Below are 144,179 nucleotides of genomic sequence, written 5' to 3' on the forward strand. Positions count from 1 at the left end.
AAGTGTCTGTCAAGATGAAAGTAAGTACAAGTACAGAATCTACATTAAAATCTACAACCACATTTCCAAAAAAGTTGGGATGCTGTGCAAAATGTAAATGAAAACAAAATGTAATGATGTGCAAATCATTTATTTAAACCTTAGATTTATTTGAGCAAAGTACAAAAACAACATATCAAACGTTGAAACTGAGAAATTTTATTGTTTTTTGAAAAATATATGCCCATTTTTAAATTGACTTGGGGATTTCTTCATCTACAGTACGTAATATCATTAAAAGATACAGAGAATCTGGAGAAATCTCTGTATGCAAGGAACAAGGCTGAAAGCTAATATTGGCTATCCAAGATCTTTGGGCCCTCAGGTGTCACTGCATTAAAAACAGAAATGATTCTGTAGTGGAAATCACTGCATGGGCTCAGGAACACTTCTAAAAAAAAATTGTGAAAACAGTTCGTCACTGCATCCACAAATGCAAGTTAAAACTCTACTATGCAAAGAAGAAATCATATATATAAGCAGGACCCAGAAATGCTGCCACCTTCTCTGGACCCGAGCTCATTTAAGATGGACTGAGGAGAAGTGGAAAAGTGTCCTGTGGTCCAACAAATCAAAATTCTTTTTCGAAATCATGGACACTGTCCTCAAGGGCTGAAAACCATCAGGCTTGTTATCAGTGCACAGTTCAAAAGCCAGTGTTCATGATGGTATGAGGGGGCATCAGTGCACATGGCATGGGTGACTGGCACATCTGTGAAGGCACTATTAATGCTGAATTATATATACATGTTTTGGCAACATATGTTGCCATTCAGATGATGTCTTTTTCAGGAAAGGCTCTGCTTATTTCAACAATGTAAAACCACATTCTGCACATATTACAACAGCATGGCTCTATAGTAAAAATAGTTAGGGTGCTAAACTGGCCTGTCTGCAGTCCAGACCTGCCACCCCCTGAAAACATATGGCACTTTATGAAACGAGAAATACAGCAAAAGAGACCCCGAAATGTTGAGCAGCTGAGATATCAAACAAGAAAAGGAAAACATTTCACTTTCAAAACTACAGCAGTCAGTCTCCTCAGTTCCCGAATGCTTACAGGGTTGTTAAAAGAAGAAGTGATGAAACAAACATGCCCCTGTCCCAACTTCTTTGGAACGTGTTGCTGGCATCAAATTGAAAATAGGCATATATTTTTCAAAAAACAATAACACCTCTCAGTTTTAGCATTTGCTATGTTGTCTTTGTACTATTTTTAAATAAATATAGGGTTTAAATGATCTGCACATCATTGCATTTTGTTTTCATTTATATTTTGCACAGCGTCCCAACTTTTTTGGAAATGGGGTTGTAAATGTTGAGAACACTGTGCACCAACTGAGCCTTTACATTCAACAGTCAGCATGCAGGACCTTTAAAACTGTCTTAGCAATCAACAAAAATAGGAATAAAATGATAAAAACAGAATAATGGTTTTTGCTCAGCACTATGTAGCTCTGTGTAAAATATTTCTGTCTCCAGCTCTACAGTTGGAGCTGATCAGTTTTACCTGACTGTGTTAATCAGGTTGGACTCTGCAGTGTGTAGTTTTTATCAGTATGACAGTAATAATGACCGTCTCTGAATGTATCCTGGGTCCCTTCAGCAGTGCTGCTCTGTGAGCTACATTATGAAGTACGCTTTGTGATGGTAAGATTAGTCAGCTGTAGCTAACTTTCCTTTCCACCTTCTGACACTCCCCAGTTAGCAAAATTAATCTTTTAATTTAAACACATCCTTGGTTTTGTTCTGGCCCAGATGTGGCTGTAAAACTAATGCATGTGGCCCAGATGTGGCCCACACACTGTAAAATGGGCACAACTAACAGAAGTGGCCCAGATGTGAAACGAGTTTTTTCGTTCACTCTTTAACTAAGCTAAAAGTTCTAAACACTATATGCTGTGATTTACTTACAGCTCTAATCATCAGCTTGCTTTAAACTCATGAAGCATGAAGCTAAGCACACACAGCTCAGCTTAATGAGACTCAGCAGCTGCACAAATGGCTAAACTGAGACTGCTGTTGTGTCAGTCAGCCAGAAACAGTCAGTTAAAAAGCTGCATATTTGGTTGTCTCAGGGAAATATTACAAAATAAACAAACTGTGGCTGTAGATAATTAGTTGTATTCAGTTTAAACTGTACACATCATTCTATGCTGGATATTTTTTCCATTGAAAAGCTCGTGGCAGTGGGTTTATTGATTGGTTCTGAATGTGTTATTGTCATGTTAAAGCGACGTACATGTTAGTTAGTTGCTACTAGTTAAGACACGACTTAACAAATTTGTGGTACAACCAAATTTAGTAAAAGAATGGTCTGAAACTAACTAGTGTAACTAAAGCACTTAGTAAAGACTTTACACACAAACTTAAGTAGAAACTTACGCAAATCTAGTGCAACCCTGTCCAGGCCCACACCCTGTAAAGTGAGTAAAAAGGGATCTGGCCCAGCTCTGGCCCACATACTGTAAAACGAGAAGAGCTAATGGATGTGGTCCAGATGTGGCCCACACACTTTAAAATGAGTAAAACTGTAATTTTGGTGAAATAAATAAAAACAGTAAATGGATGAAGGAAAAAAGGCTTCACCTTTGTGATGGATCACTGATGGATCACTATCTTTGTGTGAGCACCTTTAAGGACATATGCAGCTGGCTATTCCACAGACCATCTGCCTTGAGTCAAACAGTACACATTCATAAATACATTTTTCACAATATTTCTGCATGGGTTTTAAACCATGGCAGATGAAAAATTCTTATGCGGAGTGGAGAGGCCGCTGAAATACAGGCTATATCTGCCATTTTCCTTGAAGCACTGTTCAAGTGTGTTTAAAATGTAATTTTTCATACATTTTATTTTAAATCAGAGATGACAAATGTCTGAAAAATTATACTTAAGCGGTCTGTTTTTTTATACTTAAAAACAGTTGTGTATGACCTGGAAGTATAGGTGTCAACCCATTCAGTATGTCTTTATAAAACACGTACACACATGAGATCAAGCCAACTGTGTATGAGAGACACTGTTGTGCAATTTAACTTGATAAACAGCTGTTTTCTGATTCTGGATGCAATAATAAGTATGATTAATACAGGATTTTTCACAGTAAACAAATACAAAACTGAGGTGGGTTTCTAAACCCACCTATGGTGGTAACCTATGTAGTTTACACAGAGACTTTTAATTGGTTCCACCATGAGATTACATGGATTTATTATGATCATAATGCTTTGTTATGCATACATTCACGTTCAACAGTGCAGAATCCCTTAAACAAAACTAAAAGCAAAAACACTTATAAGGTTGTTTATTGTGTACACTGTGAAATTTGACAAGTTGATCTTACTTAAAGAAATCTAGGAAACCGGTTGCCTTGAAAAAATTAAGTAAACAAAACTATTTTTTTTTCAAGTTATGTTTACTTTATACATAGTATTTAAGTGTACTTAAAGATAGTTGTATTTACTCAAACTACTTAAAATAGCATGTAAATGTAAATTGTCATTCCTAAGGCTACGTTCACATTACCAGGTTGAAGTGGCACAAATCCGATTTTTTGCCCTAATGTGACTCAGATCTGATGTTTTTTTGGGCTGTGTGGACGCGCAAATCTGATCTTTTAGACTAAGTAGCTAGCTATAATGTTATATTCCGATAGCAGGCTGACTGTTAGCTAGATGACGCTATCTAACATGCTAACGGGCTAACAACACAGCTAACATGAAGAGTCGGCACGAGCTGTGCGGCAGTCTCGGCTAAGAGTTTTGGCGCACCGGAATCGGGACGGGTACGGGCGAGACTCGGCAACTGATGTTTAGGGAAAAAATACACGGGCAGATTCTACCCGTACTGAGGCAGATTCCACCTGTATTGAGGCAGAGTCTACCCGTACTGAGGTCCGAGCCGTCACCAACGCTCCACCGCGGGAACTGCGCGATTAGTGCAGCTTCTGGAAACTTCCGAAGGCTTCAGAACACGTCTTGTAAGTAAATGCTTGCTTTATTTGTCGTACCAACAGTTTTTCAGTCAGACATTTACTCAAAACAAATACTATAATTTTTTAATGTTGAACTTTTCGTATGTTAAAACGAACATGAGCATCATTTGCTAACAGTCAGTTGGCTAGCCAGTTCGCCATTATCTGCTGTGGTAGCTAACTTAGCTAGCCTAGTGAGTCACCTCTTGTAGATGAGTGCTCTCACAACATAATACGAGAAAAGTTATTTTCCTGTAGTGAATTCGGAACGGTGTCGAATTAATATAAGTTAAACTGGTGTGTACACTTAACTAACTAGCTAACTAACGTGTTTGTGCAAGCTTAGCTAACGTTAGCAGGCTAAGTTAACAGCTCTGCTGGAGGACCGGCTCAGTTCCTTTCCTAACCCACGACGAAGGTCGGGTCTCTGGTGTTGGAGTGACAGAAAAGGAGAAACTAACCAGGTTCTGTGATGTGTGGGGTTGTTAGCTTGATGGCTAGCAGGCTAATGGCTTCACACACCACAGACCAGCTTCACTTACATGAGTTTAGAAGATAAAAACAGAAATCTGAGGGAGAGACTGGAGCTGCAGTTACAGTTAAAACAGTAAGTTATTATTTCAGCTGAGCCGTGATTTGGTAACTACATGCTAAGTGACCTAAAATCCTGTATCAGACTAATGTTTGTGAAATCTTTGTTTTCTCTTCTATTCATGTCATTGCTTTAAGGCTTTCCCAAATTGGTATTGTTGTTGTAATGACCTCCACGTTTCCTACATCCACCACCAGCATTTCTCAGGTATGGAAGCAGCTTTATTTACATTTCTTTATTTGGTTTGTTTTTCTTAGTTTTTTTCTACCAGTATGATCATAATCGCCCAAAATAAATATTGTTGCTGTTGGGACAAAACCTCATTTTTTAAAAAATTTTTTTTACACCATTTGAAAAAGCCAGTTGCCCTGGCTTACATCATACATGAAAACCCAGCAAAATTCACCGTTTTTAATGGTAGATTGGCCAATCACATGAATTGTGTGGATTACATGATTTTTTTTTGAAAGGGGGTGGGGGGCATCTCAACAGTTCTCCTATCTGTAGCACAGATTGTATTTCTGTTTCTTACCATTTAATATAAACATATTGTGTTGCTCATGCGCTGTAAAAAATGGTTCGTCAGTCCAACCTAAAAATTACTTCATGTGGTAGCAAGCAATTGATTTCGTTTTATTCAGCTCAAAAAGTTACATTGATTGAAAGAATTGTTCATTCAAATTATTTATTTTGCTTGAAATTAAAATTAATTTAAAAAGTTAACTTACTTGTTACTACATGAAGTGTTTTTTTAGGTTGAAATGACAAGTAATTTTTTACAGCGTGAAGCTGAAGTTGGCTTTTATTCATATTTCTGTGCCACCTCAAATTATGAAATGAAAACATTTGATATTTAAGGTGATTTAATGGAAAATTAAAAAAATAAGAGAACTGTGGCCTGCTTTATACAGACCTGGTAGCTAATATTCTTCAGTACAGTATGGACCAGAGTCTGTACACTTTTAAGGATCGAGACAACGTTGTAAGATGGTGGGCTTCTTTCTTTGAAACTGGAAAATACTCTTAAGGTGGGGGCTGGGGGTTCCCATAAAGATTGTGCCCTTGCTTTGTTTCTAGGTAATAAAACTTTTTTGTTTGACTGAACAACTTGTTATTTTCCTTTTCTTTTCCTTTGCAGCAGAATTTTTCATTTTCATTTTAAAATCCCTAAAAGTCTGACTGGGGGTGCCTCTAATCTCGCCTGCAGTGGATTGTTTGATTGTGTTTTCTCAACTTGTATTTTTATTTTATTTGTTTTACTTCTCTCGAGTTTTCATGACTAATATATCTGCTTCCATAGTGGATCCCCATCTTGTACAACCAAAGTTTAAAATATATATTTTACTAAAGTCCTGTTTCAGTATCTCTTTTTCCATTACTTCTAGACCCCTCCCACCCACCACATTGTAGCTACAGGAGCTTCTCACCAGGAGTGAACAAAGTACAGAACTTCTGAACTTGAGTAAAAGTAGAAATTATCTTTATAAAATGTGATTTGAGTTAAAGATTTTACCTACAAAAGTTCTTGGTTTTAAAGTCAGTGTCAATCAGATATCAAAAAGCGTAAAACTATTATTGGTTATTTTTATTTTATTTTATATATGTTTTAATTGTGATTCATATGATCATGGAAATTAACAGTTGCAGTTATATTATTTTAATATATTTATTTATGTTAAGGAGGCCTGTGTGGCTGCAGACATCAGAGTGAACTGTTCGTGTCTATAGCAAAGTCTTCGTAACAGAAAGTGTTCATCAAAATTAACATTTTCTTTAATAACCTTTACTTTTGATACTTATGTACTTTAGAAGCAAGTGCTCAAGCACAAATGTTGACTGAATACCTCCACAAAAGTAATATTTAACCAAGAGTGTTTCTGCTTTTACTCAAGTTTGTATTTGTATTTTGCTCACACTGCTCCTTGCTGACCATTTAAGCCCAGAAGAGGCCAGGAACAAAAAGTATTTGTATTTTTCAGGTATGGAAGCAGTGTCTTTACTGGATTTGAGAGGATTGAATGCTTGTACATGTTTAGTTAGTCAATATTATATTATTATAATATATATATATATATATATATATATATATATATATATATATATATATATATATTATAATAATATAGTTATAATAATATAATATATATTATTATAATTATAATATAATATTAATATATTGTATCTGATCAGGACTTAAAGCTTGTCCCAGGTGCTTTTACTTATAGTATTGTTTATGGTATTACTTTTCGTATTATTAGTACAGATTTAATTATATGTTTTACTACATCTTTTGGCTCAAAATATTGCCAGTGTTATGAATTTTAAGATGTATTTAGAACTGTGGCTCACATGCTTTGCTTTTTTCTTTACTTCTTAAAACTGTTGAAAGCAAGAGCTTTCAAGGTTGTGTGATGTTGTGAAAAACAGTACAATGTTATTCACAATAACATGCTCCTTCTTGTATTCTATTGTATGTATTTTCTTTTTCTTAGTGTTGATTTGTATTTTTATTTTTCATACTGTCCACTTTTTGGATTTTTCTCATCCTTATGTTTTGTCTGGTGAGTGTTTATTACCAATATTGCTTACTTTTTCTCCATTTTTGATACAGCCATGAAGAATCCAACCTTACAAGCTGCAAGTGAAGAAGAAATTGACCAGAGACCTCCACATTTGTTAAGGGATGAGTATGTTTAGCACAGTGGCGTAGGCTTCAGATGTTCATTCTCTTGTTCAGTCTCTCTTTCTCACACATACGTAAACACTTACTAGCCATTTTTAAGGTATTCCTCACTCCAATAGTGACGCTGAGGTGTTTAAAGCGTTACTGTATCCGATACAGTAGTACCAATACCACACATACTACTATGCCAGTGCTACTGCAGAACTGAGAACGTAATAATAATAATGCCTGCTCAGTGGTGGTCCAGGTGGGGATCCTGATCATTGATAAATGAGGTGAAAAGGTTAACAAATTATGCAGAGAAACAGATCAACTACAATCTGCAGTTGCAGAACTGCAAAGTGCACTTATACAGTGAATGGACCTGATTAAATGGGAAATGAGAATAGTATAATTAAGTGGCCAGTGAGTGTGTACATATAATCACCTTTGTAACTGTTTCTTCACTTACGTAACTGTTATTTCACTCATTTTGTCTGAATTTTAAGTTCTGTATAAGTTATTTTGACACTTAAAGCAATCCATTCAAAATGCTTTTTGTGTCAACAGTTCATGTGCACATACCGTTGAACACAGGTGAGCTTTAAGAATTGTTAAATTTAGAGGACATGATTCAGTACATAGTGGCTTAATGTATGACATTATTTTCATAGAACTGTGGCAGATTATTGATTGCTCAGCTGTGATCACCTGTGTTGTACTTCTACTATTTCTTTACATATTCACAGTTTTACTGTAGAGCTGGACACCAACTGTGTTCTTTAAGTTTAATGACACAACTTAATATTCCTTAGTACTGATTTCCAAAGAATATTTTTAGTTAACTCAACTTCAAAAAGCTTTGTTTAGTGACCAAGAATGTAACGGTTACATAAACTACATTTTCTTTGTTTGTTAAACAAAAAAAAAAATAAAAGTCAGTACAACTCAAAGAGCTTTGCTCAAGAATAGTTGTACTTCTTTGTACAACAAATATTCTCATCTTAGCTCAACTAAATATTTCTTTTAGTGTTGACAAAAAAATGTCAGTCAGTATAACAAATAATTTATAAAAGTTGAATGAACAAGAAAAGTTTTTTTTGTTGTGCAAGCTAAATTTTTTTACAGTGTGGCTAATCTGTGACAGTGAAAAGTACACTTTCCATTTAAAAAAGGAATGCAAATCCACTTACTTTTCTACTTTCATGTAGGCATCAAATCCTTTAACACTTTACAGGTAGTGTGTCCCACAAATAAAAGTAGCTGAAACAAGATTACAAAGACTAAAAAAAACTCAAGAAGGAAGCACCAAGTTCTTTGCAATTTGCCTGACCTGACATCTCAAAAGTACTCTTTTGCTCTATTTCCAGAAGACTAATGAAATGAATTACAACACTACATCAAGTTTTTACTTAAGTTTAACAAGCTAATTTAGGTTAGATGTCAAAGTGAAACATAAGACACAAACAAAATCTCAGTGTGCGTACCAGTAAGAATCACACTGTGGCTTCAGATTGCAAATAAGTAAAACGTTGAACACTCCAAGCATGTATGTAAATTTACTATCTGAAGATGCCTGTATCACACACCAACTCCAAAAGTGCATTTTTCAAGATCTAATGTTTTGGGCTCCGGTTACCAACTCCCAGGTTCAGCATTACCCTCTGAATGAAGTCAAAGGTGTTCGTCAGTCTTTTGGGATAGTCCACATGAAGTTTATCCAAAATTCAGGCAGTTAGCTTGAGCTTGGCTTTTAATGTCATCCATGACAACATTATCCTTCCAGTGTGATGCCAATGCTAGATGGCTCAAGGTGCAGGGCATTTGGACCTGGTTGCTGGCTGTTTTCAGGTATAACAGTCAATACCCCAACAGGAATCTGGGTGAAATCTATGATGGCATCTGAATTCTGCAGACAAAAAGGAAGGTTATAAATGCAAGGTAAAACTTATCCTTGCAAAGGCCTTCATGCCATCAGTGTGTAAAACCTAATTATATGATTTTATGTAATACTGACAAAACAGACCTTGAAAAAATCCCTGTCACCACCCCTGAGAAAAACTAAAAGAGAACATAGGACAGCAGTCTGCATTGCTACAACATCATGGGTCTACAAATGAGGGCAAAACAAACCAATAACTTTTTTTACTAAATTGATCTGCTAAGGAAAGTATTGTTGGTATTTTTACTGTCTGGTTTAGCTTGTTGATGTTCCCCCTTGGGCTCCATTGTTTTTGAAAGGCAATTAAAAAGGAAGAAACATATCACACAGCACAACAACTAATTGATTTGCTTTTAGTAGTTTTTGGAAAACAGTGGAGCTCCATGGCAATCCATGGTTGTTTTTCATATTTTCATATAATCCAAGGACTCAAAAAGACTTGTTCAAGATATTTACTTGCCATTCTTGTGAACTCAGCAAAAACCTTAAAGAACAAAGCACAACACAAATTCAGCCATAATTTGTTTTGCACCATATTAAGGGATGATCATAATATTTTGGTAGAAACAATATGTTCATGTTTATTTAATTTGTGTGCTCTATATTATTTAAATACATTGAATCTTGATCCTGTGGAAAATTGGGCAGGAAGTTTGTCTCACTTCTACGTTTCTGCAAATTTTTGGCAGGTGGCTCTCCATCTAGATTCATCTAGATTTGTCAGTACTATACTGTATTGAATTAACATTCTTATGAAGTGCAGAAAAAAAACACTGACCACATTCATAAGCAGGCAAAGCATATTAACAGTGATTATCATTAATGCTGTCACTTTAAAAATAATTTTCCATGAAGCCAAGTCTCTGATATTTGTAGTCTAGAGAGATTGCAGTGTCTGCATAGAGTAACATTTTAAAAGTAAATTCAAAAGTTGGTTGATAGCCTACGTGACTGTGCTCGTGTGCATGATGTGTGTGCACAAATAGCTGGTTATGTGCGCACCATATGCACCAAGCGCTACATCAACTTAATAACAAAAATTTGATTAACAAATTTGGGAGTTTCAGTCATGGATGTGTAGGCTGTTTTTCTGTGTGTATGTGGCATATCAGCTCAGCTAGCTAGCTAATGTTAGTTAATGTTAGCATTAGCCTGCCATGAATTTTAACTTATTTATTGGCAGTTATTTCTAAACAGATAATATGACCTGCGAAAATGTAGTTTGAGTAATGAAACCAGAGCTAACAAATGTGAATAAGTATTTAAGTTGAATAACTTACCTAAAGACTCTGCTTCCACCGTGTAAGTCCAGAAAGTCTAGAAAGTTCTCCTGCATCGCTCCTCTGCACATGTGCATTGAAGAGCTTGAAAATGTTGAGTATAGTTTACGAAAGTGTATTTGGTTTAAGAACTCTTTCATACAAAATGAGAACATTAGTAAAATTACATGAGTTAAATCACTAGGATTGTATGAAATAACTAAAGTACACTAATGTTATTTAAGTAAGTATTGGTGTTACCTTTTACAGTGTATCACAATTATAAACACTTTCAAAGTAGAAAAATTACAAAGGCACAAAAGCAAATACACAAAACAGAAATGATTTGGTCTTATTGTAGATGAACCTCATAAAATTGATAATGAATACACAATATTTGTTTTACAGAAAAATTATATTTAATTTAATGGTATGTTATATAAAAATTACTGTATGTTTTTGTTAATTCCATGATGTATAAAAATATATATAATAGGTAACAAAAGTTGTAACTGTTTTTATTATTATTATTTTTATTATTATTACTGTGTAGCTGCTGTTCAGAGAATTTTTAATAAAATACTAGTGACGTTCTGTAATAATAATAATAGTAATAATAATAATACTATTTTCAAAATACCTGTTCTAAAGTACTTAGCACATATAAACATTTCTAATGTTCTACATAAGTCAAAACCTGTTCAAAGAGGAAATGTATTTACTTCTTTAACTGATTTTTACAGTTTTTGTGTCAAACTGCACAACAGACCTCTTTACCTGACAATCTGGAATAACACCACAGTCAGCATTTCCATCAGATCCCTCTCCAGACTGAATGAGCTCTGTCACTTTGGAAGTTGTTCCACTGTAAGCAGTCGCCGAACTCCAGTAACAGCTTGTCTTGAAAAGATGGTTTTACGTTAGAAAGTGAATAATAAGGCAAGAACTCCACAACTGCAAAAACTGTAAACAAGAAGTTTTTGTTCTAACAAATATTCAGAAACCCATAATCAAAATTAAGCCACTCACAAGTCAAACTAATAGCTAAAACACTTCTGAGAGTGAATGATTATGGGAAATATTGCTTCAGTGTAACAACCATAGCACCTGTTTTTAACAGTTTTCTTCTGGTTCCACTGACTGAAGGGTGATGTGTGTGTATATGAGAGGACCTGCTACTGCTGTTACAAGACAACGCGCTGGCCCAGAGCAAACCCGCTAACTTTAAGCAAACGCACTAACCCGAGCTAATGTGATAACCATAGATATACATACTTAGATGCTTATACATACTTAGATGCGTTGGGCCCAGTCAGGCACGTCAATAGTGCCGCCATTGATGATACTGTTCAAAATTGTACTATTTCGAGAATACTGCACTCAGAAAGCTGTATAGGATTATATAACAGAGGGAACACAGCAATCCACGCTCATGTTTGCGTGATGCGTATTGTGTGATGTTTATGTATAGATAGTCCTAATAGAGTGGTGGGATACTTTAAATGGACAATACTGGAAGCCAGCCTCAACCAGTGACCCTATGGGTCTGGGAACCCTTAGGCTTGACTGACCTATAAAGCTAAGCAAGGCTGGTCCAGGTCAGTCACTGGATGGGAGTCCATGCTGCCTTGCCAGGAGTTCAAAGCTTTGTGACCAAACCTTCATTTTGAAACTAAACTATGGGTACAGTGAAAAGAAGTTCATACTGTGGGAATAAGCAGAAGGCCTAAGGCAGCAAATAGGAAGTCTGCATGTACTCGGTCATATATTCTACTGAATTACTTTACAAGACCTGTATTGGCTTCCAGCTTCAGCCAGTATATACAAATCTATGAGAACCGTTGGTCTGGTCTCATGTCAGAAACTAAGCAGTGTGGGGCTTGGTCAGGGCTTGTATTGAAAACTAACTGACCTCAGAAGTTGTGATCAGGTTTCGAACCTAACCTTTATTTGAAATAAAAATAACTTTGATTCAAAATTGTGTCCTCATCTTAGTAGACCACGAATGTAATGTGTTCACGCATTAGAAGGTTTCATTTGTTGTTTGCAGTCTTAGATCGCCACCCACTGACCGCTACAGGTTATTGACTTTATAATATGTGGATTCACGGTCTCTTCTGGTTCTCATAGGGGAAAAGAGAGTCGTAGTTCGCTTGTTCTCGCCTCATGTTCAAGTCACAGTTAGAATCAGTTTGCTTTTAAAGGCATTCTTTTCACCACGTGGGCAATGCCCATAAGTATAACTTGTTTTCTTTTTACTTTGTATCATTTGTATATCTATGAGAACAAGCAATATATTATGTAGCTTTCTGTTAAAAATAGCTTTTCTTTGCTTCCGTAATGGCGACTAAATTTAACGTGCAACCAAACCTTCATTTTGAAACTAAACTGACATTAGAAGTTGCTATCAGGTTTTGAACCTAACCTTTACTTTGAAATAAAAAATAACTTTGATTCAAAATGAAGAACTTTAAAAAAGGCAGCCTATGGCTGTGTGGTTGGTGAGGCACAGAGAATCTGTTGAAGTGATTGTTTTTTATTAAGCTTATTTCATTTAATGGTCTATTCAGGGGCTCTTAACTTGATGTAGTAGTTATTTATTTACAATGATGATATTGCTTTGTAGCTATAAATCATAGCATTCCTTAATCCATGTAGATATTCATTATAGATTAACGTTAGCACACAAAGCTGAAGTTAGCTTCTTATTCGAATTTCCACCTTAAATGATGCATCAGCCAGCATCTTGTTCGAATTTTCCCGTTCCACCTTAAATGGTAGGCACAAGAAAGTGACTGCTGCATCATTTAAGGCGGAACGGAAAAACTCAAAAAAGAATCTGGCAAATAGGAAGCCACCTTCAACGTCCTTCTTACTGTGTTTTGGGGGGTTTATTTTATTTTATGTGGATTAAGATTAGAAGTGATTCATACACTGTGCAGACTGAATACTTTTTTACTGGTCCGGACGGCTAATTAGCACGACCAATTATTAAAGAAATAACAGCTACCGAGAGCAGTTCATGCAGCCTAGATTAATCTGTGTCTGAGAATTTAACAAAACAAATTTGGTGAAAATCAGTTAAATAATAAAGAAGTTGTGGCTGATTTAATCCTGAGACTCATCATCTCTCAATACAAGTGAATTTCTTCACAAGCGGATCTTGACCGCTCCAACATGGCGGATGCGCAGACGTATCTCCTCAGATAGAGAACAACAGGCAAAGCGGCATCTAGGTATGTATATCTATGAGTGAAAGGATAGTTTAAAACTAACTATTAAATAAGGTCTTAGTAAAGACTTCACGTCCAAACTTAGGTAACCCAGTCCTCAAACTCCATGTAAGCTCACCCGAAAGGTAATGGATGGTGCTCCGTCACTCCAGAGAACACTGTTCCACTGCTCTACAGTCCAGTGTTGGGGAGCTTAACCTATTGTTTCCCAACCCTTGTTGGTATTGGAGGCCCATTTCCCTCACATTTTAGCGATTCTCCTGCTCTGACACATCCACTTCAACAAGTAAGGGATGGGTAATGAGCTGATTAGCTAGATCAAGCATGTTGTGCGCTGGGAAAACAATGCAGTGTGCAGATAAAAAAAATGAAAAGTTTAGGCCAAATAAATTAAAGTGAAAATAGCTAACTAATTTTATTAAGAATGAGCATAAAACAAATTAGGCTACAGTTACAAAGCAAGTGGGTCATTCTACCGTTGAAGAAAGGCCTCAAAGTGGATTCTTTGTTCTTTATTCTTTGTTCTGTTCCTAAATTGACCAAAAAAAGCTAGAATAACTTTTAGAATTTTTATCCGTGATTTTTAGTCATAGAATGCATGAAAAACTGCATTTTTCAGCTGTGACTTCACAGATGCTTAAGTATTATTCTTTATGTGAAACAATTTTCATGCTTGTTTTGTTCAGTTGAAATTGTGAAATTGTGAAAATGCACTCTATTCTCTGTCCTAGGTTAAAATGATTTTAAATACATAAATAGAATTTAATTTTGATGATAAAATGTGTCCCAAAATTTTTATCAGTGGTGTTGCGTAAATTGTCAAAAAAGTGTCTTTTTTGAATTACTTCCTGTATAGATATCTCAAAGGAAGAAAGATTAACTCAGGCAAGTCCACAGTTAGTAAAATCTCTTATATTTCTGATAAATGTGGTTAAAACACTGACTGCTGCATGTGTCACAATAAGATTGTGCCATTTTATTACCAATAAAACATTAATTGATTTTTAAAATTATACAAATTATACAAATTATTACATAAAACAACATAAATACAATATTTGTTTTTTGTGACTTTGAAATTGTAACGGTAGAATGATGCAGATCATAACGCAGATTCAGCAGAGTCATCCGTCAGAGAGACACCAGGGCTGCATTCACCCCCGACAAAACGTGGCAAAACATTGATTTAAACAGACCTGGTGGTGTATTGAACCAGAGACGTTATAAATGAGGAGACCGGTCTCTGGTTAGAGTATGAAAGAGAAAGCTCATAACACTCAACATGGCATCTGTTTGTGGAGAAAGTCCCTCCCTTCAGTAAAAAAGCCAGTCAGCTTGCTGGTCAGGCTGCCAGCACGAAAAGGTTGACGATATTGTGGCAGGAGAGGGGAAAGCCCCCCCCTCGTTGTGGAATTCTGTGCAAGCTCAGTAGCTAAAACAACCTAAAAAAAATCATGTTTTTTGTGCATTACTAAGCCAAATGCTAGAAACTATTTATGTTATTTTTTAGGTTTTTTGACAAATTTTACCGGTGATTTCAAATATGTTTTTTTAAGCAGTAATTTGACCTTCTATTTCAAGTATTTTGGTCTCTCCCCATTCAGAGACACGTGAGTCTGGTATTGTATGGCTGGAAATAACTGCCCGGCGGCGTTGCAAAGATGGCCGCTGAACAAACTTTCCTACAAGGACTTTGATTGAACACTCTGTTGTGTTACGCAAGGGTTGCAACTATGGCAGCTGAGAAAGCCATTCCCGTCATTCTTTTCAAAGAATTATTGGAGCCTGATGAAATGGGTTAAAATATGACAAACATGTCTCCTACTGTCTGCAACTGTTGCACACACCAAGCTGCAGCAGCTGCATTTGTAGAGGACTTTAGAATCTATTGTCTATGCTGCCTTTTTAATATGGAGGGGTTTGTATACACATCGCTGCTGAATGGGCAACACCTCTCACACACATCAAACGAGAGAAGACATGCCTCAAAGCCCGTTGCACACCCTTTTGACAAAACATGTTCAAAGCGGAAACCGTAGCAAAACGGTGCACAACTATTTGACTGTTTTAATGTGAATGGGTGGTATGTGCACATGTAGCACAGAGAGAAGCTCCTAATGTTCCTGGAAACTACAGCCTTCTGTATTTTTCATGGAAAAAGAAAAGTGAGTAGAGCTTCTAAGCATTTCAATGTCATAGAATTGTGAAATGCAAAAAAGTTCAAATGACTATTCACTGTTCTTAATTATAAAAAAAGAATAATATTCCCTGGCCTGGCTCTGCATAATTAAAACATGTTAGTGACGTATCGTGTCGTATTCTTTTTTTTTTATAGACTTGAGCGTTTACCTGCACTCAATAATCCAATCATAATTTCTTCAGTTATCAAATTATTCAAATGGTTGTGTAAACAGCATACTCCGATTTCCTAGATCGGAGTAAGGTCTAGAAATGCGATAAAGAGAGCTGGATTTTAGCTCAGTAATCAGATTTCTCAGTGCTCTTACTGATTTCTTTTGGATTTCTCAGTCTGTGCTTGTGTGAAAACACTTTTGGAGCGACACTGAAACCAACTACATACTCAGTAAAATGAAGGATTTAAATATTCCTCATCTTCTAGATGATGTATGTTCATATTTTCAGGTAAAGTGGCTTGATGTTTAAAAACAAGCCACGGCATGAGTTTTACATTACGTTTACATCACGTCTTCTCCTGTGAGTTTATTGGCTGGTTGCATAGCAGAAATCTGATTATTGTCTGACTCATGTAGACCCAGAGTTTCCCCATTATCTGATTATCCAAGTGCATATAAACATGTTGATCGGATTACTGACAAAACCTGATTTTCTGCAGTTATCGGATTATTCAGTGCATGTAAACACACTCACTGTTGCAAAGCACATCTCTTATGAAGCACAAAAAGCTATATGAATGCCAATAGCGTATCCTTGTGGCAAATCTTCAGTCCAGATCTTTCTCTCCTTCACGCACGTGCTTACACACAGACTAAAACTGTCTTAAGTTATGTTTTAAAATGTCCTTAGATTTCCCCATGAAACAGAATGAATACATTGTAGTTTTGAAGCAAAATGCTTCTGACCAAGTTTAGTCCATTAGTTTTATTTTCAAAGTTGAATGATTCAAAAATATCAAATGGATATCAAAAAGGATGGGTGTGGACAAATTACATTAGGACATGGATGGCCAGTATTATTACTAAGAGGATCATTTTATAAAAACAAGTTAACAAACCAAAAAAGTCTACAACTGCTCAAAAATATTTCCTAAGAAATACATTTATTTGGAAAGATTCCTTGAACAATATTACATCAGCTGAGGAGTCTATAGTGAGTAGTCTGTTGGTAAATCAGCACCAGGAAAAGCTCTTTACAGAATATGTTACAGAAAATTACACAATCATATTAACAGTGTATGTAAAATGTTGTGCGTAGATGACAATTATCTTGATGAGAGCATAAAATGAAACAGTGGAGTGGACTGAATTCTAAAATAGTAAGGAGGGGTATTTTTCTGGGCATTAAGCTTGTTGGGGACTCCCTCTCAGTCCAGTGGATGGTAGTGATGTGTTAATGGTATCAAGCCTCTGCAGCCTTCTCCTTTGCTTTCTGTTCTTGGTTGTGCCTGGAGAAATGAATAAGACAATTTTGTTGTAATGATTTGTAACTTGGAATACAGTCTGTATAAACGATTGTGTTGTCTTTCTGTATTCGCCATCATGTCCACATTAAGCACTCCAGGTCTAAGCCGATTTCTCTATGTGAAAAATGAATGGCGTTTATCAAAACTGCTGCTATTGTACCCTGGGGTAAACAAAATGGTTCCAAACCGATTCTCAGGGGGAAAAATGTATGTTGGATGAAACACATCTGTTTTGGTTTTGTTTACCACAGCGACTATTTTTGGAAACGCCAATCATTTCCCCCATAGAGATATCTGCTTAGACTGCTTACGAAAAAGTCTTATGTACAGTCTGTTGTGCAGAAAATAAACATGCGCTCGAACACGTCCCTCTACAATAACAGAGATTGTGTCTAATTGCTATACAAAAAGGTCAGAGCAGCAAGTTCTTTTCCTTACATTTTAAAATGAAACAGTTCAAAAACAGTTTAACTGTGTTGAGCTGTCCACGGCCTATAAGACAGCCTGACCCTTATTCTTGACCACTGTATGCAAATGAAAGTGCTTTGCTTGGAGAACTATGAATTGCTCTTCTGTTGCAAACAGCAAAAACACTCGAGTTGACAGGCCGGCCATATCTGGTCTTCTTTCGCTAGCAGTGAGTACCAACTCGGCAGCTTATTTTTGCTAAAACTTGCAGAAAGACTGATCTATTTTCAACTTTGTTCATTGGAGATAAGTGACATGAACGTGTCATAAAAGAGGTTTCATCAGGGTTTCATGGTTAATGAACAACTTGCTTAATTTTCCCTTATTTTGCAACTTCTTTGCACAATAAAGAGTTAAACATTGACATTTAAGGCTCAATATTAAACCCCCTGAAATAACAAAAAATAATATGGGGCCTTATTGCCAATGCATCTTTTAGTAAATCTTACATCTCTCTCTTAAAAAAAAAACAAAAAAAAAAAATTAGTAGTTACTGGGTTAAAGGTAACACTGAGCATAGTGACTATGCCAATATTTAGAAGCCTTCTATTAATGAGAACTCACTTCCATATTCGGTAAAGCTGAGAACCACCTGCACCTCCAACGAAGAAGTTGACAGCAAAGAGGTTCCAGTTTTTAGGTATGATAACCAGAGAATACCTGGACCAAATAAGACCTGCAGACACAGGAGAGAGAAATGTGATGTGCATTTCTGACTAATTAAAATGCATTTACCATGTGAGTGTGCATTATTTAAGACAGACAATGTGTGTTTGCATTTACATTTCTGAGTATACTGTGTAAAAAGTTAATATGGAAAAGCAAAGTGCCTTTGCCTATTTAATTTTCATTGTCTTAATAGTCTGATTCTGACATATTAAAACAGAATAACAAGACAACTAATTGCAACTGTTTCCTCATTGTTCTGCTTCAATTCTGCCAAAATAAAATGTATCTGCAACCCTCTTTGCGAATGGATTTTCACCATCAGCAAGCACTCATGTAAATCAAACGCTGTGGGTGCGACGTTGTGCGTGTGCGAGGTGCGTTTTAAGAGGAAGTGACCAAAAAGTCTAAACTTTGGTGGTACTGGTGCAACCGCTGGTACCGGTGCTTTAACGCTCGCCAACCAGGCCGAAGATAATTCTGTCCAAACTTCTTCCCTGTTGTTTTATGGCTGCACAAGCACCAGTGTTAGTGACATCGTGTTCGGCTTTGAAGCACTAAAAAAGCCATTTCCATAATCTCACTCTTAGGATTTGATTGACTGGTAGACAGTGAACATGCAATTGCAAACAAGGTTGCAAATACATTTTAATTTTGGCGGAGCTGAAGCACAATGATGAGGAAATGCAATTTCAATTTGGGGATTGTTATTCCGTTTTTTCTGTCAGAATCAGACCACTGAGAAAAGAAATGAAATGTCAAAAATACTGCTTTTCCACAATAACCTTTTCCAGATTACGCACAGAAATGTAAATACATATTTTGCATTGAAATTGGAAGTATCTCTAAAACAATGCTCCCTCACATGGGAAATGCTATTGTAAATGCACATTTTAATCAGCATTTTCAAATTTACATTTGAATTCGAAAGAAGTTTGGAATATGCTGCCATGGAGTACTCCAGAGAGCACAAATACAAAAAAGAGGCAGCAGCATGCTTTGTGTGGTGACTAACTGTATACCTGTGGCAGTCAGTACTGCAGACTGGGACGTGCTAAGTTTCTCTGCCGGTCTGGTCAGGTCTGCTAGGCCAGCCAGCACTAGACCCTGAGGAAACAGAGCAAAGTACAAACAATAAACAGAAATATTTATGTGGTGCAGGCTACTAGCTTCATGTTTTTCCCTCAACAATCTCACCAAGAATGAGCTACTATAAATCATTAATCAGCCACTTTTTACAGCTAGGTGTTATAAACATGGTAGTTAAAGTAGCTCTTAATACTCTAGGCTACCAGAGTCTTTACATCTGCCATGAACAGATGAGTACAAATACACTTATTACATCAATTGTGTCACTATATTTCTTTCCTTTTTTTCACCATATATTCTTTCCCTTTTTCCTGATTTCTTTGTATGAGTATGCAATATACAGATACAGGAAAAAAAAAGAAATGAATGCATTGAGTCTCATACCCATTTAAACATTGGTGCCCAGAAGAAAACAGTCTTGGGACCTAAAGAGAAAAACATCAATCATTTTAGGTTTTCAAAGCTTATTTGCATACAATGTAGCCCCACAAACCAACTCAGCATCAAGGGATTAGAAGTATCTAAATGATAACATAGCAGACTGTACTTAAGCAACAAAAACATTGCTTGTTGTGTACAACAAATGCTTTGGATTTCACTTTTTTTTTTTACTGTAAAAGGCCCATGTCCTATATTTTTCTTTCTATTTATTTTTTCCCTTGAGGTCCACTTATAACATTTGTGTGGGTTTACATACTAAAAATACTTCATTTTTACACCATACACCATTTTCCAACCTCTATTTATCCCTTAGAATTAAAGCAGGCTGTTTTTGTTGCTGTGTCTTTAAGACTGATATATGCAAATTATCTGTTCTGACTGGCTGCCCTGTATTGTATTTCATTAAAAAAAAAACAGTCCACGCTGAAACACTCCTTATAACTTAAGTGTGAGCAGCCGTGACTAAACTGCTGTACGCAGAATATGCCGACATGCAAACGCATTGGTTTTCAAGACATCACAAAACAATGAATTTAAAACAGGCTGCTTTTTAGATTATTTTCCATATATGGACCGTATGGACTGGGGAGTGAATGGTACATTTTGAAACTTGAACAATGTTTACATACTACATCAAACTCAAAAAAAGTGAGGGAATTGTGCTTTTCCATGATATGGATCCTTTAATGTTTTCCCTGCTCTGCAATGCCAAGACATTTTTCAGCATAGCATACAAAAAATCTGAATTTATGCTAAAAGCCTGTCAACTTGGGTCCAAGAAAGGTACATTAGGTTCAGCTAAAGCAGATTTCAAAAGGTTTCACTGAATTAAGCATGATTTAAGCATAAATATATAAAGATGTGAGATTAACTAGGTCTAAGTGAGTTGTACATCGCTAAGACAGAATTATTAAAGGGTCTAAGACAGTGACTTGCACAAGGTGATAATATTATACACCATGTAAAAAATGTTTTTCAGCAATGTACACAACGCCAAATCACTAACGCTAGCTGTAAGATAACCGCATCAATACTAAACGCATGATCTGGAGTGGAGTAATTCACTCAGCATTATGTCCTCCGCCTCTTTTTTAAAAAAAGATGAGCAGGGGGCCAATCAGTAGCCTAGAACTCCTGCTTTGTCCCCTTTTAGTATCTCTCTCTCTCAGGATGTCTATGTTCTTCCCACCAGGCAATCTCAGAGAGTGCAACACAGTGAGGAAGGGAGGGAGCTCTGTCTGCACTCAGCCTTCCCAGGCATATTCATACAGTCTTAAACCCCAGTACAGTCACGCTTATAATCATACTGGGCTGGGTTTAGACAGTTCTGGAGGTTTTTATGTTTCATTTATTGCTAAAATTGTGCATCCAAGCTACCACATACACAACAGCCCTGTCACCACAACACGGCAGCTAACTGTTGTAGCAGCCGTCCGAGGCGGAAGGAGAAAAGAGTCGGACATTTAACCTACAGTTTGACAGGTTTGACCGGCGTTTGTAAAACTAACGTTAACTTAAACTTTAAGCTAAGGCGGGTTAGCCGAACAAGCCAGCTAACACTGAACACTGAAGGCTAGAAGATTATACAGGCACTACTATCTGTGACACATAATCCGCACAGTAATGGCATTTACATTACCTGCTGGGTGGTTGTAAATAGGTCTCAGTTTGGCCGGCAGCATATGCTCGATCCTGCCGAGCACCCTGTGGTACGAGGCTCTCAGTCCTACCAAAGCCATGGCAGCTAGGCTCAGTGAACGGCAACGAACAACAATGTGGCGAGGACGGCTAAAAACAGCTCCAGTTACTCCCCCGAGATGGCTCTTCGAGGCGAGTACCTCTCTACAAAACCAAAACGTTCATAAAACGATCCCCAACAACGCCCACTGTCCCGTCCTACCTTCGACCTTCCTAGCAGTGTTGTTAAAACCGGTTGTTAGTTGGCCGGTAGGGCCGAAAGGAGGAGGACCACGGGCGCGATATTCGATTCTTGAGCGAATCGGCTCTTTGAATCGGTCAAAAGGGCCCACAGCTCGGAGTCTTACTTCTACAGTGATCACAGACTGAGGAGTTTTATAAGAACGGCATGTTTGAATTCCATCACATTCGCGCTCTTTAGGCTGTCTGAAACGGGACAAACACGTTACTCCGAGGCAGCAAGGAGGCACCCAGTTGAGTCCGAATCTAATGTTTGAATAAAACGCTGCCTACTGTTCCTCCTCCAATGTAGATGTAACTGTCCTGCGCTGCCTTACATTTCCAATAATCCTCTGTGTCCGCGCAGACGTGGTTAGAAACAACAGCAGAAAACACCAGCAGTGACACAGAGGACAACGCTGCCTTCTAATGCACTGACTCGAGAGACAGCACAGGTGGCAAGGCCTCGAGACAGCGAGACAGCTGCCTTCAGTTTCGGACACATCTATAGTAGGCTTCCTCGTTCTGGCACGTAATTGTGCAGTCCAGGTTTGCCTGTATAGCTAAGTAAGTAAGCATAGCTACACCAGGCCCACTGTATAATAATAAACGGTAACAAAGTTAACTTCTGAGTCAGTGAATCGTTACGTAGGACGTTTGATTGATTGAATCAGACAGTGGGACAGAATCGGTTCGTTAAACTGAATCGAATTTCTCCTTACAAGTAACATGGGGGACTGTCGCAAGGTTACGGACGTCATGGCACAGCCCAGCTTCCAAAGCATCCTATTGGTTCATGTTACCTGACGTCTTGTCAGTGATTGGTCCATATTTGTTTGTGGGTGGGACTTGTTGACTGCGCTCTTTAGATAAACGTACAGGGCGGAAACGGTCAGACTGTCGAGTTTAATCACAGCGCTGAGAGTCCGTTGAAAGTCCGGCGGCAGCCAAAATTAATTGGCTAGAAATTCAGAAGTTGAACAACAACGACAACAACAACAACAATGATAATAATAATAATAATAATAATAATAATAATAATAATAATAATAATAATAATAATAAAAACGTTTGCCGAAGGTCAATTTCAGTGCCGGACGGTCAGTGTTCAGTATTTTGATAACAGCGGGCCAAGCATCACAACAAACGGCGAGAATTAATTTGCATTAACTTGACGTTCTCTGGGAATTTATTCTTTAGAGCATATAACAACAACATTATTATTATTATTATTATTATTATTATTATTATTATTATTACATGACAGTGATGTAATAGGTTGGCCACCTGGAGGCGCCAAAGAACAAATATTCCTGTTTGTCTTGTACAGGTTCTTGATGTTACAGAGAGACAATTGTATTTTAAATTACATATAATTGAATGTTTATTTTTCAGGGTTTCATTATTTACATCAGTGACATACAGTTATGTCACATACGTACAGGATTGTAACATCCACTGCTCTGACGTTGCAGTTGTAACGATGCTAAAAAGCAAAGCATAAATAGACTTCCTCACTATTTGTATTAATATGTATTTTACCAGATTTAGCTTAAAGCAGTGACATCAGCTCGAGTCCCCTGGAGCGCATCACTCAAGCTCCTAATGTCAGCAGCCAGATGTTCATCACCTGGACTTAAAGCCATGATCTCTTGGCCGATTGCCAAGCTGTGACTGCTGGGATGCCTGTGTCTGCACTTTTATCTTCTTCACAGGACAATATAGATTTTTTTTGGTGAATACGTAATTGTTTTCCATGTCCACTGCTTATTGCACAGCTGTTGTACAGCTACCTATCTACAACCCAAATTCCGAAAAGGTTGGGACGCTGTGTAAAATGTAAATCAATGTAAATAAAAACAGAATGCGATGATTTGCAAATCTTATAGAACCATATTTTATTCACAATAGAACATAGAACACATATCAGATGTTGAAAGTGAGAGATTTTACCATTTCGTGAAAAACATTAACTCATTTAGAACTTGATGGGAGAAGCGCATCTCAAAAAAGTTGGGACAGGGCCTTGTCTACCATTGTGTAGCATCCCCTCTTCTTTTAACAATAGTCTGTAAAAGTCTGGGAAGTGAGGAGACCAATTGCTTGTGTTTTGGGAGAGGAATGTTGTCCCATTCTTGTCTGATGTAGGACTCCAGCTGTTCAACTGTCCTGGGTCTTATTTGCTGAATTCTTGTTTCATGATGTGCCAAATGTTCTCTATTGGTGAAAAGTTTAGACTGCAGGTAGGCCAGTTCAGAACTGGGACCCGTCTTCTGCAAAGCCATGCTGTTGTGATGGATGCAGTGTGTGGTTTAGTATTGTCTTGCTGAAATATGCAAGTCCTTCCCTGAAAGAGACATTTTCTGGATAGGAGCATATGTTGTTCTAAAACCTCTAAATAATGTTCAGCGTTGATATTGCCTTTCCAGACGTGTAAGCTTCCCACGCCATGTAACTAATGTAACCCCATACCATCAGAGATGCAGGCTTTTGAAATGTGCGCTGATAACAATCTGGACATCCATGGTTTTCAAAAAGAATTTCTAATTTTGATTCATCTGACTACAGAACAGTTTTCCATTTTACCTCAGTCCATTTTAAATGAGCTTTGGCCCAGAGAAGACGGTGATGTTTCTGGATTGCGTTGACATATGGCTTCTTCTTTGCATGATATAGCTTTAACTTGCATTTGTGGATTGCAAGGTGAACTGTGTTCACAGACAATGATTTCTGGAAGGGTTCCTGAGCCCATACAGTGATTTCCAGCACAGAATCATGCCTGTTTTCAATGCAGTGCCATCTGAGGGCCTGAAGATCACAAACATACAATATTGACCGTTAGCCTTGTCCCTTGTATACAGGGATTCCTCCAGATTCTCTGAATCTTTTGATGATATTATGTACTGTAGATGGTGGGATATCCAAAGTCTTCGCAGTTTTATGTTGAGGAACGTTTTTCTGCAATTGTTCCACAATTTGTGGACAGTTTTTCGCTGATTGGTGAATTGGCTGTCCATCTTTGCCTCTGAGAGACTCTAAAATGTTCTTTTTATACCCAGTCATATGAGTTAGTTGCAAATTGCTCCTCCAGATGTTTCTTATTAGTACCACTTACTATTCCAGCCTTTTGTTGCCCCGTCCCAACTTTTTTGAGATGCGTTGCTGCCATCAAGTACTAAATAAGTTAATGTTTTTCATGAAATGGAAAAATATCTCATTTTCAACATCTGATGTGTTCTACGTTCTACTGTGAATAAAACATGAGTCTATGAGATTTTGCAAATCATTGCATTCTGATTTTATTTACATTGATTTACATTTTACACAGCGTCCCAACTTTTGTGGAATTTGGGTTGTAAATCGTCGTTTGAACTGAAGTCATCAAGTGGATGCAATTGCAGTAGCGCAACTGCATTGATTTTTTTTAACTGGAAGGCAAGCAGCCATCAGTAACTTACTGAGGATTTCGTCATGTGTGGTGGCTGCTGGACTCGTCTTATATATTTAATGACACTGTCGCTTTAAACCTGTAAGTTACGGAGCAAGTTGCGTGTAACGGTGCGCATACTTGATGCTCTTCAGGGCGCTGTGGACGTTTACAGTGCGCGCAGCTCGCATTTCACTGGCACAGGAAAACGGAGCGGCTCCGAGCAGCAGCGGAGGCAGCAGGAGCGCTTCACAACACCTGGATATATTTGCCACGTTATTTTGTAGTTGCGCTTACAATGACTCCGGAGTCTGGAGGTCGCTGGTTGTAGGGCAGTGGTCTCTCTTTATTTTTCCTGTGTGTGGTTCCTGCTACGATCAATCACTGGAGGAGCAGAGAGGCGTTTGAACGGGGCACATTAGACACTGCTGCTGCTGCCAGGCTGGGTTGATTAAGGTGGCTTCTTCCTTCCTTTCCTCACTGTCTCTGTTTCTCAATGCAGCTTGCATCAGAAGAAGAGCTCTGAGAGCTGACCCATAATGTCCTGCACTGGCAACTTGATTTGGGATGTAAGGAAGCGCTCCATCGGCTACAGTGATCCCAACGTTGTCAGGACCAACTATTTAGGTGAGGAAAACACGACATTATGTATTTTCGACTGTGCGTGTCTTATTTGCCAAAAAAAGCCGTTTAAAATGGCATCAATGTGGCGCTTGACAGCTGTCAACAAAACTGTAGTGAACTTGTAGCAGCAGCAGGAGAGAGAGAGAGAGAGAGAGAGAGAGAGAGATAAACACAAACACAGAGAGCTTTGGTGGGTAAGTTAGCATTGTAGCTAACCTAGCTGCGTTCGGTCCTGTGCTGTGGGCTGTCTAGATTAAAACTTACACACGCACACAGTTCTCGGAGGTGTGTCCACGGAGGGGCTGTTTTGCTTAACTAACTAACTGTAAAGCCACCGCTAGTTAGCTCACCAGAGACCGAAACACAGTGGGCTACGGGGCTAGCTGGCTAACGCTGCCTTCAGGCTAAGTGTTAGCTTTAATAGCAGGGTAGTGAAGGAGTTAGCCTGCCTGCTGTAATCCATCTGAAGCCTCGACAACTAACACTGTTTGGCTTGTAAGCTGTCTGGGGGGCGGTGAAAGTCAATGTGAAAAAAAAACCACTATTAGTCAGCTAATAAGCCAGCTGAGCAGTGGACGCTGTCAGAGGAAGGATATGGAAGCGGTGGTGTTGGTGTGAAGTGATCTGGGTGGCTGGTTTCTGTTTCCATTTTTAGCTGCGCCTGTCAGTCCAGCAGCGAAGGGCTGGTCCGGTTTACAGCGCCATGCGCCTGGGTCTGTTTTTATTTACTTTAACTAACATTGAAATAATATAGATATCACAGTATATCACAGAAGGATGGAAGAATAAAGGCTTGAGGTTTGTAGAGAAAAGAAGAAAAAACAATAGCATGATAAAAATTATACTACGCTTTCATAAACAGCGTCGGATTTTATTTTCAGTGTTCCAGAGTGTTTAAGTAAATGTAAAACTACAGTAAAGTTTAATCTTTTATTGATAAATGTGCTCCAATATATATATTTTTATAATATTGGGGGAAGTTTTGCCATACTAATTTTATTAGAGCTTTTATTTCTGAAATTGTTTACACCACTGTTCAAAAGTTTGGAATCACTTTTAATTTAATAAATGTTGTTTAAATATAATTTAATTGGGGATTGAAATATTTCAAACCAGACGTTAAAACATAAACGGATGGTTTATCCACAATTAAAACTATTTCGGGAACAATGAAATGTTTTTATCACAAAAAAATAGTGAATGTTAGTAATTACTAAACAGTAACGATCTATAGTTACTGCTTGACATAAAATCACCATGAGTATTTCACTAGTGAGATTTGGTCATCGTTTTTTGCATGAGTCATTCTAGATTTTAGTTTTATTGTTAATGGAATTGTTAATTAATGTTGTTATGGAATCTTCTACAGTTCAGTTCATCATTAAAATGTATGAATTGTATAGCTCTCTTCAAATATTGTCAAACTTGTAGAATATTAGCATCATAGTAGAATAGTTTCATACAACATTGGTTTTATATTGGTTTTCTATTATTCAAAACAGTGAGCCTAAGGTCACCATGCCTTATGCTAAGCACAGGCTAGAGGAGTTTGAAGCCCCCTTTATTTGAGCAGTGGAACTGTGTTCGTTGGAGTGATGGAGCACCATCCAGTAGTTCTGGGATGAGGTGGAGTGGAGTTTATGATCCAGAACTAATCATCCAACATCAGTAGCTGACCTCACTAATGCTCTTATGTCTGAATGCAATCAAATCCTCACAGCAAGTTCCACCATCTAGTGTAAAGCCATCCCAGAAGAGAAGAAACTGTTACTGCAGCAAAGGGGGGCAAACTCCCTATTAATAGGCTTTATTTGAGAAGAAATATTGGATGAGCAGGTGTCTACAAAAAAGTGTACTTACACTTCACCTGCAAAGTCAAATGATACAATGATACAGGTCAAATGACAGTTATTGACACATTATGAAATGAAAAATACAACAATTGAGACCCCAAACTGTTGAGCAGCTGAAATCCAAAATCAAGCAGGAACAGGAAAACAGTTTTAAACCACAGCAATTGGTCTCCTAAGTTCCCAAACGCTTACAGAGTCTTGTCAAAAGAAGAGGTGATGCAGCACAGTGGTGAACATGCCCCGCAGTTTCAGCATATGATAGGTTGTTTTTTGTACAATTTTCATTTAAATATAGGGTTTAAATGATTTGCACATCATTATATTCTGTTTTTTACATTTTACCCAGCATCCCAACTTTTTGGGAAACAGGATTTTAATAATAATAATAATTAATAATAATAATGATAACAACAATAATAATAATAACAACAATTATTATTATTATTATTTGTATTTATTTGTATAGTGTTAAAAAGATTGCAAAGCAACAATGAGAACTGTTGTTTTTCTAAATTGTTTTAGTGTTATGGTAGTCAAAGCCCTGAAAATCCCTTTAAACGATTTTAGTGATGAAAGAATCTGTTAAATTAATGGATGCTACCTCCTCATTTATATTCTCAAAAAATAGAGCGTTTATCGTAAAGGCCTATAATTACCAAGCACAGATTAATTCATGCTTGTTTTTCTTCGGTAGAGGCCTCACATATATGGAAAAAAAGGATTCCATGTTGTGAGTGAGTTACAATATTTATTCATCAGCTGACGAGGAGCCAAAATCTTAAAACAAAAGGCCAATGAAGGATTAGAGAGGGCAGCTTGAAGATTCCAAGTGTGATGAATGCAGTGAAATCAATAGCTGTAAAGGTGTACATAATGCTTTTTGCACCATGTAGTTTTGGAGCGTAACCTGTCCATGGGGACACCACTCAGTGTGCTTTCTTTTACGGCAGTAATTGCTGTGGAATAATCAAACCTATGACAATCAGCAGATATAATAATTCCAGACAAGATTCACAGGTGTAAGAGTAGGGGGTAATCCCTTTATCTGTAGTGGGTTTCTTCTGTCTTTGTCACTCAAGCTGGAGTGGTGTAAGGAGCGGAAGAACATTTTCTGTAAGGAAGAACTTTGGTGTTTTCTGAGTTCGGTGTGAAAGACTGCACATACTGACCTTGTGGCTAAATAAAAGCAAATCCCTGCAGCCATGTTCCAAAATCTAGCATAAAGCCTCCAAAGAAGTGTGGAGTCTGTTATAGCATCAAAGGAGGACCAACTCCAAATTAATGCTCATGGTTTTGTAATAAAATGTTCACACATGGATGTGATGCTCAGGTGTCCACATACTTTTGGCCTTGTAGTGTGTTTTAAATTCATCTTTTATTTTCTCATCTTTTATTGTTATAGATTAACGTTTCGAAATAGACTGGTTAAATAGCAGCATCTGTGATTTGTATTTCTGACACATAATTTATAAAATTAATGGAGTTCAGTCGATCAGGAAAATCAGTAATCACAGGATACTTATGAATATAAATATCAAGTAATTAGATGCAGTCAAAATTGATTCAGATTTGTTGACAACGTTGTTACAAAAGAAAACCAAAAAATGCACTCATACAAATGAGATATTGTGTGATTTACATATCAGGTTAAGCCTGCGTGTATGAGCCTAGTGGGGGATTGTTTTGATATGTAGCTTGACTGACATTTAAAGAAGGTAGTGCTGTCTCTGGTGTCATTTACTGTCATTACCCACCCTCACACGTCTGTCTCTTGTGTGAGCAGTGAGGTTAGCATGTGTTTGTTGTTGTCTAACCAATCAGCTAGGCTTTTGCTGCAATGCTAAGCTGCACCTTATCCACAACATCTGAGATCTGGTAGAAACATTAGCTTAGTTAGTGAGATAGTGAGGTGGCATGTCATGTGTGTGCTGTATTTAGCCTGGCTAGGCTGCATGTTGTTAGGGCTGTTTCTGCTAATCGACAGGGAATATGGGTCCTGTAATGAAACCAGGCAAATGGTCTACAGAGCAGAGCCTAAATATAGTACAAGGCCAATGACTGGTGTGGGTCCCTCTCTAAATCCTGCACAAATTGTGGTAAAGTTTATAAAATTGGTTTGGAAGTGGCTTTCTGAAAACTGAGCATATGGCTGCAATTCAACTACCTTGAACTGCTACTTTCTTCTCTTTTTTAAGGGTAGCTGCAAGCGTTTTGGTCATCAGCAAGCATTCAAGCAATGTTTGATTGTTCTACAGTCATGTTCACTATAGATCACATAAGGAATGCACCAGTGTGGAATTTCTGGATCAATACAATAATCAATCACCAACGTTTATTGTGGCCGATACCATTATGAATAACTGTTAAACATACCTTTTTGCATTTTAGTTCACATTACATTCTGTATTTAAAGTGAGCGTAAGACGGGTTGAAACTCTAAAGGTGAATTATTGATTAATTTTACGTTGACAAAACTGAATCAAATGAACATTTAATGTAAGCTTTTATGTCGTTTCAGTACTTGCATAATTTTGCATATGCTTTTATTTAGTCATTTACAAGAGTAGGTGAACGTAATGTTGGACATGTTGCCCAAATTGCATGGCTGCCTGAACAAGCATTCAAACCTTGTTCTCTTGTATTTTAGGGCGATCCGAAAATAATTAGCATGATATATTTTAATGTCGATTATCAATATTGACAGTATGTTGCACCCTGGGACTGTCACACTCCATTATTTTTTAACAGCAAAGCAGAATAAAACATTACATATTGTTAAATATTATCAATAAGCTCTTTAAAGTGAAATTAGTCCTTGTTTGTTATTCATCAGTTCTCTTTCCCAACACTGCAGTTATCATATTAGGCATTGCCATCGGGTTACTTGTTTTACCATGTTGATGTCCAGTTACATCGCCATATCACCCTGGCCTGCCCCCTAGATCAAACTGACCTGTAGAAAATACATTGTGACTCAGACATCCTGCATGTCTTACACAATTCTGCTAGTTTCGCTTTGTGTTTATTTAGAATCTGTGATGTGTGTTGCTGCTGAGGCTGCACTCTGTAGATCAACAGCAAATTATCACTCTTCATTACGCTTTAAAGTGTTTTGTCTAAATTTGGAATTGTTTGCAGCTGATTGACAGCACTAAGCCTGCACCACAAAGCCTGCAGGATTTCAAACTGCAGGATGGCTTTCAGTTTACTGTCTTTGTAATGGATGAAGATATCTTGGTGTGCATAGATGCATCTCAATAGGTAGACTACACTTGGCTAGGTAGACTGAATGAGAAATCTGCATCCAGTTCTGAACAGAACAAAAATGTGCACTGTTCTATCAGGCATGATCAAAACTGCAATCCAGTCTAAGTGAAAAAGAGAAGAAGCTGTTGTCATGGTAAAAATAAGTGTTCAGCATTTCCATGGAGTGTTTATTTGTGTTTGATGTGCAAATTCTCTTATCCATTTATTTTGTAAAACCTGAGATCATGAGAAAAACTACCTCTCCACTAATGCTAATTTCTACTAGCCTCTCTGTGGGATTTGTAGTAGTTTGTTAGCACTAAGCTAATGGCAGTTTTTATGAATATTTCCAGTTTGTTTCAGCTTTATTTTCATTGTACATATGCAGGAATACAGTATAATGAAACACATTCAGGCTACTTCGCTGGTGCATAGACAATGTGTGCAAAATATGTGCAGCATTCTCAGGGGTAGGTCCAGATTATATTGAAGTGTTTATTTTGACTGTTTGTTCAAGGTTCAAGTATATAAGAAGTCATCGCCTGTTCTAGATTAAACACAGATATTTAAAGCTTCTAAAATACGTTCAGTGTTTTTGTTGAAGCTTTTGACAGACATTTTAACGTATGTTTTATCTTGTAGCAGGTTCACACAGACTTTTTTAGTAGAGAGGCCTGGTATAGAGCTGCCGCTGCTGTTTTCCATTTTTGACGGCCCACTGATTAGGCTGCCGAGAGGCCTAGGGTGACTTTTTTTTTTTTTCAGACTAAAATGGCCCCACTTATTGGGAATCAAAATGTGATTGGTTGATTTCTCGGTCAGTTAGTAATTATGCTAATAGTTCATCTAACACTAATGTAAATAACACAGAGAAAAGCAATTTCTGACAGGCTAGTAATTGTCAATTGTCATTTTTATTTGAAGAATTTAACCCATCTGATTCTGTCCAAAACAGTGAAGCAAAAATAGTACTGTAATGCTTGCAGAGTTCAATTACAAGCGTGATTCTTTTGAAATTCTTTTTTTTTCCTGTAGGCCTAGAAGGTCCTGAGAGTTCCCATTTGCCTATGAGCATATGCTCAAGGTCAGATAAATAGCAAAGGCGACATTCTTTACGATTTTAAGACTAATTAATGGATCTGTCAGGTTTATATAAATAATTATGAGAATGCCAAAAAGAGCTACTTCACCTGTGTATTTCACTGTTTTCTTTTGCAGGCAGAAGAGAATTTGTGCAGCGTCTGAAGCTTGAGGCCATACTCAGTGTGCATGATGGCTGTGTGAGTATCACTCATTCACCTTGGTTCATAGAACATACACTGCTTAAGGATTTTCCCTTCAAAGAGTTTATTTTTTTTATTTGAATTCAAATTAGTTCCTCTGGGAGGATGTGTCTGTCTGAGTTAGTCTAATATTTTACCTCTTCAGGGGAGCGTAATTGTGTCCTTGGGCCCAGCCTGGTGCTTTTTTTTTTTAATCTGTTAATGGCTTGAATCTGAAGGTTGATGGACACCAGACTGCCACTAGTGCTGCCAGGCTTTATGCTGGGGAAACTGAATCCCCAGTGCTGACAACTACTCTTAACACCAAGGTGGCGTTGCCCGAGTGTTATGTAGTGAAATTCCTTTTTATAAGGTCTCTGTCTGCTTGAACATTTAATATATAATTTTGAGGTATTGCTAGTTATTTTGATTCCTTGCTAGTGTTTCATCTCGATTTATTGAATACCAATCTCACAGTCCACCATTTCATTTTCGCATTGCTCTAAGGGAGCTACTGTGTGTAGAACTGAAGATCATGATGTTTTGTGTTTCACAGAGTTAAACAGATGTTTTCTAGACACCACACACATTCTTTCTTTCACTCGAATTAGGGCTGAACAATTTGGAGAAATTATCTAAATGTGATTTTTCTGACCAGTGTTTTGATTGCGATCTCAGGTCAGGGCCCTTTTTTGGCCTAGAAGACAAGCATATCCATTATTTCTGGCTTGAGGCTTGAACGTTGGACATTTTTCAATTAAAGAAACATTGATGCAAAATCCTATGTCAAAGTCTGTTCATGACATTCATTGATACAAAGTCTTTCGAAATAGAATCACAGTTTCTCTAAGAATCGATTATATTTTGCACCTCTGTTGCTCAGCTTCAGTATGTCGTTGCCACTCTAATCTAGTGGACTAGCTTAAAACCAGATCTACAAGCTTTAAAGAAGTAATTGACTGCAGACCTACCTTTTTTTATATTTTCTGTAATTTATTCAGAACAGTAAGCACTACAGCCTTTGTGTGATCTCTTATCTAGCGTTATGATCGGAATGGAAGTCCAAAAAAATTGCATTTATTGTTTGCTCAAAAAGATAGGTGCCCCTAATCAGCAAGCTGAAGATAACGTATCAGTTTCCGATTCATGACATCCATCCCACATTTACAGCATCCTGTTTTCACTCAGTAACACGTCAGACAGGCCCAGTGACTAACTGAATATTTCACCATGTCTTCCACAGTATACACAGTACGTTATACTGTAGATAATATGTTACTAATGCTGTCTTTTTAGAAAATCAGGGATGCTGTGCTGAGTAAAATTTAATGTTGGGTCATTTGAGAGAGAAAGAAAAGCTCTCACAATGATCACTTTTTAGAGGGGCTCGGCTCAAATGGAGCAGCCTTGTTTGATGAAGCTTGCTGTTCTATAAAATGGTTTGGAGCACTAGAAATGAAGGGAACCAGCATATATAAGCCTCTGCAGGTCGAGTTAATGAACTATTGACCGATGGTTCGGTTGACAACTTCATTGTGCTTTGCTGTATTTCACAATGGCATTGTGACATTTTCTTGCCTTAGACCAGACTACAGATTTAGGCATTGCACACTGTGGCAGTGCTATTACATTTAGTGTTCTCTATTTAATGGCATCCATCATAATGTAGATAATTTACAGCAGTTGTGTCTATGGAGCTTTTTCGTTATAAGCAATATATCAGGGTGAGATGGTGATTGCAGCATGTTTCTGTTTCTTTGTTTTTAAATAGGTTAACACTATATCCTGGAATGACACAGGGGAATATATCTTATCAGGATCTGATGACACCAATTTGGTTATTACAAACCCCTACAACAGGAAGGTAAGTTTAGGTTATAGTATTGTATAATGCATGTATGATAACTGATATAGACACAGTTTGACTTACTAATGAATTGAATTCTGTATTCATGCAGCAAGTACAGTACTGTGTAAAAGTCAGATATGACCTTTCATTTATTTGATTTTCAGTCAAAATGGCAAATTAAAGTTTTTCATTTTTGAGCATCAGGAAAAAACATTTAACTGAAAATTACACAAATGCCTCAACAACTAAATATAAAGTTTGTCAGTTTTTAGTTTGTCCACTTTTTGCCTTTATTACAGCCATCCATTCTTTTCAGGAGACTTGATTTCAGTGTTTTAAAGAAATCTACATAGATTTTTTCCAAAGTTCAGTATTAGAAAATCATTTCATGTTCTGCTGTTCTCAATCCAAGTAAACCAAAGTACATTCAATGATGTCGAGGTCTGGACTTTGGGGTGGTCAGTCCATTGTTCTGATACTAACAGCTTCTTTGTTTAATTCCACTTATTTTGTCTGTTACTTTTTCTCAGCAACTGCTTCTTAACAGCTACACATCCTTTCAGAAGAAAGAAGAAAGGATGGACAGATGAACAGAGACATTTGTGTATTTATTCAGATCTGAAGTAAAAATGGAGCTTAACTTTCTTCTATCTGTTAAACATGACAGGTGTAAATACTGTTTATCTGATGGTGGCAGTTTTGGTGGACTACGGAGTCTTGGACGACTGTTAGGAGTATCTGTAACTTTTCTTAATTTTTTGAACTTTGGTTTTGGAAACGCCTTATTTTCCTCTTATATCTAATCTCCTCAATCTTTTTGACTGGAAATGAAATAAATGAAGGGTGGTCTCTGACTTTTGCACAGATTTTATATGCTGAAATATATTTATACCACAGTTAAGGGGGTTTTACACGCTCTGCTAACAACACCTCTTAATCATAGTAAAATCACTGTAATGCACAGCCTCTTGTGGCTTATTACTTCTAGAACTATTTTCTTTGTTGCATGATGTTTGTTAGCTGAACAACTTAAGCCAAAAGTCAAGTCAGCAAAAATAATGCACATACTTGAATTTGGTTTAATCATGCTAACGGAGCAGTGATGCTAACTGGAATAAAGCAGGTCCAGTGTAAAAAGGAAAAATCAATCGCAACATGAATTCATTAATTTCATTAACTTAAATTCATTAGCTTTAATGACCATTGGAGCCCTTTATGAGTTTTAAAGTGATACAGAGGTTCACAGCACATACTTGATCAAAGGGCACCTTGAATGTATTGGTGTACTCGCTCACAAACAATCAGTAGAACAGAATGACGCAAGCAAAAGACATGCTTTGAGTGATCTTGGTTTAATGTAGCTGGTGTCAAATATATCTCGCTACCATTTTTCCATCAGGTTAAAACAACTATTCGTTCAGGTCACCGAGCCAACATCTTCAGCGCAAAATTCATGCCCCACACCAACGATCAGCAGATTGTGTCCTGCTCAGGAGATGGCATCATATACTACACCCACACAGAGAAAAGCCCAGACATCAACAGGCAGTGCCAGTTCACCTGCCACTATGGAACTGCTTATGAGGTATGTAGATGGTGCAAGTAATATTGTTCTTAAATTTTTGTTTTCAAAGAGCCGTAAAGATGTAATAATCACAGAGGAAAAAAAGTAAAGCAGGAGAAGATGCCTAGATAAAAAGTTTAGACATTACAAACTTTGACGTTGTGATATGATAGTCAGTATTGTCTTTAAGATTCATCATATCAACATTTAATAGCTCAGCATGTCTTCTGTGTCTCTGTGCAGATAATGACAGTTCCAAACGACCCCTACACCTTCTTGTCCTGTGGTGAGGATGGCACAGTTAGGTGGTTTGATCTACGCATGAAGACCAGCTGTACAAAAGAGGACTGTAAAGATGTAAGATTATGGCTATGTACTTTGATTCCCTCATTTTATGCTATAAGCAGTGCTGAAACACGACTATAATAGTTAGGCCTTCAGTGAGTTTTATAGTAGTATGACTTTGCTGAGCTGATGGTGGTGAACAGTTCCTGAGCTGATAGTGGTGAAATTTTTGCATGTCATAGATTGAACACAGACGTTTGAATCTTATAAAAGTCATTGCATGTTTTATTGGAAGCTTGTTATGGACATCAACAAATATTTTACTCTGTAGCAATTTTACAGTGTGACTCCTTTAGTGAAGAGCCTGGTATAGAGCTGCTGCCACTGTTTTCCATTTCTAACAACTGACTAAAACCTTGTTAGACTGCTGCTGTGTTCTAGACCGCCTACGGTGGCCTTTTTTCCTCCCAGATGAACATTAAAATGTGACTGGTTGATTCCACTGTTGGTTCCTAATTAGGATGGTGGTTAATTAGACACTAAATGGGCCCATATCATGAAAAATCTAAGTGTACTTGCTGTCTTGAAAAGAGTTTGATGTAGTATGTAAACATTGTTAAATTCAGTCCACATATGGAAACTTGGCTGCAAAAGCTACCTGCTTTGAATTCTTTATTTTTGTGATGTCACGAAAAATAACACATTTACGTTTATCCGCCTATTCACCCTATAGCGGTTTAGCCCCGCCCACTGAAATTATGAAGAGTGCTTCAGTCTGGACTACTTTTTGAATGAGGCACAATACAAGGCAGCCAATCAGGAATTAGCTAATTAAAATATCAGTCTTAAAGTCACAGTAATGAAAGGAACCTATTTAATCCTAAAGGGAACAAGAGAGGTTGAAAAATGGTCATGTAAAAACAAGTTATGACTACATAAAACCACACCAGCATCATAAGTGGAAAGAAAATATAGAAAAAATGTAGAAAATGTACTTTTTAAGGCTAGTTGTCCAGCTTCTGAAGTCCTGATCAGTGGGAGAGACTGTTTCTACCTAAATACCACAGAGAAAAAAAATCTCATATGGCAGTTTTCCACTGGGGGTTTCAAGAATTTAACCTTTTTATTTCCAACTTTCGTTTCAGTTTTCTTATATAGCACCAATTTTATACCTCATTAAGACACTTTATGTGGGTTGTTACCACATATTGGAGCTTAGAACTGCAAACAGGCAAACTTGCCTCGAGCCTGTCTATGTCTAACCTTCTTCTTCATAATGAAATAGTTCTTAGGGAAAAAAACATGTTTAGGCTTTTCTTTCTCTCTCTCTTAGCACCATGTCTGCCTAGCAGCATGTCTGGGCACTCTTGAGTTTCTGCATTGTCCCTGTGGCAATTCTCTCATTAAATGTCTCAGATCAGAGTTGAGCTAATACCTCAGAGGGAGGCTGTTTTTCTGATCAGAGATCAGGTCCCCTCGCATAACACTTATCTTCGTCAGCCTGGCTGGCAAGGAACAGCCATGTCTGGACGTCTCTTGCGGGGCGCTGTGCCAGATGCTGTTATGTGGCTGCAGTCTCCACCCTGCACTTCACAACTTGCTCTCTCATACTCTTGGTCATAGATTCTAACTGTCAAATAGATCTACGTGTAATACATCACACTCTGTCTTCCATGCTTACTTAGCTTTGAGAATGAGCTGATGAGCCGTGTCTGCGAAGAAAAACACTCACTCCATTGATATGAATTATTAATTAGACTGATGTACCATTTTTTTCCACTCACTGTGTTAGGGCACATCAAGAAAGACAGACATGTGCACAGATAGACCCCAAGGGGGCTTAAGCTCCTGTTCTTTTCCCCAAGTGCTCTCTTGGTCGGCAAATCTTCGAGATCTGTTTGTGATCTGAGGCCCTGTCTTGCTTTGGGAATAGACTTTGTAGGTCAGCTCGAGTTCCATGAGCTTCAGTGCTCTTGAGCGCCCCCTCTCTGATACAAAACAGCGCTTTTACAGATTTCCCCTCAGTAACTCCAGCCGCATCACAACAGCGCAGGAAACACTAATTATCTCTTTAATATAGCGTCTCATTGTATAATATGGTATAATAACAGCCAAATATAATATCGACAGTACGGGGCGATGACAACTTGCTAAACTAAGTTCCTGTTATTGTGAAAAACAGGGATTATTTCATGCTTTGGCACTCTTAAATAGAGCTGCCACTCCAATGCTTATAGCTGTTAGGTGTCATAATTGGTGCCTCATACACTGACTGGAGTTCATACTGGGGGTCAGAATGCCCGTTTGGGCAATAAAACTAGTGTTTTTGTCTGCCTTGCGAAAACTCAACACTATGTTTGGTTTCTTCAGAAACATGATTACATTGTGTGCAATATGCTGTAAATTACATTTAGTGTAATTTACGTTCATCTTGCCTTTTTTTTTTCTTTGAACCCCTAAAAAGGTCTGCATGCACCTGAACAAAGAGATTAGTTTTCTTATATACTTTGCATTCACAATGTTATTAAGCATTTTACATTGATCCATTTTTTAAGCTTATCTCTCTCCCCCTCTCTCCTAAATCAGGACATTTTGATTAACTGTCGGAGAGCCGCTACCTCGATATCCATCTCTCCTCTGGTGCCCTATTACCTTGCTGTGGGATGCTCTGACAGTTCCGTTAGAATATACGACAGACGAATGCTTGGCACAAGAGCTACAGGTAAGAACACTTTGTGATCTTCAGACTACATTTATCTTATTTCATTGACTATATGACATTAGTGCCATTAATCTTCTTGATAACTGGCCCATTAAAGTCAACATCAGTTATGTTCATGGAACATGTATGAATATCTATCTCCTCTGCTCTTTCTTAAGTTCTAGTTACTGCAGTAGAAACAGTATAACAGTTACTTCAGCGTTTAATAACAGTGAATGAGACATCCCTGTAACTATGAATCACAATATTGTTCATATTTTTGAAAGTTTCCAAGGTAAAGTAGTTGCAGGACAGAAATTAAGCAAGTCTCATTTAGCTCTTGAATGAATTGCTCCCTTTGTCATGTTTTGATGACACAGCTGCTGTCAGAGATCAGTGTACTCTCAATCGTTACCTAAAAATGACTCTGTCCCTTAATGTTCTGTCTCTAGGGTTGAAGACACACTCTCCAGCTACATTTTATTCACTCTTATTTAAAGCAAGCTTTATAGTCATGGAATTATAGTTTTGTTTTTTTTTTTTGTTTTTTTAAAAAATGTTATAGAAGGACCAGTTTTGAATCCTTGAACAGCCTTTCAGTATATGGTTCTTTTAAGATACATTTATATGGGAACACTTTATTTGAAGGCTATATAGGGACTTCATAATACATGCATAAAAATTGATCAACATATTTATAAAGCAAAACTGCAGCATTTACAAACATCTTATGCCATTAATCACAAGATGACATAGTAAATGACATTGTATTGATATAGGAGGCCTTAAGTGACAGACATTTGTTCCATCATAATACTGTTAAGAAGCGTTGTTTACCAAGTAACTACACATATGCTCACTCACTCATTCAGATGTGAAAATGTATAACATTAGTTCATTACTGAAAATGTGTTATCACTGTCTGGGCTAGAAGTGTCTTGAGATTATTCTTCAACTGGAATCTTGGCCTGTGTTAAAGTTTCTACACACTTACAAATAATGTTTTCTTAATTATTCTTGGCTTGGATGTATGGATATAGAGAAAAACTTGTAATCAACATAGAACCTTTACATTGTATGTAGTATAAGTGGGTAATATGATGATATTTTATTGTTATCATGACAGTATGCTTCTCTGAGCACATAAAGAATATTGTCAGTACTCAAAGAACACTGATCAAAGGCGTGTTTTGTGGAGAACATAATTAGTGCTGTTGAACTGGCTTTAATGTGGCACGTTATGTGAAATAAAACTAAATGAAATAAAATTCATTGTGCCCAGAGCCATTTTTAAATGTGGCACTACTAATGCATTATGACTCACCCACGCCTAGTGCAGAGGTTCTTTAAACTTTAAAAAGTTTCTGCACACTCATATGTCTCATTTACAAAAATAGGTAACACTTCAATTCAAGGCTACCTACATATTAAATTCATAACACATACATAAACATTGAATTACGTGTTTGTAAAGCAGTGCTTGAATATTTATGAACAGCTTATGCCTTTAATTGCATGATGACATAAGATGTTTTATGAAGTCTTAAGGGGGAATTCCACTGATCTTTCAAAACTTCTGCATATTATTGAGATGTAAACATCATTCAGAGTGGTTTAAAGTGAAATTGTGGAGAAACTTATTGACTCAGATTTCTTTACAGTGGTAGTGATAGGAACCAGGGGTCATGATGTCTACAACACAAATATAGTCATTTTATTTACTTTTTAAAATGACCAGTAAACCTATGTGTGTCTTCTTAGTTCCTTTATATAGTGTAATTATGGCAAAATAGTGGAAAATAAAAGGATTTTAAAAATTACATTTTACACCAGATTTTATTTTAAAAATATTGTAAAACAAAGCCTCAGGTGTCGGGCAGCGTTTTTATTATCATTTTATGTAAGCCTTGTTTGAGGGAACTTTTAGAGGCATTAAAATCTGATGTCTGGTTCCTATCACCACCACTCTGAACAGTTCTATTTCTCTAGAATGGCACATTTCACATTAAACCACTTTGAATGACTTTGCTTACATTTTTACCACGAATTTTTGAAAAATTTAGAAAAATCAGTGGAATTCTCTATAAAATGCATTGAGGGACGATTGTTCAATTAATAAGAGCACCATTTGACAAATTACACCTTAAACAAATGTTGTACCTTCCTGTTTCTTCTATATCTATGCATAGGTAATTACATGGGGAGAGGGACAACAGGCATGTGCGTACGATTTGTCCCTGCCCACTTGTCCAACAAGTCGTGTCGTGTGACATCATTGTGCTACAGTGGAGATGGACAGGAGGTTCTGGTCAGCTACTCCTCTGACTACATCTACCTGTTTGACCCCAAAGACGACCAGGCCAGAGAGCTGAAAGGCCCATCTGAGGAAAGGAGAGAGGAGGTGAGGAGCATGAGTTCATTTGAGAGTTCAAACAGCTGATGTTGTAAGCTTTGTTTGCACTCGGCATTAACGTACAATCACTGTGATTCGATCACAGTGATCAAATCATCACCCAGTGAAGACACTAGATGTTAGCGTTGCCCTTTTCAGGGTAGATTTTTGTAAAAGTGTGGTGCCAGTGCCTGAACAGGCAATGTTGTGTTTGCTGTTCTTCATAGAAGACAACACAGAAGTTTTCCACATAAACAAGCCTCCATCTAAAGCTGCACTTACACAGCTACAAAGATGCACAACATTACACCGTGAGTGCCCAACTACCTTGAGATCAGGACAGCTAGATCTGAACAGATTCTGATCTCAAACATGGATGTGCTATATCCATGTATGGGGAAATGTTCATATACAGGACACGTTTAATGCCAATTATAAACAGTGCCATAGCACTTCATTAAGACGGACTTTCTTACAAAGGAATCTGTTTCCACACAGAGGCTATCATAGAGTCTATCTTGCCAGGATGAAGCAAATGGGAGCAGTCTTGAGTGGCTGGGCGAAAGGAGTGAATGCATTGCCATATTGCCAAGTATGTTAGCAGAGGGCTACAGTGAGTCAGCTCCATGCTGGCCTACAGGGACAATCCTGGGAAATGATGCTGCAGTCTTTTGAGGTTCAGTTTGGGCCAAGTGTGTCATACAAGCAGAGTCTTTCTGTTATTTCTCTGTTTTCTTTTTACATTCTCTTTATACTGTTTATGTACACAGTTGCAGATATAACATCCGGCACAGAAACGGCTTAGCACTAGCCGTTGGTACGGAGCAAACCTCTGGAGCAGAGAGACGCATAATGGAAAAGACAATGGAAAGAGAGAAGCAGAGGCATTTTTATTGAGAATGAAAGGCAAGAGCAAGTGGCTAAAAGGGATAGATGTGCAAAGCTCTGCTCAAACTCTGCCCAGTGCCTTTCCTGACTTTTGGACAAAGGCTTATCTGAAATCACATGAGGAAAACAATATAAGTACTTTTGGATGCACTCATGTCAAATTTTAAAATTATTTAAATACGATTTGAATTAATTTTATTATTTTTTTTTTTTAATTGAGTGTGTTTCTTGTGTCCAAAAATGTGTCCATTTTTTCCTACCTTGGGAATAATGCCATACCATACACTTTTTTACCTTTGTAGAGATGCCAGGTGCTTAAACCACCTCAGCGAAAGATTTGTCTTACTGATTTGAAAAGAAACACTCCCAATCATACCTTACTTGAAAAATTTTAAAAGAATGCAAGATGTTCCCAAACTTAACAGGCAGTCTTAGAGCTTTAATTGGGCCTGAAACTTTGGTCTGAACCCAAATACAGGCAGAGAACTCTCTGTCCAAGCCTCACCCAGTAAAACCTATAGCACCAAGTTTTGAATCTGAATCCGACCCAAGTCCAGAAAAAATCTGTCCAAACTCAACCTGATCCACAGCAGAAAGATTTGAGGACCCGAACATTCTGCTTTAACAAATGTATTCATCAAGCAGTGTTTTCAACAGCATTCAGACCTCCCAGACTGTGCTGTTTCTGCTCTGTGTGGTGCTGATATAGCAAGATATTGACCTTCATGTTCTTTAAACATTATGTTTAGCATGAGAAATATATTTGGCCAAACAAATTAAATATGAACATACTCTTGGCTGCACTAAACTCTTCACTCTTGAATGGATTCCATGTCCTGCACATCCATTTTCTCCAAGCATGTAGCTTGTGGATCTAAATTCTGTCAATCAGATGAGTGGATGACTGCAGCGTACCAGATTAAAATAAAAATAATAAATAAAAATAATAAAGTAAGGAATAAAACTAAGCAGGGGAAACGCAGGGTAGAACTGAGCAGACCTGAATGCTTATGTCTGTTTTGGTTCGTCACGGGCATCGTTTCCCAAATATGTGTCAAGCTGTAGGCTGTTTACCTCTGTGGTCTGACTCTGATTATGAGACAAGCCCTCCTTCAAACTGTTTGGGTTTCAGTGAGGGCCATAGAGAAGCTGCTAGTGTTTGAGGGTTTTAGAAAGAAAAATAGGGGGGTTGGGGAGCTGAGTAAAATGTGCTGGGTCACTGATCCAGGCCCCCTCTGCTGCTACTCCATGTGTTGAGCAGTGTCCGGATCCCCCTCACTCACATTCCTTTCCAAATAGAGTTGAGACGCAGGTTATGTTCCACTGCTGCGACAGAAATAGACTGATAGCACACAATGGCAGCCAGAGAGAAATCCTCACAACTCTTTCTGTCTCTTCCCTTTTCTGCCCTTGTGCATCAGTGAGCACATATGGAAAATATGGAGGAATGGGAATTATAAAGTCGCTTCTAGGAAGTCCCTTTAGCTTTTCACTGCTGCAGTGTAACTGATGGATAGATGGCTGAATGGAAGGATTATAATTTAATAAGTCTTTTAGTGAGTACAGCACATTTGCTGTATGCTCCACTCAGCTTCTGTGCTATTATTTGGTGATAAGCTGTGACCTGAGAGCAGTCACAGCACTTGATGGAGTAATCAGCTCCTGGCTGTACCTTCCTGGAGAATAGTTCTGCTTGTTATCAGTTTAGCGTTGCAGCTGTGCCTACTAGAGTTCGACTGATATGTGTTTTTCTGGGCCAGTATCAGTTATCAGTAGGCAAGGAGACCAGTAATGTATGAGACTAAAATTAATTTGCCATATATTTGAAGTTTATAGTGTGAAAATTTAAAGGAATACAAATCCTGCACAAAATTACCATCAAGGGAGCAAACTGTTTATTAACACTAACAGTTAACATGAAACATTTGATCATTATAGAAATGGAGCTTCTAGACAGTGTTAATTTACAAATACCGAGTATATCTAATAATACTATAAAATAGAAATGAAAATTATGTAATTAAATTCATGATGACTGTGAAGTGCGATAATTCACAGTTTTTGTCAAAGCCTATCTAATGTTTCTCTCATTATCATTAGTCCGGTCATGTCCAAAGACTTTAAAAAATGTACAAAAAGAGAGTTTTCACTCTGTATCCAAACCATTTGACCACTTTAGATTTTGTTTTGAGATTTGCGCTCAGTGAAGCTCTAAGAACTGCTACAGTAAAGGATTTTTTTTAATTTACTATGAACATAAAGGATTAATCATTAATTTTGCAGAGGGTTTTTTTTTGTCTGTTACCATGATGACTAGTTCATTAAGTCTTCACTTCATTTCTGTGATTTTAATGTTTTAATATTTAAGTAGGTAAATGCAAATTTGCAGGCTCACATTCTGATTGCCGAATGTGATCAAACTAGGAAAAAAGTTGGTTGAGTCTGCATTGTTGTCTCCCATGAACAGTAATTTTGTTCACCAAATAAATGCGCTGTCTTTATATTTCATGCTGCGTGTTGAGCTGTATTTGTTTGGCTACAGTGAACTACAGTGGACAACAACTGTGCAGACTACCAACCAAAGTTCTGTTAGAGTTGTACTTTTTGCCAAAAGGCAGTGATGTTCAACTTGAGCATGCCTTTATTGTTCCACTCTATTCTGTATTTTTTAAAACATGCTTTGCTCATTACTTAAATCTTACATCTCTCCCAGAAGTGAAGGTGCCAGTTTTGATTGGTTTCACCTGACTGGGGTCCATGTTTCATTCAATTTGTGGTGTGGTTGGTGGGACAAAGGTTATTAAAACTTTGGTTGTATTTGACAGTCATGCTTATTTCAACCAGTCCAGCAAGGCTGTGGGTGGCACATTGAGCCAGATGAGTTTCTGTTAATTGTGGTTGCATTACAGATGCACAAACATCACATAAAAGCTTTTTTTATCTGCAAGAAAACAAGTTAAAGTGTATAACTAACAATTTCAGATCCTATTATTGGCCTGGCTTCTTGCACTTCATTGATACACTCCTTTAGTGCATATGGCACTGCCATTGGCCTCTTGTTTTATGTTATTCACTATGCAATGTTCTGGCAACTTAAGTTCGAGTCCTAGGAGTAAAGTGTGGTGACTGAAAGATGATCAGTAAGTATGTGTGCGTGACCCTTGGACGGGACAGTGTTGTACTTGCATGTAGGATCCAAAGTAAGTGGTACATTGAAGTATCTTCTAACTCCACGATGGTGCAGACTGTGCACTCTTCATGACATTCAAAATCTGAAGCCTTTTGCTCCCCCCTAGACATTTTCTTTAATTGACTTCAGTTTATTTATTACAGTGTCATTTGTGACATGGTTAGGGCTGTTTAGAGGGAGCAGTTGAGGCGAACGTGAAAACAGTGTGTAGGCTGTGGTGAGGCATTTTTAAGAAGCCTAGGAGAACTTTGAGTGATTGACAGTGATTAACAGTGATTGATTTGTGCTCCCCCAGCTGAGGCAGCCACCAGTCAAGCGGTTGCGTCTGAGGGGAGACTGGTCAGACACAGGACCCCGTGCCCGCCCGGAGAGCGAAAGAGAACGCGATGGTAAGATGAGATGTTACAACACCGCCACCCCTCCCCCGCCACCCCCGCCCAAATATTCAACAGACTCATCTGAAGGGCAGAACACACACACAAATAAATAAATAAACACTAAATCCCTAGTCTGTAAACAGACAAAAACAACAATCTATGGATGATGTTCGCCTTAACTAACTCGAGGTAACTCCAGGTTTAGGCTGCAAAACATAGCCAGTATCTAAATATACAGTCAGGTCCATACATATTTTGATGTCAACAAGGTTGTTTCCTGCCATGGCATATTGGAGTTAAAATTAATGAATATAAGATCAAAGTGCATACTTTCAGCTTTGAGGATATTTCCATCCAAATTGCGTGAATCAGAAAGGAATTATTGGAGTTTTCATACATAGCTCCCCACCCAAAAAGGGTCTGACCAAACTAACATAATCATATATGTAATTGTCATTTTTAATACTTGGTTGCAGTTCCTTTGCAGTCAATGGCTGCATAAAGCCTGGAACTGATAGACATCACCAGACACTGGGTTTCTTTCCTGGTGCTCTGCCAGGCTTTTACCTCAGCTGACTTTAGTTCCTGCTTGTTCCTGGCACTTTCTTTTTACTTCCAGTTTTTTTCTTCAGTAAGTGAAATGCATGCTTATTTGGATTAAGGTAAGGTGATTGACTTGGTCATTGTAGAATATTTCACTTCTTTGGTTTAAGATCTCGGGTTGCTTTCTCACTATGCTTGGGTCATTATCTGTCTACACTGTGAATCGCTATACAGTGAGTTTTGAAGCATTTGGCTGAATCTGACCTGCATTTATCAGTGTTCACATCAACAATAAATATAAGGGAAGCCATTCCCTTGACAGCCATACTTCCCCATACCTTAACACTACCTCCACCATGCTTGACAGATAAGGTGGTCTGCTTTGAATCTTGAGCAATTCCTTTCTTCTCTGTGCTCTTCTTTCCCATCATTTTGTAACAACTTGATTGTTGTCTTACCTGTCCATAAGATGATGTTCCAGAACTGTACAGGGCTTCTTTAGATGTTTTGAGGCTTACCAGTGTTTGCATGTTGTGGTGAACCATCTGCATTGACTCATTGTTCTCTTGATTGACTTTGACACAGATATGCCTACCTTCTGGAGGGTGTTCTTGAAAACTGAGGACCTGTACATTGTTGTAATTCCTACACCATTAACCCAAATTGATGCAAATAGCCTCAAATTAAAGCTGATATTCTGCAGCTCATATTTATTATTTAATTTAATCTCTAAGATGCTGTGATAGATAAAATGACAATAACTTTGCTGACATGCAAATATTTATGGACTTGATTTAGTTTGTTGTGCATGCTAATCCACACATCCTGCCTCTGACTCTTCTCTCTTCCTCATTGCTAATCTCTTTCATATCCCTCATAATGAGTATATTGCCATACAAGTTGAAGCCCTTTTAATCTCTCTTGGTAGTTCTTTAGAATATCAATAAGGGCTGATCCTTCTAGAGGGAGCAGGTTAGTTTCTCTGTGAGAGTCAGGGCTTATGATTCAGAGTGGGATAAGGGGGCGCTTCTCTGTATTCCAGCCTCTGGTAGAACTGTCTCCAAAATAAGAGCATAGCTCTGAGGGGTTTTCCTCTGGGTGTCTCTGACATCTTGAGCTTCTGCAGTGTAATACTGAGATATCTTTTCCTCTTCAATTCAGGAGAACAGAGCCCCAATGTGTCTCTGATGCAGAGGATGTCGGACATGCTGTCGCGTTGGTTTGAGGAGGCCAGCGAGGCCCAGAGCAGCAGAGCTCGTCCACAGACTCGGCCCAGAGGTACCAAACACGCTGCCATTTTTCCATTAGTTCTAGCCATGAAATTACATATTCTGGACGATGCTGACTGATGAACATGAGATTGCTGCTCCTTATGCTAAACTTAGTTATGCCCATAAATGTTTTTTTTCAATTTCAGCTTGAGATTTCAGTTGGGATATACAGTGCCTGGGTGATAAAATGATACTAATTATCAAACTAAAACCTTTATTATATCAGCAGTGCATCACATTTGAGGTGTTTGCATCATATCTAGACAGAGAAGGAGAAAGTCTAGCCGTTCACTTACAACAGCACAGCTCTTCTTTGCTATAGAACAGCAAAATCACTTTATTAAGAAATACTTCAAACAATATGGAAAAAATGCTTTGTTTTGATGTTAGCTATAGTAGATCTAGAGTTGTAACAATTCACAAAATTAATAATTGGGTTTGATAGAATAGAGTGGTGTTTAAAGTTGATACATTATACATCAGAAATAAGGAGTGCCTGAAAACCTGCCTTAAGGTAATATGTGAATGCTTCCATTTTCAGTTTATTATAGCATTCAGCATTTTAAAAATACACTTTTTTATAATAATATACTAGCCATGAGCTAATATGTTAGCCCAGAGCTAATATAAGGAGGGCCTGCCCTCACTGTGAGCCTGCTTGTTTAATTTTTGTTATACCTCATGCAATATACTTCATATTAAACTGAGCAGTTTATTTGCTCTGCATTTTTTGATACCTGTGCTTATTAAAATGAGAGACTCTTACTGAATGACATTGTAAGGTACATTGTATTGTTGCATACTTAGTACCTAGCTAGCTGTAAAAACTGTTGATAAACTTTTTGATCATATTGCCCAGCACCACCATTCTTTTTATACAAAGAAAAGTGGCTTTGTGGAAGAGTAAGAGCTAAAAACAGCATAATGTCTATTCCCCTGCAGGTACTGGGGGGCCGGGGGAGTCAGCTGCAGCCTCAGAGAGCACATCTCAGGAGCCCGCAGGAGCCGAAGGCCCCATGGATGTGGAGCCTGATGGCCCTGATGCTTCTACCACACCTGCCTCAGATGCAGCCTCAGCCTCAGCCTCAGCTTCAGCCTCAGCCTCAGCCTCAGCTTCAGCCTCAGCTTCAGCCTCAGCTTCAGCAGAGCCCCTTCCTAAATCCGTTTCATCATCCTCCTCCTCCTCAGGTTCCTCCTCCACTGTGACAGCCCCACCTCCTTCCAGCTCTACCTCCATGGAGAGCACAGCTTCTTCCTCTTCTCTGCTCTCCTCTCCAGACTCAGAGCAGAAGAGCCAGGCTGAGGTCACGCCCACTGGCTCGGCCACGCCCACACCCTCCACAGAGCCTGTCTTGTCTGGTAAGAATGCCATGATTCACAGTACGTTGATGGTGCATGTCAGTTTATGATGTAACGTGTACTTGGTGAAGTATGTTGAGGACACGTTGAAGGTCACACACTCCAGTATACAAATACAGGTGATGAGCAAATCACATAAACGTGATACAAGCATGATGTCTTTTGAAAACCAACTTTATACCACGCAGAACATCATTCTGCATTCTGCAGAAACATCACTGATTCGCCCTCTCATTACGAGCTTTTGAGTTGTCACATAGATGATTTAGAGGCTGACAGGAGAAACTCATGTCAGTGGAGATTATCTGTGTTCTTCTAAGCCTTGAACTGTCTGCAGGAACTTGATTCTTAAAATTAAAATCTGTAATTGCTCCTTCCCCACTTTCTGGCTTTAGTTTATGTAGTTGTTATTATTATTTGTTACACATAATCATATCAAAAGCAAAGTCTGATGTTTTAGTCTTCTTTTTAATAACCTCACTTTAATGTGGGCCAAATCCTGGTAATGGAGCATATCTGTGTTGATACAGCGATTGCCATCACATTTCCGTTTTTCATGATTTGCATCAGTACTTTGAACCCTACGTTCTTATTTGTCATAATTCATATTCATTGCTGTAGTACAATACGAATAAAGCACTTAATGCTTGTAGATGGCAGGAACTATGAACAGTGAGTAAATGTTGTTAGGCTTCTTCTATATCAGAGGTCACAGTCTTATCCACAAATGGCTAGTGTGGCTGCAGGTTTTTATCCCAGTCAAGCAGACACACACCTAATTCCACCTGTATAATGTGTGGAGCTCTGTCTTCAAACAGTTGATTAGTTATATGAGGTGTGCTCCTGCTTGATTGGAATAAAAACCTGTAGCTGCACCAGCCCTTTTCTGTAGCCCTGTTCTGTAGCCTCTAGGGATGTGCATGGGTGCTCGAGTAATCGGTTAACCGTTAGAGGTGCCAGTATTCAAGTACTGAAATCACTTTTCGAGTATTTGTTATGTTTCATTGCTGGAAGGCGGAGAACATATACAAAAACCATTTGGTGAAATGCCAATTTTATGTCTTTAAGAACTGTAAAACATGAGAGTTTTGCTTGTGTTAGTAAGTATGTTATGTTATACTTTGCTACTCTGACAGGCGAGTAGCTTAACTTAAGCACATCACCAAGGACACGTTGTTAATGACGTGACTAAGAAGACAGATCTAGTACGGTTTTTATCACTAAACAGGTTACGTCGATGTTGGGCCCAGAAACAGTTAAAATATATCTCTCTGACGAAATAACATATTGGCACATTGTCCGCTGAAGAGAAAAAACCTGTAGAAGATGACAAGTTTCCGTCAGCATCCAGTGTTGTACTGGTTTGCTGTAATTTTGTTGTAAAGTGTCTCCGTTATGTGACTTATCCTACACAAAAAACATACCGATTTTGGCTATTTTTTAATAATGATACACGTTTTGATATTAATTCCTCTGTGTGATGCAAAAGTTTTGTGCAGCACCTATGAAATCATGTAAAAAGATAAGCCGCACTACATTAATTTCAGCCAAAATCCATTTGGCTTCGTTTTTTTCCTTCTGTGCCGTTAACCAGATATCTGTTTATGAGCTCCTACTGATACTCATACCAAAATTAGTTGAGATGCAACAATTTTTAGTACTTGCCAATAGTGATTCCGATACCATACTGAGTAATCTACTTAGAATTAAGTAGTTGTTAGTGTAAATGAGTGCAATGTTTATTTAAAATTTGATGGATATTAATGATCTAATTTTTAACAAAGTGCATTAGCTAGCTAGGCTAACATGTTACCTTGGATCGAGTAGTGCTGCAGTGGAGAAGAGCAGGTTTTGTTCCACATCGAAACAGTGCTTCTGAATAGCTGTAAGTAAAGTATGTTTAATAGTTTTGATCTTCATCTGTCTGTCTTAACAACAGTCTCTGTTGCACAGCAACAGCAGGAGTCTTATCCAAGGCTAATTCGAGGAGCTTGTGTAGTGTTATGTTTTTGTCTTTTGTTTGGCTGGTTAAGCTGTAGTTGAATGTGCTGTAAAGCCAGACGCACAGTTTGTGATTTTAGAATCTTGTTTTGTGGTGACTTTGTACGTTTGAATAGACCATTGTGTACGGACGAAGCCTACGATTTATATGCTCACACGGTACGCCCTGTCCGACTGACACGCTGTCCTGAGCAAATACGCTGCGAAACTGTGCTAAAACTTAAAGCAGGCGGTGATGTACACAGTTCTCTACAGCCTATTTCACAAGGACAGTTTTGAAAAAGAAAACAGTATATTTACACCGTATAATTCTATGCCGTCAAACAGAGTAAAGTTGGCCTATATGGACTGCAGTTCCACAAATGTCGACTCTTCCGCCTACGTTTTGTAAGCCTTTGTGTCAACTGCCAGTTTTGGGGAAGTGGCTGTGATTGTGTCACTTTAGCTTATTTTTAAATACACAGTGTCGGTTTGGCGGGAATTTGCCAAGGCAGAATGCTTAAAGTGACCTGCGACTTCCAACTGCCATGGCGTCAGCAACACTTTGCTGTTTGTGCAGACCTTTGTCCTTGTTCACCGCCAACTTGAGTCGTTTGTTAGCGTAGCAGTGTACACAGGGCTTATGTCACATATCAGGTGTTATCGGACGTTAGTATCGGTGCATTTTTATTAATACGAGTAAATAAACACGTTATCGGGCCTATACTCGATACCAGTATCCGTATCAATACATCCTTAAAAGTGTTTATGCCCTGGTTGCTGTTTGCTGCACGTTCGCCAGGGCGAATATACTATTATTTCAGAATTCGTGTTGAGCGCAAACTATCATGATCCAGTTGCTATGTCATGATTCTTTGTGATATATAGAATCATAACACTTGTATCCTTATGAGTATCTTGACAATACCCAGCTCATAATAGAATGTATATTTCTGATAATGAGAGAAATGGGTGTTGAGCAGGACAAGGAGAAGATGAAGCTACATTCTTCACTGTTTCATGCTTTTATTGGCCTTTTAATTGTATTGTTTTCTCTGAGTGTATTGTATTATTATATTGTTTTCTCTGTTGCATGGCATCATCATTGAAATGTATGACAGTATGTATAATTATGTACATGTTGGTATCTGTTCTTGTGTGTGTCTTGAAGAGATTGAGCCAATCAGGGATGCAAAGAAAGTGCATGAGTGGTTGTCTTGCGCTATTTGTATGACATCTTTAAGGCAGCTGCGTCTGTATCTTATTATTTTTTTATTGATTGATTTTAATTTTTAATTATTATTTTTTGTTGCATTTTATTGGTCACCATACCCTCTTGTCTATGACTTGCTTTTGTTTTCTATCCCTCCAATTCTTTCTCACCCTTCATATGGCCTCCTCTTTCTCTCTCTCTGCTCTCCTGTCAGAATATGGCCCCCACAGGCTACCGGTAAGTTTAGTGTGTAGGCGTTTGCAGAGGCTGCTCCTCTTGGCCGACCCCCCTGGGCAGGGTCAGCGGTCGGCCTCTCGAACCTCCAGAGCCTCTGGGGCCTCCAGCTCAGAGAGCCCAGCCCAGGGGCCTGCTGCAGACACCAGCTCCCCAGCAGGTTACCCTTCACAATCACTATTAACCATGAGCCCTGCCCTGCTCCAGCCTCTCTCCACCTAACTAGGGCTGTCACTATTGATTTATATTAGTAATCTAACAGTTTGATGATGAGTTTAAGAGATCAGATCATTTTGTTTCACATTAGCCAAACAATAAAACACACTGTGCAGGGCCTTTCAAAGGTTCCAAAATGCTTTGTTTTAAAAAGATAAACTAGGAAGCCTAATAATATAATATTGAACATATGGTGGCCATCTATACCATTATATATCGTTGTTAAATGCAGTAAACGCAATAAAGTTTTAAAAAGCAGTGCTTGCAGGAAACATCACGACACATAAATGAGCATGCCTTTAATACAATTGGGAATTGAACAAGCATCTTGCGGCCAAACCAGAATTAAACCAAAAATTGCAGATACAGATGCATTTCTTGCTATTTGTAAGTCGGTGTACAGTAAATGTGGGTCTTCGGAGGTGGTTATATGCTGTATACCTGCGTATACGCACTGCTGCGTTCGCGGTCCATGTGGAATGTTGATTACCATTGTGGATTTCCTCCATTTGAATGACGCACACAAAAGTCCTGATGGCTCCCCTTTGTGGAGAATATTCATTTTGCAATTTGAAAGAAAGTCAAGTTACCTTGATTATCACTGAAATGTTTAATTAATCATTGAGAAAGTAATTATCCATTGATGATTTTTTTAATAAAAATTGAGTAATCTGGTTTAACTGAGCAATCGTGACAGCCCTACGCCTAACTCCTCCCTACTCTGCTTGGTCTCCTCTCATGGCTCTGTTTTGCTGCCCGGCTGGGAAGTTTTGGAGCACTGTTTCTACCCCCATGCACCAAGCACTGTTTTCACATACGCACAATACACACACCACCTAAAACCATCACCAGTATATGTTGAAACGGTTGATTGTTTCATTTATAATACATTAATCACAGAGACGTTTATTGCTACTCTGTTCACAGGTTCATTTGAGAGTCTCTAAAGCAGAAGTTCCCAATCCCAGTCCTGGTCACTCCAAGCTATGCACATTCTTGTGCTTTGTTCTAGATAGCACACCTGATTCAGCTCATTAACGAATTAACAAGCTTCTTGTTGGCTTGGGTCAGGTGTGTAGAGCTGGAAAACACAAAAATGCAGAACATGGGGTAGCCAGGACTGGGATTTGGGAACACTTGATCTAAAGCCCTGTTCACACTTGGCTGTTCAGGTCACTCTCAGATCTATCTGAGTAGACAGCAAAACGTATAACCGTTTACACCTGATATTTCTGTGTGTCTCTCAAATGCATCTACAGTGACCATGCGACAGGATTTTGTGACTGAAAGAAGGGTACCGTGCACATGTACTACATCGGTCTCTCGTGGCGTTTGTTGTCCATTATACAAACTGTTACAAATGTTTAGATCATATTGACTACTAACGCAGCTTATAAACAAATAAAAAAAATGTAAAGTGTCTCAAACCAGATGATAAGATGACGCAGTTGATTAGGCAGTCCTTCGTTGCTGCCGGGGTACTATCAACGAGGCTTGGCATTCACACTACAAATGTTAATTTGCTCAAATTTGTCCCTGACCACTTCCAAATGTTGTTTAAGTAATCGGATCACCAAGTGTTTCTGAGATTTGCATTGCACCCCGTTCACGCTTATGCTTACCCACGTCCACTAATGATTGCATCTCTCAAAAAGTGTGTATGTTGATGCCAGGTGTGAACAGGGCCAGCTTTTTTAAATAGGCCTGAATGTTCTTATGTGATCCCTCAATGCACTCCTTCACTTACAGGTTTTTGTGTTACAAGTTTGTAACCCAACTAAGCTGCTCTGAGCCTCAGATATTTTCAACATACCTCACAAGTTTATGGTTTTAAATCTGTGCTTGATTTCAGAACCCACTGAAGCGTTGCGTGAAAGTCTTGAAATGTAGTTGTAGAACTTTTAAAACCTAAAGCTATACTAAGCTTCTAACATCAGAGCAGAATATTTCAACAAAAATCAGTGGCCTGGTGTGTAAAGTTACAATAGATCAAGAAGATATTAATCTGATATTAGTCTACTGCAAGAGGAAGTGCTACAAGAAGAATTTTATAGTTTAGTTAAGTGAGCTTCAGTTATCATTGAGAAGCAATGTAAATAAAGGGGGAGACAATGTTGGAATGAGCATAAAAAAAATCTTTGTAATGGTTAGCTAGGGTATGTGTCCCTCTGGAAGAGATGCAAATGTTGGTGCAAGAATACACCACCTGACCAAAAGTATGTGGATACCTGAACGCATGTGCTTTTTGGACATGGACAAAACTATGAGCATTAACATGGAGTTGCCCCCACCTTTACTGCTATAGCAGCCTCCACTCTTTTGGGAAGGATTTCCACAAGATTGTGGAACATGGTTGTGGGTATTTCTTCTTATTCAGACACAAGCGCATTAGTGAGGTCGGACACTGAAGTTGATTAGGCCTGGTCAGGATACTGATGGTGATCAGGCCTGGCTCACAGTTGATGATCCAGTTCATTCCAAAGGTGTTGGATGGGGTTCAGGTCAGGTCCCTTCTGAACAGCCAAGTTCTTAGACACCATACTTGATCATTTCTTTATGGATCTTGCTTTGTGCACGGGGCATTGTCAGGAACAGGAAAGCCAATCCATTATCGTTCTTGTGCTGATGTTCCTTCCAGAGGCAGTTTGGAACTTGGTGATAATGAGTGTTGTAGCCAAGGACAGGTGATTCTTACGTGACACATGCTTCAGCACTCTATGATCTTGTTCTGTGAGACTGCGTGGTTTACTTTGCAGCTGAGCTGTTGTTGCTCCTACACATAGCTGTTTTACAGTAACTACTTACAGTTGAATGGGACAGCTCTAGCAGAGTAGAAATTTGGTGAACTTACAGTGCCATTATTGAAAGTTGCTGAGCTGTTTGGTGTGACTCATTCTACCACCAATGTTTGTCTATGGAGACTGCATGGCTGTATGCGTAATTTTTTGCCAGCTACTAATTAAAATGGTGTTAGTGTTACTTTTGGCCATGTAGATATGCTACCTGATGCGCAGTAGTATTTCAGTATGTATTCAAAATATTGTGTCATTTGAAAGCTAGTCAAATGTTAGAACAGTAATATTGTACATTTTTGACAGTTTCATAGAACAGGATAATTTTTCAGTTATTACTTATTACTTAATTTTTTTTTATTTGATCTGTACTTCATTACATGATAGAAGGCATAATATCACCATGAGGCATTGTTTAGATGTTTGTCTTGCTGCTTGCCTTGCTGTTTCCCCACATTTGACTGTTTTAATCCTTAAAATATGAAAGCATGTGGTCCTTACATGTATTGTGCTGATTTGAAATCTTTTGAAGTCTTTCTTGCACACCACGAAGTGAAAACCCTCAAGTCTGAAAAAGCTTAGTCGGTGGACGCCTTTAATACTTAATCAGAAATGTACATAGATGTTAGGGCCTATTCGCCATTGAGCGCATTGTTTTTATGCTGGGCACTCCTTTCTTGTTGTTGGAACCTGCCTGCATTGCAGTGTGATTGCTGTGTGACGGTTGAGTGTAGACCTCAGTCTGCCCTTTCTTTGCTCGTTCCATTTTCTTTTTGTTTATTTGTTCAGCACTTCTTTTTTGTGTTCCAGATTCTCCCTCGTCTGTGGTAAACAAACAGCTCGGATCCATGACTCTGGATGAGCAGCAGGGTGCGTCATTTCTTCTCCTTTTCCCCATTTTTTTCTCTTTCCTACCCCTCCCTCTTTTCGTCAGTGTTGCAACAGTGATAGGCTCTGCCATGTTGCTCTGCATGTTTGACCCTGTCCTCGAGTCCTTCAGAGCAAGAACGTGCTTTCAGCTGCAGAAGCTTTCCTGCTTTCAAATTCAAATGCTTCTCAGAAGATAGTATCTGTTCCGTTGTGGCCTGTTTTGTAGGCTGTGAACTGAGCTCATCATCCAGCTGACATATTAAAAGATCCTTAACTTTGATTATGTTTATTCAGATTGGTGGACAGTGTTCTTGTCCTTCACCCAGGGGACAAAACTCAAAGGAGACAAAGCCTCTTGTGTCTCTTTTTTTATTCTCTGTCAAGTGCTCTCCCTTTGCAACCTTTGCTTTCCCAAATCAAGAAGTAGTGTTTCATTGCTTATTTTACTTAGTTCTGTCACACTTTCTGTAGCATTTAACAGAAAAAGACGTGTAAGAATATACTTTCTGACCATCCAGCATACTTTTTCAACACTGATGAGCATTGTTCTTGGTCAAGCCTACTGATCAGTGTACCCTTAACCCTTCAGAGGTGTTCACAGAAAGCTTCCCCTATTAACTTGCTGTGTTGTGGTTAAATGTTTTTGCATTAGAACTAACTCTTGCTTGCACTCTTTGTCCTTCCCTTTCCATGTGTCGCTTGCTGACTCTTCACAGTTTGCAGTGTGCATATGGTGTGTTACTATTGCCATAGTGCAAAATGCTAACCGCATATCCCAGTGCCCCATCTTTGCATCTTGCAGCAGATTTCCTTATGATGTTTTTAAAGTTGAACAGCTGACTTTTGTATGATGTTTGTAATAAATGTTGAAAGGATACCAATGAGGTGTTAAATAAGTTAGAATATTGTGTTAAGTACCACTAGTCTATTCTATTCTCTGTTCCAACTATTTTTTTTTTCAGAAATAGATGTTTTTTCAAAATGTCTGCATAATTCAGCCAATGAGTTGTAAAAGAAGTCATTCAGAGTGGCTTGATGTGAAATAGTAATGGTTTATAATGGTAGTAATAGGAGCCAGGGGGTGCGAGGGGTTGTTTATGATCCCAAATGACTGGTGAACCCACATGTGTCTTAGTTTTCATAGGTAATGTTGATTATGGTAAAATAGTGGTAAATCTTTTAGAGGTATTAAATTTATCAGATGCCTGGTTCCTGTCACCACCACTGTGAACAGTTCTGACTCTGTGGGTTTCTTTGGAATAGAGCGTTCCACATAAAACCACTCTGAATTACTTTGGTTATACCATAATGATTTAGTTATGAAGAAATTTTGAAAATTGGCAGAATTCTGCCCTCTTAACAGGGTGCTGAAGCTGTTGCCTTCAGACTCAAATAATTGTTATGAATAAGCTTTGTAACCAAATGTAGAGAAGAGGATATATATCCCTCTGCTCATTTAATCCCACTTCTGTTTACAGTTGTAGCTGCAGTTCTGAAAAGACCTTAGACCATCTCTTTTCTGGTTTCTCTTCTCCTCTCTCTCTGTGTTTCTCTTTCTGTATTTCTCGTTGTCTATTTTAGGAAGCGCTGAAGCATCAGGGAACATATGCGGTGATATGAGCACAAGTATCAGTGAGGCTGGAGAAGCAGCCTCATCCCCAGCAGTCCCAGCACCCCCCACTGGCTCAAGCGACAGTAGCAGCGGGAGTGGAGCAGGAGGCTCATGTTACGGGCGAGCGGCTCCAGCATCCAGCACAGCTGAGCCTGTCCTCAGCCTGCACTACAGCACTGAGGGCACCACCACCAGCACTATCAAACTGGACTTCACAGATGAGTGGTAAGGAAGCTGTTGATCAACAGCAGGCCCAGCAAACACACGCTCTGCCGGTACCATTACCAATCACACAAATTCACATACAGAACTAGTCACAAGTTTGGACACACCTGATTTGATGTTTTCCATAACCTTAAAGACATGACCAAAGGGCAAATGTTTAAATGCTTGAAATTTGTTTCCTACCTTGTTTGGTGTGGATCAGGTAAACATTTTCTTTAGTACAATTCATTTTAACAGGTTTGAACACTACACTTGTACTGAAGTGAGCACTAAACTGCTAAACCATGGACCACCAAAATCATATACAGTTTTATAAGTAATGTTGATAATGTTAACTTAGTGGTAAATCTGATAAAATTTGGGGACTGTTTTGCCTCACAGCATGTAAATACCTGCATTTACTTCTCCATCATTAATGAATGTAAAAAAAAATCACTGTAGCCCAAAAGCTTACCTCAGAACCATTGTAAAACAATGTCTGAGGCAATTTTGACTCAGTAAGTTTTTCTGGAATGAAGCATTATCAAACCACCCCGAATTTGCCTCTTAATTGCTATGTGGGAAAATGTTGAAAAATCTTTTTAATTACCCTTTAAGCGTCTCTGTTTACTTTCAACACAATGAATAGGATTATACAAACTGATGTAATTAATCAGTTGATCATAAAAAATAGAGAAGTTACGTTTTTTTTTAATTACTCTGTGATGCATCTACATATGAAACATCTGTATTTTCATGGTGTGATTATTCATTTTATCAGGAATATATTTGAGGAATGGATCTATACAATACTGTCTAGACAATGCTAAATGAGTCTATACAGGCAAAAAATATTGGGCCTTATTCACCAAATGTTCTTAAGGAGAAATTTCTTCTTAAAACTCGCTTATCCCGTTTTCACAAGATTCTGAGATTCACCTATATTTTCTTATTTGGGTTATTTTCTCAAGTAAGAACAGAATCTACACACACTCAACAGTACAAAGTTGTGAACAGTTCTGCATTCTAAGAGCACGTCATGAATCTGATGTAGACTTTTTCTTAGGACCTTTCTCAAGAACAAATTTAAGAAAATACTTAGGAAGATATTGGTGAATAAGGCCAATTGTTTTTAAGGCAATAACAGAGACAAACAGTAAAATATCAATGTTTATATCCCTGGCAAATTCCTAACCAGTCAAAGAACACCCATGTGCATATTTTGGAGCACTTTGTCCATTGCAATATGAAATCAACTAAACCAGATAAAAAGACACAATATCACAAAACACTCTAGTATGGGCTTTAGCAAACAAACTGGATTAATATAACTAATATAAGACAAATATGAATACTGAAGTCAGCACCCATGTAATAAATTTATTTAACAAAGCAAAAATATATACACATATATGTTTTTTAAAGGGGACATATCATGCTTTTCTTCATGTTTTTTTGCCTTTTCTTTAGTGTATTACTTAGCTTTTTGTGCATGTAAACAGTAAAAAGTTACAACACCCAAAGTACACGCCAGAGGGAGTAACTCTTTCCCACAAAAAACACTTTTCTCAGCTGCCTGAAACACACTGTTGAAATTCCAGCCCTTTTCCCTTGTTACAAGATGACTCAATCTCATAACATGATCCTTGAAACAGGGTGGAACGGGTTGGGGCAGGACCGCTCTGGCAGTTGACTAATCAGAAAGGAGTGGAAGAGCTGACCAATCAGAGCACACTGGGTTCACTGAGAGAAAAACTAGTAGTTTTCATTTAAAAGTGAAATTTAGAGTCAAATATGTCATTATCGATCATTGTTATGGTAATTATTGTGTGTACCATGTTAAAAGATAATGTGACGATGAAATATACTTGTAAATACTTTTGGGCCAATCAGCTGTGTTGTGAGGTAGTGTCTGTTATGTCAAATATCCCTATTGGGTAGAAGACCAGTATTTCAGATCGTAGTAATTCCATTTGTGTACTTTCACTAAGATGTGGAAAACAGAAAAAGAAAGAAAAACGCTTCTATGAGTAGGGGTGTCCAGACATTTAATTGGAATCATATGCTGTAGTAAGCCCAGAGCAGTGACTGGCAGCTGTGTTGTGCCAGAATATTGAGCTAATTAGTGTAATTAAATGTATCCACATGAATGGACGGCTAACTCTTTTGGTCTGACTGTGCAGGAGTAGTCCAGGGTCTGGCTCCAGAGGGACTGGTGGCGGGCAGAAACCCACTGAAGCTGGAGAGATCCAAGAGCCTGCAGGAGAAAAGCAAGAGCAGGGTGAGGCGATATGACTAAACTGTGCACATATATATGTAATTTCCATTAGTCCTTGACAAATGTAGCTCTTCATTTTTCGCAATGCGTTATTCTGGGAAATACACAAATAGCAGTCTTAGCACACAAATGCTATCTGTTTAGCCATTACACTTTCTGAAGCTTGCACAACCATTAGTTCACTGGTTTTATAGAAACTGACATTGGGCAGTCATTACATAGTGCCATTGTACTTCTATATTGTTTGCTAAACAAACATTGTGTTTCTCATTTAAAGTTTACAGTGCTATGTTAGTACATGTACTTTTACCTGCAAAAAACAGGGAATATAAAGGATGTTCAACAGTCTACACAAGTGAGATGAACTGAAGTGAGCTATTCACCTGTTTCGCTGCACTGACCTGATCCCTTGACCCTACCCTTTTACTGTGGTTTAGTTCTTGGTCAGGCATGCTCTTACTCCATTTAAAACCATTAAGCTTACCTGCCTCCTCTCTTCCCCCCACAGTATCAGCAGGACTGGTGGCAGACAGCTGGCCTGCAACAGTCCCAGAGGAGAACGAGAGTGCGGACAGCGGCACTGAGAAAGCCTCGGGCAGCTCTGAGAGCAGTACACCCCTGAAGGGTCCAGTGACTGAGGGCTTGTCTCCAGGGGCCACAGAAAGCCCAGCTGGCCCCCAGGATCCACCGTCAGCGGGCTTAGAGGAGTCCACAGAAGGGTGCAGGAGGACAGAAGCAGCTTGCGAGGCCACTCAGGGGTCCACTCAAACCTCCCGCAGTCACCAAGACTCAGATGACAGTGATGACGACCCAATCCTCATCCCTTCAGCCAGGTACAGAGGAGCTCAGGGACAGAGGTATGGGCTTTCTTTAGTTAAGTGAATGTGGTTCAGTACTGAGTGAGGAGCAATCCTCACAGATCTTGTTTGTGTTTTGTGGAAACAGAATTATAATAAAGCCCAGCCTTCTCTTTATTTGCAATATGAGTAGGGATGTACAATGTATTGACAGCTGATATATTATTCATTTATAAATAAAAATATTAATTACCATCAGTTCAATATTGGAATTGTCCTAAGCACAGGCAACGTTACAAAATGTTCTTCTGCACATTGTGTGCAATGGGACATTTATACCAGAGAATCAAATCTTACCTAGTATAATGTTAATTATCGGTCATCGGCCCAGAAATTTTATATCAGTACATCCCTAGGTGTGAGTAAGAGTTGATCTTTTACAAAAATCAAGATTGTGAAATTACGTTCTGCTTGTTAGATTTAATTTCAGAGGCTCTTCAGTAGGTGAAAGGATGATCAGGTATAGTAAAGGCTGTGTGTGCACTACTAAAATCATCTAACTGCAAGGGGTTGAAAGGTTGTTGATTTAGCATACATTAAATTTGAAAATGTGTGTATAACCGAAATGAATTACAAATGTCTGGAATGCTCAGTGTTTTTATTTTAACAGTGACAAATGGTGACCTTTTTTGCCTGAGTGTGTAAAAAAAATGTGTGGGTAGGTTTTAATGACCCTTCAATCAGTGACTAACCTGGCGGTGTGCGTGTGTTTTTAAATGCATCTCTTATTGTTTAATCAGATTTTCCAAGAACTGATGCATAGATTGTATTTGGCAAAGTAATGCTTAACTATCAAGTGTTAAGCATTACTCATTCAGCTTGGGCATAAACAGTATTCAATTAAACACCAACCCAATGATTTTTCTAGTTTAATGTTAAAACAACAGAACTGATTCAAGAGTGAACTTACCAGGAGTTTTGCATTGGCTGCTGATTTAAAGGCCAGTTGACAGAGTGCAAACAGCCATCACATACAGCTGGATGCTTAAAATGAAAGGTCCAGGGGTTGTATTTTTATAATCAAATAATTTTATGCAGTCATAAAATTGAATCAACTGCATTTGTTGGAATGATTTAAATGAGATTTTTTTATTGTAGCTCTGTTGGTTTCAAAAGTCCACCTGTCCAGATTTTCGAGTTTAATGGGTCTGTTTCCAGGCGCTCAGCAGCAGCTCGTATCCAGGAGCTGTTTCGTAGGAGGAGAGAAAGGCGCGAGATGGAGGAGAGCGAGACACAGAACATCAGAAGACCTTCAGTTAAAATGATGTACAAAGGCCACCGCAACTCCAGGACTATGGTGAGCACAAGCTGCTGTATATCATACTCTGTATGGCCAAAACTATGTAGACATCCCTCCTAATGATTGAGCTCAGGTGTTTCTGCCACATTTGTTGCTAACAGTTATATAAAACCTAGCACATCTCCATAGACAAACATTGGCAGTAGAATGGGTCATACTTCAGAGATCAATAACTTGAAACATGACACTGTCATAGGATGCTACCTTTGCTGCAAGTCAGAAATATCCACCTTGCTAGATTTGCCCCAGTCAGCTCTTAGTGCTGTTATCTTGAAATGGAATTGTCTAGGAGTGACATTAGCTCAGCCACGAAGCCACGTAGTGCGTGAAAATCCTCTGTTGCATCACTCACTACAGAGTTCCAAAGTGGCTCTGGAATCAGCCCAAGATCTGTGCGTCAAGAGTTTCATGAAATGGGTTTCCATGCCTGTATTCAAGCTGTCCACAGGCCTAAGATCAGTTAAGTCAGATGAGTTCTCCGGAGAAATGAATCACGCTTCACTGTCTGGCAGTTTGATGGATGAATCTGGACTTGGTGGATGCAAGGAAAACACTACCTACCGGAATGCATAGTGCTACCAGTAAAGTTTGGTGAAGGAACAGTAACAGCCTCGGTTTGTTTTTCAGGGTTTGGGCTCAGCCCCTTATTCCAGTGAAAGCTAATGGTAATGCTATAGCATAATGAGAAATTTTAGACAATTCTATGCTTCCAACTTCGTGGCCGCAGTTTCGGGAAAGCCCTTTCCTGTTCCAGCAAGGACCTCAACTCCACTAAGCACCTTTGGGAGGAATTTAAACGTTGATTATCAGGCCTTCTTGTCCAACATCAGTGCCTGACCTCATAAATGCTGCTTTGACTGAGTGGGCCCAAACTCTCACAGATGCACTCCAAAATCTTCCTGAAGGTCTGGGGGCTGTTGTAGCCACAAAAGGGGAGGGGCAGCTCCATATTAGTGCCCATGGTTCTGGAATGTGACGTCCAACAAACTCATACACATGTGATGGTCAGTTGTCCACGTACTTTTGGCCATACAGTGTATTTTAATATAAGACGGATCTTTATTGGTGATTTGTATTTCCAGATTGCACATATTTTATCTGTTTAACAGATAAAACTTTAATACTGTAACTAACATTGTATCTTCTCTGTGAGTGTAGATAAAGGAGTCTTGTTTCTGGGGGACTAACTTTGTGATGAGCGGCTCAGACTGCGGTCATATCTTCATCTGGGACAGGCATACAGGAGAGCACTTAATGCTGCTGGAGGCTGACAATCATGTGGTCAACTGCCTACAGCCTCACCCCTACGACCCCAGTAAGTACCACAGAGCCTGGATGGTTTGTATAGGAGAAAATCATTTTTAAAATGGTGTACATATAACCTGCCTTTTCTTCACTGTGTCTGTATGTACCAGTTCTGGCTTCATCCGGGATTGACTATGACATCAAACTCTGGTCACCACTGGAGCAATCGCCATCGTTTAACAGAGACCTTGCTGATGAGGTAAAGGAAAACTGCTCAGTTAATTGTTTTTAATGCCTTTAATTCCTCATGACAAGAAAGCTGTGTTCATGCTGCTCTGTTGATATAGATCAGTAGTCACCAAACCTGCTCCTGAAGATCTTTTTTCAGGCCTGCAGGAAGGTTTAGACCGCTGACTTAAAGTGCTTTTCCACTGTACAGTGTGGTTCTGTTACTAATCCCAATCCAGAACCGGAATCCAGTTTGACACATTACTGCTTGGTCTTGATTTGGTGAGCTGGGTCAGAGTTGGCTTCGTCAGGGTGTGGGCCGTTATTGTTCAATTACATATTTTCATTCCAAAAGCATCCATTTTCTAAATTTAACTTTAAACGAAAAAGGAAAATATTCTAGGAATATGTTCTTAACTTTTAATGTAAGTTAATGTAAAGGGATTTTATTCCAAGTGATGCTGAAGCATTTCTTTTTTAACACAAGGTAAAGTACAGCCGCTGTGTTCAAATGATGTAATAAAAAAAAAAGGAGATGTTGTAGAACCACTAGAGGGCAGCAGGGGTTGATACATCACTGCAGGGACAGGACATGTTGTTTGGGTGAGCAAGTTCAGTCAGAGTTGGCTTGACTGTGTCAGTTGGATAAGTGTTGGGCGGAGCTTGCCTGGCTCTGTGCCTTAGACACGCAGAAGCAGCTGCATGCCTCTCCAGCTCATGGAACAGCTGACTACAGTTATATTTCCAGGCAGCTGAGAACCTCTCCCTCTCACACAAGACGTCTCTGTCAGAACAGACATTCTGCAGTGGTAGATTTCTTTCCAGGTTGCTGCTAATCAGTGTCACGTTGCATAGAGGCATCTCTGCGTCAACATGCGTTGGGCATAAAGCTGCATAATAGTTTTATATACTGTACACTGAGCCTGCATAGGAGATCCAATATGAGACATTCCACTCACAGAAGAAAGGGCAAACTCACTGGAAAATAAGTAAAAAACAGGAGCTTCCAAAACTGGGTTTCAAAAAATTATTCAGTGAAATAGAGAAAAAGGGCCACTAATATCTGTGCAAGAAGTGGTAGACCACCAAAACTATCAGCAGCCTTCGTCTTTGAGAGATAGGAGAAAATCGAGCTCTACATTTGCTTCAGATCTGAAAAAAATCCACAGATGTTTCTGTGCATCCTTCCGCTGTGAGAAGACAACTCAACACTATGAGTCTGAAGGGATATGTAGCTCTCAAGAAGCCCTTTTGAGAAAAGAAAATATACAAAAGAACAATATTCTGGCCACCACAGAGTCCAGACCACCACCATCACTGAATGTGTTAGGGGTTACTTAAATCGGGGAGGCAGAAAATGCAAACAGCATGACTGAATTTTGAAAGTGTGGAAGTGTGTGTATTTGATTGTTGAGGGTTCTGTGAAAATGTCTGTTAAATATGTTTTTTTTTCTTGACAATGAAAAATGAATATCTTGTACTTAGTGGCCGTTTTGACTGGAACTTAAATAAATGAAGGGTGGTCTCTGATTTTTCACAGTACTGTACATCCGTGCTGTAGCATTTCAGTCCAGGCCATCAGTGGTCATTTTGGCCAACAACACAGTGCTTTATCATGTAGCAATGGTAGTGCTCAAATTATTAAAACTATTGATATATGAAGGGGATGACTTGTAAGTGGGGTGATTTTGAAGTGTTTATCTTTTGTAGGTGATCGCGCGTAATGAACTGATGCTGGAAGAGACAAGAAACACCATTACTGTACCTGCCTCCTTCATGCTCCGAATGCTGGCTTCACTCAATCACATACGAACAGGTAAATCCCTCACTACACGTCTTAGCTACACTGTTTGAGCCACTCCACCTGCTGTATCGACTGTGTGTCAGTTCTCACTCCCAGCTCTGGTGGGTGGCACTCCAGCTCTAACACACCAATTATGAGGTCCTTCAGCAGTTGAGTCAGCTGTGTTAGAGCAGAGAAGGCAACAAACTGCCGTGTAGGACTGAGACAGAAAGGTGATTATTATATGAAGAGTTTCAATATGATGTATATCCTTTTGTAAATGTTTTGGATATAACAGAGTTAATACAAAGAATAAAAGTTGATGTATAATGAAAACATTTTTATTTCTCCAATAAAGATCATATTAATATGGCATTGATATTCGTTGGATGTTTCCGCTTTGTTGTATGTATGGTGTGCTAGGCATATTGGAACAAAACCCTTTTAATAACAGACCACTGGTTGCATTGAAAATGAGGGTCACCCTCACTGTCTCAATGTGTTTCCGAGTGAAAATAAAGATGGATTGATTTGTTATACCTAGCCAAAAAAAAATCCTGTTTGCAGTTGATAAATGGGCAATTTGTAAATGGGATCAGTTCATAACTACGCATGGTTTAAAGAGAAAATCTGTCAAAAACAAATTCCCCTTTGCCAGAAATAGGTCAACTCAGAATTCTTTTGTTTTACACTGCATCTGTGATGCTAATGTAGCTGACCAGTAACGGACGACTAGTGTTGGAAACTAAGCTCCAGAGCAAAAGAAGCAAAACCTGGCTGATTGCCTATATTTTGGGTAAAAGGAAAATTGTGTAAATTTAGATTTTATCTGTCGATGTCTCTGTTGATTGATCTGTGTATCTGTCTACCTGTTTACCTATCTGTGTAAACTGCTTTGTAGCTATCCATGTTAAAAGGACTCTCCAGCCCATTTCAAAAATGTTAGTCACCACTGTTGGTGGTGCTGCAGTACTCTTTAAAGCTGATGATGTATCCTGAGGGTGGAAGTTAATTTTATACAGGTGCTTTGGGGTGGATACTTGGAGCTGTTTGAGTTCTTGTTGATAGCTGGCTGAATTATTCCTTTAACAGGCAAAAATGTTTGATGACCAATTGAGTTTAGTACTGTATCACATCAGAGGCTAGCAGTCAGGATTTGTGAACAATGCAAGGGTTGTGCATTCTGGGTATTGTAGTGAAAGAACACTGATGGACAAAAACATGAAAACGATACAAAATGGTGAATTCTGTCAAACTGATGAAGCTGACGGATGCAACACTGCACTACAGAATATTACACAACAAACAACATATTAAATGCAAGTTTTAGGCTGGAAAGCCCATTGACACTGTTGCTTTAAGTACTTGATATTTGATATTAGAATCATGTATAGAATATCTCCAGATACTTCTGACGCCACAGAATCAGCTACAAACTTAGGGTTTTTAAACATAAGCAGGCATGTGTGTCCAACATCCAAATGACATTGGCCTCTGACCGACTGCTGTCTGTCTTCTCTCCTCCTTCCAGACCGCTCTGAGGGCTCCGGGCAGGAGAATGAGGACGAACAGTGACCCTGCTGCGATTTCCTTCTTTCTCTTTCTTCAATAAACTGTTTCTTTTGCATTGAAACAGATGAATATTTGAGATTTGTACAGGTTATAATGTAGAATATTCCCTTGTTAGATCCATTTTTAGTATTCTTTTTTAAAAAAAAATGACTTTCCTACTGATTACTCCAAATGGGAGTAAATGCAGTCTGTGCGGAAAAAGACATGAATGCTGACAAGGGCGATATATATAAATATATATTAAGTAAAATAAAATAAAAAAAATTGGAAAAGGAATGTAGATGATGGGTGCTTAAGAGAATATTTAAGTGCAATATTTCTGTTGCGCAAATGGTTGAGTGTTGATCAGTGTTGTGTGATTTTTTTTTTTGTTTTTTTTTTTGTAGCATCGTATCACTAAAAGAATTCAGATGTTTGTATACCTGGAGTTATGCATGTCAGACATGAAATCATGCTTTAAGTTTCTATTGCTGAAAATGATTTCCGTTTTCAGTTTTCTCTGTACTCAGTATGTGGGTTGTGTAAAGATAGTCTGTCTTTTTCAATCCCAATGATTCTTCATTCGTTCTTCCAGGAGCAACCTGTTTGTTTGGAATCAAATACCAACTGCCATGTCTACAGACTATAAGTAAGGCTTCAAATCTGAGAGTTTGTACTGTTGAAGGATCCAGACAAGGTTGTATTAAAGTGCACTGCATGTGTAAAAGAAATGTGAGTAGGCAGGTATGTAGGTTCATACCGTCGGCCTTTGATCAGTCAGTTCAGCCCACAGCTATTGGGCAAAATGGTTCTGCTCACTGATGGCTGGCAGAGCATTGTTTTGAGTGTTTCTCTGCTAACAGGACAGATGGTATTTGTTTTGGCAGCTGCTGACCAGAGTGCTCTGCTAAGTGGCTACTGATTATAGGGGAGCAGACAGAATGGCTCTGCCTCAGCCTCCATCCCCCTGTGGTGCTTTACACCAGTCATTTCACACCATTCAGGAATGTTAGCCATCTCTTCCTCCACCACTCGTGAGAACTCTAGCTGTACACAAGAGTATAAAGGAGAATATGAATATTTATGGTATTGAATGTGCTGTGAAATATGGACACTGAACGCATTTTGAAAAGAAACTTTTAAAAGGATTTAATTACTTTAACATTTGAAATGGATAATCCGAACTTTCTTTTGGATCGCAATAAACCATTACAAGAAATCCTCAAATCCAGTCTCTTTATGGCATTGCTTTGTTTTCAAGACCATGTACAGAACCCTGAATATTGATTTTGGTATAAAAACACTTCACACACAATGCATTTTCCAAAACATTCCACAGGAATTAATTGAGAATGCACACTGTTCTTTGTTAAATATGCAGTTAAAACATACCAAGGCTGTGCACTTTTTCCTTAATCTGAGAAGCACCAAATGTCAGATGCTACATACCATTTTCAAGTGCAGTTGTACATAAAAGACAATTGTAACACTGCTTCTGCTGCAATTCAGTACCAATACTAGTGGCATTCAGAGTGGATGGACTCTAAAGCTTTTAAGGCATCATATGACCCCTCATGACCTATAGCTGGAATAAGCCTATCCCAAAAGAATAGGGGTTGAATATCTTGTCAAAATACTGCTTATAATGCACCTCATGGTCTGTTCTTTACATTGTGAATAATCTCAAACGTAGTATTGTAGCCCCTACACTGTAAAATATGGGTGAGCAATATATCACTTTCATGATAAAATGTTACAAATACACTTCTCTGAGTATGTTGTATCGTATCAGTACATTTAGAACATTAAACAAATGCATGTATCCATAAAGTTTAAAGTGTATTACAAAATTATTTTTAAAATGTGGCACTACTGTTTTGCTGCTGCATTTTGTCCAATTTCACTTGTTCATAAACCTTGAAAACACTAAAGAATGTGAAACATTGTATATCATGAAAATGTCTGAGTACTGCGATTTTTGTTTTATACTGCCCAGCCTACTAAAAGACCAAACTGTCTTCACATGTAAACAGGAATACAAGATTAATCATTTAAAGAACACAGCTAGCATTAAGGCAGGGTCTGTATAGTATAGTCATCTAGCATAATATGTACCCTAACATACATGAGGAATATTAAATCTACATAGTGTCATTACTAAATACAGTGGTCATAGGTAACGGATCCAGTACCAAACAAATTCCAAAGTTATGTTCTTTTGCAATATCATTTGACTGTACAAAAGTATAGCTTTGCTGAGGGAAAGCAGTACACTAGCATGTCTCCCTCACTTTGCTACTCCATTACAATACACTTCACCAAAAAGGGAGCCTTTCCACACCAGACCTGGGCTATTAACTCTCACAGTGTACCTTATCCAAGGCTGTGATTTAAACAAACGCCACTCAGTGTTGCCATGTTTATCAATGACAAACATGGCACCACACACCTGTGGTGGTGTAGGGTAGGTATGTTCTGTACCATATAAGGCAGCAATGTGCACAGTGGGCAGGTTATATACTGTACTCTAAAGTGCAGTAGATAAAGAAACTATACAGAGCCATCATGGACGTTTTCTTCATCTTCTTGTTCGTTATCTTTAACAATTCCTTCATCGATGCTCTCCATCCTGAGTCTCTGTCCATTCAGGTAGCGAGGCCCTCGCTGAGTGTGGCGTACAATCAGTAGACTGCTGGAGACTGGCGTGCTCTCCCCGAAAAGCTGCATCTTGGCATCGTTCTCTATAGACTTGGCCAGACATGACGCAAAGCTGTCCAGAGACTTATGTATGTCTGCAGTGACTTGGACTGTTGGGCAGTCACCTGAATAAAAATGTAATTTTAGGTAAGACATGGCTAGCCACAAAGGTCAAAACCACATGTTCCAACATGATGGGAAGACTAACTGCTTCAGTAAAAACTATTATGAAGTAACCTGATTTGATATTTGACATTAAAGGGGAATTCCAAAATTTTTTTCACAATTTTGGCATAAGTCATTGAGTGTTTTGATGTGAAATGGTGCACTGGTGGAAAACTCAGACTCTGATTTCTTTTCAAAGGAAGTAACAGGAAACGGGTCGCAATGTCCACATTTAAATATATCTATAGATCCAAAACAACCAGTTAACCTATACTGACAAAGGTGAAAAATAAGGATAAATCTGTTTTTTTGTTTTTTAAGGCATTGAGGTACTATTTTTTCTTTCAACATGCTGTATGCACCTCTTCACTATGAATGGATTTAAAAAATTGTTTTAGACCAAAACCTTTTCTCAAAACTACCCTAAAACAATGTCACAGGCATCAGGCAATGTAGTCATAACTATTCTATTTAGTAACTTTGTGCGGGAGCTTTTAGAGGCATTAAAAACTTCTGAAGTCTGGTTCCTATCACCACCATAGTGAACAATTCGGACTCGGTAAGTTTCTCTAGAACAGAGCATTTCACATCAATACTTCACTGTAAAGTTACACTTTATTTGTAAACATTGGTGATGTTTCCCTTTAACGATGAGCTTATCTGGTCACAAAACCCATCAAATGCAATACCTTTGTGAGGTTGCTCCACTTGGTCCTCAAATGTGACGGAGCTTCTTCTCTTAATGCCACTATAGTGTGTAGAGTGGGAGATTTCTGAGGAGTAGTTATCTAGTAGCATGACGTCTGTAGCTGGAGGGTGAAAACACTGAGAATCAGTCAAATACCTTAACACAGGTCTTAACATAACCATAACCTGCATAAAGCGTTAAAATGCCAGACATGCGAATGTCGCATACAAAGTACAGTCTACAAAATCAGCATTAATCACAGCTGACTGCTCTGTGGTGTTGCCCAAAACTTGACTCTTCTGTGAGTTTGCGTCTGAGTTCTGCGCCCAGTCACTTCTAATGGTTTACAGGAAACATTTCTCGGCTCTGTAGGTTTGCCAGCAATGGATAAAAGCTCTTTGACTGTAATCGGTGTTGGGAGTGGTCACGTGCATGGCTGACTGAGCTTCCTGAGTTGTAGACATACCAGAATCCTGAGTATAGCTGAAACCAGTGTCACCCGTACTGCTGCTGGGCCCCAAAAGCTGCCCTCCGCCCACCAGCATGGCCGTCAGGTGAGGAGACATTCCTAGGTCTGCATGAGAAAATCAATTATGAACGTTTGAGACAGAAAACAGCACACTGTAGTTTTGTATATTGAGAGTATGGCTGAGGCCAAAACTTACATCCACTTACAATGTTTATGTACCAGTCATAATTTATTCCCATATATGACCGCTTTGCGCCCTCTCTTTATCCCTTACAATTAAATAGGCCGTGTTAATATGAAGAGGGACCTCTTTTCTGATCAGAAGACCTGTATTGTGCTTCATTCAAACAGCAGTCTGAACTAAAACACTCCTTATAACTTCAATATGAGTCAGGGGGCTAAACTGCTGTAGGCTGAATAGGTGGGTTTATGTAAATGTGCTGGTTTTCTTAACATCACAAAACCAATAAACTGAAACAGGATGTTTTTACAGCTTTATTTCCACATATGGACTGGGGAGTGAATGGTACCTTATGAAACTTTAAAAACATTTACATGTGTCAAGCTCTTTGGTTAAAGGAAAATGAAAAAATGTCCATTATGTGGGCCCTGTATTTAGTATTGCAATGTTGGCTTTTGCAATACTGATATGTTAAAAGGCTGCCAATTTACAAAAATCACAGAATTACAATATAATGCAATAGTTACATCATAATTGCAGTGTGTAGTAATATAACTGCAATACTAGCATTCTGTTCATACTGTCCAGCCCTCATGGTTTACAGCATTAAAAGGCAATGAAAAAAGAATGCAACACATGCTTGTTAAATGCTAAAACATACTTTCAACATCTTTTCTAAACCTATGATTTTGCTGCACTGTCCAGGTTTTTGGTCACCTGTCCAGGAAAAGTTCATTCCATTCCTGGACACAAAATGCCCAGGAATCTAAGCACTGTCTTAACTTTTTTATATATCTTAATTTGAGCATCCAGGAATTTTACAGCACTGAGGTGACGACCTTACTGCAATGGAACCAAGTAAGTCAGTCATTTTCCACTCACCTGTGATTCGATTGGAGATGCTGAAGAGTCTGGACGTCCGGTGGCGTGTAACGAATGACTCTCTGTAGTAGCGCCCCCCAAAGCACATGCCCAGGAGCTCCTTGCGTACAGTCTTGTTCCACAGGCCATAGATGAGCGGGTGACAAGCTGCACTAGTGAATGATAGCCAGGACACTAGGGTCTCCAGCTGTGGAGAAACACTGTCTTTTCCCCAATATGCCTCAGTTCCGATGACCACCATATAGGGCCCCCAGGTGGCCAGGAATGTCCCTATGACCACCAGGATGGTTACTAAGGCCTTGCACTGGCTGCCCGAGTATATAAGGCTCTTGCGGCTGCCGCTGGACGAGGTGGAGGTATTTGAGTTCTTTCGACCGTTCTTGTGCGAGCCGGACTCCTCTTGAGGAACCACCACGGCCCCACAGTACACCTTACGAGCTTTAATACGAGCCACACGGAAAATAACTCCATAGCATACTAGCATGGCTACCAAGGGAAGCAAGCAGCACCATGTGATCCAGAAGGCAGTATAGCTGACCTCCCTGTGCCAGGCCGCCGTGCAGGTCCATTTGAAGCGATCAAATTCGAATGTGGACCACCCGAAGAGAGGCGGCAGGCAGCCCACTAAGGAGTGAATCCAGACATAAGCAATGGCCACCATGGCCCGGTTTCCTGTGATCTTCATGGGGTAGATCATAGGATACAGCACAGCATAATACCTACAATCATGAATGGACAGCAGCATTAAAACAGTTACCACATGCTCCTCACAAGAGGAATGAGTCAATGAAATGACAAGGAACCCTTTCTGTAATATATTCCAGCTGGCCAAAATAATATCCACACAACATCTTTACTCAATATACCCTCTTTATAAATCAAAAGTGCCCTCTTAGCTTTGAGTAACGACTCTAGCTGAATAGGCCTGATTCTCTCTGTGTATCTTATTCACAAACACAGAGAAACCTTTGAATCTAGTGTAGCCATTAAAGAATGCTAAATAGACGGCACAGAGCACTTGAACAAGGATGACTTCACACGAGCCTTGTGACATTTGGTCTACCACATTAACCCACACAACCCACAAACACCACAACTGCATATTTATCTAAGCGTGACTGTTGTTTCTCAAAATGTTAATTTACTTTACACCACCACAACATTTATTACGTTAATAAAAATGATTGGGCTTGTTTCCCAGACCCATATTAGGTCTAGACTAAAGAAGAACTTCCAATGGTGATACACCAGTGGCACTGCAATTTAGCCCAGGACTCTGCTTAAACCACAGGTTCTGGAGATCCAGCACCCTGGAGAGTTCAGATCCAGGACATCTGACTATAATGCTCAGACGTCCCTGAAGGCCTTTATTATCTGGATCAAGATTAGTGTTGGAGCTAAACTCTGCAGGGTGGTAGATCTCCAGGACCAGGACTGAGCACCCTTTGGTTAATTATGCTCAAGAAACCCCCAAGATATAACATTCTTAAATTTAATTTAAAACACACGGCATGAACTAAATGTGCCAAAAACTCACCTGTCAATGGCAATGGCTCCTAGTGTGAGCATGCTAGCTGAACTGACCAGCAGATAAAGCAAGGCTGTGAAGTTGCACCACACTACACCAAAGATCCATTCTCTCCGCACTGAACTGGCAGCTACAAAGGGAAGCGTCAGCACAGAGAGCAGCAGGTTGGAAAACGTCAGGCTGAAGACGAACTTGTTGCTGGGTGTCAGCAGGTATGGCTTCTTATAGAGCGTCACCACGATGAGCAGGTTCCCCAAGCAGATGAGCAAAGCAATAACGATGATGGAGGCTGACTCCAGCACCACCGTCCCATCGGCACCCAGAACGCCAGTGGCATTCCCCACTGCTGTCCCATTCCTGCTGCTGTTCATAGTGGGAAGCTAGTATGCACCTGGAAGGAAAAGACTTAATGAAGCAACACCGAGCACCCACACATTAACAGCCCTCTGTATTCAGTGTGAATGTGAGAGAAAATCCTGAGAAATTAAAGCAGGTAATGAGTTCACACAGTGGTGTGTGCACAGTGCAGCACTGAGAGACCATCTGAGGCCCTCCATCAAAAATCCCTGAGGATTACACTTCTGGTCATACAATGCAGCATTTGTTATTTCACTAAGATCTGCTAATAGGAAGCTTAAAGGGGAAGCCCACGGATTTTTCAGAACTTCTGCATAATTAAATCGTTAACATGGAAACCAGTTTACTCAGAGTGTTTTGAGGTGAAATGATGCATTGGAGACAAACTTGCCAACTATTTTTGAAATGGTGACAGAAAGCAGTGGTCACAATATCTACAATGCAAATATGACCATTTTCTTTGCTATCCAAAATGACCAGTGAACCTGTGTCTTCTGAATTTTATGACATGTTGATGACAAGGTAAAATAGGAATAAGTCTCAAAAAAGTTTTCTTTGGGTACTGCTTTGCCTTATGACACTCTGCATTTACCTCTCCACCATGAATGGATTAAAAATATGTAGAAATTTGTCAAAATCGTATCACAAAACTATCGCAAAACAATATCTCATTTGTAACCATTTGATGTAATAAATATCTGTGAGGAAGCTTTTAGAGGCATTAAATTCAGACGTCTGGTTCCTATCACCACCACTGTGAACAATTCTGACTCTAAAAGTTTCTCTAGAACAGAGCATTTCACACCATACCACTGTGAATGACTTTATTTACATCTTAACGATTTAATTATGCAGAACATTTGAAAAATCAGTGGAGTTACGCTTTAATGAGGGGTAATTTGTAACCAGACGTATCAGGCAAGTCAGTCTTCATGTGTTTCTGTATGAGGCTGGAAAATATGACAATATTTATTGTTATTAGGATTAATTACACAATGTCACAATATGCTTCTGGGAGCATGTCGTGGATATCATCAGTACCTGAGAAATACTTTACAACTGCATGTTTGATTACAAGAAGAGCAAAATTAGCGCAGTTTCACTGGATTTACAGCAGGACAGTGTGTGAAATGCTAAATACAAATCACTGGATTTACAATGTTGTTAAAGGTTCCAACTCTGTTCCAACTTATCAGATGCCAGAAAAAATAAATATTGTGATAAATCGTGTATCGTGAAAAAAAAAAAAATCATGAACTACGGTGCTATTACATGTTTTGCCATATCGCTCATCTCTATGTCTATTTTAGCTCATAACCTCATAACTGACAGGACAGGACGGATACACGGTTAACTGCTAGCTAAGTTAGTTACCGGTCTAACAGAAGGTTTAAGAGTTGGTGGCTGTGATTCTAACTACCAACGACACTGACACTTTTAAAAGGTCTTGGGTAAAAATGGGCAAACTGCGACAATTTATCTCAATGCTTCTTATTACAGATTGAGTCAAACTGATGCAAAATATTCACAAACGTTACGGATACCGAGCCTAAAGCAGGCTGAGTAGCATAGTTAGCTCAGTAAGTGTAGCGTAGTTAGCCGAGTTAACGTTAGCTTTCTAGCAGCGCGCTTTTCGGTTTTTATTTTCGTATAAAAACATGAAGTTTTAAAATAACGCCAACGGCATTCTGAACCAAACAAACACCCCCATATTCCCTTAAATCCACTTCCACTCCTCACTGACAAAGAGATAAAGCGGAGTTAGGAGCAGACTGGAGCAGCGGGCTAGCTTAGTTAGCCGCTTTGTATTAGAGAAGAAGAAGTGAAACTTTCTCCTCTTCGGTGGTCTCTTGTAATCTTACCTCCTCCAGCGAGATGCTTCAAACTATCTTCGCCGTCCCATGTTAGCATTTTCCAAAGGCAGAAACTTTTTGGCGTTGTGTTGAAACAACCAGTGTGCGGTTTTTCCAGTTATTTCCATTCGCCGCGGCGGAGCGGAGTCCCTCTTTGTGGTCGGCGGTGGGGATAAAGAGGGCAGTCCTTGGTTTACAATGGCGACGAAATTGCCATTTTTCCAAACTCCCCTCTGCTCTCCTCCACACACCAGCACTCACTCAGACAGACTCTCCAGCACCTGTGGGTGGTCCGCTCTGTGTGCAGCTGAGCTCATGTTTTACAGAACGGATTCCTTTATATTTCTTGCTTATCAGCCGGCAAAAAATACTATATTATTCAATACAGCTTTTCCCTCTAAACCCTAAACTCCAAGCTCTACACATTTAAGCCGAGCATTTTAGTTGTAATGTTTGATCAAATAAATTATAATGTTGATCTCATCTGGTTATTGCTAAAAAAGGCAATATTGATGATTATTTAAATACATTCTTTCAGCACAATAGACCACCAGGAGAGATCAAAAGTTCCCGCAGTATTTGGCTGAAGGATCATGTGTAATTGAAGGCCAATCCAATAGAAGGGGGAGGGGCCTGGAGCCTGATGAGTAATGCCCCTCTCCGGCCACTAGGTGGAGCCAACACGCTGTATTTACAGTAATCTACATGGAGAACAAAAACCGAGCCATCCCTCACGTAGATCATTTTAATACAGAATTATTAGAATCAAATAATACAATAATAATACAAATATAGAAAATAAATGTCCAAAACTGTAGTTCTTCGTCCTCTCCTGCTTCAACAACAGCACTCAACAAAATGACACTGTCCATCATTCAAAATCACACCCAAGCAGCTCAACCCTCATGGTGACAGAGTTCTGCCATAGCTTAGGAATAATCCTGATAAATTTGGAGAATATTGGAGGGTAGATGTAATTTTTCATATGCTCGTTGTTATCTGAGTTTCCCGTGAATGTCTGCAAAGAAGAAGAAGAAGGAGGAGAAAAGGTTAAAACACCGACCGAACACTGCATCAAAAAACTGAATTTATTCAGGTTCAATAAGGCACACTCTTAAAAACATGGTTCTTCAAGTGTTTGTTAGTGAAGACAGTAGTTCTATATAGACCATGAACACTCAAAGAAACATTTGCATGTTTAAATGGTTCTTTGCATGGTAAAATGGTTCTTCAGATTGTTGCAGAAGTGGTTGTATATGGTTCTATATAGAACCTTTTTGAAAATGGTTCTATACAGCACCAAAAAGGATCTTCTATTGTTCTGATGTTAAGCTTGTAACAATAGAAGAACCATATCCATCAATCTGAAGAACCAGGTCACCATGCAAAGAACCATTAAAGTATGAAGTGGTTCTATACAAAATGCTCATGGTTCTGAATAGAACCATTCCCTTTACTAAAGAACCCTTGAAGAACCATCTTTTTTAAGAGTGTAGGCCTATACCTTCTGCTCATAGTCCTCCTCATCTGTGTACTTGGTCCATTTCTTGCCATCCTCACTGTACTCCAACACAAACGTTGTTACAAACATCTCTGTGCCAAGTGACTTTGCTCCCTGGGTCACAATTCCTGTGATCTTCTTGACCTCTTTCAGTTCAATCTGGAGCCATGGCTGCATGTCATTGCTCTGTGAATGGGAAAAAACACACACATTTTCTAAGCCGCTTATCCTTCTAGGTTGCGGGGGGATCTGGAGCCTATCCCAGCGGCCAATGGGCGGAAGGCAGGAAACACCCTGGACAGCTTACATGCACACACACACTTGGGAGAAAACAGGACTGTGATAAATAACCCAGTTTGTGGTTAAGTGTATAAAATATGATCTTTAGGCTAGTTACCTTGGCTTGCCACGCATTGATGGCCCCTTGTTTATCTAGACGGGCAAACCAAGGGTTCCAAGACCCTGAGTACCAGCTGGTGGCAACAGAGCTGGCTGTGATCTGATGGTCACCGATAAGTCCACTCTGCATTCCCAGTGGCACGGAACACCCTGTACATGTGCAAATTGTACTTATTAGGGCACATCCCAGCGAAGTGTAAAATGCATCCTCTGTTTTTCGCATAAAAATGATGCAAGAACATCAAAGGTGTCCGATATGCCCACCTACCATCTAACTCACAGCCGTAGAACTCCATGCGGACAGTCGGATAATTGTATGAATGGGAAGGGTAAAGCCTCACGAAGCGTCCAATTATGGGTGGGAAGAAGATATTCTCCTTCACCTCATGGGCTTCCCTGTTACCTTCAAAAGTCTTCGGGGAATTGGAAAAGGCAAATCAGCATTTACAAATAAAGCACCACTGCACTGTAATGCAGCCTAGTATGTGTTGAGTTACTTGCCTTTCTGGATGCTTTGCTGTCACCTTTGTAGAAAATCCACCTCCTGCGGTCTGTGCTGTAGGAGATGGTGTAGTTTAGCACAAAGTGAGAACTGAAGAGCTGCTTGGCTCCCTGGGTGGCCACTTTACTGATCACCACTGGCCTCTGGAAGTCCACCTGGAGAGCAAGACACAGTAACTTCTTATTAGCACATCTTAGCTTATTGGCTAGTAGCTTTCGGACTGTCATAGTGTGATGATACCTGAATCCATGGATCTTTTGATGTTGTACTCCATGCATTGTATTTTCCTGTATTGTGCAGCCTGGCCAAACTAGGCAGCCAGTAGCCTTGAACACAAAACAAGATGGATAAGATTGTCAAATTTGGCAATTGTCATGCTGTCTGAATCATAAAAGACTGTGGAGGCGGGTCATACTTCTGCTGTCGGATGCTGTTATTTGGCTGTTTTTCACAGCCCCAGAATTAAGACCAAGAGGGTGTTCACACACTGCAAAATGAAAACAAACAAAGAAACAAAGGTTTCAAATTTAAAAAAGAAAGAAATGATTCATTTCAAATGCAATTTCCTCAATCTATTCCCCATTCCAGGCTTTCATTCCTTGCTCAAATGACTTTTATAATAGTAATAACAGTTTTATTTACTAAGCAAGAATAATACATTTCGTACACGCAGACTACATCACTCTGATACAAATGGAAATAGAAGTTTGTATGTAAAGTGAATGCAAATGTTACAAACTTACCCCATAGGCAGGATTAATTGCTACAGGCTGTGAGGTTAATTGTAACAGTCACAAAATGTTCCAAAATTACTTTACATTAACTTTTATTACAAGTTTGAATGTTTTTTTCTTCTCCTGTAAAGTTGCCAGTTTGGAAACAAGAGGTTTTGTTCTGACACTGACAGTATATATCAGAGTAAATATTATTAGTGAAAAGCGGCTGCGTCAAATGTGGGAAATTAAGTTTTATCCATTAATTAGAGCAAATATCAGCACAATAAAACTGGAATATATTTTATTTACATGATAATTATGGTGGTTTCGAGAAAACTTGTGTGGGGATTTATGGACTTCTCTCATTATTTACTTTGGGTGGCACAGTTGTGATGTTGTTAAAACTAATCCCACCATATGGAGGTTGTGCTTTAGCGTCCTTCAGAGTTAGTTATAGGTCATTATGGTGCTATATTACAGCCACCAAGTGGGTGATTAAAATAATACAAGAGTGAATTTTGACATGCACACATTATTCAGTAATCACAAAACTATTGTGATGAAAAAAGTAACTTGGTAAATTAAAAAAGTAAATTTGTCGTCCGAGTAGATCTTTTTTTACATTTTACCCAGTGTTAGTTTGTGCCCTGCTCTCCCCTTCTTGCATAATTCATAGGAAATAAGTCTTAAAATCAACAACTTAATAATAAGACTTGAGGAGTAATAGGTAATATATTATGTTCAAACATGGTAAAAGAATTTGATACCATTGTCCAACACTAAAAACAGAGTCTGCATCCCCATCTGGTGAGAGATTCCAATCTCAGACTCCAGCAGCCACAAGCCTGGCTTTGAGGGCCACATCTCCAGAGTGGCAAAGCCTCCTGCATAGCACAAACGAAAAACACAAAAGGGACAGTTAGATCATTTCAAGAATGAAGGAAGCTACTTATTTTTAACCGAAAAAAAAAAATAAAAACCAACAAACCTGGTAAAAGTGGATAGACTCCCTGACGCTGGTCACGTGTATGTTTGTTCAGGAAGGTTTGGCCATGAAAGTGAATACTGTGGAAGTCTTTTGGAGAGCCCATGTTTATAAGATGCCACTTTACCAGCTGATTAGTGTACATGCGGAGTCCTTTAAGACTATATATAATTCCATTGATAGCTGAGAAAATATACAGAGGACAAAAGAGAGCAGTTATTATGTCACTAGTTTAGACTTAAACTATGAGTGTACAGTCAATTTTAACTGATGTGTGTGTAAGCTTGTCTAGATGACTTCCATTGTTTTCAAGAAGACTCCCAGTTGGTGTAAATTACTCAATACAGACACAGTCATAGAAATTGTTTGCAGGGTTGAATAACTGAATAATGAATAATTGAATGACTATTGCACAGATGTAATATGGCTTATGAATATTGCATCATTCTTATAAAAATAAAAAGTATTATACATACAAACATACTTTTATACATACTTATATACTTATATATACACACATACAGTACTGTGCAAAAGTCTGAGACCCCTCTACATTTATTTCATTTCCAGTCAAAACAGACATTAAATAAAAGTTTTTCTTTTTAGGAGATTTCTGATGTGATCAGAGATAAGATTATGCACTTGCCTAAGGAAGGGGAAAGTCAAAGAACAATGAGTGAAAAAACAAAAAATTCCAAAACTATAGTTCGAAAGATATAGACAAAAATGGGACCTTTTAACAACCGTGCAAGGCGACCTAAGCTTTCATCTTTGAGAGAGAAGAGAAAATCAAGCTCCACTCTTGCTAATCATATCTGAAAAAATCCACAGGTGTTTCCGTCCATCCTTCGGAAAGGATGTCTAGCTGTCAACAAGCTGTTACTTAAAAAGGAAATAGACAAAAAAGACTAAAATTTGCAAAAAGCTGCTGGTGTTCTCAGAACAATGGACTGTTTGCCCCACAGTCCAGACCTCAAAATCACTGAATTTGTTTGGGATTACTTGGATTGTGAGAGGCAGAAAATGCAACCAACTTCTAAGACTGAACTTTGAAGATGTGGAAAAATTATCCCTGCAGATTTCTTTGAAAAACTGAAAGCAAATGTCCTGAAAATAATGGAAGCTGTAATAAAAACAAAGAAAGAACAAATTAAATACTGAAAAAATAAATATTTGGTTGTTTAGTTGTGGCCTCTGTGTACTCTTCTTTTAAATATATGATTCCAGATCCTGACACTAAAATTAGTAACTTGTACTTACTGGCCATTTTGTCTGGGGTGGTCTTTGACTTTTCAACAGTACTGTACTAATGGAGAAGAAGATCAACAATTATACCATGAAATTTGATATTGTTGTTGAATTCTGGGTCCAAGACAGCTTTTCTGTCAGTCTTCTCAAGATTTGCTCGGTTTGTCTCGTAGTACCAGCTTTTGGTCTCATCAAACGTCATAAAGAGTAACATGAAGTCCCTCGTGTCTATGGGACTTTTATTCAGGGTCCCCTTTCGACAGACCAGAAGAGGCCCAATCAGCCCAGAATGTATATCTCGCTCCTGTTCAGACAAAGAAATTGAATATCATAGCTAAAAAGAATACTCATATTAGAACAACAAGGTGGTGGAGGCCACATTGGTACTTACAGGGTTCACTCCAGAGTAATAGGCCCATATCCGACAGTCAGATTCACTTTGTAATGGTCCTACTTTGGGGTTTACTGTCCACATATAGAAAAAGGTTGTGTTGGGTTGAACTACATCATCCTGTCGGTACCAGTAAGGTGATTCATCTTCATACTTCAGTCCCTCCATATTTTTCCCATATGACACCCCATTTGCATGCAGGGAGTATGGACGGCTGGCGAGATTCCTGAACACTATCTACAGTAGAGGACAGACTGTTACTAGTGCTTTACTGTAAATTATAGTTGTCTACTTAAAAGTGAAAGTCAGTTATAGGTATTATTGAGCAGGGCTTACAAATATGGTTTCATCAACTTCAGCCTTTATGACTGGACCCAGGATCCCCAGGTGCTCTTCTACCTCTCCTCGAACATATGGGGTGGTAAAGGAGATGTCTAAGTACTCCCTGAACACTACTTTCTTGAACCGTGTGGGCCTCTTTTGAGAGGCTTTATCTTCCCTCCTAAAAGAGCCATAACATACAGTACCAGTCAAGAGTACACCTGCTTAAAACCAGATTTTATCCTGATTATCCAGACTATAAACCTGGGTAACACTTTACTGTAGGGCAATTTTCATGAGGCTATGTAACACTTTCATAAGCTTGTCATGACAACTGACATAAACCTACGTTAACATTTATAAAGCCTTTTCCAATAGGCATCATTCCTCATAAAAGTTACATTTGCCAAATTTGATCAAAGATGGCTAAAGCAGCCTTTATGACAGATGACATCTATTGGAATAAGCCTTTATAAATGTTTATGTTGGTTTATGTCAATTGTCAGTAGCTAATGTAATGTTTGTGTAGTCTCATGAACACTTTTTATTTCATGTTATTTTAGCACAAGCAGATGAGTAAGATACTCTATTTCAAAATGACTGCTAAAAGTGAAAAAGGAAATGTGAATTTCAAAGAAATGGAAGAGGACTTCAGTCTAAAGTCTTAGTCTGGAAAAACATGTTAGCCTATATCTTCAAAGCTCATGAACACTACCTTGTTACATCATTTTCTTTTTTGATTAATATGAAAATGTGTCTACATTTTAAAAATTTGGTGTTAAACACTGTGAGTTGGATGAAAATCTCTAGTTTACAGTGTATGTACTCAAAGGGACACTCCAGACTAAAAAAGCATTTAATATGTTATTCCTTAGTCTCATCAGTTTGACAAAATTTTGTTTCCTTTTTTGTGTTTTTGTCCATCAGTGTTTTCTCACTACAATACCCAGCATGCATTAAGTAAATATGGCCTACGACCACTGGGAATCCTCCCTGGTCAGAATTAAATTCACTGTTTTAGAGGTTAATAAATACAGATCTTATATTCTGCTTCTTAGCAGTAACATAGCTTTCTTTTGCATTAGACAGCAAATGGAAAAATAATTCAAACAGCCTGCCCTCATATATTTGCCCCAGAGGGCTTGTAGTTTTTCAAAAGTTCCTGCCACCTTTAAGGTACATCATCAGAAAGTGGGGGGTGACGTTCTCTAGTCTTTAAACAGGAAAATCAAGACTGTTGTGACTACAGAAGGTGAGTAGGTAGGTTTACACCAGATGTAGCAGTGGTTACATTTTTTTTAGTTGGCCAGAGTGTCCCTTTATACTTTTGGCTGCTATTATACATTCTTATATTTGTTAACTGTCAAGAATATGTTAAAGACTGACTGAAAACAACCATATAATATCTGCATACATACAATTTTTAGTCCATTTAACTGTGATAAGACAATACCTTTGTCCATAGCCTGCATAATCCCAGTCAACTTCCTCAGCAGTAATGTAGTAGGCCCTGGCCTTGCTGCCAGCCATTTGCAAGGAATATTTTGATGCTTCATCAAACTCAACACCTTGTATGTCTCCCTGTTTTCTATATGGGTCTTTGTACTCAATATATTCATACTCCTCAGTAGGACCTGTGATGCTGTCAAAATCATAATTCTGCTCCTGTTTGGGAGCATATATTTCATAGTCGTTGAAGTCTTTCCTGGGGATTCCTATGACTATGTGTTTTCCAAATATTTCCTCACTAGAGACAGGCTTGGGCCCTCTTGGAGTTAACTCCGATGGAGCAAAACCCCGTGGAGAAAAGCTTCGTGGAGAAAGGGCACTGCGAGGCTGCGGTTTATAATCTATTCTCTTTTTCGTCTTTATGCCAAACCCTTTTACTGGTGTCACCCTTTTTAGAACTATCTTTTTGTTTTCCTTTGCACTGCTTGACTTGTTAAGTTGTACCTCTGGTTCATCTGTGATGTATTTTCTGATGTGATCAGGGACCTCCATTGGCACTAGCTCATGTTTGCCCTCGTAGCTCCAGTTCTTTGCTTGTGGATCCAGAGGGCTGGTGAGGATGACTTCAGTGTTGTTGCTGTTCTGCAGATAGATTACCACTTCTTCACGCCCCTCTTCAGTCTCTGGTATGACCGCCTCTGAACTGTTGTTTGGCACTAAGGTGTCAATGGGGGGAAAGTCGCCTTCTCCAACATCTGAAACATTACCCAGTGTGCCGTTTGAAAAGCTCTCTGAAGACGAAAAGGTGAAACTGCCATTAAAAAGGGAAGTATTTTCCAGGCTTTGTGAGCTGAGTTCCTCTGATTTGTTCCAGAGCTTCTTAACTTCAAGTGTTGTTTCACTGTGTGCATAGTCAGTGAAGGACCCCAACTCAGATGAGTTTGTACTATTTCTGTTCTCAATAGGCAAGGTGATATTTGAGAATTCTGAGTCTTCTTGGGTGCTATTGAACTCTTGAGCTACCTTAGCTGAATCCAACCGGGAACTATTTAATTCTTGAAACTCCTTGAGTGGAAATTCTGAAACCACTTGGGTGCCATTGTATTGTTGGGCATCATCATTTTCGAAGCCTGACTCCAGTTGGGTGGCATTTAATTCTTGAAACTCCTTGAGTGGAAATTCTGAATCCACTTGGGTGCTATTGTATTGTTGGGCTTCATCATTTTCGAAGCCTGACTCCAGTTGGGTGGCATTTAATTCTTGAAACTCCTTGAGTGGAAAATCTGAGTCCACTTGCATGCTTTTTAACTCTTGACCTGTTTCATTCGATAATTTGGAGCTCACTTCAGTGTTGTTTACCTGTTGGTCCTCCTGGTCTGTTATGTTCTGAGTGATGTTGCCCTGCAGCTCCAGAGTGATATTGTTGGGAAGCGCTGGAGGTGAGATGTTGTACTCAACTACATGCTCATCTCTTATAGTTTCCACTTGGTCACCACCAGCCAGTAGCACAAACTCTTCCACCTCTTGGACCTCTGAGATGTTGACAGGTGATTTAGCAGCATGAACACTGTAAGTAAAGACATCACTTGATCTGTCATCAACTTCTTCTACCTCTGCGGTGCTAATCATCAACAACTCCACTGTCTGTGGGTCTGTCGCAATCTCTCCATGATGCTCGGAGGTTTGGTTTGATAGTAATTGCTTCACTTCTGTTGCCATTGGCGATGCAGTGTGACTAATTTCTGATGTGATTTTTCCATCCTTATCCTGTGGAAGTGGGATGTTACTGGAATTATAGGTGAAACTGGTAGGTTCATCACTTACTGGTAGTACTGGAGAACTGGTAGGTTCATCAGAGTTGTTTAGCCTTATATCATCAGCTGACTCAAGAGTGACACTGAGCAATGTCTGATTTTGGACACCCTGACTTGTAATGTTCTTGTCTTCAAAACCATCTTCTGATAATATGGCTTCAGACTGGTTCAGTTTGGAATGTTCTAACTCAGGATTGGTAGTGTTTTGGATCTTATCAGTGAGGCCAGGACTACTGTCTACATGCTCATCATGATCCAAGAATGCAAGATCCAGCTGTTCCATATCAGTTGTACGGTTTCCTGAGTTACTAAATGTCCTCAGACCAAGCATATCTGCATAATTGTCTGTCTCTTCATCGACAGGCTGACTTTTAGTTGGCAGTGTTTTTGTTTTCTCTTCAATTGCCTCTGTCTCATTTTTAGGTATCCACACAGAAAACTTCACTGTATCATACGTCTCTTCCCCAGCACTGTATTCATCTTCTGCGACATAATCTCTAAAGCATTCAACATCCCTAAACTTTAGTCTCACTCCTTTGGTGGTTTCATGTGTGTTCAGGGATGCCAGTAGCCAGATTCCTTGAACGACAAAAATTTAGTTAAGGTTACATGCTGTATGTTTAATCACAATAACACAGTAGTTATTAAGAAACGTTTATTTTAACGTTATTATTACAACGTGTCATATTTATAAGTACACTTGTATCTATTTGTAAACATTGCAGGATATATATACGTAAGGGCAGCACAGTGGTGCAGTGCTAAACATATATAACACACACAAACACACTGACCGGCCACTTCATAAAACCTACCTTGTATCTACACTTGGCTCCACTTACCATATAGATGTACGTACATTTTGCAGTTCCTCGTTATTGCTATAGCACTGCTGTGTGTGATCCACTTGTACCAGCGCAACATACACTAACCCACCACCACCACGTCAGTGTCACTAAAATGACTCCTCCCCTGAACACAGACAGCTGGAACTGATTTCAGGGGGAGCCAGGACACTTTTAAAACGGAAGCTCTCCGAGGTAGTGAGAGAGAGGCCTTTGGAGAAACAACTCCGGCAGGCGAGCAAGAGTTTTGAACTGAGCTTTTGAATAGCCTTAGCAGGCTATAATTTCAGTTCAGGTTTAGTTAATTTTTTAAATTTTCGTTTTGGTTTCTGCAACGCTTAGCTTAACAAGCTCTGCTTTGCCTCCATGTTTGGTGTCTCTGTGTGTTCCTTGGAGTTCTCCTTAGCTTCCTAGCCAGTGTAACTAACTTGGAAGTAATTTGTGTTAATAACTTTTGGGTCACTAACAATCTAAGATTGCTGAAACACCCAAGCATCAAAGCATAGGATAACATTTTCAGTTCACATTAAAACCACGATTAATATGACCATGCACTGTTTTAAGCATACTGACCATCGTTAGCCATGTTCATGGAGATGGTCTCTCCTGTCATGGGAAACAGATTGAGAATATCTTCTTCTCTGTTGTTCAGCTCAAATGTGTGGCCATAAAAGGTGGCTGTCTGGATGCCATCTTGATCCCCAACACTTGACACATGCCAAGTTACGATCTCACCATTGCAGAACCCCAGGACTTGGCCACTTTCATACACATAGCCATTGATTGCTGTGGAAATCCATGAAATTGATATACAGTTCATAAAACTGATAAACCAAAAGGTTTGAAATTAGAGTTCTACTCACTGTGCATAACATTTGATTTATAGAAGTCTGTGTCATCTTTTTTTACTCTCTTTGGATCTCCACAGTAGGTATTGATGTTTTCATCTAGATACCAACTCTTATTCTCATCAAAAACTGCAAACATTGCATGCTGCTCCTTGTCGGCCCTGAGCTGAGAAAAAGAAAGCAACACCCCAAATGAATATCAGAACAAACTAAAGCAGGAGTCTAAATCTAACGGCCCACATTCAACCCTCAAGACAGCTTCATATGGCCTTTCACATCTTTACAGTTTATCCTTATATCCATTGTTGTTTGCATTATCACATATTTTTTTAATAGGGTATTGGTTGCTTATGTAATGATTGAATAGCATGATGGGTAATGCTATTGCCCTGCACACAATAGACCAATTCTCTGTGTCAGCTGTGCACTGAACAGAGATGATTCAGTGCTTATTTTTGGGACTCGATAAGAGCATAGACATTAACTAGAACAGGAAAGTTTGTAAACAAATTGGAAAAAGGTGGGTCGACAAAGACAGCTAATAACATTAAGTTAAAGCAGTTGCAAAACACTGTTGATTGTTTTTGATAACTTTATTGGGTTTATGTAGTATGTCCAGGTGGTTGACATGGCGTAGCTATGATTATCCAGCTTGTTGTTAAGGCATAGTTGCTAAGGTTTTGCTAGACCGCTTCCATGGTATCCCAGGTGGTTGCTAAGGTTTCGTTAGGCTGTTGCCATTGGTATTCCAGAACTTGTTTTCTTTAGGATATTACTGACTGATTTAGGAAGAATGGAGAACAGCTATTAATTGGAGTAATTAAATGACCACTTTCTTATTGGCTCCCAGTTCATTTGAATCTGAGTTTGGTTTTCAATCCTGGTTCTGGAGTACCACTGCTCTTCATGTTGTATGGTTTTCCCTACTCTAACATTTACCCCAGGAAGGGCTTGTTGATTAGTTCACTAGTTCATAACTTTATCAGGACAGGGATTGAGAAAAACTGATCTAAAATGCTAATCATGTAAGGTAACAAAAGTGATCTGGACCAAAAACCACAAGTTACCTGGACGTTCCTGGTGTTGAGGGACTGGCTCTTGCAGATAAGCAGTGGCCCAACGAGGCCAGAGGCAATGTCTCGTGGAGTGTTCACTGCACTGTGGTACATCCTGGTGAGACACCTAGAGTCATTTTGCAAAGGCTCATCCTCCTCAATGACTCGCCAAACATATGTGTAGGTCTCCCCTGGTTGCACTGCATGGCTTTGGTTCCCTTTCAGATGATGGGAAACATGGAAAAAAGAATGAATTGTGTTGATGTCATGTATTTTATTCATGTGGAAATTATGTACACATTTAAATCAAGAAAACATACATTACTTTGTGTAGGGCCATCACCATAAACTGAAGAAAGGATCTCAAATAAATCTGGGACTGGCCTGAACAGCATTTTACAGGTAGTTGCTATGGTGTTGCTGTGGGTATCCAGCTTGTTGTTATGGCATTGCTAGGTGGTTGCTAGGGTGCTGCTATTGTCTCCCAGGTTGTTGCCAAGGTGTTGATAGATTGTCCCAATAGTATCTCAGGAGGTTGCTGAGCTGTTGTTAGGCCATTGCTATGCTATCCCAGGTGGTTGCTAAGGTGTTGCTGGGCCATTGCTACGGTGTCCAAATTAGTTGCTAAGGTTTTGCTAGACTGTTGTCATGGTAAAATGTGCTTTGATTTTGATTTACTTTGATTAGGGACACTACCACAGGAAAGGATTTCAATACAATTAAATTTAGGACTGGACCAAACAGCATTTTAGAGGATTTAAATACTATTTGATATTTCTCAATAAGTACTCAAATAAAAAAATATCATTTTTATCTACATCCATTACAGAATATATTAACAGTCAGGCTGAAGCTCTGCTGCTTGCACATTGTATGTTGTTGCGACAGAATCTGCAATTGTAGCGCGGTGATTCGAACAGTGTTACTTGAATCACTTGTATAGCATTTCTGAGTTCAGAGTTTATATCTAGAAGCTTAGGGAGAAATTAATTGAAATTATTTTTTTTTAGCATAATCACAGTTTCAGTTTTGTTTTTGTGTATTTTATACAGCTATTTTATTTGGCTAGTTTGCTGTTTTTTTTATCACACAAACTGATTTGAGTTCAGACATAGTTAAGCTATTGAGCAGGATTGAGGAGTTTTTGGAGCCACAGGCCTCTCTGAACATGACAAGAACCACCCTGAGAACAGCTTGGCAGTTATCCCTTTGGCTGGTGCAGCCTGCTGGACATGGTACCAAGTTCAGAGGACAAAGGCTGTGAGGCAACAAGACTGCGAAACTGTGATCACTTCGACCTGCACAATGTGGCCTCAAGTGTCACTGCCTAGAGTGAACCTCACCCTCGCCCACACACTTGTCTCGTCTTCCTGGAAGCATCAATGGCACTAGCAGGGAGCGTTCTACCCCTTAACTCTCAGAACTCATGATAAGCAACAAGTTCAAGGCTCTGAGCTCACCTCCACCAGATGAATAGGTTTTGCCATACTTACATATTTGAGATGATTTATCAAACTTGTTGTGTCTTCTCTTATTGCACGAGTTTGTCTGATTGTCCTATAAAGTGCCTCCATTATTTCTTACGCATCTTTGCTCTTTTAGCTTCAGTGGCCTCATGGAAAGTGGAGCAGTTTGTTATGTTTTGAAGTGAGGTGACATAAATGTCTGGCATGAATTTATCATGTATGTAGCTAAGTTAGCTACTATTGTATTTATTTCTAACATTTTCTTTAGATCAACAATAACTGTTCTATTTAAAGGCCTTCCCCACAGAGGGAACTGAATACCAAGACGTAGAACTAGTACTCAAATATTTACATTATTCAGACCAGTCCTAATAAAACACAGTTTACAGCTGCAATATTAGAGGATTTGGAGACCTCTCTGGTAGACATATGTAATTGCCTGTAATGTGCAGAGGAACATTAACGTTGGTTGAGCCCTTCCCCAAGTGGATAAATCTGGTGATTGTGAGTGTATTGAAAGAGCATTTAAAGGGAACTCAGTCAAAATGTAGTGAAGAATGTAAGTGAATTATCTATTATTGTCATTGTATCTTCATTAGTAGGTTAATTTTGCATTTTAGATCTAAACATCAAGCCTAATCTTCTTTTTGAGCCTAGCTGTGTGACATTTATTCATAAAGACATACGACGTGGTCCAAAAAACTCCCACAAAATCTGATCCAACACCTCTGATGTTGATTATTTCAGGCTCTACGAGATGAGCACATGCACCACATTTTTTCCTTCTGAGTCAGTAATGCTACTTCTTTCAATTAAAAAAAAAATTACATATTGCGGTTTTATCAGACCCTAATTATGATATGACACAGGTGTACAACAATAATGGTAATTCTGCTGACCTCCCTCTGGGTAGTTGGCTCCCTCTGCTGTTTTATCAATGGTCAGTCCATGAGGATAGATGCTGTATGGACGCGATGCTCTGTTTTTAAACACAATCTGTGAACACATAAAAACATAAAAATTATTTCTGGCTATCAAGCCTGCAGTACCAAATCAGTGCCTACATGCAGTGTTATGCCATTGCCAGGCTATGATTATGTACAGTGCACCAGCTTTATTTACCGTTATTACGTCACGGATCTGAGCTCTTATCACAGGGCCAAGAATTCCCACCACCTTCTTCTTCTGCTTGTTCTCAGCCCTTTCCTTAAACGACTTGTCCTTATACTGCGTGAACACTGCCTTTTTATATTTCTTACCTATTCGTTCTGCACTCTGTCTTAAGTATGTGGACCGGAAATCCCTGCGTGAGAAACAATGAGAACAACATGCTTGTAAGCACAGCCAACACAAAAGGTCAAGGAATACTCAATCAAAGCATGTGAATGGTGTTTGGTGTGTATACCCGTCGACATTATCTGGCATATTTGGAGCATAATCCCAGATGATCTCCTCCGCTGCTATGTAGTAAGTCCACTCCTGGCTCTCTCGTGATTGCTGGATGGTGATCTTTCGCTTTGGTGCAGTAAACCCCTCACACATATCAATGGTCAGGAAGCCGTGCATTCCAGCTGAAATTTAAGGAAGAATTTGTAGGCCCTGCTCACATTTTTTAAGTTAATTTAAGACGCTTATATACAGTGACATGAGTTTTTTTGTGGATGAGGCCACTGCACTATAAATGGTGTTGGTTAACAGAAAGCTTGTTTTATATTAAAACAATAGTTTAATGTACAGTGCAGTGTAATGCAGTACAGTGTAATGCAGAAGCTTAAACACTCCTAGTCAAATACATGTTTTGTTGACTTTCTAAGTGAAAATTAATGACGCATCCTCACATTTACATATGATATTTTCCTGCAAATTTTGGCACACTATATCTGTTTTTTTGGTGGCATACTACGAAAAAAACAGAAAATATACAATGTGCCATCAGCAAATAAACAGTAATGTGTAAACTTATTTCCATCTACAAAATTAACAACATGTAATTTGACCAGCACCCAACCTTTTGCATTTAACTACATAATTTTAAGCTTGTGTCAAATGCAGTTGACAAGCCAAAACTTTTGCACTGGAGCTACAAGGTTAATATATCTAATATGTTAAAGGGCAATTCCACCAATTTTCACAATTTCACAACATAATTAAATCATTGTGAGTCATTCAGAGTTTTGGAACCATATAACTGTAATAAACTGTCTGTGAGGTAACTTTGAAAGATATTAAATGCATCAGACATTTGGTTCCTATCATCACCACTGTGAACAATTCTGTACACATTTGTCCAGAATGGCACATTTCACACCAAACCACTCTGAATGACTTTGTTTGCATCTTAATGGTTGAGTAATGCAGAAAGCAGAATTTTCCTTTATGTAGTCTGAAATAGATTTGCTTTTGTGGTTTCTGACACTGTATATCACGACTGTTGTCTATAAAAACAAATTATGGACACAAATTTAGGCTTATAGATGACTGCAACTCTTGTTTTAAGCTATGCAAATTATAAATAACACTGTCATACAACATCAGAGACCACATAAACAAGACTATTTGTGATTACTAACAACTCGGTATGGTTTGAGGCAAGTATGTAATGATTTAAAAAGGGATTTGCACAATGCTAATTGGATTAAATTAGCTTCCATTACATGTTAACTTGTTAATTAGCCTTGTAGCTCCATCGCAAAACTACAGAGGCAACTTTTGACACCAAAAATGTCTGGTCTGATTGACTACATTTGGGATAAGTTGTTCATTTACTTTGTACAGTTGATTATTCCCTAAACAATCACTTTCATGATTCAACTGTGTAATAACCCCTTAAATGCCCAGGACCTGTTCCACACCCCACACCTCTTAAATCCAGGGTGTGATTTGAAGGGTTACGTGAGGGAATACCATCTCCCTGGTCAAAAACAACAACAAAAACCACCACCCTTGTAAAATGACCATCCTCCCTTTCTATTCCCTTTGGATCTCTCAAGATCTCTGTTCTAGAATCAAAATTTTCATTCCACGCATATGTACAATTTACACAGTACCACAGTTCTTCATGTAGTATTTTTAGTTTTCCCACCAAAGAAGGCTGGTTTAAAATTGCTGTCATGGGTGAAATTTGTAAAGTTTCAGTTTTTGGTGGATGGCTTTTAAGCAAACTTAGGGCTGGAGATTATTGCTGGATCTGGCAACTCTGTCCACCATCTAGTTTGACAATACTGTCGCCATAAATTTTCAGCGTCTGGTGTGCAGCTTTTCAGCAAAATTTGGGCTGGAGTTTTTTTGCTGAACCTGGCAATCCTGCCTGCCATAGGGAACACTAAAAATACAGCAAGATCTGTGGGCTCTTTAAAAATCATTAATATTGAACTAAACAAATGGTAAAAGTAATATAAAAAGGCAGAACTGCCAGCTGCACCTCCAAACTAAGAACTGCTAAGCTAACTTAGTAATCGCTATCTGCAAGTTTTTTTAGAAGAAAAACACTGATTAAGAAACCGATTTGAAATGGTCATAAAGAAGCTCAGTCATAGGTTACTTTGATGGTCCTTGGAAGATCTGGCAGTGTCCTGCATTCTCAAGAAAGTCTTACCTTCTAAGTGTTTGCTGATGTGAGATGAGAGAAGCCAGCGTCCCTCATGGACTGCTACCATCTCTGCGCTAGTGGCGGTGCCACTGATAATGCCAACCGAAGACACTTTGTGCCCATCTTGCTGTAGAACTTGCCCATTGAAGTGCACAGAGAAAAGCTCTGGCTCAGAGCTCATACCCAGAAAGTGCCAGGTTACCTTAGAATGTGCACATACACGTAGATCTAGAAAAAATACCAGGAGAGATATCATGGATAGCAACTTATAGAACCAATTTGTTTAGTAAATTAACCCTTTAACTTTTCAGACTTCTGGTTTCAAGTGTATAATTTTATAAGAACCTAATCATTATGCATTGTTTTCCATAATGTTATGGAATAATAAGTCTTGCAATGTAAATGCACACTCAAAAATGAGTTGTACATGAGTTGTAAAATGCAATTGGGATATCAACACTTTTTTTCAGATTGTAAATCAAACAACCCTCCTGGTTCACTGTGTTAAGTGTAGAAAGGTCTTTAGGCGTTTATTAACTAACCAGGAACATCGCCATTAGTGTAGCCATTTATGGTATATTTCACATTCTTTTCAAGTGGTGCGCCTCCTCTGCTGTACCAATTGTTGTTCTCGTCAAACACTCCAAACAGCAGCACAAACTCCTGGTGAAAATGGACCTGATTTCCAGAGTCATCAAGGCTACCTGCAGAGCAAAAGCACATACAACACTGACCTTCAGCATAAACATTCTTATCTCTGACCCCAAGCCCTCTGATCATCAAACAGGCAAAGCAAACAGCTGATGAAGTAACTTGTTTTACCTTTAGCAATGAGGATGACTAAAATGAAGTTACTTACCATCCTTGCAGATCAGCAGCGTGCCAATCAGGCCTGTGTTATAGTCTCTGACAAAGTCTACGTGGGAGAAATACATATAGGTGACACAGGGGGGGTCTGTAGCTTTCGGAGTCACATCAGGAGTCACTTCCCAGTAGTATGTGTGTTCTTTGTCAGGATAAATGACATCATCCTCTTTTTCAAAGTTGGAGGTGTTGTCGAAGTACAAAGACCCTAAAGAATTAATTTGCAGTGTCAAATGTTTGTACATATTCAGCAGGTAATGATCATCTGAGGTGGTGGGAACTTAATTATGCAATGAGGGGACAAAATCAAATCTATGAGGTGTGGGGGGGTGATTTTATCCTCTTCGTTTTGGACTTAGGTACAAGCTGTGGTTAATATGTATGAAAAAGTAAATACACCTGTTTGTGCAATTTCTTAACTCAGCTAAACATTAAGCACTAAAATAACGTACACCATGTTCAGGACAAAAATCTTCTTTTGGTTTTTGCTTTAAAGGCAAAAATTAAAGGCTAATTCGACAGATTTTTCAGAATTTATGTACAATTAAACTGATAAGATGTATACAAAGTCAAAATTTGCCATTCCTGGGAAGCTGAGTCAGAACTGTTCACAATGGTGGTGATAGGAACCAGATGTCCTGAGCATTTGATGCCTCTAAACCTCACAGAAAGCTATTACATGAAATGTTTAGAAATATGTTGGCTTATTTGTTTCAGATTTAGTGCTATGTTATTATCAAATGGCTAATTAATGCCTAATAAAATGGATATATTTCCATTGTAAATACTGTGACCCCTGGTTACTATCACCACTACTGTGAAGTCGGTACATTTTTAAAGGACATTTTACATTAAATCACTCTGAGTGACCTTGGTTACATTTCAGTGACTGAATTATGTTGACATTTCTAAAAACTGTTCGAATTCCCCTTCAGTTTTTGACAGTCCTGTAGCATTACAGAATGGCTCACAGTGTGACTCTGATGATGTCTGTACATGAAACAGCATAGATGCATATGCAGTATGAGAAGCATAATTCCAGTAAACTGACCCTCTGACTGTTTTCCATAAGCGATGCCATGCGGGTGGATGCTACATGGACGGTCTGCCATGTTTTTAAACGTGACGATGATGGTGTCGCCTTCTTGACCCCGCAGAGTGGGTCCCAGCAGCCCTTAAGACATATAATTTATTATTAGTTACCTGTTAGTTTTCCAGTGTTACGTAAGAGTAGACCATGCCTTTCACATTAGTGTCTTTTCCAAGTGTTCTGACTACACAGTGATGTCATGTTAAAATGAGAACATCTGTCTAGAAAGAATATTTTAAATACCTGACCATGAGGGATGAGTCTTGGCCTGTTTGAAACCCGGTTCATACTCCCTGTATACAGTCTTTCTATAAGTGGGACCAACCCTGGGAAGCCATGGAAATAAACCAAAACATTAACCATAAACATGAAGAACTGCTTGAAATTATACATATAAAATAAATATTTTAACAAGTTAATCAAATTTGGTGCTCACACAAAGACAAATGATGCTTTAAATATACTTAATTCCAGTGTGTACATCAGTTTCACATACACAAAAGACATCAACACACTGAAAGTAAGTTAAATGAATGACAGTAATTGTGTTGATGTAATACATTTCATTCATGTAGAACCAATATACTAACATGAATCAAACGAATTCAAAGCAACATTTTTCAGTGTAATTGAATTGGGCAGTGGAATAAATTTAGGTGGATGTTTTGATAAAAACAGCAAATTTAAAAGCACAGGCACTCGACTGATTGGCAAGAGAAGAATCTCCAGGCTTTTTAAAATAAATAATGAAGCTCTAAGAAATGTAAAGAGTAAAAATTAAGTATTTTCCCCTGGAAATGTAATTGAGTAAAAGTACCAGTATTCAATTTCTATAATACTTGAGTATAGAATACAAACATTCCAAGACAATACTTAAGTATAGTAATGAGGTTCAATTACTCAAGTATTTTCCCACTCCTCCTTGGTGACCCACAGCTTAGATGGCACTCTAAAGCATTCAAACCACTTGTGAAACCAGCACAATGGTGCATGCTAGGGCTGAACAATGAAGAGTTTTTTTTTTTTAATGAAACGAAAGAGTGCATTTTTCAAATTGCAAGAGCTGCAATTTTAATTAGATCCTATATTGTCTTACAAAGTTTTAAGTAGTGAAATTTAACCCAATAACATGCAAAAAATGTGGTACCATTTTTTATGATAAAAAGGACCTGGATCTTAATTTTAAAATAGTCACATTTAAATCATAATTACAATACTGATCAGACAAATTGCAATACCATAAACAGTTCAGCCTTGGCATACACATTCACTTGATCCAACCCATCCTCAATGGACATGGCAGTCCATGCTCAGGACGACAAAAGCTCCACTTATAAGCAGTTTTTGTTAACGAAATGCCACTTAAAATGTATTTTTCATTCCACATTTTTTTTGACTGTTATTTCAAATGAGGCACTACTTTTTACAGTGATCCTTTTCATTCAGCAAAAACAAAATCAAATCAAATCATAAACTCATAATCCAAAATCAGCTAACAACAACAAACAAAAGTAAACATCAGCACTTAAATCAGTCAGTCCTCTACTCAGTAAACATGTAGGGGAAAAGTCATGATGAAACTGAAGCAACTTGTGACATTCTTTTAAACTATTCAATATAATACCTTTGATGTCCATTAGAGCTGTAATCCCAGTCAATATTAACTGCAGCAATATAGTAGTGCCTCTCCACTGCTGTCGCACAGTGAGTCAAAAATGCCAGGAGGACCAAAGCACAGCAAGCCCCCGGCCTGGAGCAGAGCCTCATATCTCAGCCTGGAAGCCCCGATAAGACCTGTCTGTACCAAAGTGCAGAAACTTCTGATCTCTCTGTGAAGGCTGCTGATAGTTTAATGTGTCCTCCCTTTTTTTTGTCCTTTCTCTTCTCCCCCAGTCAGACACACAAGCCCACTTACACACACAGACAGAGTTTCAACATTTTGTATCTGGGCAACGAACTGTGTTCTCTCGTCATCACACCACACCATGTCATCACACTACATCTTTATTTTTAGTCATTAGTTGTAGCTTGTTAAAGCAATAAGCCACTTGAGGCAGTGCATTACTGTGTTTTTATCACAGGAAGGGTGTTCGTAACATCTTCTCATGGCTTATTGTTTTTTTAATGAGGCCAACATAAAATCTGATAAAATACACAATTTTTCAGAAAATAATTTACTATTATTAATAATCAACATAAACAAGTATTCTGCCAAGAAATGTAGTTCCTTTAGCGTATGATACTGTTACTAAGCAACCATGAACTGCTGCAAGTTATATATACAGTATTCAGTCGCCCCTTACTGTATACTGCAGACATTTCATGAACTTTTTGTCAATGAAAATCTGATAACATTGGACTGTTGAATAAAAAACCTTTGTCACCAAATTACCACCGCAAATCTTATATAGCGCCAACCCAACCCCACGGTGCCCCAGATCACACGCTGGGGTTGAATCTCAAATGGCTACCTGCTCCCTACATAGTACACTATGTAGGAAATCAAATACTGAATCCTGCACCCCAACAGTGCATAATATAGCCAAAAAATAGTCATTCGGTATTCAGCCACATTCATATTCAACAAATAGTGCATGACTTAGCTGCAGAAACTAGAATTTGAAAACTTAGCACACTGGAAGTACGGAGCTGTTTGAGACTCAGCGTGAGTTTTATGCTACTTCTGACTGAAACACTTAGCAAATAGAAACATCTTCAAACTGATGTTCCTCCATGACTTTTCCCAGGTTCCAATGGCCCATGGTGGTTCAATGATGTGCTGCTAGTTAGTCTAGCTGAATAGCCGCTGTCCAGATTCACTGCTTTACTCACAGGAGCTGTTGATAGATGCCTGTTTTGAGTGGCATGCACTCTTTCTGTGTGGCAGGTGCCACTAACTGAACAGTGTAAGTCTTGTTAACAGTTATTAAGGGCAGGTGCCATTCACTAAGCGACACATGCCAGTACGTGCCATTTTCAGATGGCAGAGTGGCCACTTCCTGCTGGTAGATGTCAATGAGGCAGTGAATCCTTGCTGCAAAAATAGGTTTTTACTTCATCAGTACACTCGGTGGTCCATGTGAGCAGCATTATTTCACTAATAGCACAAGGATTTTTTGTGACGTGGCACAGTAGCACAGTTGTTTTGAGGTGGCCGTAGGTGTACAAATATCATGTATTTTACAACAGCTTTGAACATGGCTCAGCCAATCAGACTTTACTACCAGAACTATCTGTTTCATAAGAGAAAGTACACAACAATCTATGTAATATATCAGCAGCATGCCAAGTAGTCCTGGGCTACAGTCTTCAACAATGTCTTGGTGGCAGCAGGGAATCCCCAGGGCTTTCGAGACCTTCAGAGAAGGCTTAATGATTCCTGGGAACTAAAAATATGCATGTCTTAAAAAAATACCATGTTTTATTTAATAGAATCACCGTACTTGTTATATTCAAAGCTACACTATGTAAGATTTGGAGATTTGGAGACCTCTGTGGAGCAAATGTTTAATTGCATGCTATGTGCAGAAGAAGACTGGGCCTCATTCACTGATATCTTATTAAGTTTTTTCTTAAATTTGTTCTTGAGAAAGGTCCTAAGAAAAAGTCTACGTTAGATTCATGACATGTTCTTAAACCACAGAACTGTTCACAGCTTTGTGCTCAAGTGTTTGTAGATTCTGTTCTTACCTAAGAACAAATCCCAGATAAGAAAACACTGGTGAATCTCAGAATCTTCATGAAAACACACACAACATATTGTAGCATGCTTTTTTCTATCGATTTTGTAATGCTGTTTCTTTCAAATTTAACAAAAAAAAAAAAATCTTGCATAGTGCAGCTTTAAACTCTTTACATTTTTTCTCCATTGTGTTCTAGGTGGTTACAGCCAAATGAGCCCCCTCATTAGGACTTCAGGAACTGGATTGAAGGGCTAACTAGTCGGATTAACTACTGACATAATTAGTGTTAATCTGATGTAATTGCATAACAATAAATGATGGTGTAATCAGTCAGTGATGTTTTGTTTTTCAAGGGGTGGGACCAAATTTGTAACAAAGAATATAACTCTAAACCTTCTGAAAATCCTAGATACATCACTGACTGCAAATGGTGGTAGCGTGACCAAAGTCTGCCAGTCAGTTGTCAGAAATGGAAACAGCAGAGCTCTATGTCAGGGCTCTTTACTGAATGAGTCACTGTAAAAAACAAGCATATATACATAATATACAAGGTCAAACGTATGCTAATGTGTCTGTTCGAAGCCTTGAATAAAACACGGAGCGCCTTTTACAAGATTCAGATGTCCGTGTTTACTCTAGAACGACCAAGAAAGTTCATGTGAATTGCCATTAGCCAAGGGCTAACCTACTATTAGAATCCTATAGGGGTGCAAGCAGAAATTAACATTATTGTAGAGTTTTTTTTTTCATTTTTGACTGTGTTTTAACATTTATGGCCCGAACTGAAGGCCTAGATCTAATAGTCACGGTTTGACACTGCTTGGTGGGGGGAAATACATGTAGGTGACACAGCAGGCGGGGGTGGGGAGTCACCAGCTTTTGGGATCACATCAAGAGTCAGCTCCCAGTAATATGAGTGCTCTCTGCCAGGAAGAATGACATCATCCTGTTGTCATAGTACAAAGACCCTAAAGGATGAAAGATCTACAGGGTCAAATATTAACATCTCAGCAACTGTTTGTACATATTCAGCATCTGACGTGACAGGAAGGAAGTCCATATGAGGATAATCAGAGAATGCGATCAAATATAGAATGAGGGGTGAACAAACTCTTTTTTTCGACTTCATGTTGGACTTCGAGTCCATGGTTAATATGTATGAAAAGGTAAATAAACCTGCGTGTACTGGCAGTTTGTCAGCTGAGCTAAACAAGTAGCACGGAAGTGATGCACATGACGTTCTGCAATCGATCTTTGATTTGTCCTTTAAAGGTAGAGGGCATTTCTCATTAGCCACGGCTATAGCAGAATTTACTATGTTAAAATCAGGGGTGTCAATAGCTCACAATATTGCGTTATTCACATCATGTCTCTTCCAGTGTAAGTTTCCTAAATGTAGAACAGTCAGTGATTTTCTTACAAAAAGAAACTTTAGGGTAAAAATCAACTAGACGAAGTTGTTAATACACATTTTTAGGCATGAAATATTATCATTACTATAAAAATTGTTTCTCATGCACACACATCTCATACATCTTCAGCAAAATGTATTTACTCAAATTTTAAAAATGACATTAATTGCATCCATAGCTCACAACATGTTTAATTAATAGCATTTATGACTGACACTAATCTTTACACTGGAATGACAAAAAGAAAATAGAAAAAAATCATTCAAATACATTCATTACAGAATTACACTCATATAAGCCTAGTATTAAACCCAGTGTTAATGAAGATGGACTATCTGTAATTAATCTCCACATTTCTGTTTGGCTACAAAGCTGACTAAGCAACATTGGCTGTTCTCTGTTGTTTTTTTTAACCACACAAAAATGGTAAAGACAGCATGTTCCAGGCAAGTATGTGCTACATCGAGGAGGAATAAAATGAGAGTTAGTCATAACCACAGAGAATAAGATGATCATTATCCAGAATTCTTTGTCATTTTGATGATTGTTGTTGTCATTTGGATAGTTTGCATGACTTTCATCAAAACGTCAGTTTGAATGGTTAATAGAAGGAATCAGAATTATAGTATTATAAAATATGATATACAGGTACTAAACTTTCAGTGGGGCAGAAACTCTCTTCTCACAGGGAACATAGTTGTATCACAATCTATTGCAATTCATCAGGCTTTTTATTTTATTGTTCTATTTTAAAATATTAGGTTATGAAAATTTGATTTAAGGTACACAGTTGAACCTTAAAACCATGGTTGTACTTTTAAAGGTGCATTTATTTTGTTATTTGTACCTTGATGAATGAAAAATGTACCTGCACAGCACCTTTATTTCTGACAGTGTATGGATCATTTTACCAGATTGAAAAAACCCATTTTAGGATTTTAACTGAACTTGGACTTAAAACTAAAAAAAGACTCCTTTTGCTTTGAGTGACGTTATGTCTTACTTATGTTTATTATATTAAAACAAATAACTAAACTTTCCATTTTCCATACAATCGTAACACTGCCAAAACTTTCCCAAATGTTTCGGCATTGACATTTTTAGCTCATTTTGAGCAGAATTCAAAAATAGCACATTTACTGAAGTAACTACTTACCTAAACATAACTACTAGGCTGTGAATGTCTTGCTTTTACAAAATCTGTTAACTGTGAAAAATTTCCAAGGAGACCCTCATATTACTGTAAGCAGGAAATATTTCTGCTCAGTTGAGACATTTACTGGCACAGTTACAATGACACGCATCATAGATCTTCCGCTTCAGAAAACTTTAATTGCTTAGAATTTCATCATTATCTGATGCAAAACTCTCCCCAGGCATTTTGCACATCTGTTTAGATTCAGAAGCTGAAGGTCACTGACATGCCCAAAAGTGGTGGAGATGTGGAATTCTCCTAATGAAAAACTTCCGCAATGAATGTCACACAGGCAGAGGCAAATGGAAGCCCATTATAACTCAGACCATTTTCTAGAGCTGTGAATCTGTTTCATATGTTGTGTATCACTGAACAACAGTTTACTGTTGAAGGGGACACATTTAAATAAATGTGGCAAGCAGCTGTAAAACTGTAATGAGCCTTCCATGAAAACAGCTTGTGAGGATAGTCCTTTGTAGCTTAAGCTAAAGCTACACTTACTGAGAGCAAAACTTACATAAACTTTCAGCCAGCAAACTGGTCAACTGATGTAAGGCTGAAGTGAAGGATATTAAAACTCTAGACTCAGAAAAAAAAAAATCTTAAACTGAGACTAAACACTGTCAGTGGAGATCCTCCACCGGAAATCATTTCAGCCATGTCTGGGCTATAATTTGTGTCCAGGAAACAGACTCTGGGAAAAATAGACTTGCATAAAGTTATTCTGGGATTCTTTCATATTAATCTAATGAGCGTTTTAACCCCAAAATGCTTATGCCTCATTGTCTACTCTGGAACACTAGAACAAATAGGACTGTATTTACTTTAAGAAAGTCCAGACGTAGTGTGATTTTTGCGTACAGATGTGGGATAGTGACAGCAGTTAGCGAAAATTAACGGTGCTCTTATCATACTGTGGTAAACATAGTTTTATGGTTATACTATTGTTGTTTAACCACTGTTACTTTTACTGGTAGCATGATGTTTTTTTCTGATAACACTACCAACATTGACACCTTGAGTAACAGCCAGTACTGACATAATTCAATAACTACGCTTTAAAATCTAGTCCTAAATGAGTTATTTTTAATACTCTCTGCTACTGTCCACAAGAAGAACTACACAACTAACAAAAGTCCTCATTCACCAACTGTTCTTAAGAAGAAATTTGTTCTTAAAACCCACTTACGCATTTTTCACGAAGATTCTGACATTCACCAATGTTTTCTTGTTTTGGATTTGTTCTTAGGAAAGAACAGAATCTACACACACTCAAGAGCACAAAGGTGTGAACAACTCCATGGTTTAAGAACATGTCACGAATATGAAGTAGACTTTTTCTTAGAAGTATTTCTCAAGAGCAAATTTAAGAAATAATTTAGGAAGATATTGGTGAATAAGGCCCGATGTAATAGTGTGCTATTTTAGGATGAATTTGTTACAGAAGTTTATATATTCTTTTTCCCCTCCAATATCTGATGAAGCATTTCCTGCTGATATAGACTCGACTGATACCTGGTTTCAGAGTGGTGCCATCTTACTTATTATTGCCACCAAACTTGTCCCCCTTGTAAAACAATGGAATATTCCATTTACTATGACATACACAGTAATTTACATCATCTTGTTATTTTTGCAGAATGACCATCAGACCCATCAGACAAGTCAGTACTGTCATTCTGTTTTCTCACTTTACAAATACAAATTCATTATTAATTTTTTTTCAAAAAAGAATATGTATATATTTATAATGATAATAATCTTTTTTTTAATTGGTAATCACTTTTCATTACTTAAATTTACTAATACAAGAAAAGTTTTTTTGTTTATGGAGAAAAAAACTCTAAATGCTTTGAAGTAATATTTGTAAGAGTTATACAAAACACAAGAAAACTTTTTTGCTTTTTATTTGAACAGTTCAAAAGTATTTTACAAATACATATAACACAATTAATTGGAATCAATCTAAACAGGGTTGTAAAAATGTAAGGCAATGCAAAGGCAAGGCAAGTTTATTTATATAGCACCTTTCATACACTGCTGTCATCCAAAGCGCTTTACAAATGATAAAATATGGTCGGATAAAAAAGTAAAGGAGAATAGAAATTAAAAACATGATTAAAACATGATTAAAACAATTTATTTATTTAAAAATATTTATTTAAAATGTATTTATTTAAAAATCAAATTAGAAATAAAATCAGGATAGTTAAAAATCAAATTAAAAATTGAAAAAAAAATAAAATTTGAAAATTTAATTAGGACTGAAGCAGAGGCGGACTGAAGTGGGAAAACAACATTTTCTGAAGGTTGACCTAGTAGTTCTTTCTGTAGTGTAATTCATCGTTTGGCATTATTACATGGGTTAGTATTGCCATGGTTTTACCACACAGGCGATTATCCTAATCCTAAAGACACTTCTGCCCCAGAACAACACTTATTTATTTATTAACTACACAAATTCCAATACAAAATTATTACACTCAATGTGGCTTCATGCAATTTACACACATACAATGCATTTATTTATTTATTTATTTATTTGTTTATTTAAGGAACGCTTGTATCGAAAAGAGGACTTTACGTGTGAAAATGCGCACCTCTGATGGCGTCGTTCTTAATTCTGCGCATGCGTGTTGGTTGATTCGCGTGGAACTGGGAAGAGGAGTGTGTGCAGATGGACTGATAGGTAGTTAGAAGGTAATAATAAAACCCAGATGTCCTTGGTTAATAAAGCTGTGTGTCGCGTTTCTTCATCTCCTTTGTTCTTTAGTCTCCGGTAATGCAGTGTGAGTGACGAGCTCTGCGTGCTGTGTTTTCACCGCGGTGCTGCGCAGCGCAGCCTGATCAATGATGTCAATAATATCAGTAACTTCAGACTGACGTTAACGCTGCAGCTCAGAGCAGCTTTAGGCGCTCATCATATCATGGACACGCAGTAGCACCTGTTTCTCGTTTCATCGTTGATGTTGAGTTCACTCTTTTAGAGTTTAGGGTGGCTTTTCACAAGTAAACAGTAATTTTGTGGTCATTTAAAGCGCTGTCACTGTATTAGCCCGCCCTGTCCAGCATTGGAAGTGATCTCGACCAGAGTTTCCAGGCTCAGTCCTGTAGACTTCAGCAGGTTACATTTCACCTGCAGTGTAGTGTCGTGTGTTCCTGCACCTGAGTGACGTCATTAGCAGCATTATGATCAAGTCTCTCACAGATTGTGATATTCCTTGAATTCCTTGAATCTATCTATCTGTCTATCTATCTATCTATCTATCTGTCTGTCTTCTTTTTTTTGTTTTATTTAATTAATCTACTTTTCCAGTTTGTTTAATCTAGCCTTCATGAACTGAATTTACTGAATTAGAGCACGAAAGCATAAACCTGTGCAGGTGGTCTGTGGGACTGGAGTTAAAAAACACAGTATCTCTGGGTTTATCAGCAAATCTGTACAGTATTGAAGAAGAGATGATTCCTATAGGCTTTTTGTTGGCATAGAGAACCTTCACATACACAGCTGGTCTCAGTTATTGTAAACCTTTTCTTGCCCTCTCTCCTTCAAAAAACCCACATAGATTAGAATAATTCCTTTGTTATTTCCACAAAATCTTAAGTCGCCTCTAAGTTAGTTGCCTTGTATTTGCCCTTTTGTATGTACAGGTCTAGGTAACACCCTGCAACAGGACAGGCCAGTTTAGTTTAGTTTTAGTTAGTCCTGCTGAAACACACCTACTAAACCTAGAATTTGACAGATGAGTTGAATCAGATGTGTCAGCACAAAGAAATCACCAAACATTCTTAAGGCCCTCTGACTCCTGGCCTAATTAATTAAACACCACTTTGTTAGACTCAGTCTTGTGTTGTGTGAATGTTTCTGGCTTGACCTTTGCTTATTAATTAATTACACGCCTTCAGTTAGCTCAGAAAACAAACCTTTCCTTTGAGCTCCTTCAAGGTTTCTAGACATATGATTATTCATGAAGCTGCTGTAGTGTGTTGTTTACCTTTCTCACTCTTATTTGATAAACTCGTCAGGTGGTCTTGCCTCTTCTGATTGTGTCTTTTTTTTGTCTTGCTGGATTTAGCCACAGCTCCTGTTTTCCAGAATGGCTCCTTCCTCCTCCTCCTCCTCCTCCTCTTCATGCTGCTGCTGCTGTCCCCGTTTCTGGCTGTGCTCTCGCTCCTCAGCCTACACTCTGACTCTGGGCTTGGGGTTTGTCACACTGGGGACCAGTCGTATCATCCTGCTCAAATTCTCCGCCAATGAAGGTAAGTGTGATTGTGGCTGAGCTAACCTGTAACCATCAACCTAAAACAAATGGATCCTCAAACAAATCAAGCCTCACCTCTCACTCAAAGCCTGGATAAGCAAATTGAGCCACCTTATATTGGACATATTCTGAGAAGAACTGATTCTAAAATACCCTTGTGCTGGGAAGAGTTAAAAGTAAAAGAGGAAGAGAACAACCAGCTACAAGATGGATGGATACAATCAGAGGAATCATGAACCAGACATTCAGAAGCCTAAAGACCCAAACAGAAGACAGAAGGTTCTGGAGGAACACTGTCCATATGGTCGCCGCTGTAGTAAAACTTTTTATACTTAGAAACACAAATGTAGTATAGATTGAAAGTGAAGAACCTACACGACAGAATTTCTCCACTTATTTCAGTAAACTTTAGGTGAACAATGAGTAAAATTACAACATGCTTTTGTTATCTCAGGTGACAACTGCGATATATGAAATATAACCTTACATACACACCAAGATAATGTAAATCTGCATTGACTAAATTAGCAGTGTAATTCGCGAGGATAGATACATAACAAATAGGTTCATCACTATTTGTTTAAGTTGTTTAAATCATTAGAAAACATTGGTCTTGCCTCAAGTAAGTAATTTAAGAGACTGAACAGTGTTGGCCTGCTAACATTCATCATTTAATTTTTTTGCAACTTTTGCAGATAACAAGTATGACTTTCTCCCTGCCTCTGTAAATTTAATGGCAGAGGCTGTCAAGCTCATCTTCTGTTTAGTGATGTCACTGCGAGTGATCATTCGAGGTAAGCTTTGGGTGCCAGTTTTGGGGTAAAACAAACCTTCTAAACCTTTCACTGTAATTTTAAAAGTAGCTTTTTTCTGATTTGTCCATCCGTTGTCACTAAACATCATTTACATTTGCAGAACAACTAAAGACTGTTAGACTTATAATTATGTGACTTTTATGTGTATATCTTTTGCAGAGGGTCGCTCATGTAAGGACTTGGGCTGTTCCTCTGGTTCTTCTCTTCCTAGCTGTCTAAAGTGGGCTGTCCCTGCATTCCTGTATTTCCTTGACAACCTCATTATCTTCTATGTGATGACCTACCTGCAGCCTGTAAGTTGGGCTTCATCAGTTTTCAGTGTCCACACATGCTGCTGGGATAGAAATTCATAACATATTACTGCATATTAGTATGAACAGCTTACACACATACGTACTTAACATTTCAGAGCATTCAGTGAATCAGTAAATCACACTGATGCAGCCTTTATTTCATTCTGTATTTTACAGGCCATGGCAGTATTGTTCTCCAATGTTGTCATTCTTACCACAGCAGTTCTGTTCCGAATTATTTTGAAGTAAGTATGGAAGTCACACTAATTTCACAATAAATTATAGTTCTGTAGTTCTCAGCTTTAGTCATGGAGATGCCAAGTGCTTCACAATTTTATGCCTAAACTACACTGTGACACTTGCTATTTCACACTGGATACAACTCGTGCAGCGTTGATGCAGTGACAAGTATTTTCTGTCCACATTTGTTTTTTCAGCAATGGGTGAGATAATATAACCTGCAAATGTCTTTTTTCTTTTTGCCAATTAAATAAACTTTATGTAGATAACATTTGAGCACTGGTATTAGCTTTCACCTGTCTGAAAGTGGTGTTGATTGGCCAATTCCTCAGTTATTATATTTCCCTGATCAGTCCAACAGACTCAAGAACGATCCTGAAGTTTATACTAGTGCAATGCTGCTGCTACAACTTAAAACCAGCTGTCTGCTTTTTTGATTATGGGCTTGGATTGCACGCTATAGCAAGAATGTTGAATTTTGTACTGTTTCTAGCTAGAAACGCTAGCATGCTGTGTGCTGCAGTGTCAAAATAGACACAAAATGCGTTTTTGCAGTGCTGCGCAACCACGTGACTCACATGGCTACACTGATTAACACAGGCGTGTATTGCATGTGGCACGTTGCGTCAATTGGCATGGTTACTGTGTCTGGTGTTAAACGGGCTTTACACAACTAAAACAGTTCATAATAATCCAAAGAGTTGATTTGGTTCCATTTACATTTATGCATTTGGTAGATGCTCTTATCCAGAGCCACTTTTAGTCTTTATTCTTAGTCCCCCAGGGCAACATTGATTAGACATCATTTAGACATTAGAAATGTTAATTAAAAACAAAAGCACTGTCTATGCTAAAATGCTGTCTACTGTTCATATGATGCACAAAGTCATTCAGACAGATTGCAGTTCACTACAGTAAGCAGTTGGGGCAATACAGCTTCTAGTGTTGCACCATAGAAGATGAAACAGATACACAGAAGAAACTTAATGAAGACAGTGAAAGGCAACAGCAGAAGGCTGTTGTGTAATCAAGTTATAAATGAAGGGAAGTGAAGTGTTAGTCTTGTCCAGGGACTCTTGTTGGTAAATCATGCCCCGGTCAGGAAATCTAAACTGAGTCTGCTATGTGGAGAGCAGCAGTGTTACCTGCAGAGCTGGAAAAGCTGTAACTAATGATTATTCTACAATCAAGAATTATTTGTCTAATTGAGAAGTCAAATCATTATGCCTTCTGCTGTTGCATTTCACTGTCTTCATTAAGTTTCTTCTGTACATCTGTTTCATCTTCTACGGTGCAACGAAACAACAGAAGCCGCATCACCCCAAGTGCTTACTGTAGTGCATTGCAATCTGTCAGAATGACTGTGTGCATCATATGAACAGTAGACAGCATTCCAGCATAGACAGTGCTTTTATTTTTAATTAAGTAACATTTCTAATGTCTAATTGATGTTGGACTAAGAATGAGACTAAACGTGGGACTAAGAATGAGACAGATTATCATTCTTAGACTTGTCAGCCATCTCTTGCAGCCATGGTAATTTCCCGCTGCTCTCTGCAGGAGGCGCTTGTCCTGGGTACAGTGGGCTTCCCTCATCATCCTCTTCCTCTCCATTGTGGCACTGTCCACAGGCACAGCTGGTAACCAGCACATGAACTCCACACACATCCTGCACCCAGCACACCTCTCCACTCCCTCCGGCAGCTGCCTCAACTACACTCGTTTGGAGACGGATTGGCACGACCGCAGCAACTCCAGCTGGTTGGAAGGTCTACCGCAGCAGCTGCAGGGCAGTCAGATCCTCCAGCGTCTTCGCAGTTTCGGCTTTGGCTACGTGCTTTTGCTGCTCCAGTGCTTCATCTCACCACTGGCCAACATCTACAACGAGAAGATCTTCAAGGATGGTGAGCAGCTGGCCGAGAGCATCTTCATCCAGAACAGCAGACTGTATGCCTTCGGGTTGGCCTTCAATGGCCTTACGCTGCTCCTGCACAGTGACTCTCGGGTGGTCACTCTACACTGTGGCCTGCTGCATGGTCACAATGCTTACTCCGTGATGCTGATCTTCGTGACTGCGGCCTTCGGCCTGTCTGTGGCCTTCATCCTGAAGTTCCGTGACAATATGTTTCATGTGCTGACGGGCCAGATCACCACGGTGATCATCACGGCACTTTCACTTTTCCTCTTTGACTTTCACCCGTCACTAGACTTCTTCCTGCAGGCACCTGTGGTGCTGCTGGCTATTTTCATCTACCACAGCAGCAAACCGAAGGACCCAGAGTATGCACTGCAACAGGAGCGGCTCAGGGTCATCAACGGGGAGGTGTATGAGAGGTCCAGAGGGGTAAGGACCCAACCCAAAATCTAGTGTGTCTGAATTAAGGGTGGTGATATGGCAAAAGTGTAACATAGTGACACCTTAAGCTGTTTTCATGATACATAATATATCATCATGGTATCAGCCTTAATTTCATCCATCTTTAAGTCAGCTTTCATTTATTTAATTTCCTGTCAAAAGTGCCATTAGGTTCTCACGATCCAAGTAATCCCAAAAACATTTTTGTTTGATTTGCAAATTTTTTTTCTTTCTATCCATTTCCTTTTCTCAGTAAGGGGTTTTTGACAGCTGCACATCCTTTCAGACTTACTTTTAGACTCATAGCATTGAGTGGAAGGATGGACAGAAACACTTATGGATGTTTTCAGATCTGAAGCAACAGTGGAGCTTGATTTTTTTCCTCTCTCTCAAAGATGGAAACCTAAGTGCTGTTTATCTGATAGTGACAGTCTACCACGTCTTGTGCAGTTGTCCCATTTTCTCTACATCTTTTAAAAAAATTTAAACTCTAGTTTTGGAAACTTTTGTCCCCCTTCCTCATGCAAGTTGATTATGTTTTATCTCCTCACAAATATCTTCTAAAAGAAGATAAATGAGTAAATGATGGGTGGTCTCAGACTTTCGCTCAGTACTGTACAAATTATTATTTTTTTGTTATTAAATGTTTTCAAAATGAAGGCACAGGAGGAAGAAAATCAAACAATTTTAAATTAGTATAATTTATACATTAATTTATTTGCCAACAATCAGCTACTTTTCACTTTTTCAGTGTGTAGTTATTATACATTGGTTGTTGTTCTTTACAGTCTCTTTATAACTGGTCTAAATTTGTCTGTTTTATAATACTTGTAGTCGAGACTTGTTCAGTTTTAGAGAAAGATTTATGCTGCCCATTATGTAATGTATTACAGTAATGATAACATTATGTTGCCCACCTCTAGTGTGAATATTCACCATATAGTATCTTCATCCTTTCCTGTGTACCAGTTGTTTTCTTTTATTTGTGTGTTCACAGTTGGCTCTTTGTAGACGGGCAACTAGATGAGCATTAATCTGATTTAGGAAAAGTGGTACGAAACCTGATTCCCTGTAATGAAATTGCAATTCATTGCAGCCCAGACATACCTTGGATAATTTCTTTATTTAAATTAAATATAATATTTGGAGGAAGCATAAGAACCTGGTTAGCAGCCAGGTGAATGGAGACTTTGTCTAGCCATTTGTTTATAGTCTCAAGTGCAAAAGTTATGTGAAGAATTTTATCATTCTTACGAGTTAGTTGAGTCAGTTGATGTCTGAGTCAGTGTGTTTGTAACTATGCATGTAGGATGTGATTTACATTTCAGCTGCATATTGTGCATCCGTCATGCAGGCTATGTGTGTTTACCGTGTATGTGTTTTTCTGCTGTTTGTATTTTAGGATGGGGAAGAGCTGGAGAGACTTACCAAGTCCAACACAGAGAGTGATTCTGAAGAGGAGTCTTTCTGAGCCTGTATGAACCTCTCACATTCCAGCCTTCAACTGCTGTGACCTGACTGTAATTATCTTGTAAATGACCTGTTAATGTGCCTGTATTTATAATGCTGCTTGGCACTTTAAACACTTGAACCGTGCTGTATGATATTGACATAACCATGCCATAAACATGTCATATGTCACAATATATCATAGATATCAGAGTTTTTTTTCCAGTAATATAGAGTTGTATCCAGTACGTTGTTTAACACCTCTGGTCAAATTACATGTTTTGTTGATTTTCTGAGTGAGAATAAGTAACACATCCTCTACAGAGAACAAACTTAAGTAAGCATTTTTCTGCTAATTGTAGTGCACAGTTTCTATTTATTTGCTCAGTTTAACATATTGGAAATGTGTTTTTTCCCCCAATATATTAACTTAAGCAAATAAACAGTAATGGTGTATTAGTATGTGCAGAACTGTCATCATTTGACCAAGGCTGTCAAATCTTTTACATATGATTGTAGCATTGTCATGTTATCAATCATCATGATAGCTTATGTCACATGCTAATTTCTGCTAAGTGTACCCTAGTTAGCAGTCATGACATCGAACGTGGCATCTGTGTTGTCAATTACGAGTAATGGTAAAATTACACTGTTATCTTACTGAACAAAAATCTGTCTTAGTAACACAGTAACAGAATATGGCATTTGCTATAATGTTATGCAGCAAGCTTCAAGTAAAGTGTTGCCTAATGCTGTTGCTGTAATGATGGCACTATCTGTCTGTCTTTCTCTCTCTCTCTCCATCTATCTATCTATCTATCTATCTATCTGTCTATATATATATATATATATACATATATATATATATATATGTGTATTGTGGTATTTCTTATAAATGTTCATGGGTGTTTTCTCAAATGTGACTAGGCTACTGAGACAAATTACATTACTGAAATGGCGTATTAAACATGTTAGATTTTATAGCTCTATTTAAAATGGTCCGTGTATATTCAGAAAGAGTGGAATGTGTTTGCTCTTCTCAAGATAATATTCCATTGATTCCACTGTTACTATCATAAGTGCATATCGCATTCAAGTGGTTCTTCAGTACTTGCGTCCATTCGCATTAATTACTACTGACCAGCTGTTGACTGTGTACTGGGTTTACTTACAGAAGTTGCTTTTTACTGAGAATTAAGATGGCACAGAAAAGGAAAATGGAAATATATGAAAAATATTTTTAACTTTGAAATTACATTGGTAATTTTCTCGAGCCTTAATTTATAAAAATGCTTATTTACATCAGTGAGGCATTATATCTGTGTTTTCTCTTGTGCCATGGCATCCCTCCTCTTACCTGCCTGCTTTTAGTAGAATTTCACATAGATTTCTTTATGAAGTCATGTATTCACATCAGGAAAACGGCAGTATTTTTATTTGATGGAACTGCAGTATTTATTTTGGCAACACTTAAAATAAATCTGCTCAAGAAGTGTAATTTTTAGAATGGCAAACTTTTGTTGTCATTGTCTCAGGTAGCGCTGAGTATTGAAAATGGGTAATTTTATGGTACTAATAATAAAACATGATACTTTTAAAGCACTTTTCAAGAAACAAAGACGGGTTTGTGAGCTATTGCGTGTATATCAATACATAAAAAAAGAAAAAGACAGTAAAACACAGTAATACAGATACAGAGAACATAGGGAAAGCCTGGATGGAAGAGCATTTAGTTTTGGGGAAGGTAGCATGAGTGAGCCAATATCCCTGCTCCAGGTTTATTTAAAAACAAGTTTTTCTGTGTGTGTGTGTGTTTTATATTGGACTACAATATGGCTTCAGTGCTTTATAGATAGTGGCTGAAACGGCCCACAACATGGAAAACTGAATTTTCCTCTATCCAGTCCATATAGTCCATATATAGAAACAAAGCTGCAAAACAGCCTGTTTGTTGTCTTTGTGATGATGCAAAAACCAACACATTCATTTATGTCTGCCTGTTCAGCCTACAGTAGTTTAGCAATGAATGGATTTTGTCATCTGCTGAAATTTGAATGTGTTGTGCCAAAGCCAGAGCTCTTACCTGTCCTTGTGTCAGTGACAATCAATGGCTTAAAGATGCCAGCTAGCTTTAAAAATAGAATTAATGTGCTGTTATGAAGCTGTGATTGCTTTAAGATTTATAGAGTCAAGTCAAATCAACACCCCCAGTTAAATAACAATGTTTTCTTGATTTCCTAAAAGAAAGTATCAGGGAACAAACTTAGACATCCTATGTTCCTGCAGTTTTTTATGCACAATTTATATTTATTTGCTGAGTTTAACAAATTGGGGAAAAAAAAACATCTAACATAAAATATAAAATGTGTGTGTACTTTTGCATGGCCATTATTTATTCATTTTTTCCCCTATGTGTTAAATTCAGCATAGATAAAGTAATCGTGCATTTAAATGTACAAGGACTTGAGGCTGAGAACAAAACATGTCATTTGACCAGGGGTGCCCAAACTTTTGCATATGATACAATGTGAACCAAAGCAGTAAGCACATAAATTTTATTTTTGAAGAATGTTTTCATTAAAAAAAAATTACATATATAATAAAACTGCAAAACAGGCTTTAAAAAGTGAAGATTATGATTGTACAGAGGCCTTATTGTCTAGAAGTCTTTAGCATGTAGGCCTCAGGGTGTCTTTAGCAAAGCCTTGCTAAACCACACTGACCATCAGGGGGTGATGTAGTGAAGAAAATGTGAATAGAACTCCACGAGGACACACTACAGCAGAGTCAAAGCACTCTGACTTTACTGTAAAGCTGATGTTTTGCTTAATAACCAAAGGGACAGTTTTGAAATCAGGCTGTTTTTATTGGCATCAATATAAATAAGAACACAGTATATAAGCAACAGTGCATTAAAAATAGAGTAACAAAAATCAAACAAGAAGCAAGTTGTGACCTTCAAAATGATCACTTAACTCAGAGCAAACATCCAATAAATACAAAAGTATATCATCTTTTATCTACAAAAGATTGTCAATAGCTGTGAAACACTATACAGCCTCAGTATGGGAGAGGCTGTGAACCTACAGGAGGAAAGAGGCATGTTCAAACGCTGACAGCTGTAAATGATTAATGGAAAAACAGTAAAGAGGAAGTATGGAAGGTGACCTCTGACACTGAAACTCAGTCCAGTGGAAAACACAGCCCTGTCTGAAAAGGTCACAGGCTGCCCAACACCCCTCAGTAACCGTATCCTTGGTGATAGCCATCCTGGTAGCCCTCGTGGTAGCCATGGTGATAGCCGTAGTTGCCATACTCGTCCTCGGGGCAGCGCATGCCCAGGCTCTGCTGGATGGCCATCTCCTGCCTGCGGAGCTGCATGGAGTCGATCAGGTCGTATATGATGGCCATGGACCACATGGGCGATGGGTACCAGGACTTGACGTTGCCATCCTTGCCCACCAGCAGCATGGAGAAGTACTCTGGGCTGATCTGGAAGTAGTTCCTGATGTCCTTCACGAGCGTGGCAGATAAGCCCTCACGCTCCACCGTGGCACTGCCTGGAACACACATATGTACACTGCCTGTAAAAAGTCTGCCTTCTTTGGAAATGTTCTGACTGATATTAAAGGATCCACTTGCATTTTATTTTTTCACTTTATGATGTTTGTGTGGTTCTATGTACTAAAAACAGTCTTCATTCACTTTTGCATGATTATTTTCAAACATCTCTCCGTTAGAATTAAACAGGTTTTCGTTATTGTGCCTTTAAGACGGATCTGTTCTGATGGGATGTCCTGTCTTGTGCCTCATTCAAAAAGAAACACTCCTTATAACTTCAGTGCTAAACTGCTGAAGCCTGAAAGGGCAGATTTATGCAAATGAATTGATTTTTAATGACATCACAAAAACAATGAATTCAAAACACACTGCTTGGTTTCCATATATAGTCCTATGCACAAATTTGCATACCCTGATCCAATTACATAGTTACTGTTTACTTGAAGAATCTAATGTAATGGGGGAAAAAACTAAAACACAAAATGTGGCCTGTGCAAAAGTTATGGCACTTTTTATATTTTAAGTTTTATTTTTTCCAATATGTTAAACTCAACAACTAAACAAAAACTTTGCACTGAAAGTTGCAGAAAAAATGCCATATTGAAGTTTGTTCCCTGAGGATGTGTTAACATATTTTCACTTAGAAAGTCAACTAAATGTAACTCAACCAGGGGTGTTCAAACTTTTGCATATGGCTGTATGGACTGTACTGACTGGGGAGTTGAGTTTAATAGTATTTACATACTACATCAAACTGTTTTATTCCAAAAAAGCGAGGAAAATTTGTTTTTGCCTGATAATGGGCACTATGACATTCTAAGGCTCTGTGACTACTTGGAAAGCAGTGCAAACCGGCTGAATATTTAAGTTTTAGGCACAAGGAATGGATCCCTGGACCTGTTAAGGCGACAAGTGAGAACAAAATAGTTACAAAGCTTTTCTTAATATGCGATTTTGTTAATACTTTGGGTATATTTTGCAACACTCAGCCTTACATTCATCAAAGTGTCTTTCTCTAGTAGAAAGAGCAGGTTTTGTTTAACCCCACAGGGCCAGGACCTGCTGGCGAGCCCAAAATTTATTACAAACTTCTATAACCTAAGAATGGCTCAGCAAGTTTGCATTGAAGTCCATGTAGTTACAGAATAATAAGCCTTAGTATGTAATAAGAGTTTAAGGGGTTAAATAACTTTCTCCAGTAGTTTTAATAATAAAACTTTTTTTCTTTTCCAACTGTTATTAAAAAGACATTTTGACAAATTTAATTTTGTCACACCTGAAAGATTTGAGTACTGATGAGTGCTGACATCACAACAAGGAGATAACATAGGTGAGGTATAGCATTATTTCCAAGGTAGCAGGAGTGTGGTCTTAGCCTCAGACTGTAAACGGAGCATCTGATATCTTTTGCATGTTGAGCTGGCCACAACTCACAATCCCTACAATTTTTTTGCCATTTTCATTCTCACTGGCTTTCCACATGTCCTTTTTATCTCTCTGACAGGAAACAAACTTTGCAAGCGGTTGCCAGCTCTACACATTGTGACTGCGCCTGTCGGAATAAGATATTGGGTCTGGATTTAAAAAGAAGTTCATGGCTTTGTGTCTTTAAAACTTATTGAAGGGCTTTCTTTGAAGCCTTTAGTAGCTTTTAAGTGAGATATCTTTGCGTGTTTGCTGACACATACTGATGTGTTTCCCCTGGGGATGTTTTTCTAGTAGCCCTGTTATGAAAACAGTCTGCTCTTATACGTCACCCTGAAAAAACAGTCTATGGTTGGTTATTTTGCATGGCAGTCAAACGGCTCTTTCCTGTCGTAGCAGGCTGTTCATGGTCATGTTAAGGGATGACCCACAGGAAAATCTTAACGCTTAAATGTTGCTCTTTTATGGCTCAGGAAATTCTCAGCAATAGCGTTAGACAAAAAGGAGACATGAGATACAGGAGAGATAAAAGATGAGAGTTTATCTAAAGATGATATGAGCTTTGTTTAATCTCTGCAAAGCTGAGCACAAGTGACTTTACTGAGATCTCTAGTAAAACTCAAGTGGAGACATGTGAGATTGCTGGGGTCTTTTAAATTAAATTAATAAAGGTCTGAATACTTCATTGTTTTTTTTTTTTTCTGTGAGACGGCAGTTTGAACTAATTCAGTAGAATGCTTTATATATATATCTTGATCTTAAGTCAGATACAAGGTCTAAGCATTGGGCAGCCTAGTGCAGTATGAGATGGTATGGAGGAGTCAAGGCTAACAGAGCGAGAGGCTAAGTTTCTTTAACATATCCTCTCATCCATCTGTAAAAACACTGTTCACAGCAGAAACGATGAAAGCAGCAGGTCATTTTAAGGTACTGGGATGGCTTAGAAAGGAGGAATAACATTGTAAGCAGAGCTTTTTACGTAAAGCAAAAATGTAAGAAAACAATCCCTGTCCACACATTTGAAAAACAGATTTATGTTTGTAAGACTGACATACATCCTCAGAATTTAGCCTTGCTTTCATGTCTCATGTGGGAGCGCCTTGGAAGGTCTTGTGGCTGCTTCTAAAGTCTGCCCTTTTAATACTGCTTACTCAAACAGCTGTTTGATCTAAAAGCATCACAGAGGCCATCCTTTGGACTTGCTGATGCAGCTTTTGAAACACATGAAAGCCTCACACTCAGTGCAGCAGCAGCTGCACAAGCATACGCAGAACGGCTGCGGCTTTCAGGGATGCAGAAAAATGTGGAGACGTCTCCCTGCTTTCAGGATTGGTGTAGGGGTAGGCAATATGAACTTAAATTTATACCACAGTTTTTTATCTGGATATTTGGATAATTATGTCATGATACGCCAAATAATAATAATAATGCAAACCTCAATAAAATAAAAAATAGGTGAAATGCTAATAAAAACAGATAGAAAGCAGTGGTTAGTTAATTCAGATTAACCTGTGTTAAACATAACATTTGATGTTTTACCTTATGAACATTAATATATATATAAATATATGCTCATTCCAAATTACGTTTACCACTTTCCCTTGTAACAGCACTTAATAATCATTTAGGGACTGAAGACACCAACTGGTCCAGTTATGAAATTTTGCCATTCTTCCAGTATACAAGTCTTCAGTCTTCAGTATTTTTCACTAAATAATGCACCATATGTTTTCAGACAGGCAGGCCAGTCCAGTACAGCACTCTCTGATTATGCAGCTGTGCTATTTTAACACGTGTGGAATGTGGCTTGCTGTTGTCATGCTGAAAAAAGCATGGACACACCTGAAAAAGACGTCATCTAGAAGGCAGTACTTGTTGCTCCAAAATGTGCATATATTGTTGCGTATATAGTTGTGTATATATGTATATAGTTAATGGTGCATTCACAGATGTGCAAGTTACCCATGCAGTGGACACTAATACACACCCATATAATGACACACCCTGGCTTTTGAACTTTACACTGGTAACAATCTGGATGGTCCTTTTTCTATTTTGAGACAGAGTAGTCCATTATTTCCATAAATGGTTGAAATCCATTTCAGATGAATGGCCTCACCATTTGCTGACGCATTTTTTGGTAAAGTGCCCAGTCTCGGCCCATCCTTGCTCACAGACCAGGCCTTTCCTGGAGGGAAACCTCCACGCATGACTGCATCACCTGTTTTAGATTTGTTGAACATTTGTTGAACAACTTTTTTTGGCATCAGTTTCTAAATGAGTGTATATTTACAACATTTATAAAAAACAATGAAGTTCGTAAGATAAAATATTACATATATTTGTACTGTTTTCATTGAAATGTAGGTCAAAATGGATTACAAATCACTGCTTTCTGTTTTTACTTGCTTTTTACGTACTGTTCCTTACACATACTTTTTTGGAATTGAAGTTGGTAATAGTAATAATAAGGTTGTAATAATAATAATAATAGTAATAATAATAATAGTTATACAGTTTAACAGTCCACACTAGTGCGCAATGTAACATTATATATGTTTTTATTCAACAGAGCACAAAAGAAGAGTGGAAAAAGGAAGCCTACCCCCCACTGCAAAGTAATCTGTACCAACACTAAATGTTCAAATGGTGCACTCATGTTTAATTTGTACTGTGGACGGGGCTGTTTATGGTTCACAGTGTTTGGGCTTATCACTTCAGCTGCTATATAATAAAAACCATAAGACGGGGGAGAGTCACAGTAATTCACTTTTGCGCCAGTATATCTGCAACCCATAATTATGTCTTATTTTCTGTTGGAATGCTGTGGTCCTCACCCAGCCCTCCAGGGCCGAGGGTTCAACAGGAGATACAGATTTACAGAAGGCGTGGTCCAGCCTTCACAGCCTCCCTGCTGTTCCTGGCGTTACAGCTGAGCAAAGCTGCTAATGTCAACAACTACACGCTGAAAAGCTCTAATTTGACCCTCAAACCAGGAGCTGAACACCTGGCTGCCGAATTAGCCACATGTTTGTTTTCTTTCAGTTACAGCAACGGCACCACAAGAGTCAGTTTAGCACGCGCAGCCATCCATCAAAGCATTATTCAGTAGTCATACATGACTGTTCATTCATTACTCTAATACTCTTGCACTTTTTTCTGACAGTTGCAACACTGATGGAATTTAACACTAGGTATGTGGCTTGGATTACTTCTGAGAAATATACAAGTCAATCATAAAGTTTCTCACCATTAATGGGATACAGTTCCAACACTCCACCCATATCTGCCATGTCAGTTCCCACCAGCTTCAGGATTGATATGTGACGGAGCCCTGCAAACAAACACACATTGCTGTCACTTATGAGAGACACTAACTGAATCTAGTGCCAGAAATTTCAACGCATACATTTCCCCCAAATATTCAATGATTTCCTGTAAGCACATTTAAAGAACTGTTGGGTTTTGGTGATTGTAATCTGTAAGGTATGTGAGCTGCATGTTCATATACACAACTGATTCCCATCAATGGGCAGGCAGAGCTTGATTAATTCAATTGAGCCAGAACTGAGAGCTGAGTACAGTAATCAATGCCAGGTCAAACAGAGAGGAAAGTGAACCTTTGTGTGTGTGTGTGTGTATGTGTGTGTGTATATGTGTGTGTGTGTGTGTGTGTGTGTGTGTGTTTGGCAAGCCTGTTAGCTTTGCTGATCTTTTGGTATGAATTTTCAATGATTAACTTGAAGGGACACTCTGGCCGAAATAAAAAATGTAACCATTCATTGTAAACAAACGTTACATGCCTACTCGCCTCCTATTGTAGTCCCACAGCAATCTCTAAAATGAGACTACGGGTTTAAAGTCAAAATCATTTTTTTCAGATCAAGTACAAATATGTGTACATATTTTTCAGTACTCGCCGATACCGAGTCCGATACCATACTAAATAACCTACCTAGAATAAAGTAGTTAGTGTAAATGAGTGCCTTACCAGTTAAATCATTACAATCTAGCTGATTTTAAATGGAGTGCATTAGCTAGGTATACTATATTAGTTACCTTGGATTGAGTAGCATTGCAGTGGAAAAAAACAGGTTTTGTTCCTCGTCATAAAAGCGATTCTACTCTTTAAACATCTGTCTCTGTAGCACAGTGACAACAGGGATCAAGAGCGCACTTGTGGAGTTTTACATCTGAAGTCTTTTGTTTGGCTGATAGAGCTGTAGCTGAATGTCCTCTAAACCCTGACATACATTGTGTGATTGTAGAAATCCTGTTCTTTGGTGACTCACATTGTACATCTGAACAGACCATCAAAGTGGACAAAGCCTACGATTTATATACTCACACTGTAGGAAAACACTCTGTCCATATACAGTTTCAAATAAAGCTGTACACGGTAGGACAATATGGTCTCTCCCTATTTTACAAAAAAAATAAAAAAATCACCTCAGTAATTCCACTCAGTCGAACACAGTAGGCACAAGTTGGCATAGACAGACTTTGGTAGGAAACGTTGACTCTTCTGCCACTGTTTTTCCAGCCTTTGTGTTCCCACCCACACTGGGGAAGCTGTTGTGATTGTCTGTTTGAAAACGGTCTAAGATCACACAGTGTGGGTCTGGTGGGAATCTGTTGAGGCGGAATGTTTGAAATGACCGACAGCTTTGTGTCCGACTGTCATGAAGTCAGTAACTCTTCTCTGTGGGAGCAGAGCCTCCTTCGCTGCCAGTTCAAGCAGTATATACTCAGCTTACGTCACACAGTATCAGCTGATATCGGGATGTTGGTATCGTGCCTTGACCGATGTATGTAAATAGTCTCTGTTCTGATTGGTTTGCCCTGTATCGTGCCTCATCCAAAAAGCAGTCCAGGCTTAAACACTCCTTGTAACTTCAGAGTGAGTGGGTGGGGCTTAACTGCCGTAGGCTGAATGGATGGATATATGTTATTGATATTATTATTGATTTTTGTGACATCACAGAAACAATGATTTCAAAACTGACTGTGTTCACAGCTTAATTTCTGCATATGAAGTGGAGAGAGAACAGTACATTTTGAAACTTTAACAGTGTTTACATATTATATTAAACTCTGTTATCTATGATATGGGCCTTTTAACTGAAAGTACTGCATGCTTCCATACCTCACTAACTTAAGAAAAACTCTACCAGAAAAACTTTGCATTGCTTCCCATGTAGTTACTGATTAATAAGCCTTAGGATGTAATAAGTCTGGGCTTTTAAGGGGCTCATAGTACTGTTAAAAATAGAGGTGCCAAAAAGGGGTTATTTGGATCGATTCCATAGAAGAAGCAAGTTTAATTCCCTAAATAATCTTTGAGTTGAGTGTTTTTAATTGAGCTGTTTAAAGAAAAACTGGGGAACCAAAATAGGTTCTTCTATAGAATCGCCTCAGAGAACCCTTTTTGGCACCTTTATTTTTAAGAGTGTAAGGGTAAGGTAATACTGATGGTCAGCACTTCACTTCAAAGTTTTCCAAACCTGGCACTGACTGACTGATTAATTTCACGCTGATAATTCAGTAACTGAAGGGAATAATTTTGTGTGATGATCTCTGCAGACAGCAATTGTGGAATGTGTCTTCTTTTGGATGCAGGCCTTGAGCTGAAAGCAGCGCAGCCCTATCTTCAGACCCTACCATTTGCTGTTCAAAGTGTGGCCGTGGAAAAGCTAAGGTCATGTCCCGGGTCAGCGGGAGTGGGACTGACAAGAAAAACAAGTGCAGCTGTATAAAAAATGGTGAGAGTTCTCACACCATATCTGTCCAGGCTCAGGATGCGAGTGCACTATATCACCCTTAATTAAAGAGCCATATTTCAAATATACGTGCCGCAAAGATTTATTAGCCTAAGGTATGTGGCTGTCTGGATAACTGGAACACGAGGCAAAGTGACAGACCGGAACAGCTGTTGCGTGCGCAGTCAAGCTCATTCCCAGTAATGGTCCTGCCAATACTGTCATCTGGGACCCACTCCGAATTCATGCTTTAGAAATATTAAGAGCAAAAAATCCCAAGGCTACACAAAAGCTGGCCGGGTCAGAGCTACAGTAAAAGCGGCCTGGTTTCAATCAGCCTTGACTGACAAGTGAGAATCAGTCTTAGTTCTTTTCCTGTGTGCACACAGATTTACTAGACGGAAAGATTTCAGTGTGTGAAAAGCGGCGAAAATATATGAAGTTTTGTTGCTGTGTGGTGCAGGAACCGCACACAATTTCTACACGTCAGGGTTATTATAGTTAATGAAAACTAATACAAAAATGAAAATTAGTGGTCAAATGTATTTCTTAATTGTAACAAACATAAACAAGACAAAGCTTAAAAAATAGAAAAAGCAAGTCAAAACTGTCCATTGCAAAATGAACTGAAGCACTGATCTAGCAATGGATTCCTTCTATGTCAAACCAAAAATACTCAGGGGAAGGAAACGTCTTTGAGAAAAGCTTGAAGGCTAACTAAGCACCAACTTCTTTTGTGCTAATTCAGTGCTGCTAAAACAGTAAAACTCATCGGAAGGAAAAGTCAGAGCCCAATTTAGGATAACTTTATTTATTTTAAAACTAAAACCTATTCTCAGGCCCATCTATCTGCTGTTTCTTGTCATATTATTATTATTTTTTTTTTTCTCCTTTTTTCCTCCCCATTTTTGTTCTCTCCTTTCTTCCTTCTTTAGCACTTATTGTTTCTTCACTCTGGTGTTTGGGGCGGGGGGTTGGGAAGCATAAGCTTATGGTACACAGCTTCATCACTACTTGTAATACATCATATGATATCCATACTATTTTGAACTGTAAATTGAATGACAATAACAATAAAATAAAAAAGGAAAAGAATTATTGGGGGGGTAGTGATGTCGCTAACGGATACTGGCACGGGTTAATAAATAAATAAATAAAATAAATAAGAAATAATAATAAAACAAAACTGAAATTATTAATGCACTACCATTAATGCAATACTATATATATTATATATATACAAGCCATTTTTAAAATATAAATATATAAATAAATAAAAATAATGAAAAATTCATACCTATAATAACCCAGCTACAAATCCATTCCACATTTACGAAAGCTATTCACTTTTAGTAAAAACACAAGTGTGACATACCCAGGTTGCATGCCTGACTGGACAGTGCATAGAGCTGCTGCTGGTAGGCCCACTCTTCATCGTTGGGAGCCGATATCACAAACAATCTGCGTCTCCAGCGGAACCTGAGATCACACAGATAAAAAGAACTACCAGACTGTAACCATGACGACATGTCTCGGACCACAGCGATCATTAGGATCATTAGGAGAGTAATGAACAGTAAAGCCATGATGCAGCCAAAAACCTTGGAAATCAGATTGGCCTTTATTGTTCAAAAGGAACTGAATTTTTCTGTTTTTTATATAATTCACTGATTAAGTATGAGCAGAGGTGGGTTGGAACTAGTCAGATTTACTCAGTTCCATGTACTTAAGCACAACTTTGATGGATTTGTGTTTTTTTTTTGCAATCCTAATACTTTTACTTCTACTACGTCTGTTTATGAGGGCAGGAATCTACGCGTTGACATTTCATTCTCTTTTTGGGTTTAGTTCCATTCTGTTCCATTTATTCAGCACTTTTCTGTTGCTTGTGCTTCCCAATTTTGAGCTTGAACATTTTTGGCATATTGTAGACCAAAAGGAGCCCAAAAAGAGAAGAATAGAGTATTAGAAACTTGAGCTGCTGCGCTGATGGATGCTGGAGTTACTAAGAAGTTCAACTGCAGCTCTGTAGGGAACTCAGTACATCAGGAGTGTTTTGACATTATAGTTTTTAACTCCTACTTAAGTCTTTTTTTGCTAGGCTACTTCTACTTCAACTTGAGTCATTCTTTCACTGAAATAACAAAACATTAACCTGAGTATGAGTTTAGGCTACTCTACCTACCTCTGTGTGTGATGGCATGCTGGAAATGTTTCTGTGCACTCTTGCCCAGCAACTGTTTATAACTTAAACTGAATCATTGCATAACATTGCAAATAAAGCCTGTATTGATGAGGAAACACTGAGAATTTGGGTACTTAGGCTGCATTTAGACAGGAAGACATGGGTGAAGTGAAGGATGTGTGCGTGTGCTACCTGGACAGGAAGTTCTCCAATGACCGTGGCTTGTCCTCTTTTTTACACGTCACCCCATCTCGCTTCTGCTGCTCCATTTCTCGGATGCGAGAGGAGAATGTGTCAATGTAGCCAAACACAGCCTTCATGGCAATTGGCACTTCATAAAATTGCTGGAGTGATGTGGGAAAATGAAGCACAGAAAAAAAGATGCAAAGTCAGCAAAAGGAAATCTCATTGCATTCTGAGCTGCTCTAAAATAACAAACCAAGCCTAAAATTATGTGTGTGACTTGGCCTGTCATACCGACACATCGACAGAAGAGTTCTCAAGATTTTTCTTCAAACCACAATAAACAGGCGATTCAAGGAAGGACCAGATCCAAAGCAGTAAACAAAGTGAAATATCCAAATGTTTCTCATCCCATGTGTTTGGCAATCACATGCCATTCCAGACTATAACAAGGGTTTAATATGATTTTTGTTTATGATTATTGTATCACTATAATACCCAGCATGCATTTCAGGAACACATTATACAACCGTTGGGAATCCCTGCAGCCAGTCCTGACTGCTAGCCTAGCCTCTGATCTACTGGCTAACAAATGGACCATTCTACTGAATTAGTTCCTAAGGCATTACTAAGATATATATTTGTAATAAGCTAAATTTATACAAAATCATCATTTATAGGGTACTTTCTATTGGGAGTTGGCTGTCCCAAACCCTAACCATAAAATTTCAAAATGTGAAAATAATCACTAACAGAAAGAGTTTTAATTCACAGGTGGAGTCTTATTCAAGCCACTCCCTTGCATTTTAGAGCAGGAAGTGAGACTGCATCCCACATAGTGAGCAGTTAAAGCCCAAAGTCTAATGTGTGTCATATTTTCTGCAATAAAGTAAACATATTTGGTGTTTTAATTAAAATGCTAGGATTTAATGTGTGTAAAACTATTCAGGGCTGTGTTTGCTAGTCATGTACTGGCTAGCGTTTTTGAGTTCTGCTCTAAATTAGCTTAAATTGTCATGACTGAAACAGTCACTACTGAAACATTTGGCAAAGTTTTGGTAGTGTTACGATTGTTTTGATGGTGACAAATTGGAATGTTTGAAGTGTGTTCTGATGGCTCACTTTGAACCAATTCAGTAGAACGATCCACATATAGCCAAGCTATTATTGCTAGCATTATTGTAACTCTTATCTCACTCTTCAAACAAAACTGTAAAGACAACAGTGATTCTATCTTTATTCAGCACAAATGGCACCAGAGACAAGATTTCTACCCTTTCAGCCAAAGAAAACAACCCGAATTGAGGTAAAGTGTCTTGCTAACTTTTGTGTTTAGCTTGTTAACTGTTGAATCATTTTTCTTGTTAGAGTAATCCATTCTCTCTATTGTAATGATGATTTGAAGACATTTAGTGCCGTTACACGGCTGCAATAATATGTTCAGCTGTTTGGGGGTATGTTTGGGGGTGTGTTTGGGGGTATGTTTGGGGGTGTGTTTGGGGTCAGTTGTGGGCTGGAGGTCAGGGAACCAGCCTTGTGACTGGAAGGTCGCTGGTTCAATCCCCTGAGCTGACAGGACATGACTGAAGTGCCCTTGAGCAAGGCACCTAACCTCCAATTGCTCCCTGGGCGCTGTGGACAGGGATGCCCACCGCTCTGGGCAAGTGTGCTCACTGCCCCCTAGTGTGTGTATTCACTGGTGTGTACGTGGGTGTTTCACTGCACAGATGAGTTAAATGCAGAGGTGAATCTCCCCATTGTGGGATTAATAAAGGGTAACTTGCTTAACTTATAACTTAACTTTGCAGCAGTAACCTTAACTATCTGGCTTCTTTCTGCATTCACAAGCTAGCGAAAAAATACACTCTAAACAGCTCTCCCCAAAATTATCACTCAAAGCATCGTCACAAGACGGTTTTCTTAGTTTTTAAACCACAAAATACTGCACCTCGACTGTAAGATGCAAGAAGGCATGTTTACAAAAGGTTACATTTTTCATTTTGGCTGGAGTGTCCCTTCAAGCACTTTTCTCTAATTTGGCTCCTGAGAAATAAACAAGCTTCGGATTGTCTCAATTTCATCAAAACAGTGTCTCACAGATGACTTTTGTGGCTGATTTATCTCACCCTAGTCTTAGCTGAATAATTTTTAGATAGGCTCTCATCATTTTCTTATACAGATGTTTTCTGTATCTCAGAAATCTTTTAGCAGTCCATCAGTGCAGAAGGAGACCTCATGCATATCTTATCTGTCTCAAGAATGTCTTACAGTTAAATACGTATCTTAGGCTCTTTCTCCTAAAGGGGTGTTTGGGAGAGAGAATTCAGAAATCAGTGATCCTTTATTAATACAATGTTGAAATATACTTCATTTCTCCTGAGAAAAGAAAAGTTGATTTTAAGGCAGTTGTCCTTCAGAAAGTGGAGCTGTTTTAGCATGTCTTGGCTAGCCATGGCTCAGTGCAGTTTTAAGAGACTATACACTATGTCCCCTCAGCGGCTGCCCACACACTGGCCTCTTTGTATATACCAGCTGTGTGCAAACAGGTTCTCATTTTTAACCTTGGCACACATAAACACACTACTGAGAACTACTGAGGATAAAAGCTGTACCGCTGTCAAAATGTAGTGATGTAAGTGTGTTGCACTACACGGTGTCTGTCACTATGAGGTTTTGAGTGAAGGACTCAGTCTCCTCTGGGTGCCCTAAACAGCACTGTAGCCCTTCTTCACTCAGAGTCAAATGCAATCAGAGTTTCAGCTGATCTTATCTGTTGTTTATAGATCAGACGTATCAGAGAGGAAGTGTAAATTCCAGGCCAAAAGTATCTACAGCGGTAAAGCGCTAACGCGAGATCACTGCAGAAGATTTCACACAGAAAGCCTCTACTTTCACAGAATTAATACATTTTGGTAACATCTATATGCCATGTTATTGATCACGATGAAACCAGGAATGCCTTGATTAAGGTCATAACTCATGCTGTATAAAAGGACATTACTAGGACATTATGATCACTTGTCTGTAAAAGGAGAATTCCACCATTTTTTCAAATTTTCTGTCTAATGAAGTTGTACAAAGAGTCATTCAGAGGGATTTGCTTTGAAATGGTCCATTGTGAAGAAACTCACCAAGCCAGATTTCTTTACATCGGTAGACATAGGAACCAGGTGTCACAATGTCTACAACTCAAATATAGCAATTTTATTTACTTTGTTTTCTTTTGGAACAATTTTGCCCTACAACACCCCGCATGTACCCCTCCACCACGAATAGATTTAAAAAAATATTTAAAGGCAAAAGCTTATCTCAAAACTATCATAAAACAATGTCAGACAGTGTATTTTTAATCATTTCATGCAATGACCTGTGAGGTAGCTCATAAAGGCATTAAATGCTTAAATGCTGTGAACAATTCTGACTCGGTAAGTTTCTTTACAACAGATCATTTCACATCAAACCACTCTGACTGTTTACCTAACTAACCCTGCTAAATATTCTTACCTTCCATTTCATGTCCATATCAGTAAGGACCATATAGAAATCGTTGTAGATCATTCCAAACTCTTTTCTTAGGTCTGTGATGAGGTCTTGGTTCACCAGATCCTCCTGCCGCAGACCCTTCATAGGCCTGTCGCTCTCTGCAAAGACATAAAATCCTTTTCTCAAACTGACTAGCTGAATAGAAAGATGCAAAATGACTGCATTGTAATGACTGCATGGGAATCACTAAAGAACCCATGGTACCATATTATCACGATACTTGAGGCAGAGTACAATTTTAAGTTTTAACCATGAAATATCTGTGATATGCTAGTTATTGCTATATGACATATTGCGACATATTGTAATTTATTAGTCTCGACTACAAATTATGCCTCCCAAAGGAAACTTCTCTGGTTTCTCTACAGTTCTCTACAATTATGAATTATGAAGAAGAAAAAGCATAATTCACTCATCATTCTCTTACAAATACATATTTAGTAGACAATCATGAGTGATTAGTAATCATATGTGAATGTGACATTAAGAGTATTGCCCAAGGACTCAATACTATAGCAGTGACCTTCCTGCCTGGACAGAGGATCAAATCACAGTCTCTAGTTGGCCGGAATGATGGTGTTATCCACAATGCTCTCCAACCACCAAACGGGGGATTAAAAAAAACTTCTCAGCCCCAACTTGTCGACTTAGAAAGCAATGTATGTTGATGTTGTATTAGTCTATTAATGGACTTTGCACATAGAATATATTAATAATGAAATAATATAGTCTCGATACTTGAGTTTTTATATCACTCAAAATACTGTAAGACTACATATTGTTTTGCAAAGTATACTGCAATGCTTACCCAATGCTGCCTTTAACTGGACAATTCAGAACAAAGTACAAATTTGAATAAAAACAGCCACAAGGACCAATGAAAGGCTGAATAATCACTTCAGCCCTTGTCTGCTTTCTGTCTAGATGGAAAATTACCAGCACACAAGTGCTGCCCCTTAGAGGTGGCAGTCAAGGGTGTTTATTCTGGGAGAACAGCTTCCTCCTGTCCAAAAAGAGAATAAAAAAAAAGATAAAAAAACCCAGCAGCTCATGTGAAAGGCCCTCTCAGCCCACTGGAGACTGGATGGATGTGGGAGACAGTCTGGGAAGACACAGCCAAACCCGGCTGTTTGTTTTGCCCTCCTCAAAATTCAAAGAATTTCTCACTCGGATTTCCAGTAGGCATTCCTTGTTCGGAATACAACAATGACGTGCCAAGCTCTTTAATGCAAGCTTAAATCCTTCTAGACGTTTGCCCAATTATCGCTCCATTGTTAGTCATCTCCAAGTCTCACCCACTGTCTCACACTCAGAGCATACAAGACCAACAAATCTGTGTGTGAAGGCAAGTGTTTGCTTCCTCCAGGACATGTGGGCCAGTCCTCATATCTTTTTACAGCTGCTGCTCTGTGTACATTTGAATGAGTTGGGAGGAGAGTACCGACTGTCCAGTTATTAGCACTGTGTTAATCGTCACTAGAGCTGCACAATATATGCAACCCTGTTTCCAAAAAAGTTGGGGCATGATTTCCTGTACAGCATCATGTCTGTTTTTAATGCAGTGCCCTCTGAGTGCTCGAAGGTCATGACCTGCCAATACTTGAAAGACTCAGCCTCTCTGAGATGCTCTTTTTATACCCAGTCATGTTACTGACCTGTTGTCGATTAACCTAATTAGTTGTGAGATGTTCCACCAGGTGTTTTCTTTAGCAATACACAGCTTTACCAGTCTTTTGTTTCTCCTGTCCCAACTTTTTTGAAACTTTTTTGAATGTTGCTGGCATCAAATTCAAAATGGGCATATATTTTTCACAAAGCAACAAACTTTCTCAGTTTCAACATTTGCTATGTTGTCTTTGTACTATTTTTTACCCTTAAATAGGGTTTTAATGAGTTGCACATCATTGCATTCTGTTTTTATTTACATTTTGCACAGCATCTCAACTTTTTTGGAAATGAGGTTGTACAGAATAACAGCAATGCCCAATGATTATTGTTGATATCAGTATCAACAACAAAATTGACATCAAACAGATGTTAAGATTTGACCGATATTTCAAACTGATAACTGATAATGCATTTATTGTACTCTAGAAGAAGAGAATATGTAGGTGACAATGGACTACGACACTAAAATGTAAGCATTTTATTTGTTTAACTGCATTTTTAACCTTACAGAAAAGAAATCTTATATTTCTCTGTAATGCTAATCCTAATCCAGGTATGATAATGCTAATCCAGGTAAATGTATTCCCAATTTCTATATTTTATAAGTGTTTATGTGTCTGCATTAGCATTGGAAAACATAATATACACACTATATGGCCATAAGTATGTGGACATCCCTTCTAATTATTGAGTTTCGGTGTTTCAGCCACAGGCAATGCTAACAGTGTATAAAATCAAGCTCATATATATATGCAGTCCCCATAGACAAACATTGGAGGTGGAACGCAAAGTTTGGTGGAGAAAGATTAATGGTCTGGCTTTTTAGGGTTGAGCTTGGCCCTATTGAAGGGTGCTACAGCATACACAGACATGCAAAATCTGAAACAATTATATGCTTCCAACTTTGTGGCAATGATTTGGAGAATGCCCTTTCCTTACAAATGCTCTTTTGACCAAATGGGCAAAATTCCCCTAGACAGAATCCAAAATCTTGTAGAAAGTGTTCCCTAAAGAATGGACGATATTATAGCTGCAAAGGTGTGGCAGGATATATTTACTCCATATCAATGATCATGCTTTTGGAATGGGATGTCCAACAAGCTCAAACAGGGGTGATGGTCAGGTGTCCACATACCTATGGCCAAACAGTGTATATGAGCTTGTTGCCAATTAATGCATATTAATGCCATTAGCATTAAAAAGAAGTTGGCCCTGAGTCAAACCATGTCTTTTTGGACCTTGCTTTGTCCACAGGGACACAGGCATGCTGAAACAGGTCAGGGCTCTGTGCAGGCCACAGGCGGTCCTCCACATCAAACTCATCAAACTATGTCTATATGGACCTTACTTTGTGCACAGGGCACAGTCATGTTGGAGCAGGAAAGGGACTTCCCCAAACTGCTGCCACAATGTTGGAAGCATATAATTATCTAAAATGTCTTTACATGCTGTAGCATTAACATTAACCTTCGCTGGAACTATGCTTTCCGGCAGGTAACTTTTCCTGGCATCTGATGCATCTAATGCTAGGTTTGTCTATTAGACTGTAAGATAATGAAGCGTGAATCATCACTTCAGAGAACATGTTTCTGCTGATCCAGAGTCCAGTGGTCAAGAGTCCTTTACACCACTCCAGCCAACGCTTGCCATTGTGCATAGTGATCTTAGGCACTTCATGGCTGTGCTGTTGATACTCCAAGACACTTCCATTTCACAATTATAGCACTTATAGTTAACCAGGGCAGCAGGACAGAAATTTCATAAAGTGACTAGTGGCAAAGGTGACATCCTATGACAGTGCCACGTTTAAAGCCACTGAGCTCTTCAATATTACCCATTCCAGTCTTATCACCTGTTAGCAATGGGTGTGGCTGAACTCTGCAATTAAGAGGAGTGTCCACATCCATTTAGCCACATAGTGAAGGACTGATGGACAGGTGTCCACCTACTTTTTGGCCATATAAAGAAAAATATCAAATATAGGCATCAGCCCACAATTCCCATATTGGTGCATCCCTAAAACATACCATATTATTGTTACGCATTGCAGCTGCAGTATGCTATGCAAAATATTAAAAAAATATCATAATTTAAGAAAAATTGGCCTGAATTATTTAGATATTTTTCTTTCCATTTCATCCATTTGTTGGATCATGTGAATGTCGCGATTAATCAAAGCCTTAACAAAAAGTCAAAAAAACATCAGAGGCTGGTCAGAATGGTCATAGCACTCACTAAGTAAAACATGCTATAGAGATTTTTTGCATCTTTTGGACTCAAGACCATAGATGGCTGTGGCAGTGTTTGGATTGGGAATAGGTTCTGACAATATGACGCAACCATTTTCACCAGTTGTGCCACCACAGATCCCCAAAATGTCTCATTTTCAGCCTCATGGGAAAACAACTCAAAGTACCATGCTAAAGAGTATCAGTCTTCCTCTACAGCACACTACATGTGTATCCAGCCACTGGCATACAAGATGGCATACACTGCAGTCTTAAAGCTTGCTGCTGATTATATCCTTAAAATAGTAAATAAATAAAACGCCCTGTTACGGTGAATTACATCATAGCCACCCTTGAGCAAGAAAATGAAAGACTGTATATGATGCATGTATCCAATTAGAAGGGCTACTGTAGCTGTACAGCAGTGCACAGACCCACAGTAATAAGCCTTTAATTGTGGTTCCACAACCACAGCCCATTCAGTCAGACACACTTCCTTTCTGCTCTGTCTCTGATGCCTGTTGATGGAATGGGACCAATCACAGCGTGCTGGCAGCCTGTGAACGCCCCACACGTGCCAGACCCTGCACTGAAGCAGCCCAACACACCAAGGCAACAACTCTGAAAGGGCTCAACACTGAAAGAGCTCAACACAATGAGAATCAACACTGAAACAGCCTGAGACTTAGACTTAACACACTGAAACTCTGACTCCACAGCAAAACAGTCAAACCTACTTCAACTCAGCACTGAAAGAGCTAAAGACAGTGAGACTCAGACTTAACACTGAAACAGTCCAACACATTTAAGCTAAGATTCCACAGACTGAGACTCAAACTCAACACTGAAACAGCCCAACACACTGAGACTTAGACTCTCCACTAAAACAGCTCAACTCACTGAAACTTAGACTCAACACTGAAACTGCCAAAGACATAAAGATGCAAATTCCACACTGAAACAGCCCAACACACTGAGGCTCAGACTCAACACAGTATGACTCAGGGTCAACAGTGAAACTGCCCAACACACTGGGTTTTACACATCTAAACTAAGACTCCACATACCGAGACTCAAACTCAACACTGAAACAGCCCAACACACTCAGACTTAGACTCAACACAGTGTGACTCAAACTCAACACTAAAATAGACTTTAGCTCTTTTCAGACAGGATAAGTTTTCCATGGGGAGGTGGGTAATACCAGTTTACCTTAGGACGTCTATAATGTTTATGAATGATTTGCATAAGAAGAAATCTCAGTTTAAATGACAGAAATGGGAGCAGCTACTTGATTTACAAGCTGACTTCACTCCAGAAAGGAGGAGAAAAGATGTTAAAAAATTTAATTTAGTCATTATTTCATTTACCCAAACCATTTACCTTACGGTCTTCAGTGAACGCAGGGCGTCATTAGCATCGCAATTAGTTTGGGAATTCAGAATAAACACATACATTCTGGTATCATAATAATTACTTGCCGCACTATTTAAGATGGAATAGAAAAATTTGAACAAGAAACTTGAGCTTTGGCAGAGAACACAAGTAAATGCTTCTTCGAGTGCCTCCATACTTATGAAACTCCTTATCAACAGGATATCCTAGTGTTTTACCGACACGTCGATTCTCAAGGGATTAATATAACTAATATAAAAAAATATAAAGGTTATTTTTATGGCTCGTCTTACAGAAGGTTAAAGGTGCCAGAATATTTACTCACACGGGAGTGCAGTCTGTAAAAATTACTGACATGGCACATTTGGACTGGATTAAAATCACTGAGGAATGCCGGTAATAATTACCCCACCTCCTTAGGTAAAATTAATCCCATCTGAATAGGGCTTTAGACTCTGTAAGTTAGCTTACTTAGCTATAGCTGAGACTCCATACTGAAACAGTCAAACACATTAAAATTTAAACATAACACTGAAACAGCCCAACATACTGAGGCTCAGATTCAACACTGAAACAGCCTAACACGCTGAGACTCAACAATGAAACAGCCTAACACACTGAGACTCAATACTGAAACAGCCTAACACACTGAGACTCAACAATGAAACAGCCTAACACACTGAGACTCAACACTGAAACAGCCTAACACACTGAGACTCAACAATAAAACAGCCTAACACACTGAGACTCAACACTGAAACAGCCTAACACACTGAGACTCAATAGTGAAACAGCCTAACACACTGAGACTCAACAATAAAACAGCCTAACACACTATGACTCAGACTCAACAATGAAACAGCCTAACACACTGAGACTCAACACTGAAACAGCCTAACACACTGAGACTCAATACTGAAACAGCCTAACACTGAGACTCAACAATGGAACAGCCAAAACAAACTAAGACTCCTCACTGAAAAGCCTCCACTCTGCCTTAGAGGCAATGGTGTTGGTGGATGCTAATGTCATCTAAACACCTGTTTCAATCTCACTTCTCATTCACACGTTTTGTTTTCCATCCCCTGGCAGGGAAAGTGACCCCTACCAAGTAGACCCAGAGCAGACTGGTGACTGAGTGGAACAAAAGTGTAACTGCCGACTGACTCACTAGCAGCCAACTCAGCGATGTCATCTCTGATCACGTTTAGGAATTGCGGCTTACTGCACAGTCTACCAGATTATTTTTGGCTGTTAAAGCTCATAAGCTTACTAAAAGTAGAAAACAATGACATTGCTTTGGGTACATTTGTGAAATGAACAGAATATGTGTAAAATGTGACAATAAGGGCTCAAAGAAGCTATTTATGTAGAATTTACACATTTCCTGCTCTAGGAACACATATGTTTCTCAGTCCATTCTTTAAATGGGCAAAAGCTAACATGAGAGAGTCCTGTTATAAAAGTATATCCCGAGGACTGGTATAAATACCCTCCATAAAAGCTACTTGCTTTGCCAACAGCTGACTCTCTCTTGCTCTTGGTGAACTAAGCCTCCCCCAGTTAAGAGTATTGGATACAAAAGCAATAGGTTTTTTTTTCCATGTCTGGTGTAACAAACTAAAGAGAATAAGTGCCAAGATAGACTCAGGTCTCCTACCCGCACTAACACCAGGTTCCTTGGGCAGTTGAAAAAGCTCAATTTCCAGACCAAACTCCAGGTTCCTTCTCTGTCTCGGTGTCATATGAGGTCACTGTCTGGAAAAGTACTGCTTTTACTCACTACCAAAGGCCAACTGTCAGATCAAAGTGACTTTTTGCTTGGGGTATCACACTAAAGCTCTTAATCCACAACACAAAATAAAGGGCCACTGAAAATGTCCCTCTTTGGCCTGGTCACGCATAGTTTCAAACCGCAGACCAAGTGCTGCGAGAACAGGAAGCTGTTGCTGTATTTTGTAAATGTCACTGACTTTTGTTCCCTGGGCACGGTTCACATTGGCAGTGGCATGTGGAAAGCTTAAAAATGTGTGTATGTTAACACATTAGACAAGCACTCCACAGTCTTTTTTTCAAATAGCAGGTGAAATTAGGTCTTTATGCTATGGCTGATAACAGGGCAAATATAAAATGCAGACATTCTAGTGTGCTGAAAAGTGTGAGAAGGAATTATAGTTGAGTCTCCCACTCCTAACATTGCAGAGGAATGAGGGGGGATTATGCCAAGATGTTATGCAGTGTTGAGAGGATATGTATACAGTAGTATTAAAACACAGCTATAAATATTAAAGATTTAAAAAGCTAATTTTTGATGTAGCTGGATATCTGCATACCAGGATATAAACACACAGTGCCCCAAAAATATTTGGACACTTTACCTATTTAAACATTGGTAAAAGTTCTTTAGGTTGCTTCATAAAATGTTTAAGAAAATAATATTTGTTTCAGAGAACAAACCTTTAGCACAATATCAAACTGATCGTAGACTCTGTGCAAGGAGATAACCTGGAAAAGAACTCCAACCAGACTGCACTAAGGCTACTAAAAAGCACAGAGGCGGAAACATCAAAGATTGGGGATGTTTTTCTATGTTGCCAATGAGCTTGGGTTGATCATAAACTTAGAAATGTACACAACATTTTGGATGCAAATCTGAGGTAGGGGTGGGCAATATGACCACACTGACCAGCTAGCTACATGTTTCATAACAAAGTGAGTATTATTAGTCCTGTTTAATTGGATTTAGCGCACCAATGTTTGTAAACCACTGATTGAATTCATTGTCATTATAGGTTTATTATTGTTATTATTATTAGTAGTAGTAATAGTAGTGGTATTTTTTATTATTATTGTTATTACTGTAGTATTTTTATGTGGTTCTACAGGTTCTATTTTGTCTATTTCAACTTATCAAATCTTAGAAAAACTAAATATTGTGATGCATATCATGTATCGTAAAAAAATCTCTTCAAGTATCGTGAATAATATTCATATATTAATATAATATTTTTATCATATCATCCACCCCTAACCTGCAGAAACCTTAATAATGACCTGAAACACACCAGCGGCCTTTTGAAATAATTACGAATGCCGATAAAAAAACTGGAATGGTCTGTTCACCTGGTCTGACGTTTTGTTCCCCAACAAAATAAACTTGATACATTTTTAAGTATGGCAGAAATGTTGTAATACTTTTTGACGCCACTGTATTTCACATACACACTATGGTGTACTGTTTTTTTGTTTCTGCCTTTGCTATATAATAACACAGTTCAATGAAATCTTTGGCTTACCAAGTTGGTAATGGTCAATTTTCATGGTGCTGTTGGTCAAACTGCCAAAGATGGTAATGATGGAGACTTTCCTGATGGCCATCTCACACACATGTTCCAAGTACTCATCCCTCTGCTGCACATACATGCTGTTCTCTTCAGTTGGAGCTGTTATCAGCTATAAGCAAATGTATGAAGATACAACATACACAAATGTTTTTATACACACAGTAAAAGGCTTGCCTCAGACTTGCCAAGAAGTACAGTATTATTCTATTACTATTTACTGCACTTACAATCAGCCGTCTTCTGTTCTCAAAATACTCCAAGAACGTTGCCAGAGCTCCTTTAGTGGGTGGGGGTTTCTTTGTAGGCTTCTGGTACTCCTCTTTTTCTTTTTCATGTGTCTTGGAAGCTTTCTTTCCATTCTTCTTATTGCCTTTCCCTTCTTTTCCTCTCCTTTCTGATTTGTCCTTCTTTGGCAACTTGTCAGCTTTGTCCTTTTTCTTCTTCTTCTCTGCCTTGTCCTGCCTGCCTTTGCCTTTCTTGGTGGGAACGACCTCAACTTCTTTCTCCTCAGGGTAAGTGTCGGTGGGTTTGCCAACTTCATGCTTATCCTCATATGCATTACTCAGTCCGCTCTCGCCATTTTTCTTCTTGGATGGTTTAGCTTTGCTGGGCTTGTGTTGAGTTGGTAGGGTACCAGGATACCTGTTACGACTGTTGTCCTTTCTGTCAACATGATTGTCCCCATACTTCCCAACATAGGCTTTGGTGTAATAGTAAGAAGGTGTGGTGGGCTGGATGGTGGTCTTTTTAGAATGGTGTCGGTCCCTGCGGTTGTAATAGTAAATCTCAGCTGTGGTCTTTGGGGCCAGTGGTGTGGTCTTCAGGGCGATGGTGGTGGCCTGTGTGGAGGTTGTGGTAGGGTGGGTGGTTGTCGTTGTTGTGGTAGGGCGAGTGGTAGTGGTAACTGTAGTGGGACGAGTGGTGGTGGTTGTAGTTGTAGTAGTCGTGGTGGTGGTTGTGGTAGTAGTTGTAGGCCTTGTTGTAGTAGTAGCCTGTGTGGTGGTCGTTTGGATGGGTCTTCTGAAGGGTTTACGCACCTCTTTTCTTTCTGGTCGCCTCTCAGTGGGCGGGTCCACTTGGGTCCCAGTGCTGGGGACACCCTCAACCACCTGACCCTCTACCCCTGCCCCCTTACACTTCTGCACAAAACCCTTCTGCCTGACCTTCTCCATCTTACGCATTGGAGACTGGTCTATGACCTCATACATGGCCTCCAGTCTAACTGGGTATGGGTAGCGCTCCTCAACTTGCAATGTTTTTTTCAGAAGAACCATTCCAAACTTCCCCTTTTCTAACTTGAGGAAGTTCATGAGCCTAGGAATAAGGGTTGTATCCAAAGGCTCCTCCATCACCTTCCCCTCATTGGTAATACGTCTCACTTTTCCTCCCATCTCGCCCTCCTGATGGAAAATCACAATCTGATGCACATGCCGCTCTGCTAGTTCGCAGTAAACATCTGGCTTAAGCAGGCTCATCATCAGCCTGTAGTAGCCGTCCGACTCATGAGGGGCTGAGATGACCAGCACACGATTTTTCCCTGCAAATGATGCTAACAGGTTTGGGGAACCAGCACTGGAAGGCATGCGGGACAGCCCAGCCCGTGTTCCAAGTACACTACTGTCCCGCTGGACTGGGTTTCGAGCCCCACCCTGCATAGGACTGCTCCCTGTCGGTACTCTCCTGGTTTGGCCGGTCCTGGTGGAGCGCATGCTTTCATCTTCCTGCATTTCCTCTCCCTGCATTTCCTCTCGTCTGTTGGTGATCCTCTCTCGCACTGGGGAGCCTGCTCGCCGCTGGACTTTGTTTAGTCTGGCCGCGGGTCTGAGGCTGGCTTGTTTGTCAGCTGGGCTACTTTCTGACCCACACGCTGCCCATGCCAACAAACACAAAAAAGCAACACCAAGCATGTGTTTCCCCCCCATATTTACGGATTTCAGTGAAGTTCACTCAGGAAAGAAAATTATAAATCCAAAACAAACGACTGACAGAGGTCTAATGATTAGATTCCTTTGGGGCAAATTCCAGCGCCTGCTGCAGCAGAATGCAAACTCTTTCAAACCATGACTGATTTCAGTTCACTCAGGCAGCCCACCGCTCCCAATAAAAACGATCCAGTCCCAGAAGAGGCTTCAGACAAGCTACAAAAGAGGACTTGCTCCCGAAAGCCAAGTGTAGATCAGCCTACAGCCGCATTTATTTAGCGTCCAGTATGCACATTCAGCACTCTTACCTGTGACGGGTCCCTCATTAGGAGAACGGTTCTTTGCCATTCAAATGTACGTGGCATTCATTGACTCATTGCCGCTGGAGGCCGCACAATCAGCACGAGAAAATATCCAGCTATTCCATCCGACTGTCCAGTAATCCTCTGAACAGTAAAGTTTAGTCCACCTGAAATAGCCGCTTTAGCTTGCTGACCTCAGCACTCAGAGAAAAGTAATTAGGCTAAAGACCATCATCAAGTTCCCCGAGTTACACGAAGAAGCCGGAGCGATCCTCTAAGAAGGAGTGAAAGGAGGGACGGAAAAGTTTTCCCAGCTCCTTATCACTGGACGATATCCCAGACATGGCAGAGAGTAGCCTCAGCCTCCGCGCTCTGCTCCTGTACTCTGTGCAGCGCAGCCAGGCGCCTCAGCAACCTCGGGTTGCCAGTTTGCACAAGATAAAATCCCCCTGGAAGCCCAGATGTGACGAAATGCACCAGCTATTTAAAATGAGCAGCGCAGAACAGAAATAAAACTAGCAACATTTATCCCTACTAAACAAAATGTATTTGTATATTCGAATTTATTTCATTAATCATAACTACAATAATTAATTATAATGATATATATTGTGTGAGATTGTCTGAGCACAAATCTTAACAGACAAACAAACAAACAAATAAATAAATTCAAACTGCTTAAAGTGAGCTTTCATGACTTAATTTATTTATTTTATTTAATTCAAGGTTTTGGTCTTATGGGATACTGATTTTAACAAAACAACAGAAAGTTCAAATTAGACTGTTAATAAAAATATGAAAATGACATGTATTCGAAAAAATTCTAATGATTTCTTTCCAAAAACACTTTCCAGAATTTAAATTTTTTCATTATTTTATTTTCATGATGGGAGTGGGCTTTCCACACACAATAGTATTGTTAAATAGCATTGCTATGTTCTGATGAAAACCACATTTTACAGATGTAAAACTGTGTTTCCCACCATACAGCAGCTGTTATTCCTTTCAAAACCTTGTTATATCCAAACTTCTTGGAATGAAACTCAACTACATAAAATTTCATCACTTTAGACCAATCAGAACATGTGCCATTTTCCCTTTTCATACTAAATTTAGTTTTTGGACATATTAATTTTTGGACGTATGAGTTAGTATTCATGTTCTTTTAGGTCCTGATTCTCTCCACTTTAATCTCACTCTGTTCTCTTGACTTCTCATTTAAACAGGCCTTCATGATGCACCTTTTTTGCTGATGCATGTCTTGATATTTAGCTTAACAAGCGAAGAATAGTACCTAACCCTTTACATGACCAATGATTTATTACACACTTCTATAACCTAAGAACAGCTCCACCAGTTTTCATTGAACTCCCTGTAGTTACTGAATAATGAGCCTTAGGTTAACTTAATTTCCTTTGGTTATACATTCACTGGTCACCCATCTTGTCTCAACACTCATTATAAACTCTGCTTACCACATACAATTGCAGACTGTAGTCCATCTGTTTATCTGTTTTATTTGTTAGCCCCCTTTTACCCTGTTCTTCAATGGTCAGGACAGAACAGGTATTATTTGGATGATGGATCATTCTCAGCACTGCAGTGACACTGATGTGGAAGTAACATGTTAGTGTGTTGCACTGGCATGAGTGGATCAGACACTGTGTGACACCTACCTTGTTGATCCACCTTGTAGATGAAAAGTTAGATATGACAGTTTGTGTTTGTCATCCTCTAGTTCCTGATTGGGCATGGGTTTCATTCCCACCCAAATAATACCTGTTCATTGGTGGTCCTGTGGGGTCCTGATCATTGATGAATGGATAAAGAAAGGTTAACAGATTATACACTGAAACCAATGGACAACAATCTATAACTGTATGACTACAAAGTGCACCTATATAGTAAGTGAAGCTGATAAAACAGGGAATGCACGTAAAGGCAAGGCAGGAACTTCCAGGACAAGTCAAACTTTCTTTATAAAGGTTTTAATGAGAAACACAAAACACAGCTCATCCAGAACTGTCACTGGACACATACATTAGTTTTTATATGATTTCAGTTATTTTTGTCCTGACACCTGGCAACCCCACAGGAGGCTATAAAAAAAAGACCATGGTCATGTTTATGTTGGATGGAGTCGGATTTCATCCAAAGGAAGAACACCTCATCCTTGCATCAGTGTTTTGGATATCCAGTAAACACTATTAAGGATTTGATTTAATATATTCATATTATAATCTATTATAAGCAAATAGAGTGAAGATATTTTTAAGACAGAACACTCACTATTGATTTAAGATGTCATATTCATGACAAAACACTTTATGCTTATGATAATAGCAAGAAGTTTCAAAGTTCAAAAATTAAACCAAGGTTCATTGATTGACATGATAGTGATGAGAAATGTCACAGAATGTATATATATATATATATATATATATATATATATATATATATAATCTCATATAAAGACACCAGCTACCCTTTACATTGTGTAAACATTTCATCACAAATGATCCAATAGAAATAGTTAAAAACTACTTGTAATGAAATGTTAGTAAAACCACATATATTCAGTGCATTTTTCCATCTCCCAAAGCTGTCATTCCTGGGACGTTTTGTTACAACAACAATGAGATATGGATATATTCACTCAGAGACAACATTTCAGTTGTTTCTAAACGCCATAAGGAGTTCACCTGGCTAGGTGTCAGTAGGAGTCCTGCGGCGTAAGAATTCCTCAGTGAATCTTGTTTTGTCTGGCTCTGAACACAGAGCTCTCCATCACAGTATCCCCCATCTCATTACCGATTGCATCCATCCTCCGACCCCTTTCTGGACTCCATTAGGTCCATAAGGAACATGTTTTAAGAGCTCACAGCTAAAAACTTGGCCTTAGAGCAACAGTGTCCTTTGGTCAAGTGTAACAGTAGGTTGTAGGTTTTTTTTTTATTTCCTTAAGGGATTCTAAAGAGATGTGACAAAGTGAGCAGCTGCAAATAATAAAAACTCCTCTGCGGTTCTCCTGCTGATGCTGAACTAATTAAAACTCTTTAGGAACCTATCATTTTGAGTACACAGCTCAGCCAGCAACCCCTTAGAGCACTAGCTGGACCTCTACAGTTTGGGTGAGCAAAGTCCTCTCAGAGGACACATCTTTAAGTGAAAAAAGGAGAATGTTCTTTGTTTCAGGAAAGCCACTGCATGATAAGAAAAGATCTGGGCTTCAGCCCCAAAATAGTGGATGATGCATCGTAAAAAATAAAATGATTTCAACATAAATTCTAGACCAATTGTTTACCTTGGTCTTTGGTCCCAGTTTGTATAGTGTAACCAGGCTACAAAACAAACCCTGACAGGCGTCCTAGGGGTAGTACGATGATGTGTTCTTTCCTGTTCTTCAGCTTTGATCTTTTTGCAGCTTCATGAGTGTGTCCAGAATGAAATTGTAATATGTTGTGCAGATCGGAGGACAGAATCCCATACTTTTGTGTTGCCAAAACCACACACACTGAAATACGTTAAAGATAAAGTCTCCGTCTCCTGAGGTCAGATCAAAATGCACTAAATTAAGTCCAAAGCCCAGTATTGTAAATGAAATAAATAAATGAACAAATAAGACTTTGATCTTAATTGCATACTCAATATGCTATTTAGCTTAAATAGTGCAGCACTATATCCTTCAGCCTCATCAGTTTGAAAGAATTCATGATTTCAAATGGTTTCCATGTTTTCCATGTACCCACCATGCATTACAGAAATATGCCATACCTTTGAGAATCTCTGACTGTTAGCCTAGCCACTGAACTACCTGCTAATAAATACAACCACGCTAGCATTAGTGTAACTCTTACCGTTGAACAAAATCATAAAGCAAACGGCAATTCTGAATGTTTCTTCAGCACAAATTGGACACCAGAATTTCTTTTGGCCAGAGAAAAGAAGCCACACTGTAAAAAATTGCATCCTGGCAAGTAAATTTAACTTATATCTAGTCAACATGTTTAATATTTCTCATTTTAAGATTATTGTAGCCTTATTTTAAGATTGTTTAAGTTATTTATAGGCACTTTTCCCTTGTTTTATGTGATTTTAGTAAATTATCTCACTATATTTGAAAATAATTTGTCTTGTTTCAAGCAAATATCTTACAACAAGCAAAATGATCTAGTGGGATAATTTGACTTATTAAATAAGGTTACAACAATCTCAAAATGAGATGTATTAGATATTAGAAATATTAACTAGATTTAAGATCCTTTCACTTCACAAGATGTCCTTTTTTGCTGTGCAGGGAGCTACATTGCTAACTGTAGCTTTTAGCTTGTTATTCCTCTTATCTGATGAGCCTTTTCTTAATTTAATCCATCCCCTCCATTACATTATTATATTACTATAACATATTCAAATTTCTAACAGTGACATTACCTATATGACTTCTATCTGCATTCACTATAACTCCTTTTTTCAAAAGTTCCTAGTTTTCAAAAGACAACTGCAGCACTGACGTAGAACACAAGTAGGCATGTTTACAACAGATTTGGTGATGGTTACATTTTTCATTTTGGCCACAATATTCCATTAATAAATGAGGTGGTGGAAATTCTAACAATGCCTAAAATTCAGAGAAGAGCATGAGCTGCACAGATGATATTGAGATTTATGGCATGTGTCAAAGCTATCTAGCAGTTTGATTCATTGTACTCCCAAAGAAAAGAAGGTCATCAAAACCATCTTTTTTTGTTGAACAGTAAATTCCCAACGTGTCTTGACAATACACACAGAATCACACATGTTCAAACCGACATCATGGGCATGCTGTAATGCACTTCAGATCCTGTTGTTAAAGGTTTTGTGTCCAAAAGTATCCAGACACCTGTTCTACTTAGAGAATTCAGGTACTTTGATATGCACCTACCACTGACACGTGTTCAATGGCACACACAGAGCTTGTATAATCTCTATAGAAAAGCAATGCTAATATAACGGGATGCTTTGGAGCAGCCGAACATCAGCCGAAGGTCTTCTACCAGACAACTGGAGGCTATTACTACAGTAAAAGGGAGACAAACTCTCTCTTAATACCCTTGATTTAAGAAGAAACACTGAGCGCAGGGAAGGGTCTTACAACATACAATACCTTTTTACATAAAGGAGTGTTTTAGTCATTTCAGTCTTTAAAAGAAAAATATGGACTGGAACAGAGAGATTTTTTATAGATATATTCAAATGCGTTGTTATTTCAATGAATCTTGTAAACGTGTAAACCCACAAGCTGTAGAGACAGGACTTCTCAAAATTATTTGGTCAACTACTAGATTAGGTTCTTTCCCCTTAAATTATCTCTAGGATTTGTAAAGAACTCCTTCTTTGTAAGAAAGACAGTACATTTTATATTAAAAAAGGGGGAGAAGGAAGGGAAAATATCACTGTCAGAGGATAATTGGGAAAAAATATGTCAGCTTCAGTGGGCAAGTTACAAGTTCCTTAAACTGGAGAGAATTTTGTTGGAAAAATGTCCTTCGATGCTTTATTACACCTGTTCAGAAACGACACCAAGTTTCAGGATCCAACTGCTGGAGAATATGTAATTCAGCCAATGCAAATCATTTCCATATCTTTTGGGAATGTACAGTTCTGTCTGGGTATTGGAAGGTTATCCATCAGGATCTCTGTACTATATTTCAGAGGAATGTACCTTTTGACTTTGCTTTTCTTTATCTGGGAAATCAATCGATAGACTTAGGTCAAAATGATAAGAAATTGTTGAAGGCCTTGCTAGCTGCAAGCAAGAAGCAATCACTAGAAAATGGCTGTCTGTTGAGCCCCCTCAGTTGTTTGACTAGTATGTCATTGTTCATGAAATTTATATTATGGAAAAGCTAACTTATTCCTTAAGAATTCAGATTGG

At 38.7% G+C, this 144,179-nt stretch overlaps 6 protein-coding genes across 10 annotated transcripts; 2 read left to right on the plus strand and 4 right to left on the minus strand.

The window, feature by feature from the left end:
* Window positions 1-16,985: 16,985 nt before the first annotated feature.
* mpc2b (mitochondrial pyruvate carrier 2b) lies at window positions 16,986-22,021 on the minus strand. The gene is made up of 5 exons (XM_036582588.1): window positions 21,671-22,021; window positions 19,975-20,015; window positions 19,524-19,608; window positions 18,400-18,511; window positions 16,986-17,349 (listed from the first exon to the last, which is right to left on the minus strand). The coding sequence occupies exons 1-5, from the start codon at window positions 21,768-21,770 to the stop codon at window positions 17,304-17,306; spliced, it is 384 nt and encodes a 127-aa protein (XP_036438481.1). The 5' UTR covers window positions 21,771-22,021; the 3' UTR covers window positions 16,986-17,303.
* Window positions 22,022-25,525: 3,504 nt separating this feature from the next.
* dcaf6 (ddb1 and cul4 associated factor 6) lies at window positions 25,526-68,369 on the plus strand. 5 transcript variants are annotated; one of them, XM_036582805.1, is made up of 21 exons: window positions 25,526-26,002; window positions 32,317-32,378; window positions 34,132-34,224; window positions 35,609-35,794; window positions 36,017-36,130; window positions 38,645-38,780; window positions 40,949-41,160; window positions 45,525-45,618; window positions 47,311-47,427; window positions 48,363-48,779; window positions 52,187-52,366; window positions 56,025-56,084; window positions 57,666-57,921; window positions 60,084-60,181; window positions 60,687-61,035; window positions 61,454-61,495; window positions 62,194-62,332; window positions 63,494-63,650; window positions 63,751-63,839; window positions 65,519-65,624; window positions 67,123-68,369. In XM_036582805.1, the coding sequence occupies exons 1-21, from the start codon at window positions 25,915-25,917 to the stop codon at window positions 67,164-67,166; spliced, it is 3,039 nt and encodes a 1,012-aa protein (XP_036438698.1). In that variant the 5' UTR covers window positions 25,526-25,914; the 3' UTR covers window positions 67,167-68,369. The 5 variants fall into 5 exon arrangements, with proteins under 5 accessions (XP_036438698.1, XP_036438754.1, XP_036438762.1 ...); XM_036582861.1 differs by having other exon boundaries at window positions 25,527-26,002; window positions 60,687-61,011; XM_036582869.1 differs by lacking the exon at window positions 61,454-61,495 and having other exon boundaries at window positions 25,527-26,002.
* Window positions 67,536-76,554, minus strand: gpr161a (G protein-coupled receptor 161a). The gene is made up of 6 exons (XM_036583142.1): window positions 75,972-76,554; window positions 73,762-74,143; window positions 72,225-72,943; window positions 71,159-71,266; window positions 70,694-70,813; window positions 67,536-69,964 (listed from the first exon to the last, which is right to left on the minus strand). The coding sequence occupies exons 2-6, from the start codon at window positions 74,121-74,123 to the stop codon at window positions 69,693-69,695; spliced, it is 1,581 nt and encodes a 526-aa protein (XP_036439035.1). The 5' UTR covers window positions 74,124-74,143; window positions 75,972-76,554; the 3' UTR covers window positions 67,536-69,692.
* A 139-nt stretch (window positions 76,555-76,693) lies between these two features.
* f5 (coagulation factor V) lies at window positions 76,694-96,956 on the minus strand. Its single transcript, XM_036582694.1, has 25 exons — window positions 96,670-96,956; window positions 95,289-95,371; window positions 95,007-95,129; window positions 93,951-94,163; window positions 93,634-93,795; window positions 93,098-93,319; window positions 90,908-91,073; window positions 90,625-90,805; window positions 90,402-90,498; window positions 88,049-88,254; window positions 86,997-87,147; window positions 86,707-86,919; window positions 83,479-85,867; window positions 82,041-82,206; window positions 81,705-81,941; window positions 81,401-81,617; window positions 80,069-80,248; window positions 79,848-79,964; window positions 78,780-78,851; window positions 78,605-78,690; window positions 78,364-78,519; window positions 78,131-78,275; window positions 77,861-78,012; window positions 77,467-77,649; window positions 76,694-76,980 (listed from the first exon to the last, which is right to left on the minus strand). Exons 1-25 carry the CDS (start codon window positions 96,810-96,812, stop codon window positions 76,834-76,836), a joined length of 6,207 nt encoding a protein of 2,068 aa, XP_036438587.1. The 5' UTR covers window positions 96,813-96,956; the 3' UTR covers window positions 76,694-76,833.
* Window positions 96,957-103,955: 6,999 nt separating this feature from the next.
* On the plus strand, window positions 103,956-112,368 carry slc35a5 (solute carrier family 35 member A5). The gene is made up of 7 exons (XM_036583265.1): window positions 103,956-104,035; window positions 105,412-105,595; window positions 106,293-106,391; window positions 106,572-106,705; window positions 106,883-106,950; window positions 108,506-109,289; window positions 110,704-112,368. Exons 2-7 carry the CDS (start codon window positions 105,433-105,435, stop codon window positions 110,770-110,772), a joined length of 1,317 nt encoding a protein of 438 aa, XP_036439158.1. The 5' UTR covers window positions 103,956-104,035; window positions 105,412-105,432; the 3' UTR covers window positions 110,773-112,368.
* Window positions 112,369-113,617: 1,249 nt separating this feature from the next.
* Window positions 113,618-137,963, minus strand: ccdc80 (coiled-coil domain containing 80). Its single transcript, XM_036583383.1, has 7 exons — window positions 136,269-137,963; window positions 135,994-136,150; window positions 127,368-127,504; window positions 123,873-124,024; window positions 122,871-122,974; window positions 118,987-119,070; window positions 113,618-114,310 (listed from the first exon to the last, which is right to left on the minus strand). The coding sequence occupies exons 1-7, from the start codon at window positions 137,961-137,963 to the stop codon at window positions 113,991-113,993; spliced, it is 2,649 nt and encodes an 882-aa protein (XP_036439276.1). The 3' UTR covers window positions 113,618-113,990.
* Window positions 137,964-144,179: the final 6,216 nt, after the last annotated feature.

This window comes from Colossoma macropomum, unplaced genomic scaffold (genome assembly GCF_904425465.1).
Source record: "Colossoma macropomum unplaced genomic scaffold, Colossoma_macropomum, whole genome shotgun sequence".
Taxonomy (NCBI): Eukaryota; Metazoa; Chordata; class Actinopteri; order Characiformes; family Serrasalmidae; genus Colossoma; species Colossoma macropomum.

Coding starts and splice junctions, on each gene's coding strand:
- dcaf6 (XM_036582805.1), top strand. CDS start 25,915: ATGTCCTGCACTGGCAACTTGATTTGGGATGTAAGGAAGCGCTCCATC. Junction 61,036..61,453: donor AGAGGAGCTCAGGGACAGAG/GTATGGGCTTTC, acceptor TCTGCTTGTTAG/ATTTAATTTCAGAGGCTCTT. Junction 65,625..67,122: donor ACTCAATCACATACGAACAG/GTAAATCCCTCA, acceptor TCCTCCTTCCAG/ACCGCTCTGAGGGCTCCGGG.
- ccdc80 (XM_036583383.1), bottom strand. CDS start 137,963: ATGGGGGGGAAACACATGCTTGGTGTTGCTTTTTTGTGTTTGTTGGCA. Junction 127,505..135,993: donor AATTGACCATTACCAACTTG/GTAAGCCAAAGA, acceptor ATGTCTTTGCAG/AGAGCGACAGGCCTATGAAG. Junction 122,975..123,872: donor TTGGAGAACTTCCTGTCCAG/GTAGCACACGCA, acceptor GTGTGATCTCAG/GTTCCGCTGGAGACGCAGAT.
- f5 (XM_036582694.1), bottom strand. CDS start 96,812: ATGAGGCTCTGCTCCAGGCCGGGGGCTTGCTGTGCTTTGGTCCTCCTG. Junction 93,796..93,950: donor GCTGCTGATCTGCAAGGATG/GTAAGTAACTTC, acceptor TTTGCTCTGCAG/GTAGCCTTGATGACTCTGGA. Junction 82,207..83,478: donor TATGCAGGCTATGGACAAAG/GTATTGTCTTAT, acceptor TGGCTCTTTTAG/GAGGGAAGATAAAGCCTCTC.
- gpr161a (XM_036583142.1), bottom strand. CDS start 74,123: ATGAACAGCAGCAGGAATGGGACAGCAGTGGGGAATGCCACTGGCGTT. Junction 71,267..72,224: donor CATCTCCAATCGAATCACAG/GTGAGTGGAAAA, acceptor TTTCTCATGCAG/ACCTAGGAATGTCTCCTCAC. Junction 69,965..70,693: donor AGTGGAGCAACCTCACAAAG/GTATTGCATTTG, acceptor ATTTTTATTCAG/GTGACTGCCCAACAGTCCAA.
- slc35a5 (XM_036583265.1), top strand. CDS start 105,433: ATGGCTCCTTCCTCCTCCTCCTCCTCCTCCTCTTCATGCTGCTGCTGC. Junction 106,706..106,882: donor TGATGACCTACCTGCAGCCT/GTAAGTTGGGCT, acceptor TGTATTTTACAG/GCCATGGCAGTATTGTTCTC. Junction 109,290..110,703: donor TGTATGAGAGGTCCAGAGGG/GTAAGGACCCAA, acceptor TTTGTATTTTAG/GATGGGGAAGAGCTGGAGAG.
- mpc2b (XM_036582588.1), bottom strand. CDS start 21,770: ATGGCTTTGGTAGGACTGAGAGCCTCGTACCACAGGGTGCTCGGCAGG. Junction 19,609..19,974: donor GGGCACCAATGTTTAAATGG/GTATGAGACTCA, acceptor CTGTTTCCTCAG/GGTCTAGTGCTGGCTGGCCT. Junction 18,512..19,523: donor TGCAGTACTGACTGCCACAG/GTATACAGTTAG, acceptor CTGTGTCTGCAG/GTCTTATTTGGTCCAGGTAT.